Below are 110,622 nucleotides of genomic sequence, written 5' to 3'. Positions count from 1 at the left end.
TGAACTCCTGATTCTCCTTGCCTCCACCACTCAAATGCTGTGAGGACAGGTGTGCACCACCCTGCCCATCTTAACACTGCAGTCTTTGCACATGAGGGAGACCATGGGAGTCAGTTCTCTCCATCATGTGGGTCTTGGGGTCGGCACTAGGGTCATCGGGCTTAGCAACAAGCGCTCTTACCTTTGCTCGACAGCAGGACACACAGGCACAAAGGACACACAAGCACACAGGACACACAAGCACACAGGACACACAGGACACACAAGCACACAGGACACACAAGCACACCCACACCTAGCTTCTGCTCTGAGTACACGTTCAAGACAGGGGAGCATTTTATCAATAAGAGGTGACGTTAGCTCCTGGCAGTGGGCATGCCTGGTGGCAGGCATGCCTCTGGCAGGAATAGGGCATCTTTTAGGAGAAAGTCAGCCCAGGATGCTTCCAGCACTTCCACCATTGGTCTTAATTTCTTTTCTGTTGCTATGACAAAATGCCCTGACAAAATCAATTTAAGAAAGGGTCCAGCACAATGACATCACATCCTCCAGAGCTGGAGTTGCAGAAGGTTCTGAGCTACCACGCGGGTGCTCAGTGAACGCCAGTCCTCTGCAAGAACAGTCAGTGCGCCCAGTGGATGAGATATCTCCTGAGCCTCCCCCATACCACACCACCAAGTGCTGCCTTTTAAGTGGCAGCTTCCCTGTTGAGTAGGTAGCTTGCTGGGAAAGCATCAAGCATACTTTCAAGTGCCACGGGCCGGGCTCCGATGCATACTCGCGGCAGGCTATGGGCTCATGTTCCTGACTAGCTGTGTGCCCCCATGTGCTTTGACCTACTTGGGATGTGGTTCCAGAGCTAACCTGTCTAGCTTCTCTGTGATCATGAGGACGAAACTGTGTGTCTCAAAAATAACATCAATGATTGACTCATAATTTCTTTTTCCTCTCTTTCCTTTTTTGTGCTTGGGCTTGAAGGCAGAGCCTCATAGAATGTAGACAAGTGCTCTGTATTGCTACGCCCACAGCCTTGGTATTTCAATTTTCAGTGCCAGATTTTTCAACAAAGATTTCGTGAAGTTCTGGGCATGGTGATGCATGGCTTTTTTCCCTGTATTTTGGAGGCTGAGACAGGTAGCTCTCTATGAGTTCAAGGACAGTCTTAGTCTATTTAATGAGTTCCAGACCAGCCAAGATTACATAGTGAGACCCTGTCTTAACCACACCCCTTTCCTCCACCCTCTCATTCCCTCCCAAAATGTTTATGAGCTTTTTTTTTTGAAAATGCTGAGATGCTTTAATATAGTTCCTCATGTTGTGGTGACCCCAACCATAAAATTATTTCCTTGCTACTTCATAACTGTAATTTTGCTACTGTTATGAATCATAAGGAAAAAAACCCCAAAAACCTCTTTTTTCCTTAGGGTGCTTTTGTGAGGTGTTTACTCATTATAAAGAGAAGAGTAACATATGTGATACTTAATATATTTGTGTTTCTGGCTTTGATAGTGTTATAGTTTATAAACTAAGGTTTAAGCTCTAACTAGGTCTAGTTAGAAGAATAATGCTAGATTTGTCTTTTCATTTTCTCTTGGTTTAGTTTAGTTTTTCAAGACAGGTTTTCCTTCTGTCGCCCTGGCTGTCCTGGAATTTGCTCTGTAGACCAGGCTGGCCTTAAACTCACAGAGAACTGTAGGTAGAGGCTACTTGTTTGTTTCCTGGCTGCCCAGACCTGAAATAATCACCCAGAAACTATATTAATTAAATCACTACTTGGCCAATCACTTAAGTGTATTGCTAGCTAACTCTTATATCTTAAATTAACCCATTTCTATTAATCTGTGTATTGCCATGTGGCTGTGGTTTACTGGGCAAAGATCCGGTGTCTGTCTCCTTCGGTGGCTTCATGGCCTTCTTTCCTCCTCTGTCTGCTTGGAATTCCTGCCTTGCTCTATTCTGCTAAGCCACTGGCCAAAACAGCTTTATTCATTAACCAATAAAAGCAACAACACATACAAAAGGACTTCCCACACCAGAGATCCTCCTGCCTCTGCCTCCCGAGTGCTGGGACTAAAGGCGTGTGCCACCACCACAGCAGCTTCTTCTTCTTTGATTCTCTTTCCTCCTCCTCTATTCTTCCTTCTCCTTTTTGAGATAAGTTCTCATGTAGCCTAGGCTGTCTTTGAACTACTTATGTAGCCATGGATGACTGAACTTCTGATTCTTCTACCTCTGCCTCCTAGTGCTGGAATTACAGGCCACCCAGTATATGTAGAGCTGGGGATTGAACCCAGGGCTTAATGCATGCAAGGCTAACACTCTATCAATGGACCTCCAGTCCTAGCCAAGGATGCTACCTATTTGTAAAACTTTTAAATTATGTGTATTTTATTTATTGTGTATGAGTGTGGGTGTGTGAGAGAAGGTCAGTCAGTTCTCTCCTTCTGTCGTGTAGGTCTTGGGCCCTTTACCTAGCAAGCCAGCTCTCTGGCCTCAAGAATGGTAGAATTTTTTTTGAGACAGAGGCTCATTATGTAGTCTTGACTGACTTGGAACTCACCGTGTAGACCAGGTTGGCCTCTAAATCATAGAGATCCACCTGCCTCTTCCTCACTTTTTAATCCTCTGGGATTAAAAAAGTGCACCATATCTGGCAGAATGATAAATTTTTAAACTTAAAAAAAAATTCCGAGCCAGGCGGTGGTGGCACACACCTTTAATCCAGCACTTGGGAGGCAGAGGCAGGCAGATCTCTGTGAATTCGAGGCCAGCCTGGTCTACAAGAGCTAGTTCCAGGACAGGCTCCAGAGCCACAGAGAAACCCTGTCTCGAAAAACCAAAAAGAAAAAGAAAAAAAAAATCTGTTGGGAGCTGGAGAGATGACTCAGAGGTTAAGAGCACTGGTTGCTCTTCCAGAAGTCCTGAGTTTTGTTCCCAGCAACTACATGGTGCCTTACAACTGCCTATAAGGAGATCTGGAGCCCTCTTCTGGTGTGCATAAATACACACAAACAAAATACTGTATACATAATAAATAAATAAATCTTTTCTTAAAATTGACTTTAAAAAATTCTGTTGGGCCAGGCAGTGGTGATGCACACCTTTAATCCTAGTTCCTGGACAGCTAGGGCTGTTATACAGAGAAACCCTGTCTTTAAAAACAAACAAACAAAAAAAAGAAAACAAAAAAATTCTTTTGGGTCTAAAGGGATGATTCATTCAATAGTTAAGGGTGCTCAATGTTCCTGCAGAAGACCCAAGTTCAGTTCCCCCTCACAACTGGTCTGTAACCCCAGTTCCAGGGGACTCAATACCCTCTTCTTACCTCCTTGAGCTACACACATGCATACATACATACACACACAGAGAGGGGGGGGGCACATACATGGGCACAGACACACACAAAGCAAAAGTTTATATATATATATATATATATATATATATATATATATATATATATATTTTAAATGTTATTACCAACCTCCACTATCTTTGGGGACAGTGGTTCTCAACTTTCCTAACGCTGTGACCCTTTAATACAGTTCCTCATGTAGTGGTGACCTGACCCCTAATCATAAAATTATTTCATTGCTACTTCATAACTGTCATTTTGCTACTGTTATGAATCACAATGTGAATCTCTTCTAGGCAGGATATCTGACAGGTGACCCCCAAAGAGGTCACGATGCACAGGTTGAGAACCATTGTTTTGGGGGATCTTGAACTCCATCAGTATTCGTTAGTAAACAGAGCTGTGGCAAAGCCAAGGGCAGAGTTCCTAATTCTAGGCAGCCGAATGATGCTCAGGTGCCTTTGGGAACTCAACTCCATCCAATACTGCTGTCAGCTTGGTAACAATGTTCATGATGACTCACAAGTTAAAAGTAAGGTTTGGGAAGCCAGGCGGTGGTGGCACACGCCTTTCACCCTCGCACTCCGGAGGCAGAGGCAGGTGGATCTCTGAGTTCGAGGCCAGCCTGGTCTACAGAGTAAGTTCCAGGACAGGGAGAGCTATTTAGCGAGATCCTATCTCAACAAACAAACAAAAAGTAAAGTTTGGGGCTGGGTGTGTACTCAGTTGGCTGTGTTTGCCTAGCATGCTCAAGGCCTCTGGGTTCACTCCAGCACAACACATGCCAGGCACATACATGCAGTATGAAAGCACCTGTAATACAAACACTTGGGAAGTAGAGGCAAGAGGATACCAAGTTCAAGGTCATCCTTAGATGAACTTGATGCCAGGCTGGAATACACAAGACCTATATATATATATATATATATATATATATATATATATATATATATATATATATAAAGGATTAAATAAATAAATAAATAAATAAATAAAATTTGATGCCAAAAACATCCTGGCATGGTTACACATGTCTATAATCTCAGCACTCTGAGAGCTAAGGCAGGAGCATTTGCAAGTTCAAGGTTCCTGGAATGTGCAGTCAGTTTGGGAACTTAGAAAGATCCCCATCTATAAACAGATACTAATAAAAAATGAAAAAATAATAAGATCAACTTATTTTAAAATTTTTTATTACATTTATTGTGTGTATGTGCATGTACACATGTGCAGAAGCACGCGTGTGGAGGGGTCAGAGGACAAGTAGCAGGGGTCCCGGGGATCCAATCAAGTCCTCAGGCTTGCCAGCAATCGCCCTTACCCACTGAGCCATCTTGCCAGTCCATCATGAACTTATTAAAAAGGGAGCACCTGGAGAGACGTCTTAGTGGGCAAAGTGCTTGCTACTCAAGCATGAGGATCAGAATTCAGATCTCTCATATCCAAGGAAATGCCGGGCAGGCAGGTACAGCAGCCAGTCCTTAATCCCTGCACTCCACAGGCAGACTCGGGGGATCCCTGAAGCAAGCTAGAGTAGCCAAATCTGCAAGCTCTGGCTTTAGATGAGAGCCCCTGCCTTAATATATTAGATGGAGAGTGAGCAAGAACACCCCAAATCAACCTCTGGCCTCCACACACAGAAACACACATACATGCAAAAATGCATACACACATCCACACTACACACACATATACGAGCCCCCCACACACACCCTACCCCACCTCTCCATCACCCCTCCCTTCAACAAACACACAAAAGAGAGAGAGGCTCTGGAAAGCTGTTCATCCCTCAGGAATGTGACAGAGATCACCACGCAAACTGTCCCCGGACCCCGGCCTCTGCTCATAGTGCCCTGAGCTGGTCTAAGCACCCAGGGATGGGCTTGCACTACAGCCCTTGCTCAGACCTGTGGTGTGGGCTTCCCAGAACACAGTGAGGAGGCCAGACTTAGGTGAGAGAGTCGGAGTCGGGGGACATACCTGAAGACCAGCTGGCTGGAAGGTCCCTCAGCAGCCGCATGCTACAAGTGGGAGACGCCCAGGAGCAGCTGTAAAGGTGGGGTGAGGCGGGGGCTCCAGAACCATTCGCTACATGGACCTCCTGGGCCTCACTAACATGACCCCCATCTATCCTCACACATTGGAGGAGGGCCAGAGGGACCATAGACAAAGCCCATACCAGCCCCCAGACATAGCCAAGGATCCGTGTGAAAAACAACCAAAAGCATTTATAAGCAGGAATTCTGCCCAGCATACAATGCAAACACTCCTAGCGCATCGTGTTGGGATCCACATAAGCACTGGTGGGCGCTGAGGCAACACCCAGAAATAGTCCTTCCATCCATGCTTTTGTGGCCAGGGAAGCCCGAGGTCATTCCAGGACTGGCCACCAGGGGACAGACATGTTCCGTTCCACAGCCTCTTCAGTCTGACGCCGTTCAGAGACCTAACCAGAAGGTCTTAGGAGTATGTCTTGATTCCAGAGTGCTGAGTTTTTTGAGTATCCATGGTAACGAATCTCCAATCGTTTAACTACCAACTTCATATCCAGTGGAATCTGTGACCATGGAATCCAAGCACCTGAGACTGAACTTGCCTCTTAAGGAGTCTCCTGACCCCTTTCCTTCCTTGATCTGGGCATGCTAGGGAAGCGCCTTGATGGGGAAATGGGTTAAGAGTCCTTTGGCAAAATCACTGGCTTCAGCTGCTTCCGGATGGGCTGTTCACCTGATGCCATGAGCTGTTCCACAACACAGACACGCACTCAGGGTCACAGTAGGTACAGTACCAAGCATTGGGGAGTTAGAGGGAGTGGTCCAGGCTGAGGTAGGAGGAGGCAGGTGGCTGCAGGGGCCTGGGACCTCTACAGTCCCTGAGAGTCCCTGAAAGGAAGGCATAGCCTTGGAAGGGCTCATTAGAAGGAAGGGGGAGGAGGGGGGAGCTGGAGCCCTCTGTGTGCCCACTGAAGTGAAGGTCAGAGGCAGAGGATGCAAACCAGCTGCTTGCTGCACGTACTTACTTTCTACCTGTAGAACTGGAGATCGAACCCAGGGCATGCCAAGAGCCCACTCTGCCACTGAGTTACAACCCCAGCACCTTGAAGCAGAGGAACCCTGCCTGTCAGGGCCTCTGTGCATCTGATTCTTGCATCAGAAGGATTGTGGTGGGTTTGGAGGAGGTACTTCCCAAGCAAGAGTCTAGCACTAACCTCAAGGGCCCCTGTGCCCTATGAGACCACCACTTCCTTCTTCCTGCTGGGACCGCTCTGCAGTGCCAGGGTTCAGGCTGAAGAGCTGTGCTCTCCTTTCTCCAAGCCTATGGATGAGGATGTTAGCTCCTTGGGAGGGAAAGACGCTGGAGCCTCTCAGAAGCCAGAATCAGGCCACAGCCCAGGAGAGTCAGAGGTCACAGAAGAGCTAGGACTTGCTGGGACTGCCCCATGGAACACCAAAGCAGGAGTTTCCCACCACTCTGGCTGCCTCAATCCTCACTTGACCGGCAAGAGAGGCTGTAGAGGCTGCTAAAGGAAATGGTCCCAGAGAGAGTCATGAAGTTTTGGGGGTTGAGGGTCTAAAGGATTGGGAGTCCATTTACAGGGCGTTGCCCCTGCAGGGGTCAGGCCACTTTGTCTGTGACCTGGTCACACCACCCTTGTTGATTCGGCTTCATGCCCACATCGGGCACACCAAGGGGCCAGGGCTTCTCATGGCTCAGCGGTGTCTCTGGGGTCTCCCACTGGGACTGAGAAGGACACTCCTCCTGGGAGAAGGGAACCTGCTCATCCTTCGGGGATCCTGAGGGGTCGGCATCTGGGTCCCCCACTGTGGTGCTGGTTTGGGAAGAACACTGTGAGCTGTGGTCAGAGCTACTACAGACGTTCACGATGCAGGTGACATTGACATGGGTCCCGTGGCTGCCGTGGGAACAATCTGTGAAGCACAAGATGGGGAGGTAATGAGTCTGAGGGTCCTGGAGTGGGGATGTCTTTACAGTCTGCTTCTTGTCCCAGAGGTAGGTTAAGATTGCGGGAGAGAGCCGGGCCGTGGTGGCACATGCCCTCAATCCCAGCATTCAGCACTCGGGAGGCAGAGGCAGGCGGATCTCTATAAGGCCAGCCTGGTCTACAAGAGCTAGTTCCAGGACAGGCTCCAAAGCTACAGAGAAACCCTGTCTTGAAAAACCTAAAAAACAAAAACAAACAAACCTATGCTATCCACAGGGCCATTTGTAGGATGGGCAAGTCAGATGATTCTATTCTCCAATTGGCTAAATCGGATGGAATTGTCTCAAAGAACTTTTGTTGTTGTTGTTTTGTTGTTGTTGTTATTGTTTTGGTTTTTCAAGACAAGGTTTCTCTATAGGTTTCTCTATAGCTTTTGGATCCTGTCCTGGAACTAATTCTTGTAGCCCAGGCTGGCCTTGAATTTACAGAGATCCGCCTGCCTCTGCCTCCCAAGTGCTGGGATTAAAGGTGTGCGCCACCACTATCTGGCTCTCAAAGAACTTTTGACCAGAAGAGACTGGGAAATATTTGTCATAAATAAAAGGAAGAAGGAGGAGGAGGTGAAGGAGAAGAGGAGGAGGAGGGGGGAGGAGGAGGAAGAAAAGGAATAAGAAGGAGGAGAAGGAAGAAGAAGAAGAAGAAGAAGAAGAAGAAGAAGAAGAAGAAGAAGAAGAAGAAATTTTATATACGTATTTTTAAAGGCTGCAATAAGTAAGTGTTGGCCACTGATTTATCTCGAGGCACCATAGCTCTTGGAGACACTGAGTAAGAATAACCAGGACTCCATCCATGCATCCACCTAAGAAATCTGCATTTAGGTTGAAAACGCCTTGCACTTTTTCTCCATCTCCAATCACCCTTCTGCTCAGTCAGTCCCCAGTGCCACAACCCACCCTGCTCAGACCTGGAGCCTAGGGCAATGTCTATGTTGTGTTCCACAACCAGTCTACCAACTAAGTAACCGAGCTTCCTTGCCTGCTCTGTGCCAGCCACGCAGGCTTTCATCCACTCTTCTGAACTGCGTGACTAGCCTGTGTCCCGATCCTGGCTCCTGCCCCGTCCTCTCCACTTTTCCAAAGCTGGCCCTTTGAAGCTGGGAGTCACCTCCTTTGTTGGTCTCTGACAGAGCCTCTGAAGCCTTACATAAATGGCACCCACTCTCTCTACCCTCCTGACGTTCCAGCATCTCACACGGGTCTTCCAAGCGCATTTAGCTCCCTGCTACTCCTTGCGTACATTAGACCTCAGGGCTTTGGCATGTGCTGTTCCCTCAGGCTGGACAGCTCCTGTTGATCACAGGCCCTCCCTCCTGCCACTCAGGTGTAGTTCAAAGTCTAGTTTCTCCGATAAGCCTATCTGTCCTCCCGGCTCTGGACACAGTTGATTCCTTCCCTGTCCATCACCCTGTGTCCCTCCCCACATCCCAGACCTGGAATCAAGGGGCATAGGGACTTTCTAACAGTTCATGTTGTGTTCCTAGTAACTTAACAGGAACAAGTACTAAATGGACCAAAATCAGTCTAAGTACATTTTGATTTTGGTGATAGTGGTTTTTTTTTGGGGGGGGGAGTTATTTTTGTTTTGTTGTTTTGATTTCCAAGACAGGGTTTCTCTGTGTATCCCTGGCTGTCTTCTAGTTCTATAGACCAGGCTAGCCTCAAACTCACAGAGATCTGTCTGCCTCTGCCTCCCAAGTGCTGGGATTAAAGGTGTGTGCCACCACCACCCGGCAATGATAGTGTTTTAAGCGAACTGACCATCGACATTTAAACTTCAGGGGTTAGTATTTTGAAGCTCTAGGCTTGGAGGCAGAGTTCAGTGGGAAAGGCTTACCTACCATACACAAGGAGTTTGATCCCTGCACTGGGATAGACAGACGCAGACGCCACTGACAGAACAGATGTCAGGGTCAGTGCCCCCATTTTCCTGCCTGGCCCCTCTGAGCATCTAAGTTTCCTAAGTTGGTGAGGAATAGATGCCAGACTAGCAGGGGGTAACAAGAGGGGCTTGCCACACAACAGTTCCCCCAAATGTATGTCAGTTGCTGCTGCTACTGCTGCTGAGTCCCCACAACCTGCCAGGGCCAATGGCTGGCTATTCAGCCTGGCTCCCGACTCCTAGAAGCTGGAGCACAGGGAAGCTTAGGTGAGAATGGAGCCAGCCAACCACTCTGCTCAGAGAAACCTTAAATATACCAGAGAGAGGAAGAGCTAAAATCAAGGGACCACCAAGAAATCTCTATCCTGGGCCTCCACAGCACCCAAATGTCATGTAATGTCACCATGGCCTTTGCGTGTTATGTCAAGACATTGTGGTGGTCATGTAAAGTTACCACGGCCTTTGCGGGTTATGACTTGTGGTGGTGGGTGGGCACAGCTCTGGGGTTGACGGGTTCCCATAGTAGAGAGAGGTGTCAGAGGGAGGGAGGGAGGGAGGGAGGGAGGGAGGGAGGGAGGAAGGAGAGAGCAAAGCAATGGAGAGGTCAGGGAGTCAGGGTACAGGACGTCTAGGATAAGAAAGAGGAGGGGGCAGAGATCAGAGGAGAAAGGATGGGTAGACATCCTCAGGGGCCGAGGAAAAAGCCACAGTGACACACAATGGGAGAAGGGGAAACCAAGAAAGATGAATTCACGTTTCTATGTGAGTACATGTATTCACTGAGCAAACATTGAGAGCCATCTGCTCCGTCCAGGGCAGGCCCAGAGAATCCTCAGATTGTACCGAGAGACCCTGACAACCTCACATACTGCTGAGGGTGGGGACTCCAGTGGTGAAAAAAAAAAAGGCATGAGTGCTTCTGTGGGTAGGCAAGGGGCAGGGGTGCTGCAGGCCAGGAAGGTTACAGGGCACAACAGTTGGTGGAGCAGCAGAATGTGGGTGTCAGAGGAGGCCATGTGTGGGAGGCAGCTGTGGCCGCAGGCTGTCAGTTCCCTGTCAGGTGCCAACGTGGCCACAATGCTACAGTCGCTCATCAACATGCCGAGGAGGTTCATGGCTCATCACCAGATAAGGAAACAGGATCAAGGGATTAAGGAGCCTGCTTGGATTCTCATGGTCCCAGGAAAGTTGGGCAGCTCTGGGTGAATAACCAAATCCACGTTCATGTTTACTTCTGTTGTTCCACCGGCCAGTGTTGCTGCGGGTGGGGGTAGGGGAACAAAGATCAGTAGACCTGACCTTTCCACTGCAAAACAAAGGAAGTCCCAGGGTTCTGGAGAACCCCACCAGGGACTCGCTCCAGTCACTAGAGATAGCGATGGTGTCGCTGTCCTAGATTATAGGGTATGATGCAGACCATGTAAATGCAACAGGTCCCCACACTGTGCTTCTGGCCCAAAGTGACTCGCCCTCAGTGAGCTATAGTGAGTAGAACCTCTGAAGAATAGGGCTGGAGAGATGGCCCAGCAGTTAAGAGCATTTGGTCTTGCAGAGGAGTTGGGTTAGATTCCTAGCACCCAACAGGTTCACTGTCATCTGTAACTCCAGTTCCAGGGGAATGCAGTAGGATCTCCACCCAGGGCAGGTGGCGGCTCAGAACCACAGCTACCAACCATCACGGTTGCCAGGTGTGTTAAAGACATTTTCCTCTCGGGTTATCTTCAACGGGTAGGTGTGGGGGGGGGGTCACTTGTCTGCACAGAGCGGAAGGGGGCCAATTGGTTCCTGCCTCTTACCTGAACTCCTGGAGCCCGCACAGGCCTCCTGAGTCCCTTGGGCCTCCTCTGTGGCCGTTGCCTGAGGCTGGCTCCTAGGTGTCGCCCTCCTGTCCCCAGCGCTGGCTGAGCTCTCCAGGGAGCTTCTGCTGGAACTGGGTGCTGTGGTTAAGAGGTGTTGCTGCTCCAGGCCAGTCGTACCCCGGGAATTCTCATCGGGCAGGTGAAGCTAGGAGGAAGAGGGAGACTATTAATCCCCCTGCTGGGGTCTAGCCCGCCTGTCGCCCCCCATCACCCAGCCTGTCACCCCCAACACCCACACTCCACAGTTTACACATTTCTGCCCACACTATACGTTGTCTTCACACACTCAGTCCACACGAGGAAACAGAAAAATTGACTTTCCGAAGGCTGTCCATCATGGTGGGGAGATGTCCCCAGCCTGGTAGTTAAGAGTTGAATTCTGGATCCAGACCACATGAATCTAAGTTCATAACACTATCACTCACTGGCTGTGTGATCTTGAAAGAGTTACCTAACCTCTCTGGGCCTCCATGGTTTTTCTGTGTAAAGGAACAATTGTAGCTCATGTCCTTGGGTCGTTGTGAAAACTAAACAGTTGAGGATTTCAAGGACAGTTGTGCTGTAAACCCCTGCACAGGACAGAACTGGACAGAAACACCGGCAGTGGTGGCGCACACCTTTAATCCCAGCACTCGGGAGGCAGAGGCAGGGGACTCTGTGAGTTCGAGACCAGCCTGGTCTACAGAGCTAGTTCCAAACAGGCTCCAAAGCTACTCAGAGAAACCCTGTTTCAAAAAACCAAGAAATAAAGAAGAAAGAATTTGGCAGAAGTACCACTCACTGGGTGGCAAAGCCTGCCAGCCAGGAATGACCTTCATGCTTTTACATATTTTTAAATAGTTTCAATTAAAAAAGAAAAAAAGGATAGCAATATTTCTCTTTTTAAAAAAGTTTCAGTTGTATACATTTCTGAGTGTGAGTAGGCACACACGCGTGCATAAGTCTTTGGCGGACAGAAAGGGGCATTGGATCCCCTGGAGCTGGAGCTCCAGGTGGTTGTGAGCCACCGATGTGGGTGTTGGGAACTGACCCCATGTTCTCTGCAGGAACAGAAGGGACTAGAGACTATGCACAGGGCTCCTATTCAGTCGCCAGCACCACACATGCAGTGTGGGGTGGGGTATGTCTGTAATCCCTGCACTGATGGAGTGGGGAGACTGAGGCAGGGGCATCAGAAAGTCAAAGCCATCCTCAGTTAGTGTTCAAGGCCAATAGGGGCTACATGAGTGCCTGTCTAAAATAACAAAATCCCCCAAACCTAAAGTATGAGTTTCAGTGCTCATAAATAAACAAGTTTGGTGCAACCGAGCCACCGTCACTGTTTCATTAGAACAGGCGGGACTAAGTAGCTGTCCCAGGGGTCGGGCTTGGCCCTCAAAGCGTAACACCTTTACCCTCTGTTCCTTCCGTCGGATGAATCAGCACAGATCAGGGAGCCCTTTCCCCCAGGCCACTCACAGGGCTCCTCACTGGCCTGTCTCAGCTCCCCCTTCCCACGGTTCACCCAGAGGATGTTCTGTGGCTTCCCTGTGGCTTCTTACAGAATGATAACGGCAAGACTGTACGTGACCTGAGTACCGAGTGCCGAGTACCTGGGTCACAGCTACCTCAGTTCCTTCAGAAGCTCAGTCTAGCCTAGCACCACCCTGGCTCTGCAGATGCGGAAACTCGATTTCTTGCCCGAGGTCATGATTAGGATACAGTGCAGTCAGCTAAAACTCACCGTGCCTTTTCTGGGTGACTAGGTTTCAGCTCTAGAGGCTTAAGACAAAATCCCTTTTCACAGCAACCTGTGTGGAGGTTCTGGAAATACCATTCCAAGGGCACTGTCTGTCCACACCAGCTGGAAAAGCAGCCAGGCCAGGGCTGGGACCTCCCCCCGACCTTCCTTCAGAGGGAGGCACAGTGCCAGGTGTAGTCTGTACAAAAGCAATAGTTTGGCTATCCTTCCTGAGGCTGGTGCTCTCTAGAGAGTCACTGACTGACATGGTCTGGGGGCCCTGTCCACTTCTGCTATGGCTTCCTAGATGCCCATGTGTGTCCTGTAGCCTTGATTCCTGCCCAGTCCACAGCTTCTGACTCGGGACTGGAAGGATACCGTACAAGCTGTCTCCACGAGGCCAAAAAAGTCCATAGACGGTGAATCCTTCTCGGAATGGCATTGGCTGATGGGCACAGCAAGAGAACCCAGGCCAGCACGTGGGAATAATACATGCTGCATCCTCCTGCCTCCCCTCGAGTCCTGCCAGCCAGGTACCCCGGTCTGGAAGGGATGGAAGGCCTTTTGGATTCACAGTCTGACCCTGGGCCCAGCCTTACCCTGTAGCCCTGCAGAGGCATTCATAAATGTCAGTCACCAGCTCTTGAGAAGGAACTTTTCTAGCTGGCCCTCCCCATCTCTGCCTGTGGCTAGAGTCAAGCAGAGAAAAAAAAACCCAAAGGTCACAGTCACCTCCCTGCTCAGAGCCACAAGCTGCAAGCACAGACACCATCACAGTCCTGTGACTCAGGCTGGGAACCCACTGAGTGAGCAGCAAGGACCTCAGTTTACCTGACACTGCCTACATTTCTGGGCCTGAGCCTGTTATGCAGAGCTGGGACTGGCAGAGGCATGGCTGGTTCCTGTAGGCTTCGGAGCTAAGGGTGTCTCTACGTGTAAGGCCACGTGGGCATGCCTGAGAGAGGCCCCGTAACTGCATGCTAAGTAATAGAGATCCATTCCTAGGTTGGTGTTCCAAGCCACGCCCCTTAGCTGTGCCACCTCAGGACAGTTACTTAAGAGTGTCGGGGCCATCTGTCCCGAGACTGTGGAGTTGGGGCCAGTACTCACACAGGCTGGGAGAGTCTGTAAGACTTCAGCACACTGCTGGCATGAGCTCAGTACGGACAATGCTAAACAGGAGGCCATGGGCACAACTCGGGGCAGCGGGGATGAAGTCACACTCTGCTGTTCTAAAGAACCCTCCTTTTCCAGCCCTCGGAGGAGGGGCTGAGTCACTCACTGCTGCTCCTGCCTGATGGTCTCACGCTAGCACAGATAACACTGCCACTGGGCTCCCAAGAAGGCTCTGAGGCAGGAGGCTGGGAGGGCACAGGGCTGGACAAAGGATGGCATCTAGACTCTCCAACTCCTGGTGACCAACCTTGGAGAACAGGCCCTGCTGGGATAGGCCTGTGTGAGACCACTTTGGAGGTGTCTGCCAAACCCACCTGCTCAAGGGTTTGAGCCCCAGGACATACCACAGACCTAACTCTTAGCCCTTCAAGAGTGACAGTATCTCTTATGTCACGTTTCCTCTGCTATAGAATGAGGAGTGGGGGTGCCCTACTCATGGGGACCAGTGAGGAGCTGGGCACAGTTCAGGGAAAGAGCCTGGCTATGACTAGCCAGGGAAGACCTGGCCTGTTTCTTCTCAGTGGAAATGTAGCTAGACATTGGCTGGCTCTGATGGAGCATTTAAAACTCCTGATCTTCCAGCCTCTACCTGTGCCAGCTATCGGGATTACAGGCATGCACCACCATACCCATCCATCCAATGCTGCTTGTATCATTGCCCAGCACCCTAGAAAAGGAACTGGAGGAGGAGGAGGCGGATGATGACGACAACAACCACAGAGGGATACTCACCACCTTGGCTTCTCTTTGCAGGCAGGAGGGTTTCTCTACAAAGAAGAGAGGGGGACAAGTCAGGAGTAGGGCTTCTTCAGGACGTCAATCCTAACAGACACAGCGTGGCTGGGGTGGAGCTGGTGGTGCCGGCACAGCCCAGGGAGTAGCTGCCTGCCAGGTAATGCCCACAGAGGAGCTCATCCTGCCCTTAGCAACCCCCGCCCCCGCAAATGCCCCTCCTGTCCTCGGGCCCAGCCTGTGCTGTAGCCTTGCTTCAACCACACTCCACCCACAGAGATCCAGGCCAGATCACAGAATCCTAGAGACCCCAGGTTTCCTGTAAAGAAATCCTGAACTTCAATTCCCTGAGATATCGACATTACCTTCTAGTGGCCAGGTTAGAGGATGTACCTTCTTCCCCTGACTCTACGCTCCTAGGGAACTGCAGTCTCCTGATCCATTTGAGTCTGTGATAGTATAGAGCTCTGTAGCAGCCCCTCCCCCGTCTGGGCACCCAGGAAAGCAGTGAGGGGAGCAGGGAGTCTGGAAGCAGGAAGGAAGCAGAGCCTTACTTTTCTTCTGCACCAGGATGAAGCAGTTCACCAGCCCTAACACCAGCAGGCCCAGAGCTGTCACCCCAACGATCAGACCTAGGAAGAAGGCAGGGTACTCAGAAACAAGGGTTCTAGGTGACTGGGGCTGAGGCTGAGATCCACAAGTCCAGCCTGAGGTCTTCAAATTCAGGGGCAAACCGAAGATAAACATCCGTGAAGCACATGCAGCCAGAGGGCCATAGTCGGGGGCTTCCCTCCGGCTTGGTGCCATGCTAACCCCAGGAGGGCAGCCAGAAACACTGCCAGTCCATAGTCTTGTAAGCCAAATGGGTTCATCAGAACCAGCAACCAGAACTTAGGTTCACATTCATCCCACCCAGGGATTCCCTATGACAACATCAGGTTTTTGGAGGCCCAACTCCTCCACACCTGGATCTGCTCTGAAGGACAGAGCCCAGGCTCCCAGGTTCACCCACAGGGAACCTTCGAGAAGCAAGAAAGGAGGAGAGAAGGCAGGAGAGAAAGTGCCTCTTTTATACTTTATTTTATTTTTTGCTGGGGACTTAACCCCAAGCTAGTCAAGCACTCTCCAATGGGCCGCATCCTTGGCTCTTTATTAAAAGTATGTTTATTTTGAGACAGGGTCTTACCAATTGGAAGAGAGATGCCACCCGTGGTACCAGATTCACTTTTAAGGGGGGTCTCTTTTGTCTCAAAGAGAGAGACAGTGGGTGGAGTTTGGCTATGCTCTGACTCTGGCTCCTGGGGTTGGGATCTTGTCGGCGCTGGCTGAGATATACTGATTGCGCGTGGGACGGTGCTCAGAGCTGGGGACTCGGGTGCACAGACTGCATCTGCACTTGCATTTCCAGGAATGGCAAGGATGTTACATCTGAGGAAGTAAGTATTTGGTCAGGAACTCCCAGAGGACAGTGAGCCAGGTTGGAGGACAAGGATGTCAACAATCAAGTACTGAGTATGCGTCAGCCTTCTTAGCAGTACCCCCTCCCACGCCCACACACTTCCACCCAGTCACCCTATCCCGCCTTGCCTCCTCCACGTCAGGCTCCTGCTCAAATCATCCATTGTTTGACCCAGAATCTAGTCCCGGAGACAACGGGTGACCAGCTGTCCTCTATCCGGGGCCCCAGCCACCCAGGGGTCACCCTCCCTGCTCTTTGAACACTCACCTGCGGTGAGGCTTGCACACGTCTGTGGATGAAGTGGTGTCAGAGAATGTCCCCGGGGCACAGGCCCTGCACACCACGTTTTCATTTGCAGCTCCTTGGAGAGAAAATCCAGACCTTGTCACCAACATGAATACTTCATGCAACCAGGTGGGGAGTGTCCTAGCACTGGGGCCACAGCTGTGTCTGCACACACACATATATACATCCATGTACACACATGCCCATCCATGTACACAGACCTGTTACAGGGTTACCTTCCTACCCTGTCTGATTTCCTACCAACTTAGGGCTTAGTGTGACTCATGCCTGGATCTGTCAGACCCTAATGTCAGAAGGTGCTTAACCAGGCAAACAGGTTAGACCCTAATGTCAGCAGGTGCTTAACCAGGGTGCTGGTTAGACCCTAATGTCAGCAAGTACTTAACCAGCTGTGCAGGTTAGACCCTAATGTCAGCAGGTGCTTAACCAGGGTGCTAGTTAGACCCTAATGTTAGCAGGTGCTTAACCAGCGTGCTGGTTAGACCCTAACGTCAGCAGGTGCTTAACCAGGGTGCTGGTTAGACCCTAATGTCAGCAGGTGCTTAACCGGGGTGCTGGTTAGACCCTAACGTCAGCAGGTGCTTAACCAGGGTGCTGGTTAGACCCTAATGTTAGCAGGTGCTTAACCAGCGTGCTGGTTAGACCCTAACGTCAGCAGGTGCTTAACCAGGGTGCTGGTTAGACCCTAATGTCAGCAGGTGCTTAACCGGGGTGCTGGTTAGACCCTAATGTCAGCAGGTGCCTAACCAGGGTGCTGGTTAGACCCTAATGTCAGCAGGTGCTTAACCAGGGTGCTGGTTAGACCCTAATGTCAGCAGGTGCCTAACCAGGGTGCTTAACCAGCACCTAACAGATGACCTGGCAGCCACTGGGCCGGTTCTTAGGTGAGGCTGAGGGGTTGATGCCTGTGACATCTCAGGAATGTTCATATGAAAAAAGAAGGGGGTCCTTACTCGCACTGGCCACGCCGAAGCCGGGACCACACTTGCTCAGCCTCATGCACTGCCGACAGCTGTCAGCTTTCCCTGGCAAGGCGCAATACATGTCGGTTTTGCAGGTGCACACTAGGTTCTGCTGTTTCGTGCAGTTGCGGGTCACCACCTGGTCTGGAGGAGGGAAGGACAGCCAAGGTCATTTCTCCCTCCACTCACCTGCTCTGCCTTCCCTGACAGAGCTGGTAGGTCCCTCAGCATCGGCCTACAATGTCCCTGGGGCCATTGTCTGGACTCCCAGCTCCACCAGTATGAACACACGCCCCTGCTCTCCTCGGTTCTATACCCTCAACCTGACATAGAGATGGCCCCTCCGCTCCCCCCACCGCAGAGATCAAAGGAAGATTTGGTGGGTTCTAGAAGGAAAATACCAGAATAACCAAGGCTACATAGAGAAACTCTGCCTCGAAAAAAACAAAAACAAACAAAAAATCTAAATTGAAAGCTGTGTCTGGGGACTCAGGCCTGTAAGCCCAGGAAGCTGAGGCAGGCAGTTTACAAGTTCAAAGCCAGCCTGAGCCACTGAGCAAGATCCTGTCTCAAAAGTAAAGGGCTCTGGGAGGATGTAGCCAGTGATGGAACACCACAGGCCCTATGCTCAATTCCCAAAACTGCAAAGAAAATGAAAGTTAGGGGCTGGAAAGATGGCTCATTGACTAAGAACACTGGCTGTTCTTGGGTTCAGTTCCCGGCACCCACGTGGTGTCTAACAAAGGTCTCTAACTCATTCCAGAAGATCTGATGCCCTGTTTTGGCCTTCATGGGCACTACATGCCAGCAAAAATACCCATACACATGCAGTAAAAATAAATAAATCTTTTTAAATTAAAGAAAAAAGGTCTGGGGATTGGCGTAGCTCAGTTAAAAAGTGATTGTATTACCTGCATGAAGCCCCAGGTTCCAACCCCATGAATACATACATGTGGTAAAGAGCTGTCCCCAGTCACTCAGGTCCCGGAAGATGAAAACAACTGGCCCATCCACCAGGTAACTCCATCCACCTTCCTAGGCTGGAGGGCTAGTGACCAGGGAAGATGCTGGGACCACCCGCTCAGGTCACTCACCACGGTCACAGCGAGAACCACAGCTCAGGCACTTGGGAAGACCGTTCCAGAGTTCGGTGTACGTGCCCGTCTCACAATCGGCACACACGGTGTCTGCGGTTTTGGTGCATAAGTATTTCACATGCTGGCCTGAGAAGACAAGGATTCCAGGGTTCAGAACCCTCGCCAGGAAGTTCCTTTGTTAAAGCATCAGTGCCTCCAGGGACTCATAACTCATCTGTCTGTTGGGCCCTCACCATCTCCACCTCTGAACTCACCTTCCTCTCTGCTCTCTCTGGGTGGCTGAAACACCACCACTAGGAAAAGCTACTGCCAGTCAATAACACTCTAGGAGGAATTGCTTTGCCAACGCCTGTCTTCTTGGTAGCTGCTTAAAACTCTCTACCCTGCTGTACGGACTGTAGGGAAGAGGTGGCAACAACAATGTAGATGTAGTACCCGGTAGCCTGTCAGAGCCAAGGGCACAGGATCCCTGAAGGTCTGGGGGACAGGAGAACGCCAAGGCAAACCTTTAATGTGTTTGTTTTTTCTTCTGAAGCCAGCTCCTCTCCCCTGTTCCTTTTCTGCCGACTTCACTGCTATTCTAAGCGTGTAACTTCTTTCTTTTCCCCATAACTAGAGTACGGACAAGATTTATTTATTTATTACATATACAACATTCCTTCCATGTGTGCCTGCAGGCCAGAAGAGGGTACCAGATCTCATTATAGATGGCTATGAGCCACCATGTGGTTGCTGGGAATTGAACTCAGGACCTCTGGAAGACCAATCAGTGCTCTTTTTTTTTTCCTCCTGTTTTAATATTTATTTATTTATTTATTTATTTATTTTGAATACAATGTTCTGTCTGTATGCCTGCAGGCCAGAAGAGGGCACCAGACCCCATTACAGATGGCTGTGAGCCACCATGTGGTTGCTGGGAATTGAACTCAGGACCTTTGGAAGAGCAGGCAGTGCTCTTAACCACTGAGCCATCTCTCCAGCCCCCAATCAGTGCTCTTAACCACTCTCTTAAGCCATCTCTCCAGCCCTGCTTGTAACTTCTTAAAGACACTCTGTTGGTCAATAGAAAAGCCGCTGTCCTCTGGGGTCTCTCAAAGTGACTGTGGAGGGTGACATGCACACATGCTCCTGTGTTCCTACCCACTGGGTTTCAAGCAAATGGCACAAAGCCTTCGGTAAATAAAATCTGAATCCGTCATGGTGACTCTGCTCATTTTGCTTAATCAAATGTATATTATTGTTGTTGTTAGTGTGTGTGTGTGTGTGGAGAGAGAGAAAGAGAGAGAGAGAGAGAGAGAGAGAGAGAGAGAGAGAGAGAGACCTGTTTTCTACTTCCACATTGGTTCAGGGCATCAAACTCAGGTCATGAGGCTTGCATAGTAAGTGCCTTTACACACTGAGCCGCCTCAGTCGCCCTCCTTCGTCATCCCCGTCTCCCATCACACTCTCTTACTCTGGACCACATATCCCAACTTCGAGGTTCCCTGAGCTCACTAAACAGGCTCTTACTTTGGGGCTTTCCACTCACTTCCTGGCCACTGTCTCTGCATGACTGTGTGGTTGGCTCTCATCCCTCTTGCAGGGCTCAGAGAGACCTACCTGGACCACTCAGCTTCACCTGGAGCACATATCCTTGCCTGTCTCTATCAGCCTTGTGGAGCCTTCTCTCCATCAGAGCACCCCCTGGCAGACAGCACCGCAGTCTCTCTTAGGCAATGTGTCTGTCCTCCATTAGAGAGCAACACGGGCTGGAGAGATGGCTCGGCAGCGAAGACCCCTGGATGCTCTTCCGGAGGACTGGCTAGAGCCTCAGCACCGCCCTGGTGACTAAGAACCATCGTGCTGCCAGTTCCGAGGATCTGTCGCTCTCTTTTGACCTCCAAGGGCACTGTATGAATGTGGTGCACAGACATACATGCAGGCAAAACACCCATACGTGTAAAATGGAAATAAATAAATCTTACTTTTAAAAAAAGAAATAAAGTAGACTCCACGAGGATGAGGAGCAGGAATATCCGCCCGGCATCCTGCTATAATCCCAGCAGATTGAACACACAGCAGGTGCATTACGAATACTATTCAAGTGAGGGCATAGACTTGATTGGCTACTCAGCACTGAGGGCCAGCTACTCACTGGGGCTAGGACTCAGATACGCCATCTATAAAATGGGCACACATTCATTCACTTGATAATTATGTACAGACACCTCTATGGGGCAGTCATGTGCTGGGACTTCCACAGGGACCAAGCTACAGTCTGTACCCCAGAGGAGCACACAGTGGGGCTAGGAGAAGTACCAGGCCACGATGGCAGTAAGGGGCAAGGAGACAGGATCTAAAATGTAGGTATGTATTATCCAAGAGGAGACATGGAGAAGCGTGCTGAGCAGAAGGGACATCATACGTAAAAGCCCAGGGCGAAATGATTAACGTATGCCCCTAGAAGCAGCCCAGTGAGAACTGAAGGCCCTCTTCCCCATGCCTGGACAAGCACTCCATCCATGGCACCACCGTCCAAACACCCGGCCTCTATCTGCCTCTCACCAGGCGGACACGCAGCACAGCACAACTGGGCATTCTTGTTGTAGTATTCCTTTGGCTTCTGGCACAGGTCCGCAGATTCTGATGCGTAGGGTGTCAAGGTGATCTGGAAGAGAGCAAGAGAGGTGGTCGTCAGCACAGTGACTCTGGGCTCCAGGACACCGGTCACCAGGCCTCACAGATGGGTTCTTGCTTTGGGGGAGGAGGAAGGCTTGCGAGAGTAGAGCCCTGGCCTCTTCCCTTACTGGCCTCCCTCTTCAGCAGGACACCCTGCCGTCTGCAGGTGGAGGGGCTGGGCCTTCCCTCTTGCCGGGCCGGTCCCAGTAGGGTTCGGAGAGACGGTGCAGTATCTGAAGACAGTGGCTTTGGTCACAGTGACGAGGTTCTCCACTCAAAGCTGTTCTCCTTCTAGGATGCCTGTCTGTCTGTCCCTCGGTCCTTCTGGTTGAGGTCTAGCTCTTCCCAGACACACCCCCTGACTACATTGTAGGCTCTCCCTCCTCTACATAGACGTGCCCCTTCCGACATTCATGTCATTGCTCTGACACGGCACCGCGTTGCCTTTTACTCACATCCGTGCATATGCACGCAGGGGTACCTACACATGCTCACATGCTGGCACCTATGACGCAGAGGGAAGAGCCAGGGGCCTTGTCACCGCTAGATCCAAGCTTCTGACACAGGCCATGGCAGAGCTGCCTCAGGAAGTCAATACAAGATGGAAAGCAACCTGTGTGCTTCCTCACACAGGTGCCGCAGTCCTGTGGGCTGGGACGGTCTGGACCAGTGAGAGGTCCTGGCCCTCCTCAGACGCCCCCTGCCAGGCCAATGGCCTCAGCATTGACTGACAAGCTTATACCTTGTCCTCAAACCAGGACCAACGCCCATACCTCTTGGCTGGCAACCGTGTGGCCCTGTGGCCACATCCTGCCGCCCCACCCTCTTGCCTGAGAACCTTCTCCCGTCACAAGAAGCCACACCTCAGGCTGTTTCCTGAAGAACTGAGCCCGAGGTAAGTGTATCGTTGCAATTCTCCAACAGCCAGCCAACACGGACTATGACCGCCGTACGGAAAGGAAATGGGATTATAAAGAGGGCTTATCAAACCTGCCTACAGTCCCAGAGCCAGTGACAGAGGTTTGAGCCTGGCTCCTGTCTGCCTCTCTTGCCCTGTTTTCAATGGCTGTGCCAAGTACCTCCACTGAGAAACCAGCAAAGTCAGGAATGATGGGGAGGAGGAGCTCAAGAGATGGCTCCATGGTTAAGAGCACTTGCAACTGTTGGAGAGGACCTGGATTCTGTTGCCAGCACCCATGTGGCTGCTCACAACTGCCTACAGCTCCAGTTCCAGGGGATCCGACTCTACCTCTGAGTCCTGCAGGCTCCTGTATGCGTGAGGTGCACACACACACACACACTCAGGGACATTTATATTTTTTGCTATTTTTTTATTAAATAAAAAACTATGAAAGGCGGACAGGTGGAGAGGAGAGGGAAGGAAAACAGCACCCATGTGGCACAGAACCAGTAGTGAGAAACACAAGGCCCTCTCGCACATCCCCAAGGGGGCTGGGAAGCAAGCACGCAGCAGCAGCAGCAGCAGCAGCTGTGGCCACTGTGCCTGTCCCAGTACCCTGGACGCCTGCCTGAGCTCCAGTCTTCCTTCCAAAAGACGGGATGGCAATCTGAGCCTTCAGGGACAAGCATGAGCTAGCCACTTCTGCAAGCATGTGACCTCATGAGGAAACACAGGAGTGGATCTCCAAGTGCGAAGAGGGTGTGCACACACACACCCATCATCCCTGAAGCTCCTGCTGACGTCACCTGAAAATGATTAGGGAATGGTTCTAGGTCAAAGTTGAGGGCTGGTTTATACTTTTTATTGTACCAACAGGCTCCCATCACCCGGTCAATAGGAGCTTAATAAACATTCATTGGACCAGTAACCGTGGCAAGTCCCCCTGCCTCCTCAAATAAAGGTGGAGTTAGAGGGGCAAGGTTTCACTTTCTTTTCTTTTTTTTTTTTCTTTTCCTTTTCCCCCAACCACTGAATTGTTTTTATCTGCATGCATTGCATTCTATTTCATTTTTCACTCATAGTGTATTTGGGAAATGTAACTTCACAACTGAACAATGCAATTGTTTAAATATCGCCTCCATTAGAAATTGCTCTTATGAAAATGGACTTGGAGCTGCATAGACGGCTCAGTGGTTAACAGTACTTGCTGCTTCTGTAGAGGACCCAGGCACATACCCAATGCCAAGCGGCTCGCAGCTATCTGTAACTCCAGCTACAGGGGTTCTGATGAATTCTTCTGCCTCCACAGGTACTTGCACCACACGTGCACATATATACACTCAAGCACACATACAAATTAATTAAAATAAGCTGTAGATCACAGGCAAGTGTCTCCACCTCTCTGAACTTCAGTTCCTGACTGAACTCCATGGGAGCAAGGTAGATCCACAAAATGTCCACCAACTAGCCCAGCAATGGCAGTAAACAAGTCAGAGAAGGCTATAACACTGGGCTCACTGGGTCTGGATAGACTGGTCAAACGCCCAGGATCAGTGGGCTGTGGCTCTGCCCTCTGCCTTCCCTCCCCATCCCCATCCCCAGCACTGTCTGGGGAACATCACCAAGCTGCCCTGTGGCCAGTGGCATGGTCTCAGCAGCAAGTGACACGTGTGTTGTCCCCTCAGTGTTCTTCCCTGTTCATCACCAAGCTAGAAGCCACCAGGGGCTATGACTCAAGGGACTGGGGTTCCCTGATGTGGACAGTCTTCGGCTCTTCTGGTCCTGCCCCTGGGCTCTCCATGTCTCATGAGACCTCTGGCCAAAGTCCACACATCAGAGTGTGTCCCTTTGCAGGCCACCGCCCAAAACCTGCCCTGGATGAACAACCCAATGCAGGCCCCTACCTTGCTTCCATGCTCACCCAGTATCCCTAGATGGGGCGGGGGCTCTGGGGCTGCAGCGTGAGCTATGCTACCCAGAGCCAGACAGAAAAGAGAGATCAGAAGATGTTACCCTGAGCAGGAGAGCAATTCCAATATCATTTTCTGAAGGAGAGATCCTCACCCTGGGCACCAGGGCCAAGAAGCCTGAATGGAAATGTACCTGCCGTTCTGGCCTGTCTTTGTCCCCCAACAGAGCCATCCTCTCCAGGGAGGTCATGGAGGCAGCTGGGTGGAAAAAGTCTCAGAATCAGCCATGCCGGATACCCAGTCTGAAAAAGTCACTGCAACTCCTTCTGGACAGGGGCGCACACAACCAAGTACATGCACACGTGTGCACGCACACTATCCTGGCACTTCCCCTTTCCATTTCACAACAAAAGGATCCACTGGGGCTGAGTACCACTACAAGGGCGTTCCACACTGCCCGGGGCCTCACTGCCTGTGTCCAAAGCAAAGTGGTGCTGGTTAACCCCTCTACGCCTATGGGGTAGTCTCTGGGCTAGGGAGTCAAACGGCTCAAAAAGAGAAAAGGAAAGATAAGAAAGAACTCTCCCCAGGCATCGAGAGTCCTCTGCTGGACTCCATCCAGTCTGGTCATTCTATCCATGGACAAAGCAAGATAAACTAGGAGAAGGGAATGAGGAAGGCATACAGAGTGAAACTCGGGGAACCCTGAACCCCAGAAATTACAGTGCCATAACTCTTCTTATACCTACCATTCCACAGAATGCTGACATAGAAGGCCTGAGTGTCCCCCTACAAAACTCCTAGGCTAGCCTTCCTGGAGGAACTGTCGCTAAGTACCTTCTCCCTTCACCCCACCCTCTCCACTTCCTCAAACAGCAGCCTCCCTCCCCACAAACGGGCTGTCGGTGGCCTGGATCCTATCCCTGCCAGTCCTGGAGTTTATCCCCTCAAGTGTCCTGAGTGGTGGTAACCAGGGGAGCCCCTAATTCATCTGGAGCCTGAGCAGTTTCTAGTGGCCCAGAGAAAAGTTGATTGGCTAGGGGACAACTTCCTGCCAGACCTAGAGGGCCTGATGGGAAAGGGCCTTGCCTCAGCCAAATTGGACCGTGTTACTGACCCGCCCATGGCCTTCAGCTCCTGCCTTCCAGGGCCCTCCTAGTCCCCAGCTTCACTATGAATAAGATCTCTGGTGCTTTCTCCTCAGCCATGTGCGACCCCAGCCCCAGCAGCTGGCATGGGACTCAGCCCTCCCTCAACAACAACCTTGAGGCCTGTTTATTCTTTTGGACTGAGAAAAACAAAACAAAACAAAAAAACAAAAAAACCAAACCACAACCTCGTCAGGGCTAAACAATGAGGAACAGAAAGCCCCTACACAACACAGAACGAAAGGTCACGCCTGCATGGGGAGCTCCCCAGAGCTCCAAAACATAGCCCTGGGAGCTGGGCCTCAGGGCTGCTACAGTGACCATGCAAACTGGGATGGGGTGGGGGAGGTGGGCAGACAAGTCCTGAGATTCATGGGGCTGGGTAGGACTCCAATCTTCTGCTTTGAATTGGAGAAATGCAGATCTACCCCCACCCGCAGTCTGTGGGGTATCTGACACCCAGGAATGAGGAAGTGAACTTAACTGCTCTCATGCTGTCAGCATGTTTACTTGAGCCACTTGTTCAAAAGACAAAACCTCAAACAGGGGGTGGAGAGGTGGCCTGTATCTTTAATCCCAGAACTCAAGAGGCAGAGGCAGGAAGATCTCCGTTCAAGGCTAGCCTGGTCTACATAGAAAGTTCCAGGACAGTCAGGGCTCCATAGAGAGACTCTGCCAAAAAGAAGGAGGAGGAGAAAAAGGAGGAAGAGGAAGCACCCCCCCCAGGTCAGAACTAGGGTAAGAATTAAGCACCCACTAACAAATATGAACAGGTCTACTGAGCCTGGTAGACAGAGACTTAAAAGAGGATAAATGGGTGGAGGTGGAGACAGAAATGGAAAAATGGATGAATTAAAAATAGAGGGAGCCGGGCGGTGGTGGCGCACGCCTGTAATCCCAGCACTCGGGAGGCAGAGGCAGGCGGATCTCTGTGAGTTCGAGACCAGCCTGGTCTACAGAGCTAGTTCCAGGACAGGCTCCAAAACCACAGAGAAACCTTGTCTTGAAAAAAACCAAAAAAAAAAAAAATAGAGGGAGAAAGAAATGGAGATGGAAGGAAGGAAGGAAGGACAGATGGACGGATGGAGGATGGATGGATGATGGAAAGATGGATGGATGATGGATGGATGGATGATGGATAGATGATGGATGGATGATGGATGGATGGATGATGGGTAGGTGGATGGATGGATGGGTAGATGGATGGGTGGATGAGGGATAGATGGAAGATGGATGGATGGAAGGATGGACAGATGGGTGATACGCGATGAATGGAAGAACAGATAGATAGGTGGGTGAACAGATGGATAGATATAGAGATGGGCAGATGGAGAGATAAATGGATGATAGATGGCAAGACCCCGGGCATGAATCTACCACTGAGGCAGGAAGGAAACAAGATGGAGAAGGTGACATGAAGCTACCAGCTTGTGGTAAAGAGTATGTGTCCACCAACACACCCTTTGTATGAGCTGGAAGGGCTGGGAAGGCTTAGATCCCCCCCAAAAAAAGGACCTACTGTGGGAGGTGCCATTCTGGGCACGCTCACATGAACTTCTCCATTTTTCTCTCTGAACCAAACGTTGAGATCAGTGCAAGCCTTTGACGGCTTGAATGAGAACTGCTCCCTATGTTCATATGTTTGAGGTTTTGTTCCTAGTTGGTAGAACTGTTTTGGGGAGGATTTGGAGGTGTGGCCTTGTTGAAGGAAGTGTGACATGGGAGGGGGCTTCAAAAGTCCATGTCAGGCAGGAAGTTCTCTCTCTCTCTCTCTCTCTCTCTCTCTCTTTCCTCTCCCTACCCTGCTTGTGAATCAGATAGAAGCTCTCAACTACTGCTCTGGTGCCTGCCTGCCTGCCTGCCTGCCTGCCTGTCACACTCCCCTCTGTGATGGTCGTGGACTCACCCTCTGAAACTGTAAGCCAGCCCCCAATTAAATGCCTTCGTTTATAAATTGTGTTAGTCATGGTCTCTTCACAGCAATCGAAAAGTAACTAAGCCAAAGCCGTTTCACAGTGCAGAAATGGAGGGAGCAGGAGACTGGGCACTCATTATAGCTACATCCACCTCCGTGGCTGTGACAACTTTATATCATTGTGGTCTGTGTGTGTCTGTGTGTCTGAGCGTGCATGTCTGTTTGTGTATGTGCAGGTGCACATGCATGGATGGGTAGACAGGGAGGGTGAACATGAATCTGCACCTCTCCATGTGTGTGCAGGTGCACATGTGTGTGGGGGTGTACATGGAGCTGTCCTATGTGTGCATATGGGAGTGCATACACAGGGGTACATGTGTGTGAGCGTGTGTGCCAGAGGGCAACCCAGGTGGTCTCTTCTCAGCGCACACTCCATCGTCATCTCAAGATAAGGTCTCCCTTTGGTCTGAGGCACACAGATATGGCTAGGCTGGCCACTCAGTGAACCCGAGATCTGCGCATCTCCACTTCTCCAGCACTGGGGTTCCAAGCATTTGCTACCCCTGGTATTTCTTCATGGGTTCTAGAGATCAAACTCAAGACCTCCTGCTTGTGCAGCAAGTACGTCACACCCCATGGTCTTTTTTTTTTTTTTAAATTATCACATGTACTCACTCACTCATAGGTGGTTTTTTTTTAAAGATTTATTTATTTATTATGTATACAGTATTCTGCCTGCATGTGTACCTGCACCCAGAAGAGGGCAGCAGATCTCTTATAGATGGTTGTGAGCCACCATGTGGTTGCTGGGAATTGAACCTGAGACCTCTGGAAGAAGAGTCAGTGCTCTTAACTGCTGAGCCATCTCTCCAGCCCACACCCCATGGTCTTGTCTTGCTTCACAGGATAGAGAACAGTTCAACGATGCTTCCAGACAAAAGGGCCACCACACTCCAGGGTAAATGAGACAGCTGTTGGGGACAAGCAGAGACATCTGCCCTGGGACCCCCCCCCCCACACACACAGCTGGAAGCTGTCTTCAAGCACTAAAGAGACCACATCATTTGCATGGTAAGTGTTGGGGGGCAAGACCTCGGAGGTTTACAGGAGCCCTGCGGACTGTGAGGGTACAGTCACATCAAGCCAGGCTGTCACAGCGACGCAAAGCCTAGGCAGCCAGGCCTGTCAACCATCATGGAAACAAAGAGCATTGGCGTCAGAAAGGACCAACCACATCACAGGTGGGTGGCCCAGGGGTGACACATCCCTCCTCTGTGATAAGCTTCAGAAGTGAGCTGCAGCAGACAGGAAACCCACGCTGGGATCCGGTTCTTAGGGTGCTGCATGCCAAGGTCTCTGCCCCGGGTAATAGTGGGTTGGGTGATGGAGAATGCCCCACCCTATCCATTATCTCCTCCTTGAGGCCCTTGGGCACAGCTTTCTCCACCTCCCGCAGCTCGCCAGTCTCCTCACTGTTGGTCCCCAGCAAACATCCCTTTGCCGGCAGACCTACGCCACCTTCCTACTTCCAAGACTGGCCCTCCTTAAAAGTATTCAGCAATGCTGCTGCCCTCAGGCTGGAACAAAACCTCTCCGGTATCTGTTGCTGCCCTCGGCTCACCTGCCACCTGATACAGAAACAGAGCATCGGCTCCCACACTCCTCTTCCGCACCCTGACCCCTGCTGCTACCTCTGAGCACACATTCTGCAGAGTAGACCCCTTAGCTTCTTCAGAGTCACCCCCCACCGTCATCTCACTCTCATGAAAACCTCTGAACCCTAGACAGGAGCCACAGATCCCTCCAGGGGGCTCCTGTGACAACCCAGGGCTATTTCTATGTTTCCCAGGTTAGGCCAGATTTAGATGAATTCTTTCTTTCCCCTGTGTTGGCCCTGACACCCTACTGTGATCTCTCCTTGAGTCAGAGCCTGGTTAAACTCCCTTTCTCTTCTCCTCCCACCTTGGTTTTGGTATCTACAAAATGAGAACAGTGCTGTGACCGCCGTACCAAGTGTTGTGATTCACTGAGCCAGTGCATGTGAAGAGCCGGGTGCCGCACACGGCTGGGGCAGGTATCTAATAGAAGCAGCTCTAATCAACAAAAACAGAAGACTTAATTTCCCATTCATTGAGCTGAGTTTGGCTCACATGAGAACTGGACAAGAAATGGACAAGATGGCGTCCCCAGAGACTGAAGGGTGGCATTCAGATCACGGCCTATGGAGTGGGCCAATCAACCGCCATCACATCTGGGTGGTAGCCAAAGCGTGACCCTGCATCCCGAAGGATGGAAGCCCGGCTCTGGCTGGGGAGAGCAGTAGGCCGGCCCATGAGCAGGCCTAGCCCTCTTATCCGCTGGCTGAGGATGGAAGGGCTCCATGCATCCACATCCAAGGCATCAGACCCGCGCCTGGCTTTCAGCAGGCACCGCAGACACCAGCTTTAAATCCACCCCAGTCAGAGTAGGCAGCCTGGGTGGCTGTGGGCATGGTCATTCCTGTGGCTGACAGTGAAAGACCCAGAAAAGGCTGGGTGCAGCTCAGTCAGGAGAGTTTGCCTAGCATACATGAGGCCTGTTCCATGCTCAACACTGCTCTAAAGAGCCATGAATGCACATCTGTAATCCTGCAACTGGGGCCGGGAGTCAGGAGGATCAGACAGAAGTTCATCCTCCCACACACAGTGATTTCAAGGCCAGCCAATGACAATGACCAAAACGGTCATCTGGCTCAGGCTGGGCAGTAATCTTCTATGCAAGACGGAGATAATACAGGTGGGGGGGATGCCCTGATCCCCAGCCTCCTCTCTCTCAGCCCCCCCTCGCCCTCCCTGCTCTGCAGTTCTCTCCACCTCACCTGAGTCACCACTGCAGCCTCCCAGCCTCCCTGCCTCCAGCCTTTCCACCCTATCTGTCCTTCACACTGTGGCCGGAATGCCAGCTCATCTACTCCCTGCCTCAGGCCACCCCTCCCTCCAAACTGTCGGTGGCTCCCACTGCCTGTCTCCTGATGCGGGGAGCGTGTGGTAGTTGGCAGCAGGCACTGGGGTAAGGAAGCTTGGCTTTGAGCTCAGACTGCGTCCCTAATTAGCAGGTGTCTTGAAGGAACTATTTTTCTGTGGGGTTTATTCTTTAATTATTAATTATTAATTTATTGTACACATTAAGCATGACTTCTTTCTTGCACAGTTGTTTGTATCTTTGTATATTTGTTACATCTTTAAAGGATGAGTTTATTTTTATTTTATGTAGGCTTTGCTTTGCCTACATGCTTGTCTATGTACCATGTGTGTGCCTGGTGCCTGCAGAGGTCAGAGCGAGCCTCGGATCCCCTGGAACTGGAGTTAGAGACAGCTGACTGCCATCTGAGTGCCGGAAGTAGAACCCATGTCCTCTACAAGAGCAGCAAGTAGAGGAAGACCAAATCACCTTCCCAGCCCGCTTTTTTAGTTTTTTTGTTTTTGTTTTTCAAGATAGGGTTACTCTGCATAACAGCGTTGGCTATCCTGGAACTTGCTCTTTAGACCAGGCTGGCCTCAAACTCACAGAGATTCTCCTGCCTCTGCCTCCCAAGTGCTGGGATCAAAGGCATGAGCCACCAACATCCCACATGTTGTTTTTAATTTTATGTGTATGAGAGTTTTTCCTGCATGTATGTGTGTGTCTGATGCCCCAGGAAATCAGTTCTCCTGCAGCTAGAATTACAGATGGTTGTGAGCCACTATGTGGTTGCTGGGAATCAAATCCTGGTTCTTGGAAAAGCAGCCAGTGCCCTCAACTGCTGAGCCATCTCCCCAGCCCCAGACCCAACCTGTTTGTTGTATTTCCAAACAAACAAAGGTCTTTCCCTCTGTAGAATGAACCTGACAACATATTTCCTGGGTCTGATATAAAGACATTAAATAATATACAATATAACTTTTGCAAAGTTATAGTTCTTTTTGGGGGGGTTGGGTGTGGGTTTTCAAGACAGGGTTTCTCTGCAGCTTTGGTGCCTGTCCTGGAACTCGCTCTGTAGACCAGGCTGGCCTCAAACTCACAGAGATCTGCCTGCCTCTGCCTCCTGCACGGTGCTGGGATTAAAAGTGTGCACCACCACTGCCTAGCTTTTTTTTTTTTCTTAAGACAATACTGGTCTGGAACTCTCCATCTTCCTGCTTCCACCTCCCAAGGGATTACATATACAACCCACCACGCCCGGCCCAGCAATTGTTCAATGTAACTGGCATTCTTTCACAAACTGCCCATAGACGCACAGCCTCAAGTGGCACAGCCTCAAGTGTCGCTGTTGACTCTAGCAAACTTCCTGCCCCACACGTCCCCGGTCGCTCCAGCCTCCACCTGGTGTCCACTCATCTCCAGTCTGCTACATTCTGGGACTCAAGGCTGGGAAAGCTCTCCCAGAGTCCTAGCACAAGGACAGAATGTGGGGAGAATCAAGAGGGTAACAAGAGAAGGTGGGAGTGTGACCACATGACGAAGCCATGGGGAGGCAAGCGCACAGGGGCCTGATGGGCAAAGAGTGGAGATGACTGGACTCCTGCAGGAGAGACCAGGAAGGAGCAGGACCCAGGCTCATGGCCAGAGGCCTAGGGAGTCTGGGAGGGAACAGCTGGAGACAGCCTCATTAGGAACCTTGGCTCTGAGTTGTAGGCAGAAGCCAGGGCTATAGGTCAGCTGGGGAGGCCACGCTCTGGGGCTAGCTAGGGCACTGGCAGGGGTTCTGCTAACTGAGCCCTTCCATTAATTCACTGTCCAGTCCAGAGCTATACTCCACCCTCTGCTCAAACTACTGAGCTCCACCCTCCCCGCCCCCTCCTAACAGCTGCGGGCCTGGATTCCAATGCTGGATTTGAGAGGTCCTTGCTGACCTAGTCAGGACTGGGGCAATGAAGATTCTGAACAGAGAAGAGAACTAGAGACCCAACTCCTGCCCACAGTGGAAGCCACACCAGGCCTGGGCCCCAGACTCCAAACTCAGGATCCACAACTCTGCCCTGTCTTGAGAGGACAGAAAATGTCTTTGTGGATGGCCTGTAAAACCTACCTCCGTGTCACTTCCTACTCAGTTCTCAACATCACCAACTCAGCTCCCTGAACCCCACCAGGTCATTATGGTCCTAAGGCTAAGGTCAGATGAAACCCACCCTGACTACCCTGACAAACAGCATACCCAGTAGTGGGGGTTTCCCCATGTCTTGACAGAGGGGCTGGGTTAACCCAGGGCCACGGATCCCAAAGAGAACACAGCATTGGTTCCCTAGGCCTCTCAAGGACCCAGCACCCACGAGCAGGTCATTGGACGCTGTTTCAACAGTAGAGTGTACTCACTGGGGCTGCGTGCCCTCTTGCAGCCTCCCACACTGAACGAACGGCCTGGGAGGAGGCCCTTCTTAAATGAGGAACAGTACAGCATCCACAGACCTAACCCCTACAAGGAAGAAACGAAACCTGGTATGGGAACGCTAACCTTTAATTCCTGCACTTGGAAAGCAGAGACCTGTGGAACTCTATGAGTTTGAGGCCAGCCTGGTTGGTCTTCAAAACAAGTTCCAGGCCAGCTGAAGCTACAAAGTGAGATTCTGTTTCAAAAAGCAAGAAGGAAACAGGGTGTGCGGGGAAGACCTTAGAGAGGTCGGGCAGTCTGCCTCATCTTACCCAAGCTGGCAAGAGTCAGGCAGAGTCCCAGGTGGGAGCATGCTGGGTACCTTTTCATCAGAGCCCTAGCACGGCTCACACTCGGGGTACAAGGAACTCTCTCCCCCTCAACCTTCCGCTGGTGACCTAAGAAGACTTCCTCTTCCCTGGCTCACAGCCAAGCAGCCCAAACCACACTGGTGTCACTGCCAGTTATGCCATCACAGGGTATCCAGGTAGAAACAAGATGTGGGTCCCAGAGGGGTGGGTCCTGGAGCTGCAGAGCCCCTGTCCCACAGGAGGGGTGGGCCCCAAACCTAAAGCCCCTACCCTGCATCCCAGGACAGGGAGACACACTGTCAGGCCAGAATCGGCATCAGAGTGTGCCCTTCACGGGTGAGGAAGAGCTTCTTCGAGGAAACATCCTCCTCACTAGGGCTTCCTTGAACCTGCAGGCTCCCAGACAGTTGTGCTGCTCACTGCTAGGAAACTCTGACTTCCTCAGCGCCTGGGGACACGCCTTCCCGCTGACGCAGAAAAGGCATTAAGTTCCCAACTCCCAGGCCCGTCTGGGACATCTGCATCCCAGCTTTCTGCAAGCTGACTGACGGCAGTCATGAAGTCTTGATGTCAATGGGGCCTAAGACAAGGAAATAATCCCAGGCCAAACAAAAGAGACTAAAGTGGAGCCAGAAGGGCCGGAAAGATGGCTCAGCAGATAAACACTTGCCTACATATAAGGCTAAAGACCAGAGGTGGGCTTCTCAGGGCCCACATGAATGTGGCAGCTAACTATAAACCCAGCACAGGGGAGGTAGCAACAGAGACCCCAGAACAAATCAGATAGCTAGACTAACTCCATCAGTGAGCTCTAGGTTCAGCAAGAGACCCCATCTCAATTAAATAAAGTCGAGATGGATGGAGGAAGACAATTTGGACACCCGTACACACAGACATGCACCTTCACATGTGCAGACACAACAATCTACATATGTACATGCAAAAAATGAGGAAAAAATGAGAGGAACAGATATCATCCCGTTTCTCTGCTGAGTCACATAGCTACCATCCCCCACCCCAGTCTTACGAGACGTGGAGACTGGTGCTGCTGGAAGGTCTAGGCTCAGAGAGGTTAAATATTCTGCACAAAGACACACAGCAAGCCAGTAGATGGCTCTGCTAACACCCAGGCCATGCTCCTTCCTCAAGGCTGTGCTGTCTTAGAAGTCACTTGGGCATTGGGGACCGGGCAGCATCCATTCAGAAGAGGGCTTCCCCATCTTGGGTCATAAGTAAACAGAATCTCAGGAATATGCGCGCGCGCACACACATACACGCACACAAGCAGATGGAAGAGAGCTTAGAGAAAGCCTGGGATCTACTGACATGTATTATATGCAGTAGTTCTCAACCTTCCTCATGCTACGACCCTTTGATACAGTCCCTCGTGTTGTGGTCACCCCCAACCATAAACTATTTCATTGCTACTTCATAACCATGATTTTCCTCCTGCTATGAATCATAATGTAAATATCTGATATGCAGGATGGTCTCAGGCAACTCCCACAACGGGATCGTGACCCATAGGTTGAGAACCACTGCACTAGGGCCTTATGGACTCCTTCATCAAACATACTCCTCATCACCCACAAATGACATTTAGCACCTGCCGCTGAAGGGGTGGGGCAGAGACTTCCTGACCACATAGCTGCTACATGGGGTCCTAGACCCCAGGCTGGCAGGCAAGTGAACTGAGGGGCCCAACTAGGGGGCATGGGACAGGAAGTAGAGCAGGAAAAAGTGACAAGAAGGAAGTTGGTCTTGGAGTGCTAGGCAGCAAAGCCATTGAGGCAGGAACTTGGGGCAACTGAATATCTGACACCTAAGCTTTGGGGTCCTATGGCTCCCAGAGAGGGAGTCTAAGCACACTGTGGCTCCCCGCCTAGCTATGAGCACTGCCTATAAACAAGTCAGGACAGGCTACCTGTGGTTCAAACAGCCACCAGTGGCTTTAAAGCCTGGGAAACACCTTAGTCCAGGCCGCCGGCAGGGGAGTGTTTCCACTGTACTAGGGGGCGGGGGCTCAGACCACACACCCACTGAACAGCCGAGTAAGGCTGTGAGCTCTGAGACACTTTGAAAGAGGAAGGTCACCAGAACCTGAGTCAACCCACCAAACCTGTCACATTTAGCTGTAAAAGGGGGTCACGAGTCACTACAAAGGTCAGACAAATATCTTTGACATTTAGTCTAATGTTTTGGTAGCTTTTCATTTCTTTTTCTTTTTTTGACAGTTTCATGAAGTCCTGGGTTGTCTCAGACTCCATATGTATACAAGGATGGCCTTGAACTGATGATTCTGCCTTGAGTTCCGGGATTAAGTTGCCAGCAAGAACAACAAGAAATGTAACATGTAACACATAAACCAGCCCTGGTGACAAACCTCCCCTTCCCTGACAAAGCCATCCTGGCTACTCCTCTAGTATTGGGTAGCAAGGACCATAAAGTGTCAAAGTGTCACCCAGCCCTGGGGATGGAAAAATGCTTCAGGGAGCCAATGGGCCAGGCACCAGGACAATAGTCCAGGCCATTCTTCAACCCAAAACTACCTGGCATATAGCTCAGCTGGTAGAGTGCCTGCCTAGGACACACCTATATAAGTCAGGTGTTGATGGCACACAGCTGCAATCCCAGCCCTGGAGCTGTGGAAAGAAGGATCAGGAGTTCAAGGTCATCCTCACCAACTAAGGAACTAGGAAGGAAGGATGGATGGATGATGGAGAATCTTTGTCAGCCAATTACTTTAAGAGGTGGGACCAAATTAGGGCGTGGCTTTCTGGGTACCCAGAGAAAAACGTCAGTGAGGCTCAGGTGCGGTCTCTCTCTGTGGTTCCCACTCTACACAGCTGAGCTTGGACTTCTCGTTCCTGTTTTGTGAGTTTGCCCCTTATAATAAAGAAAAATATAATTGCTCTATCTTTTAGCTAGCCTGGTTATTTCTCAACCCGAGATAATTCAACAGAAGGAAAGAAGGAAGAAAGAAGAAAGGCCAAGCAAATTCTCTCTCCATGAACAGGGAGGTAAACAAAAGACTTGACCAAGGTCACAAGCGCCATTCTGAGCAAAACCTGCATCTCTAAGGTATGTAACCTTCTGGCAGTGTGGCTCTTAGGGTTCTGGAGGTGGCTTCCCAGAGCTAGGAAGTAGGTAGTGTGTGAAGCAGGTATCCATGAACACTGGGAGAATTGATGGATGGATGGCACTGTATTAGGGGGCCTGGCCACCAGCCCACTGCCATCTGAAGGTTCCAATCACCAGGCTACATCCTCAGTCACAATACAGATGCCCCAGAAGGATGCCAGCCAGTGAACAAAAGACAATGACATGAGAAAGGGAGGAAAGAGCCCTCAAACTCAGCAGTGCTGCGGGTACCAAACTCCACTCCAGTGCCAGCATGAGATGCTGCAGACCGTGGCCCAACCAGCAGTGGCCCTCAGCCCCGAGACTCCCAGGGGTAGGGATGCCCTATCTCTGCCCAGAATCAGTGCCCACCTATCCTGTCTTCACATGCATTTATTTGCCAACTAATGAATAGGTAAATTGGGGGGTCCCCATCAAAGAGGACAAGAGCCCCAAGGATAAAGTAAATCTGCTGGCCCTAGGACCTGCTCCAATGTACTCAGGACTACAGTCAAGCTACACACAACGTCTCTGAGTCCCACAACAGGGTTATGAGTGGGAAGTAGGGGCAATAACGCTGGGAGTGAGGCCAACTTGCCTTCAAATCCCACTTCATCACCTGCCCATTCTGCAGTCCTGGGAAATGCCACAGCTTGTCACACCTTTCAGTGGAACGGTGGAACCCACCTTGTAGTAACAGCTGGAAGGGAAGTTTCAGTGCCAATCAGTGACAAAGCACCCAACAGTGTCTGGCTCTTCAGTGTCCCAAACCAAGAGCTACTGTGGAATTAATCATGAGAAGGAGGAGTACACGGTTCTTAGCACCGGGTCCCTCCCATCTTTAAAGCAGGTAAGACATACAGAGAATAAAGGGTAGCATGGAATCCGTGTTCCAATGAGCAGGTCATGTCTAAGTTGGGGGACACGGACAGACATTTCTGGAGAATTGGTATTTACAAAAGGCTCGGAAGAGGCAAGGCTGTAGAGGGGACAAAACGTGTACAGGGCACATACATGCACACTGGCAGTCACCTAGACATCAGCTTCACAGGGCAATCATAGCATGTGAGCAGCCAGCACAGAAACCTCCCTCTGGCCTGGGAGACATGGAAGGTAAGGTCCAGCCCCCACTCCTGGGAGCCACAGAGGTTTCCCGGACAGGCAGAGAGAAACATCTGGGCGTGAGCAAGGTCTCTCTGTCAGAGAAGGATTTGTGGGAGTGGGAACAGGCGAACCAGCTAAGAGTCCATGGCAATAGTCGCAGAAGATGGGAATCTAAGTTGACCTGGGACTGGTCATGTAGAGGAGTGTGAAGGAAGTCCCTCCCGTCACTCCAGCACTCCACCTGAGTCCCACAGGGCCTTGCGCTGCCCTTCCCTGGTCCCAGGGACAGGCCCAAGCTCAGTACCCAAAGATCTATTCTTCCTTGAGCACAATCCCCAGTCGGGCCGGTGACCACAGCCATGCACATTCAAACCCAGCTCTCAGAACTGGGACCACCCTGATCTGGAGTCCATCCCTGATACCTCCGAGGACCTCCTTTGCGGATGGGTCCATTCCTTTCAGCCCCGAGAACAGCCAACGGTCTTGAGCCATTGAATCACTTCATGACACCGCAGAAGCCACCTCCCACTTTCCTCTCCTGCAGACAGGTAAATACCCTCTATCCATCAGGGTGGGCTCCGTAGGCAGAAAGCTTGCCCAACAGCCCAGCTGGGGAGCTGTGCTGCGAGCTTCCTCCATTTCTCCGGGTCTCGCTTCCCATACCCCAAATCTGTGTTTCCTTTACCCTGTCTTACCCACCACGGAGACAGGAAGGGGGAAAAATTTAAGAGACCACTCTGTAGACTTGACCTCGTTCCTGTGTAAGTAATGAGAATACTGGCTACTAGGGTCTTTCCTCTCTCCATTTTCCTGGGGCTCCTTGGGTAGCTGCCCTCGCCTCCACTGTCCCCAGCACACACAGAACATTCTGAAATGGCCCCTGAACAAACAGGCGGATCCTTGGAAGGGTTCTCTTAAGTGGCAGAGAAGTGACTCACTGCCCAACTGTCTATTAGGCGCCTACTTAGACTCCTGGCCCGGACGACAACTAGCAGCCCCAGTAATTCTAAGAAAGAGATTAACCATGGCCCAGAGAAGGAAGTCTTCAGAATAGGCAACGCGCTCGGACAGTGGGGCAGTGACCCCGGGAGGGTCCTTCCCGCCTCAAGCGTGCAGGACAGAAGGGACTTCGCAGCGTCACAGAAATGAACGGTACTCCCGAGCCTGGCTGGGTGTTACCCAAGAACTGGCCGCGTCGTGGAGAGAACCACAGTGCATTTCTGGAACCTAAGGCTGCCGGAACCCGAATTCCACCCCAGGCTCCCAATGTGCCGGGCTTCTGGTCCCTGGTTGCTCCCCAGGGGCGCGTGGCGCGTGTCGGCTGGGGATGGGACAGCGCGAGCTGTCCCGGAATTGTGGTGTTGCCACAATGGGCACTGCGTAATGCGCTGCTTTTCCCCCTGCCCCGTGACCCTGAGAGTCACCCACCTGGGCGGGCACAGTGTGCCCGACGGCCCACAGCTGCAGTTCGATGACCAGAGCGACCCAGAGGGTGGAGGACGCCATAGGGGCTGCAGTGGCTCCCGCCCTTGAGGTTGGAGCTCTACTGGCTCCTCTGCGCTCTAGCTGGTGACTGAAAGCGAAAGCCCCAGGCCGGGAGCTAGGGCAGACCAAGGGGGTAGGGAAGTGGAGGCGAGGCGGGAAGGGGCGGGGCCACGGGTCTGAAGACACGCCCCCTCGCATAGTCCTCTGCTGGCCCTGGGCACCTCCACCTGGACTCCCCTAGGGGTTCAGGGGCTCTTTTCCTCCAGCATCTCTTCCAGCCCCGAGTGACTCAGTCTCTCTCCATCGACCCTTTCCCTTCGAGTCGCCTTTCCAGTGAAGAGCAAGACTGGCTCTGGAGATAGATGCCCATTGGCTTTGCGACTGGCTGCCCAAGGTGGGCCTCCCCTCAGCTGATCTGCCTCTGGTTACTCGGTTCAAATCTCATCGACTCCCCACTCTCAGCCGTAGGACCCTGGGGAAAACAGTCCCAAAGTTGACACCCGCTCTGGGGAACCAAAGGATCTTAGATCATGCACTCACTTAGACCCTGGACCAGTGGTTCTCAACCCTAATGTTGCCACCCTTTAATACATTTCTTCATGTCGTGGTGACCCCCCCAACCATAAAATGATTTTCGTTGCTACTTCATAACTGTAATTTTGCTAGTGTTATGAATCATGATGTAAACATCTGACAGGCAGGATGTCTGATACGCGAACCGCAGGTTGAGAACCACTGCTCCAGAGCTAGACTATGTGACTATTTGCATCTTTTCAGAGCTTATTAATATAAGCTATATGCTATGGCCCCGTAACATACGGCATATGCCTGCTTCCTCAGAGTGGGCTGTCACACTGTACAGCATTGCATAGGTACAGCTCTTTTTAAAACATTTCGTTTGTTCAAGTTCCCTTGAACATGCGTGGAGCCTTCGGCGAGAACAGACCCCCATCAGAGCGCTCACACTAGCTACCACCTGAGTACCAGCCCCAAAGTCAGCATGTATTCCTCCAGCCCCGCACAAGGTGAGGGGGGATGGGCAGCAAGACAGATGCCCCCCTCCTTATACACACCCTTCCACTGTAGGCTGACAGGAGCAAGCCCTGCAGCCACCGGCCCTTGGGAGAGCAACCCGAAGGACGGTACTTCTAGGTGCTGGGGAAGAAACTGGGAAGTGACCTTCTTGGGATGGAAAATCCCACCTGATGGTCAGGAGCCTGGGAAATCACCTGGTGACCGCGTGTTTCTGAGACACAGGACACAATCCACAACCTTAACCCTGAAGAGGGGCAGCCACTAAGCCTCCTAAGGAAGATCAGGGGCGCTCTGGTGTATCTGAGAAAGCTGAAAGTCAGGGATGGGTGTCAGAAGCAAGAGTCAGTGGTCTGCCCTGGATCCTGCCTGCTGGGTCCAACTGATCCATCCTCTCCAGTTAGGGAACAATGCTATGAGGAGCCACACACAGGAGGCCACAGGCTAGTTCCTATCTTAGTCTGTATTCTGTGGCTAAAAACTCAGCACCGCACACTGGGTACATTATAGAGAGAAGGAGATGATTTGGGCTCATGGTTCTGGTCCAAGATCAAGGGGTCACAGTCGATGATGATGGCCTTGCCGGCAAAATCCACAAAGCAAGAGGCAAGGGGGTACACATAAATTGTGTGTTTGTGTGTGTGTGCTTCTCTTCTCATAAAGCCACCAAGACCAATCATGGGGGCTGCACCCTGACTTTAATGCTAGTCACGGCTATTTCTAGCATCAGCTGTTCTTCTGTGAAAACACCCCACCCTCCACCGGCCCCGTCAGTTCGCCTGGCACCTGTGCAGATGCCTTGCAAGTGTTCACCAGGGATCACTCATGGTTCACACTAATAACGATTAGTAATTGTGAAACTAGCAGTTGCTGGAGGGCCACTCTCGGTCACCAACCTACCCATGCTCCTGCAGTTTTGTAGGACCTTACACAGCTAGGAGGGGGTACCTTAGGTTCAAACCCAGTTTAGTTGCCTTTGCAGCCAAGGAGCTCCTACCCAGCACAGTGGCTGCTCACACTGCTGCATTGTACAGTCCTCTACAGCACAGGTACACCAGCCTGCCCTGGCCATCCCCTTGGTACCCAGGAAACACACACATCGCAGGGCTCGATAGAGTGGAAATGAGTAGAACTTCTAAGTATACACAGGAGGCGATAAAGAGATGAAAACCAGCCAGGCATGGTGGTGCACGGCTTTAGTGGCAGCCCTAGGGAGGCAGAGGCAGGTATATTTCGGTGAGTTCAAGGCCAGCCTGGTCTATACAGTGAAGACAAGGACAGCCAGGGCTACGCAGAGAATCCCTGTCTCAAAACACCAAGTGGAGGGGGGCATGAAGGAATGAGTACATTCCGGAGTTAGAATCCAGTCTAAACCAGTCAGTCCTTGGCTCTAACCACCCTACCATGGATTTCTTAGCCCATAAACCCTATAGTGCAGAAAGGCCCCATTGTTCTTATATTGAATTAGCGGAGATAGGATGGTGGCCTGCTCAGGGCCTGAAGACATAACATATGAACCTGGCCATGGGGTTCCTGAGCCTCTCCCCACTTCCCAGGGCAGCCCCAACCTGTCATTTCACACCCCAAAAGCTGGCAGCTTTGCCAACAGAAGACTCACCTTTGAAAGGCAAGGGGTGCAGGATTGACCAGGCTGCTAACTGAGCACTTACTGTATCTGGTTAGCAAGCCTTTGGGAGCAAGCACTCCAGCTCTAGTCGGTGTAGAGAAATGGAGCCAGAAATTGTGCCCCAAAGGCCCCAGTGCCAGGATCCCATGACCTTTTTGTTCGTTTGTTTGTGTGATGTGCCTGTGTTGGCCTACCCCCTCCTCGTATGATTCTACGAGGGTTCACCCCGGGAAACCGATGAGTTCATTGGACTTCCTTACAGAGCACGGGTAACCCCAGGGCATCCACACTGGCAAGACTTCACCCAGCATGGATAATAACTTCCACATAGCTGCACACTCTTGCTCTTCCAGTGTTTTCTAGAAAGAATGGTTTCTGCAGCAGCATGCATGTGTGGTGGTGGTGGTGGTGTGTGTGTATGCGCACGCACTCAGGGGCACATACATGTGTGCGTGAGCATCGAGACCAGAAATTAATGTCAAGCGTCTTCCTCAATTCCCTATATGTAGAGGTAGAGCCCTCACTTGAGCCCAGCACTCCCCTGGTTGGTCTAGTTAGCTTGTTCTTCGGATCGTGTCTCTACCTCTCCAGCCCCTTGATGGTCTGATTGCTTTTTTTTTTTTTTTTTTAATGAGCCCATACACATACCTGGAACTGAGAGAAACTATCAGGGGCTAAGGTGCAGCACACTGTGGCTCAAGGTATGCTGGGAGAGGCAACTTCCACTGAGAGGGAGAATCTCTGATATTCTTGTCAACGTGAACGCCTGGAAACAGCCACAAAGCAAGTTCCTTCCAATGTGGCCTCTAGAGGTCCAGGGACTTTCATCATATAGGGATGCTTCAGGGCAAAGGGAGCCCTTGTACTTCCCGCTCAGTGGTCCCAGCCAGGACCTTTTTTTTGACTGACTCTTGCCTGTGCTTATCACCAAACCCTGAGTGTGCTGGGCCAGCCCCTTGGTGAGTCACAGTCTTAAGGCATGAACAGGAAGCCTGGTGTTAGCCACAGACTCACAACTGTCTCCCCTAGCTGTCTTCCCATCTGTAACCTCCAGACACACACGCATGAGTGCACACGAACACACAAGCCCGCGCTTGCAACTGCATATCTTGGGCTAAGCTAGTCATTCATGCTGGGAAGTGGGGTACTGACCCCAAAATTCTGTCTCTTGTCCCCAGCTCCCCCTGAACCAAGGGAAGGCTTGGGGACACACATCTTCCACCTCCAGGCCTCCAAGAGGGCCCAGGTAATTGGGGAAGGTTGCTAAGAAGCAAGCAAAATCTCTCAATCTGAGTTTTCTTATCCCAGGCGCTCTAAAAACAGCTGCCAAATTCTTGAACAGAATTTATTGCTAAAGCATTACCTAAAAGAGGTGGGTCCTGGACCTGACCCCTCCCGAAGGACAGATTACTTTGTATATAGGTGTACATTGTATACAGGTGTGCATCGTATATAGTTGTGATATAGGGGTGTTTCTTTTTAACGTATGATCAATAAATGTCACTTTGAAAGAGAAATAAATAAGGAGATGGAGAGATGGGGTTCAGCGGATAAAGCATTCATCTTGCAAGCCTGAAGACTAGAGTCCAGATTCTCAGCACCCACAAAATGTTGTATAGGTGTGGTAGGCAATCTGGAATCCCAGCATGTGAGAAATGAAGACCACAGACCCCCGGGGCAAGCTAGCTAGCCAGACTAGCCAAATCTAGCGAAGAATGGTGGAGGGAAACACATCCTACATCCACCTCAGGCCTCTACACCCCACACACATTTTCAAATGTCCACGTGTGCACAGACACACACAAGATGCACACGACACAAAAGAATAAGTAAGAATTAAATACATAGATGGGGTGGAAAGATGGCTCAGAGGCCAAGAGTGCTTACTACTCTCACAGAGGACCCAATTTAAGATTTATTTTTATTGATGTGTAGGAGTGGATGTAGAGTCTATGGGAGCCCTCAGAGGCCAGAAGAGGCTATCAGATCCCCTAGAGCTGATGTCACAGGTGGTTCTGAGCAGCCTGCCACAGGTGCTGGGAACGGAAAGAGCGGCAAGCACTCCTCTAACTGCCGAGCCATCTCTCCAGCCCCTTCTTTCCAACTCGTTCACTTGATCATTAAACTAACGGTCTTTGACTCTGAGCTCCAGTTCTCACTCCCGCAATCTCTTCCCGAGGACAACTTGGTGAGTTCACTGTTTCTCTAGTCTATTTTGGGGCTTCCTATGAAAACAAACAGCACAGAAGACTCCAGTGAACACTCAGATCTGTAAGCTCCACATCCTGGGAGCTACCCAACCAGGGATTAGGCATGTTCTAGAAACCAAACAAGCAAAACCTATGTGCATACTGAACACATACAGAGCTTTTCCCTTGACATTATTGTTTATTTGCTAAACTCATATAGGTGTACTATAGAAAGATAATTTATAAAGCTATAAAGGTACTGTATCAAGATGACTTGGAATCTATAGGAAAATGTGTGTGTTATCCGTGAGCACCATGCTCTTTTACATGTGTGGTATGGATATACTGAAAAGCAGGGATCCTGAATGTGAGCATCCATGGGTTTGGGTTTCCTGGACGTCATCCCAGGAGATGCTGAAGGGTAAACTGTCTTCCATATGTATGCATATTCAGCTGTACAAACCCAAACGGCAGGAGCATGGTCCTGCCTGCAGACAGCACTGTCTCGGAAGTGAGAGCATCCCCACATTGCTGAGTTCAGTTCTGGCTTACTTCTCTCCCCCCGCTGTGCGGAGTTGGGCTGTGTACTTGCCCCCAAGATCCACCCGGTGTCTCACTGTTGTCCAGCTGTGGACTTTGGGGATGAACAGCGTTCCGTCTGGTGTATTGCCAAACACAGTCTTGTTGGAGGCACAGGAGAGAATTGCCCCAGGTGGTAAACCTAGAAAGCAGGGCTTCTGGAAGGAGGTGGCACACATTCTCACTTTCACTGGGTCCTGCCCTGTGACCTCCCTACTCCACATCTGCGTGTCATCTCACCTCCATGAGTGGTCCCTTTCACAGCTATCTTTTCTCCTCTCGTCCTTCTCTCTCAAACTTTTTAAGATTTCTTTGTGAGGCAGGATCTCATGCAGCCCAGGCTGGCCTCAAACTTACTCTGTAGCTAAGGATGACCCTGAACTCCCAATTCTCCTGCCTCCACCTTCCTAGGGCTAGGATTACCAGGGTGTTCACCAGGGAGTCTGTTCATGCCATGCTAGGAATGGAACCCAGGGTTCATGAGTGCCCCCCTTTTATTCTCTCTCTCTCTCTCTCTCTCTCTCTCTCTCTCTCTCTCTCTGTCTCTCTCTCTCTCTCTCTCTCTCTCTCTCTCTCTCTCTCTCTCTCTGGTGTTTGGACTAGAACCCAGAGCTCTGTAAACTCTACCTGAGTTACACCTCCAGCCCTGCCCCCTTTATCTTCAAAGTGCTTTCAATTCTGCCTCCCTTCAGCCCCACCGTGGCCTGACCCCTCTCACCTGATGTCTGAGAGCCCTTCCCCCATCCCTCACCCCTCTGACTCCACACCCTCTTCTCCTTTTCTCCATGTTCTCTGCCTCTCTCCAACCACCCACTCCCACTGTCCCTCCACATCTCACTGCCTCTCTCCCTCTGTCTGTAAGGGACATAGGGAGATGCTGGTCCCCTCTGTGGACAAGCAATAGCTGCCCTCGCCCTTGCCTCAGTTTCTCTGCTTCCCTCTGTAAATGGCCTCTCTGCCCTCTATTGTATTTTCTTGTATTTCCTAGGTGTTTCGTAATTCCGTGGTTGGTCTGAGCGTAATTTGTTTTTAATATAACTCCTCTTGATCACTTGCTTATTGGATTTTGGATCTAAAGGGTAGAACAAACGTTATTCACATCCTGCCATACAAGGCTCGTGGTGTGTGTGTATGGTGTGTGTGTGTGTGTGTGTGGTGTGTATGTGTGTGGTGTATTGTGTGGTGTGTGTGTGTGTGGTGTGTATGTGTGTGCGCGCACGTGTGTGTGTGTGTGTGTGTGTGTGTGTGTGTCCTGGGCCTGACCGAAAACCTTTTCCATAGCATCCTTACTGCTACAATCCATCCATCCTTGTAAACCAAGCTGGTGTGGCTCATGGGTGTTGGAGCGTCTCAGGAGTGGGCTGTGGGACCACAGGGTACTGGGTACATGTGTATCTATTTCCCCAACACTGCCCGATTCCTCCCTGCCACCCACATTGTCACACCCCACCAGCAGGGCCAGAGAGTTCCTATTTCTGCACGTTTCCCCCTGAACTTGTCACCAGCGGGCTTCTTCCTAGGGCCAGTGTGGCGGGTGTGAAGCGGAACCGGCTGGTACCTCATTTGCATTTCTGTGAAGTTTTTGTGTCTAGGCAGCTCTTCTCTGCTGCTGAGTCATCCGGGTTTCCCCTTCTGTGAACTGCTTTTCAACACCCTTTCATCCGATCGTTATTATTTCCTGTCTTCTTGTAGATCTGCTCTAATTCCTTGTATCTTCTAGATATTAATCCCTTGTCCTTTTCAGATAGCAGAAATACCTCCTCTGTTCTGGTATGTGTTTGCTGTCCTCATTCATGCCTTCCCCTTACTGTTTAAAAAGTCCTTAACTGGACAGCTAATAAGGCTCAGCAGGTAGAAAGTGAGCGCCACCATGCCTGGCAGCCTCAGTGCGATCCCTAGGGACCACATGGTGGAAGGAACGAACCAACTCCTGAAAGTTGTTCCTCTTCAGGTACATATTCTTCCTCTGCCCACCCCCCATATATCAATAAACAAATGTAATTTTTAAAAAGAAACTAAGATAATCCAAAGTATTTTTAAGATTCACTTAAAAAGTTTATGTGTGTGTTGTTTTGTGGAGTTTTTTGTTTTGTTTTTCAAGACAGGGTATTTTGTTGGTGGTGGTGGTGGTGGGATGGTGGTGTGTGTGTGTATGTGTCCTGGCTGTTCTGGAACTCGATCTGTAGACCAGGCTGGCCTCCAACTCAAGGATTCTCCTGCCTCTGACTCCTGAGTGCTGGGATTAGAGGGTGTGCCACCACCGCTGGGCTCTTAATTTTAATGTAACACAAACCCAGCAATATTCTCCATTAGATCATGGTTGAAAGGGCCTTCCTCACCTGGAAGGGATGGAGATATTTTTCTCTATCTTTTCCTTTCATTACCTTTATAATCTTAACTGTCACAGCTGGGCCAGTCAAACATTTGAACTATATAAGTATGTAAGGTCTAAAGATCCAATTTTATTTCCTTCAGCCTATCTTTCTTACACCACCAGCCAAACGTTCCCTCCTTCCGTCACAAATACATGGGTCTGTTGCTGAAAGGGCACATCTCCTCTTTTGGTTTTGTTATTTCTGGACAGGTTCCACACTGCTGTTAGTAGAACTTTGAAGAATGTTTAGAAGACAAGGTGAATTCTCTTTGTTTGCTATTCTTTTTCATAGTTGGCTTAAGGTAAGACTGTCCCTCAAAACCACCACAACCATCACCACCACCACAACAACAACAACAATAGTAAGGACTGAGGAGATGGCTCAGTGTGTAAAAGTGCTTGCTGCACAAGCATGAGGACCTAAGTTCAAATCCCCAGAATCCACATAAAAAACAAAACAAAACAAAAAGGTTTGGTCGTGCATGCCTGTAACCCAGTGCTGAAGAGGGCAGAGACAAGAGGGTTTCTGGGTCTTGCTGGCTGCCAGCCTAGCTCCAGATTCATCGAGAGACCCTGTCTCAAAGGAAGAAGGTAGAGAGGGATAGTGCAGGGCACTACCTGTCCTCAGCTGTCCTCGCTACACGTAACCATGGGCATATGTACCATCACCCCTTCATCGCTCCCCTCACTTAAATCCATTTGCCAAATTCCCCAATCACTACCTATGCTTTCAACTGAGACTTCACGGCCAGTGAGGTGGCTCAGAAGGCAAAGGCACTTGATGTCTAACCTAACGACCTGAGTTCGGTCCCCAAGAGGCACACTATGGAAGGAGAGAACTGATCCCATAAAGTTGTCCTCCGACCTCCACACATGAGCACCATGCCATGTGCACTTGTGTGTATGTGCGCACGCACACACACATACTCACACATATAAATGCAGAAACCTTTGAATTGAGATTTCACTTAACCGACGTGTAAATTTGGGGGGGGAGGATTTACTCCATCCACAAGCACAGTTTACCCATGAGTTCCCTTCATGTCGTTCCATGGTTTTTCCTCTCTGGCCATTTGGATGTGGCTGGGGTCAAAGGACTACACCTCCCCCTGACTTCCCCACCCACTTCACATCTGGGTTCCCCGTTGATATCTGCAGCCACTCAGAGCAGTCTTCATAGCCTCCCCTTTCACTTCAATCAACTCCCATGAGTCCTCATGGCCAGTATATCGTGGCCACTGATACAGAACAAATCTCATTATATTCTCATCCGTGTAGTGCAGTTTGCCAGGCAATGGCTGCTTGTGATGCTGCACCAAGCACTCCAAAGAGGCTCCAGTTCACAGACAGAGAACTTAAAGGTTTTCAGGTGCCCTGAACATAAGGGATGTGGAACTCATTGGAGAAAAAAAAAAAAAGCCACCAACTTCATCAGATTAGTGTCACTTCTTAGAAGGGTCCTTCATGGTCTGGCTTGTTGACTGTTGACATCCCCCTCACAGGAGTGAGTGAGAAGGATCACTGGATCCTCATTTGAGTTTCCAGCCACTAAATTCTGCTCTAACTGCGCGTGGCCTGTGGTCTCAGGAGATGCTGGAGTCTATAGGCTGGGAAATACTAATTAAGAGGGCTCTTCTATGGGGTTATAGGGAAGCCACCACCATGTGGTGTGAAGACTTTTCCAGTGTGGCAGCTTGGGGGTCATCTAGGCTCCTGCAAGTAGCCCCTCATTCACGCTTGTAAGGAAGTCCGATAAACTCGTTAGTTCCCCAAGGTGAACCTTGGTAAAAAAAATATATACTTTGGTTTGTCCTCAGAACCTTATCAAGGGGGTGCACGTTGTTTCTGACGCCCTCTGGGAAGGAATTCTTCCAGAAATTGTGACTTGGGAGAGGATGAGTGACAGACCCATTTACTACGGCCACTGGTTTCGTATGGCCTCAGGACGTCTCACTCTTCCCTGTGCCTCAGTTTCCCAATCTGTACTTTGAGAAGGGAAAGTTACAGGTGGGTGGTGGGCCTCAAAGTTATGAAGTCCTTGCGTAACTCAGCTCAGTTGTCAACACTCTGCTTCCTCCAGGCTCGGCCACCACATCGCCTCTCCCTGGGGACTACCATGAGACAGCACGGAGTGTTTCCATTTCTAAATTGCTAAGCCTTCATTTTAGAGCCGGAGTAGGTGGAAGATGAAAGGGGAGTGATGGGGTATGAGGTCAGTTCCCTGCCAGGCTGGACACAGGATGACTCTAATCCCATTTCACGAGCTAGCACTCAACCTCCCCATCCCTGCTCTGAGGGAGCTCACTCCTGAGAATGAGCCATAGCCTATGCTTATCAGGAAGGAGCTGGGTAAGCCCACAGCCCCCAAGTCACGGACCACGGTTTCCCCAACCGCTTTCCCCTTCCTCTATTCAAAAGGGAAAAGAAAGAAATAATTTCCCCTGGGTTCAGTTTCTCCATCGTCACTCAGTCATAGGTTTATGAGTCTGCACCTTGCTAGCCCTGGCTGGAGTAGAACACCGTGACTCAGTGTGGATCAGCTCCTTGCAGACAGACCAAAGGGAGGAATGAGTAACTCTGCTTGAGGAGCCCTGGAGCCTCTCAAAGCTAGCTCCCGTTGCTCCTCAGGGTGAATCTGTCTTCAGCATTTCCCTTCCTGCTCCCCAGGCCTGTTCAGCCTGCCATGAAAACTCAGCATATACTGAGCACCTACTGTAGCCAGGCAGAATAGCTGCGCCTCTTTGCCCTCATTCTGTTGAAATACAGTCCTGTGTCCAAAAGGAAAACCCAGGAACTTTAGCTCCTAGAACCACTGCCATCCCAGTTGCCAAGGAGTTTCCCAAGGAAGCTATTTTAGGAACTACTATGCATACATGCACGAAAACACAATGAAATCCATTATTTTGTGCACTAACTAAAATAAATAATGAAATTAAGGGAGAGAGACAGAGCTTTTAGGGAGCTGGACTAACAATTTAGCTGTCACTTAAACTTGGGAGCAAGCCTTAGCCAGGCCATTCATTGGTGTGTGACCTTGACCATGGACCAATCTCTTCATCTTCTTAATCCCACCTCCCCTCACCTGCAGGAGAGGGATGGCAGGCCCAGGCATTTGGAGGGAATTCTGTCCACACTCGAGTTGACAGCACTGGGTATCTACTCGGTGCTCAGCCAATGCAGACTCAGAAAGGCTGGTGCTGTGGCTCCACTGGCCGAGTGCTTGCCTAGAAGGCACCGAGTATTGGGCTCCATTCCTAACAACACATACACCACACGCCTCTAGTCCCTGCTATAAAGACAGCACAGACACCAGTACAGGCACGTGTCTCGAGTCCCTGCTATAAATAAGTAAATGAATGCAGACTCAGAACTTGATGAAGAGGGAAGAGTTTCCTGAAACACCAGCTCTGCTCTTCCCCTTCAGGCTAGAAAGAAAACCCCACGCCCCAGTGTCTCCAGCCCCTCCTGAGGCCAGTACAACTTCCAGCTGACGGCTGCACAGCACTCCCAGCCTCTCTCTTCATGAATGTGTAAGTGAGAATTCAGCCCACACATCGTTTTGCCTTCCTTCCCCATTTTGCAACCTGGACAAGCACACGCAATGGGGCAGTGTGTACCCCAGCCTCACGAACGGTTCATTGTTCCATTCTGCCTACCAGTGGCTTCCTCCTGATGATCTAGCCATCACCCCCTCCTCGCTTCCTCCCCATACTCTGCCCATCACCCCCTTTTCCAGATCCCCTTATAAAGGTTAATAGTGACGATCAATTTGACAGGATCTAGAAACATCTAGGAGATAAGCCGCTGGGCTTGCCTGGGAGGGAGTCCCTGAATTGAGTTTACAAGGTGGAAAGACCCACCCTAAATGTGGACAGATCCGTTTCAAGGGCTGGGGTCCTGGACCGAATCAAAGGAGGACGGCAAGGTGAGCACCAGCGCTCATCTCTCTGTGTTTGCCTGCAGATGCGATGTGACCAGCACCTCGAGAGCCTGTCTCCATGCCTCCCCTCGGTGATGGACCTGTCTCCATGCCTTCCCTCGGTGATGGACCTGGCGTGAGCCAAAATAAGCCCTTCCTTCCTTAAGCTGCTTTTGTCAGGTACTTTGTAACAAAGAAAAGTAACTACAACCCATCTCCACAGCTTGCGCCACATCCTCAAGTCCCATGTGACGCAGACATGCCCTGAGGTCCCCTGTGCCACAGCTTTATCAGTAGCACCAGATAGCACCATGATTCTCCAACCCGAGATGAAACATAGGCTAGAATCTTTCCAGGTAAGCCACCACCTCGTGGTGCTACACAGATTATTAGAAATGGGTTAAGCAAGATATGAAAGTTAGCCAAGGCCGGGCGGTGGTGGTGCACGCCTTTAATCCCAGCACTTGGGAGGCAGAGGCAGGCAGATCTCTGTGAGTTCAAGACCAGCCTGGTCTACAAGAGCTAGTTCCAGGACAGGCTCCAAAACCACAGAGAAACCCTGTCTCGAAACCCCCCCCCCCCAAAAAAAAAGAAAAAAGAAAGTTAGCCAAGAAGAGGCTAGATATAATGGGCCAGGCAGTGTTTAAATGAATACAGTTTGTGTGTTATTATTTCCTGGGCTATGCTAGCCATGCGGGAGCCGGGCAGGACGAAAAGCAGGCCTGCTAGAGCTCAGATTCTCAGCAGCCCGTGAGGGCATGACCTACACTCTCAGTACCATGAGCCTGCATGTTAGGCTTGATAAATAACCATTTAACAAAGTAAGGTAAGAGCTTCATCCTTACGGCATCCTTCTGGTGCAAGCGGGCTTATTAGAATCACTGCACAGAGGAGGGAGTGGAGGTCCAGCCTCCCCTGGATGCCTTCAACTTGGCTCTAAAGCTCCAAGCTCCCCAAGGTCAAAGCCCAACTCCAGGCTGTCCTTCCCAGGTGGGCTGCATACCCAAGCCTCACCCCCTATCATCACAACGCTCCTCAACACGCAGCACCCTGCCTGATATTTGATGTGTGTTCTACTGAATGAGAGAATAAATGTGCAGTAGTTTGAATAAGAATGCCACCCCCCCACCCCCCACCCCCCCACCCCCGTTCATATTCTTGCATGCTGAGTCCCCTGTTGATGAACTGTTTGGAAAGATTAGAAAGCGTGGCCTTGTTGGAAGAGGTGTGTCACTGGGAGGGGGCGTTAAGGTTTCAAAAGCCCACACTAGCCCCAGTGTGTCTGTATCTTTCTGTGACCTGAGGATCAAGACGTGAAGCTCTCGGTTACTTCCCCAGCACCACGCTCGCCTACCTGCCGTCACACTCCCTGCTATGATGATAGTGAACTAATCCTCTGAAACTGCAAGTGAGCCCAGTTAAATGCTTCCTTTTCTAAGAGTTGCCTTGGTCATGGTGACTCTTCCCAGAGATAGAACACTGACTTAGACTGACTGAATTCATCTCCTCAGATATTGATCGCTTTTTTCAGATTTCAGAAAGTTGCCCTCCATCCCTCCGGCAGTCAGTGCTAGGGGAGCTCAAAAGGTATGGAAGTTCTGCCCTGGTAACCTCTGCCCTGGGTGACCCGGAAGGTCTTCTGGAAGGGAAAGGAGTAAGTGACGTTAGGGATGGCACCAGTAAGTGGAGACTTCATGCTGAAGATGTGTCCTCCATGTCTGGCACTCAAGGGACACAGATGGGTCTCAGAGACCAGACAGAAAGCTCTGGAAGACAACAGGCCAGATTTACAGACTGAGGCCCTAGGGAGACACTGAAGGTTCTGGGAGAGAGCAGCTTGACTGGCACTTGGCTTTGGAAATGAAAGGCAGAGTGGAAGCCAGGGCAATCCATTACCTGGGTGTTTTCTGAGCTCCTGGGTCCGCATTCCAACTGTGTGGCCAGGTAACTTGGCCCTATAGCATGTGACTCAGCTCCCTGCAGCCAACTCTAGGGCAGCGGTAAAAGTACTGGATAAAAACTGACAGAGCCCTGAGGTGACCCCTGCCTGAGCCATAGTGCATCATAGCCAAATGACTGGGAACTAGAGTCCTGGCCAGGAGACCTGGGTTCAAATCCTATCTGCATCATTTAGTAGCTGTGCATCACGGGTGAAGTGATCTAACTATTCTGTGCATGGGCTTCCTCACCAGCAGCATAGGGGTATCTGACGGTACCATTTCCTAGCACCCCATGAGGTTTACGGGAGAGAACACAAGAAGCCTTCTGAGTGAGTCGATTCTCTCCTCCTAACGCATGTGAATTCCTGGAGGGCAGGGAGGAGGCCTCTTTATCTGACCCATGACTGACCCTGGACTAGAGGGACCCTGGTCCATCTTGTGAGTGCCCAGTATTTGCAGAGGGTCTCTGATTAAGCTGGGGCCTTCCCCGATGTGTGCTGAGGCTTCTGGCATTTCCCAAGTGATACAAGCCAGCAAAGAAAAACCACGACCTGTGACATCCTGCTCTTGGGCAACCTGCCTGCAACTCTGACTTCCTGGCCAGGCTTCTTATGGCTTGACAGGCCAGGGGATGTCAGAGGGGGATCCTACCCGTCCCCTGCTCAGGAGGCCAGACAAGAACTCTGAGAGCCTCAGTTTCTCCTTCTAAAAAGAAAAGAGAATGGAGCCACCAATACTCTTTAAGTCAGTCAAGGGAATATGAAACTCAGCCCTGCCTGCCTCCTTGTGTGTGCACTGATTGGCACTGGAATGCTCAAGCCATCCCTGGGGTTACAGAGCATAGCTGAAGACAGAAAGACTTGAATCCAGGACTAGAGACCTGGCTTGGTGGTTAAAGCACTTGCCACACAAAGGTGGCAATTGGAATGAGACCCCCAGAAACCCATAAACGCCCAGTGGAAGTAAAAACCCACCTGTAATTCCAGTCTTGGAACGAAGAGACAGGGGATCCCCAGAACAAGCAGGCTAGCAAGATTGGCTACATCGGTGAGATCTGGGTTTGACTGAGAGACCCTGCCTCAAAGGATAAAGTGGAGAAACAATAAAGAACCTCAAGTGTTCAAGAACACTCATGTGGACACGCACTCACATGCATGCACATATATACCACAAGAAAGAAAAATCTCAAAAGAAAATCATTCAGAGAAAGTGTCACGTGCAAGGGCCTGATGCACAGGATGGTCTCGAAAGGCGTCCTGCACTCCTGGAATACCTACTTGCCTAGCCGTAGGGCGAACGTGATGCCAGGTTTGAAGACCCTGCCTGGCACCTTCTATTGCTGCACCCGGGGCCATGGGACTTAAGATCCCAACACTGCCATTGAGCAGCGAGGCCTGGGACACTGAGTGGATGGCTGCACACCAACCACCACGCTGCAGGCCTCTGGGAAATGGAGCCTCTGCTCCCATCCATTCCCATCTGGAATGGCTGTGGGTAGAGAGGCACTCCATGGCTTAGCCTGGGGCCAAGTTGCAGAACTATGGGCAAACCGGCCATCTTTGTTGGTTTAAGCCACTCAGTTTTGAGGTTTGCTTTTTTGGGAGGGTTGTTTTGAGACAGGGTCTCAAGTAGCCCAGGATGGCCTCAAATTCACTTAGTAACCAAAGGTGATTTTGGACTTTTGACCCTCCACCTCCCAGGTACTAGGATTACAGGCATGAGCCACCATGGTTGTTTTATCTTGTGCTGGGGATTGAACTCATGACTTTGTGCATGCTAGGCAGGTACTTTCCAATTTGAGCTACACTTGCAGCCCATTCTGTAATACTCTGTCCCCTCTGATTATGGGGCAATGCCCTGGATCATGAAAATAAGAACTCTGAGGCCAGGCAGATGACTCAGAGTCTAAAGGAGCTTGCAGCCAAGACTGACAACCTGAATTCAATACCTGGGATCCATAAGGTGGGAGAGAACCAACTCCTCTTTCCTACACACACAACACACACAACACACACATCCAATTCAAAATAAACAAATTTAAACATATATATTTACAATTCTTACCAGCTACTTTTCTTTCTTTTCTTTCTTTCCCTTCCTTCCTTCCTTCCTTTCTTTCTTTCTTGAGATCATAATATGTTGTCTTGGACTCCTGGGCTCAAGTCATCCTCCTGTCTCAGTCTCCTGAGTGTTGGGACCACAGAAGTGGACCTCCACACCCCTCTTTACTGTCTGCTTCTAAAGAAGCACGGGAAGCAGCAAGTGTTTGTGTTGCTCACTTAGGCTAGAGGACTACCTACTCCAGCCATAGCTCTCTCCACACAGTGCCCTGGGGAGCTCCAGGGGGCACAACTTCCAACTGAGGAATGGAAAGACATACTGAAGGCCTCTTTTGGGGGGCTCTAGAATGGGGTGGAGAGCAGGACACCAGGTGTCTCAAAGGACCCAGTAGATTTCTCCCCAAGCAACGGTCCCACATACATGTTCTAGACCTTGGTCTCCCTGAATCTCAGAACACCCTCCTTCGGGAAAGTGATTCTGGCTGGCCGAGCTGTGTCCTTAGTGCCTAGCTGAAGAAATCAGAAAAACAAATAAAAAAAAACTACAGATGACTCAGCCTCTTGATGCCATTCCTGTCTGCTCATTAAAGAAGACATTGAAGGACTGGGGCGATGGCTTGGTGTGCAAGAGTGTATGCTAGACAGTTTTATATCAACTTGACACACTAAAGTCATCTGAGAAGAGAGAGCCTCAACCAAGAAAATACCTCCTTTAAGATCAGGCTGTGAGTGCATGCCTTTAATCCAGAGATACACAGAGAAATCCCTGTCTTCAAAAACCAAACCAAACCAAACCAAACAACAGAACAAAAAAAACCCCACATTGTAGGCAAGCCAGTAGGACATTTCTTGAGCCCGGGTGTTTCTCTGTGTAGCCCTGGCTGTCCTGGAACTCTCTCTGTAGACCAGGCTGGGCTCAAACTCACAGAGATCCACCTGTCTCTGCGTCCCGAGTGCTGGGATTAAAGGTGTTCTCTGCCACCGCCCGGCCAAGTAGGACATTTTTTAAATTAGTGATTGGCAGGGGAAAGATCTAGCCCATTGTGTGCAGTAACATCCTGGGCTGGTGGTCCTGGGTGTTCTAAGGAAGCGGGCAGAGCAGCCCATGTGGAGCAGGCCAGGAAGCAGCACCCCTCCTGGCTTCTGTATCAGCTCCTGCCTCCAGGTCCCTGCCCTGTTTGAGTTCCTGTCCTGGCTTCCTTCACTGATGGACTACAGTGTGCAAGTGTAAGACAAACAGACCTTTTCCAAGCTGTTTTTGGTCATGGTGTTTTACTACAGCAAAAGAAATCCAAGACAGAATACTTTGTAAGCAAAGGTTAGGACCTGGTTGGGTTCAAATCGCCAGCACCCATGTAAAAAGCAAGATGTAGCTATAGACACCTATATCCCAGAGCTCTGGGGGTGGAGACAGTATTACTGGGGCTTGCTGGTTGTCAGCCTAGTTCAAGACGCAGTGAGAGTCCCTGTCTCAAGGGAATAAAATAAAAAGAGACAGAGAAAGTCAGGCGGTGGTGGTGCACGCCTTTAATCCCAGCACTCGGGAGACAGAGTCAGGCAGATCTCTGTGAGTTTGAGGCCAATCTGGTCTACGGAGCAAGTGCCAGGACAGGCTCCAAAGCTACACAGAGAAACCCTGTCTCGAAAAAACTAAAAAAGAAAGGAAGGAAGGAAGGAAGGAAGGAGAAAAGCAAAGAAAAGAAAAGGGAGGGGGACAGAGAAGGACACCAGACATCTTCCCCTGGCCTCCATGTGTAACACACAGACACACACACATGCAGAGACACAAGCAGACACACACAGACACACACATACACACACCCCAAATTCACCTCCTTCTTAATTCCCACAGCACCGTGACCACAATCTAACTGAAACAATGTAAAGAAGGAAAGATGAATTTTCAGCTTGTGGTCTCACAGGGTTTCAGTCCATGAAGGCAGGGGAATGTGTGGGGAAGGGTGTTCACGTGACATGGAGGTGGTGACTCACGGCTGACAACTTGCCTCAAGCTGGCTTATAATGTCCACAACATCAAGCTTACCCCTCACCACAGAGACAGCCAAGCCACCTGGATGCAGGAAGGGCCTCCAATTCCAGAACATTCCAGCTGTGGGCTGGTGAGTCATGGGCCAGAACGAAGCTTAGCTTCCAGGACCGTTCATGGGAAGGACAGACAGACAGACAAGAACTACAGAAGAGCTCGAGGAAGTCAAAGGCTCTTAAAAGGTAGTGACCGTGGATGGCCAGCCGGGCTACACGCGTAACCCCCACCACATCTCATCCTTTTGCCAGATGAGAATTCAGTCCACTCTGTCAAGACACCAGTTGCAAGAGTGAGACCGAATGGCTGGGAACTGGCTGAGTCCAAAGCTGAACCCTGGAGGCCCGTCCTGCCCACAGCCTTGACCTCCATTATCTCCATCCATGACAAAGTGTCCCCCAGCTTCGCCAGGGCCACTGATAACTCCTGTGATGTCCAGATGACAGGAGAACCAATGCCCAGAGACCTGTGGCCTTCCCTAGACTTCTCCATCGAGGCTTGGAAGACACCAGAAGAAAGAGGAACCTTGACTCCCCAGCTCCCTCCTCCTGTGTGTCCCCAACAGTACCTAGGAGTTGTCTGGGTGTCTGCTCAACTGCTTCCTCTTCCCAACATCCCCAGCTTCCCCCTGAAATCTGTCTTGGGACTTTTGATGCCCCCGTGGTCTGGCTTTGTCATCCACTCTGAATGTTTATTGTACTTAGAAGACAATACACTAAGCCTAGAATAGTATTCTTTTGATAAAATCTCAGCGCCTCGTGGTGGCACACCAGGCCTCCTTGGGCAAACTTCTCTCTATGCACCTCCCTTCTCTTCCCACCCAGGGCTTCTTCTATGGTTATATTCTTCCTCAATCTCAAATTCAGGAGCTTTTCCACCTCAGGGCCTTTCCACTGGCTAGTCTTGCTTTCTGAGGCTTGCCGACTTATTTCACTCAGTTGGAGTCAGGGGGCATTTCCTCAGGGAAGCTGTTCCCACCCAACCTCTTCTTTGTAGACACTCTGTCCCGGAGTCCAGATCAGGCTACTTCACAGACTGAACTTTTTTTTTTTGAGACAGGATCTCTATATGTATCCCTGACTGCCCAGAAATTACTGACTATGTAGACCAGGTTGGACTTGAACTCACAGAAATCCACCTGCCTCTGCCTCACTAGCACTGGGATTAAAGGTGTGCACCATCACATCACAGACTGGGTCCTGAGCCTCTACTGGACACAGGATCCCTGGGTAGAAAGCTGTGTGCCAGGAACCCTTTGCTAGCCTGGGCTTGGCTCAGGTTGGGTGTTTTGGGGAAGGGTCACTATGAAGACAATACCTGGAGCAGTAATATAGTGTGGTCCGGAAGGCTCTAGATCCAGGAAGGACCTCAAAAATATACCCAGAGTTTTAGATGTCTAACACATAACTAACCCTCTAACTAAGCTGAAGGGTTCCCAACGCACTGCAGACAGCAAGAAGTAACCTGCCCATTGTGAGGGCAACTTGGCCCCAAGGTATCAGGCTAGTGCAACAGTAGGTTTTAGAGGACCAGCCTTGGAACCAACCATCACAAGGCATACTTTTGTTTCCTGAAACATATGTGTCCAGGCTAATGCCCCCTGAGAGGAGACTCTCTTACGTGAGAGAGAAAGCCCAAATCTATAGCACAGGATGGGCTCACTCTGGACAAGTGGCCACAGGGATGGAATAAAAACCCAAATCACTAGTCATGAGTGACACCCCTACAGTACTCTCAGGTTGACACCAATACCCATTTCACAGATGAGGAAATAGAGCTGCAGGGTGAGCACGGTGAGGCCCCTCAAAGGTCATGTTTGAGATCCAGCACCTGTTGTAGCAAGAGTGGGAGGCGGGGACCGTAGGAGGGCTGGGTCACTAAGGACACTCACTGGGCCCCTCAGGAGTAAGTCCACACTGTCTGAGGACTGGAAGTTACCATGAGAGTAGGTTGACCCATGTTTACCTACTTGACCCGGTTCCCCCACCACAGTTGAGTCAAGGCTACAGCCTCTTTAGACGAGGCTGCTCAGTTGGGGATTTTCTATCTGCCAGAACCATGAGCCAGAATACACTTTTTTCTTAATAAATTTCACAGTCTCAAGTGTTGAGTCCTAGCAAAAGATGATGATAGTATTCAAGGGATCAAGCAAGCTCTCTGGTTGGTCACTGGGAGAGCTGGGATTTGAACCTACATCTGAGCACCGGTTCCCTAGGTGCAAGGGGAGACACTCAGAGAGCAATAGCTAGGGACAGGACCTCTGCATGAACACTCTCACGCCTACTCCCGGTGAGGATGGCGTACTTACTGTTGGGAAGCAAGGTCAAGAGGGAAAAAGAAGTTTGGGGAACTCAGCCCCCTTGTCCCGTCACAGGGACCAGTGCCAGGTCTTGGGATTCTTTCTACAGGACTGCTTTGGGAAGAAACAGCATCAAAGAACTGAACACTTACCAACTGTGGGCAACTGTTTAGGAAGAGGTGGGGGCGGAGTCCCTCACCACACAGTGCTGCCCCCTTGAGAACAAGGATCTCTTTACTGTCCTGGACATCAGAACAGATAGAGCTTAGGAAGGGCCCCGTCAGGAGAGCTCTGGCTCCTGGCCTGACGACATGGCCAACCAGAAGCTGCTTCAGTGACAGGCTGAGGGTAAGGCACAGGTGTGGGCAGGCGACCGTCATCCTAGGAATGGAGTAGACAGAAGCCAGTGAGGGGAGACTCTGGGCTAACTGCCTACAGCTGGAGCTCTGTCTGCCCTGAGTGGTGTGCAGCGTGGCGGGGCCTCTCTTCCTCAGCCATAGAGCCTTGGGTTCCGTAGACCCCGGCTCCTCCAGCAACACAGTTTCCCCTTTCCCAAAGCTGTGTGGCCCCAAACCTGCCTGTAGGAAGAAAGTGCTAGAGAGGCCCAGGAGTCTTTCTACAAATACCAAAGGCAGCCTTGTGAGCAGAGACCATTTATTCCCAGCATCCTCAGAGACTAGGCCTTCATCGGGAAGGAGGGCACGGCCTGGATGGACATGGAGAGATTTAAGGGGCACGCTGCTGGCCACAGACCCCTTACCCTCAGCTGTGAGTGCCATATACATGGAGTCTCCCTGCTTGGGGGAAGAGAGACCGCTGCCAGCCTTGGTGCTCAGGGGTTCCTCATCTCTCATATTCTGTGATCAGTCTGCAGCCTCACACTTCCACATTTTAGAGGGTCAAAAATCATGTGAAGGACCACTTTGCAAAGGAATATGTCACTCTGTTGAAGTGTGTGGCAGTCTGGCATGGTGGCTCAAACCTAAAATCACTCAGGAAGCTAATGTAGGCGGGTCAAAGGTTCAGGGTCAGTCTGGGCTACATATTGTGTTTGAGACTAACATAGAATACAAAAAAAGATCCTATCTAAAGAGAGGGGGCGAAGAGAGAGAGTTTGGCAATATCTTCCACTCAGGAGTATGGCGTCCATATGGTCATCATGACATGGCTTTAGGGTCACTGTGTATGCCCACACACCCACTGTGTCCTTGCACAAGGCAATTGGGCAACTACCCAGTCCCCACACACATCCCTTCTGGCCAGGATCCCAAACCTGGTAGAAGGCCTCTGGTGGTGCCCTGGTGGCACCCAGCCGCTCTGATGTTCCCCCAAAGATCCAGGCAGTTTCAGAAACTCCCCTTGTGATTCCTTACAGGGCCCCAGCTTCCTCCAGAGAGTGAGCAGCTAGTGAGTAAACAGAACTCTCCCTGCCTGGCCCAAGGGTAAGTCCAGAGTCCCCGGGTGGCCACAGACCAGCAGCCCGATGTGTCATCCCATCCCGTCGGCTGCTTGTTTATTGCAGGTCCTGGGAGCGAGCCAGGCTGGCAGTCACAGCAGCTTTAGTACTTAGTGTGAGATGCTGGGGTTGGGGGTGTAAACCGGCCCTGCCGCATTTGCCTGGCACATGCAAGGCCACGGGTTCAATTCTCAGCAGAACTCTAGGTATGTCCGTCCACCAGTATTGCTCCCTCACCACGAGTTCAGAGTATGACAAGCAGAGTGACCGGGCTTCCTGCGACATCCAGGCTCCAACCCGCTAGAGCAGGGGCACTAGGTGCCAGGCCTGATCCTGGTGCTTAGGGGACAATGCTCTTCCATTTCTAAGGTGGAATAGATGGTGCCACAAAGAGCGGAGGACCCCTGGGATGGCGGTACTCCCATCTCCATGTGACAGGAAGTCCCTGGGCAAAGCAGAGCCTCTAGCAGCGCTGGGGGAAGGGAGGTCACTGCAGCCACTTTGGGGGGGATCCAAAGATATCTGGGTTTCCAAAGGCTTCGTGGTAGGGTCATTCAAGGACAATGAGTTATCTCCAGCCCATTTTGTAGGCTTCAGTTCAGGGAGGCTGGGCCAGGAGAGTCTCTTTGCGTGCATTCCCTGTGGAGCAGAGGCCTATGTGATGGTGGGTGCAGGCTGTCACGGTGCCAGTGGTGACGAGCGTTCACCCTTTAACTTCCCTTTGCCTCAGGAGTAGGACCAATTGGTGCCGGTGCTTTGCCCACAGGGAGCCATGTGTACAGGAACCAGAGGCTGGTAGCATGCCAGTATAGCCATCACCTGAGACCCAGGGAGAGACGGCAAGCCACAAGGGTGTAGGCAAGGAGGCTTGGATCCAGCCTGTGGCTTCTCCCTGAGCGGACACTAGCCTGACAGCGAGTGCCCACCATGGGGACACAGAAGTCAGTGCTCTGGGCAGCAGCTGAAGGCTTCACTCTGGGCTACCACTGAATTCTGGGGCTTTAGTTCAAGCCACAATAGCTTTCCAGCTTGGAGCTAACCTGATCTTGAGGGTAGACTCAGCTGCTCTCTAGCCCCAGCTAACACTGGGTGTCACTTCTCAGAGACCATCGTGGGCCCGTGGTCCTCTTTTCCCCCTTCCTCCACTGAGAACATGACCTCAGTGCAGCTGCCCAGAGGTGGTTCTGTCTCCTGCTCCGGGTAGTGAGGGGCATGGTCCACTTCCAATGCCGCTTCAAGCTCAGGCTCCGGAGATCCCGCCAGACCCCGGCCCTCAGGGACTTCGGTCTTTACAGAGCCCACAATCACCGTGTCAGCCTTCATGATGTAGATCTTCTCTGCAAAGCAAGGGGAGGTGTGAGGGCGGGGAGACCATGGCCTCAGCCCGGCGAGACCACGGCCTCAGCCCATTTCCACCTCGCCTGCTGAGAGACTTCAGACAGATAACACCGCCTCTCTGGCATGGAGAAAACTTTGTGGGGCCACCCATGATTTCCCAGGCGTGTCATCAGGTGATCAGAGAAAGATAAAATGCATTCAGTCCAGGAGATAAACCGTAAAAGAGGCCAGGATAGCAGGAGCACTAGGAGACACGACAGAGCCACAGATGTCCCTGGCTCTTCTCAAGAGCCAGCTCTAGGGCCCAGTATTCCCACGAACAGCCCCTCACTATCACCACTGTTAATCTAATCTACTACCTGGCTAAGAACCTGAGGCCTCCCTAAGGTAAGATTCGGGGACACCTCCAGAGAAATGTCCAGCCGCCTGGCTACCCTCATTTTCACCCCGGCTGCCCAACGTGACCTGGTTTGCCTGGGACTGATAGTCCCATGTCCCAGGAAGCCTTGTCAGTCTGGGCAAACTTGGCTGGTTGGTTAGCCATACTCTTCAGAAGCGTGGGTCCTGATACCCAACAGCAGCTGGGGACTCTGTGCTTCGGTCAGCAGCTTCCCGAGTCTCACTGACAGCCAGCAGGGTGGATGATGAGTGTCAAGTGGACGGGTAACCTAGTCCCCAACACTAGGACATGCGACCGTCCTTAGCACAGGCTGATCCAGGAGGGTTGCTGGAATGGCCTTTTGTGGAGGGAGTCGGGGAACCTTGGGGAAACAAAGCCCTTTGCACTGGGAAGCAGAAGCCTGGATTCACAGGGGCAGCTGACTCTACTCATGGGCATGGCACCTATGGCTTCAGCCAGGGGCTGCATCCCCTCCTCCCGCTGTCCCATTCGGCAATGGACTCTGCAGAGAGAATGGGGAAGCTCAAAAAGGAACTTAAGAGTGGGGGTGGGTGGAGGCAGGGGGCACATGGACCCCTGCCTCCGGGTTACACCCTCAGATTCAGGAAGCCCAGAAGCCTCCCAGATGCCCTGACATGCCTGAGAGCATTGCACCAATGCCAGCTCTTCTATTTCGGTTTCCCACACACCCAGGGAGAGAGAAGTATAGGAAATAACAACAAGCAGAGGGAAGGGCAAGAGAAAGAAGCAAACTGTGTGTCCCACGGGTTCCTCAGCCCCCACCCCACATCCTCCATCATCTGAGGGGCTGGCAGAAGATGGGAGCCAGGCAGGGCCTGGCGGCTCAGAACTAAATCTGGAGAAACTGAGGCAGGAAGACAGCAAGTTCAAGGCTAGTTTGGGCTACAAAGTGAGTGGGTTTAAGGCCAGCCTGGACAACTCAGTAAAATTCGGTCCCAAAGAAAAAAGTAAAAAGGATGCTGCGGAGAGGGAAGTATGTGCAGCATTGCAAGTCTGTAACAGCTGCAAGCGGACAAGGAGACCTGAGGATCAGAAGTTCAAGGTTATCCAGAAAGCAGACAAAAGCCAGGGAGGTTGTCTAGCAGGCAAAGTGAGTGCTGGTTCTACAAGGATGAAGACTACAGTTCAGAACCCCAGCAGCCATGTGATGCCTGGGTGGGTGTGGCAACAGCCTGTAATGACATATGGGAGGCAGAGACAGGGGATCCCTAAGCAAGCTGACTAGCTAGGCTAATTGCATCAGTGAGCTCTGGGTTCAAGTGAGAGACTCTGCTGCAAGACATAAGGTGGAGAGCAATCAGGACAACCAATGTCAACCCCTGGCTTCTGCACATACACACACATGAATACTCACACACACATGCACTCATGCACACACACACACACATGCACGCACACACGAACGCATGCACATTCAAACACACCACACACACAATTTTCAATTTTAAAAATAAAAGTTTAAAACAAACATGGGTGGTCTGTAGCTCAGTAGTAGGACACTCCCCAAGCATGTAGAAGGCACCAGGTTCAATCCCTGGTACTAAAAACGACAGATGGGACCATAGGTCAGGTGCTGGGTTCACCTCAGGACAGGTCAGAGGAGCCGACAAAGGAGAGATGAGGGGCCGGGGAACTGAGAAGCAGAGGATATGGTGCCTGACACCGAGCCAACAACCTGAGCTCAATCCCCAGGATTCACGTGGTTGAAGTAGAGACCTGACTCCCAAAAGCTGTACTCTGACCTCCACACTCATGCATTGGCAAACGAGAGAGAGAGAGAGACAGAGAGAGAAAGAGAGAATAGACAGAGAAAATTATGTAGATGAGAGAGGAAGGTATTTCAAGATGGCTCAACAGATGGAAGTATTTTCTGCCAAACCCAAAGACCTGAGTCCGATCCCTGGGACCCACATGGTAGAAGGAGAAAACTGACACATACAAGTTGTCCTCTGACCTCTACAGGCAGCACAGGCTCCCCACCCCCAGCTGCTTAGGGGAAGTGATGGAAAGGAGAGGCAGAGGGGGCACAGCCAGAGAAGAAGGTTTAGGCCCATTTGTCCTTGTTGGGAACTTAATGGGGAGGCTGCTCTTCTGGTGTGTCACAAAACAGACAAAGGGGTCACTGGAGTCCTGGTGTCTCCAATGACCTCTGAGGCCTTCCCTCAGTAGCCCCACCCTCATGCCCAGCCCTTACTACCTCCCTCCCTGCACAAGCTCTGGCCCTGTCTCCAAGTTCCAAGCCCTTTGGTCATCCTGCACTCAAACGCCAGAAGGACTTCTTGGAAAACCAAAGGAGCCTTTGGCAGTGTTTTCCCAAACACATTCTTCGCCAATAGAACTTACCAGAACTTACCAAAAGCTGTGACTGCAGACATTTCTCTGAGACAATGACAGCTTTCGAGCGCTTACCTCCACAGACCACCATGGAAATGTGAAGAACCCTCACCCATGGAGGCCCTTCCAGCACCGTGGCAGGGCCAGTGACCCTCCAGAGAGGGAGACAGGGCCCACGGAGCAGCTGCCCTGGAGAGGCTGGGACACTGGGTGGAGGAGCTCAGCAGAGAGCACTGCCCTGCTCAGAGTAGACTGTGAGAAGGTGGCCACTAGGACACGCGGAGGTGACCAGGCTCCAAAGAGGGGAGCTGCCTGCTGGAGGTGAAGCAACAGCCCTGCCGAGCAGCTTAGGGAGAGAGGGAGAGAGGGATGGAGGGAGGGATGGAGGGAGGAGGAGAGAGACAGAGAGCTGAAAGTCAGAAAACCACCCCTAAGAGGGAGAGTAGGTGAGTTGGATGGGATAGAGCGGTTGGCTGAGACCAGTCTTAAATGCCAGAGTGAGAACTGAACGCTCCATCTACACTGGTGGGGACAATATATACACATCAGTGGGTCTCGACCTGCTAATGCTGAGACCCTTTAATACAACCTCATGCTATGGTGACCCCAACCATAAAATTATTCTCATTGCTACTTTATAACTGTAATTTTGCTACTGTTAGAAGCCATAATGCAAATATTTTTGGAGACAGAGGTTTGCTGAAGGGGTCAAGACCCACAGGTTGAGAACCTCTGATGTGTTCTGGGGTGGTAGGAAGTGAGGAAGGAGGCAGGGCCCATAGGAGCCACGACGAATGCTTGTCCTGGCTGGAGGGCAGAGAGATGGGAGATGCTGGGGGGTCAGAGCTGGCCTCCAGGTTCCTGCTGCTATCCACGGGTGGTATGGACAACCCAGTGCTTCAAGGCCCATCAAATGTGGGTTTGAGTCCCAGCAGTTCAATAAGAAAACTTGCTCCACATCCCCCTACCCCGAGCCTCAGTTTCCCCAGCCATGAAAGAGGGATAAAGTCCTTCCCAGAAGTATGTGACAGACACAAAGAGATATTGCCAGATAAGTGTCTGACGTCACCAGCCTGCCTGCCTTCAGGCCAGTAGGGAAGGATTCTCTTTCTCTTTAATAATGACCATCACGGACAATTCTGTACTCTGTCAATTATGTCTTAAATAAACGCTGATTGGCCAGTACCCAGGCAGGAAGTATAGGTGGGACAACCAGACAGGAAGTAGAGGTGGGGCAATGAGAACAGGAGTATTCTGGGAAGAAGGAAGCTCTTTCTGCAGTCCTGCCCAGATACCAAAGAAGCAGGATGTGACTGCCTCACTGAAAAAGGTACTGAGCCATGTGGCTAACATAGATAAGAATAATGGGTTAATATAAGTTATAAGAGCTAATAAGAAGCCTGAGCTAATGGGCCAGTCAGTTTATAACTTAAAAAAAAAATGACCATCACAGCTCTCATCAGCACACGCCCACTTAGTGAATGTCCCCAGCAGTCCCCATGAAGTGACACTTGTGCCATTCTCCCTGGACAGAAGCTTGACCTGGGGCAGAATGAGTGGTGGTAAGGGATGCACCCCTCCCCTAGCCCCATCCAGAGCTCAGCATCCGTCTCTTTTTGCCCACTGATTTCAACCAGGACCTTCTAATAGGCGGACTCACCAATCCTATTGTTCGTGTGTTCCGTGGATACCCGGGTCTCTGGAGGTTCCCTGGGGGTCAAAGGATTCCCAGCTGTGCTGTCATCCAACAGTGGCAGGCTCTCCAGGAAGGCTGCCCCAACATTGGTACACATCTGCACGGTTGGAGGGTTCACGGGGCTCAACTTGTGTCCTGTGCTGGCATCTGTCACTGACCCACTTCTCTTTGGCTGCTGTGAACAGGAGTAAGAGCTGAGGCAGGGCTGCCCCCACTCCACTAAACTGCCAGGGAGCTTTAAAGATGCCACAAGTCACATGACAGCATGAGGTACCTGTGTGGGGCCTTCCCAAGAATGTCCACGTTTTTCTCAAGGTTTTGTTTTTTAATCAAGATAGTGTCTCACCAAATAGCCGTGGCTGACCTATAACTTTATTTTAATACATAAACCAGGCTGGCCTATGAACTCACAGCGATCCATCTGCCTCCGAGGCTTCTCAAGCGCTGGGATTAAAGGTGTGCACCCAGCTACTGTTTGGTCTTTCATTGTGACAGTCTTCTCTAGTCCAGGCTGGCCTCAAACTTGATAAGCTGCTAAGGATGACCTTGAACTTTTGATCCTCCAGCATTCACCTCCCTAACACTGATATTGGGGGGGAGGGGCGGGATAGGGTGCTACCACGCTCAGTTTATGATGGGCTAGGGCTCCAGCTCAAGGTTTTATGCTTCACAGGCAAGCAGTCCACCTACCAGGCCGCATCCTCCACTCACTAGACGGAGCGGCGGTCAGTGACTCACACACGCTCCGCTTACTACGAGTGCCGTTCTAAGAACAATGTGTCACCCTGCATGGTTGTCATATGAGCACCTGCCTCTCTTACGGATGGAGAAACTGAGGCTTGGAGGAGTGCAGGAACTCACCCGGGGTCATCCAGGAAGTCTACTTTAGGCTCACCACCTTCTGGGGCCTCTTCACTCCCAACCTCTTGGGAAAGAAGTCTTTAACTGTATCCTAATACAGTTCTTTTTTTTTTTTTTTTTTTTAAAAAAAAAAGCCACATCCTCACTCAGAACTGTGTTGGTTTGGTTTCTCAAGTTCATGAGTTTAGTGCAAAGGGAAATGAGATACCTGCTCTGCGACCTTCACCTTCAGACTTCAAAGGAACCCAGGTTGAGGGGTTCAGAGGACAGATCTATGTCATCTTGGTTCTCTTACGATGACTTGAAGGCCAGGGCTGGTGATAAAGCTCAAAACTGTAGCGCTTTGCCTAGCACTCGGATTTGATTCCCAGAAGAGGAAAACCAAAACCAAAATGAACAAACAAATAAAAAAACCCACTCATTTTAGCCAGGCATGGCACATGCCTGTAATCCTCACACTTGGGTGGTGGAAGCAGGAGGATCAGAAGTTCAAGGCCAGCCTCGGCTACATAAGACCTTGTCTAAAAAAATATAAATAAATAGGAACTGTGGGGGGGGGGTGAGCTCGGTGGTTAACAGCGCTGCTGCTCTTACAGAGGACCATGGTTCGGTTCTCAGCACCTACACAGTGACTCACAACCATCTGTAACTCCAGTTTCAGGAGAGCCGATGCCCCTTTCTGACTTCCGCAGGTACCAGGAATGTACGTGGTCCGCATACATACGTGCAGGCAAAAATCCATACACATAAAACAAAATTTACAAATAAAAAGCGTAAACTGTGGGGGGGGGGGTAGCTGTTATGAGAGAGAGAGAGAGAGAGAGAGAGAGAGAGAGAGAGAGAAGCAACTTGCTCAATGGGAAAAAAGTGAAAACTGTCTGCAGCATAAGCACCTAACACATGGCCACAGGAAGTTCTCATCAACCCTGCCCCCACCCACCTCCAATCCCACCATCACATGTCCCTTGGGAAGCCCGACAAAGGACAGGTCTCCAGAACAACCTTAACGGGGTCTCCGCAAAGCCCTGCACCTGGCCCACGTGGAGCACTCTGTAAGAGGTGATGCAGGTGCCCCCAAAGGATGCAGTCGGGGACCAGGACCCAGCACCTGCTCTGAAGTCCCATAGTACAAGCTGGGGTTCTAAGGCAGCCACCAGCTGGGTCACCCCTAACTTGTCTGACTGCCATTTCCTCTTTTACTAAATGTGACAAGTGTACCAGCGCCTGAGAGTCAGGACTCTCTGAGGTAACTTCTAGAAAGCACAAAGGAAGGTGCCTAGCAAGCCAGATGTGGTGGTGCACACCTGGATTTTGAGGTCATTGTGGGCTACTCAGTCAAAGCCTGGAGAGAGGGCAGGGGAGGAGTGTGAGTGCCTAGCAGATAGTAACCGGTCAATACAGCTAACTTTGCAAGTGTCTGTGGCTGGTGTCTGTCAGCCAGCTGGGAGGGCAAGCCTTCCAGAGTAAAGAGATAAATAATCACAGCCTCCCTCCAACCCAGACTTAGGACCTCAAAGTGGCCCAAACCAAACTGCTGTTTGCAGTCCTGGTGGAAATTCCCTGGGGCCGAGCCAGGTGCTAGAGGTTGCTGTGGGGTGGGGCTCTCTGTCCTGGGCCAAGTCCTACCATGGGGCCCCAGGCTAAGCCCCTGGGCTCCTAGCTCCCACAATCTGGAACCCTGGGTGTCAAGGAAGGAGAAAGGTCTCCTGTCTTCCTAAGGCCCAGCAGCCCTGAAACCACAGATCTGTGAAGTCAAACAAAAAGACAGTAGCCGGGGGTGGGGGGAGTGGGGGTGATGGGGGTGGAGGAATGGGGGGGGGGTATTAGAATGGCACTTACAGTTGGGTTTTCAATAGGTTTGGAATCTGAAAGAAAAAAAGAAGTAGTGATGTCACCAAAAAGAGTTTGACACCCTGCAGCACTCCCCATCTGTTGCCAGACAGTACCCTAGGATCTCAGTGAGGCTGAGCCTTGCCCACCCCAGGGCTCATGCCCCCAGGATGGCAGTAGAAATTTTCAGGATGAACCCCTGGCATGCCTGAAGCCAGTCTCTGAAGAGGGAATGAGCTGGGGCTTCCCTTCCACAAGCCAAAAGAGGCCAGGCTGGGCCCTGCTCTGTCTGCCTCTCTTCTCTGTACCACCCTGAGGCGGCTTCTGAGGACTCTGGAGATGCCTGAGCCACAGTTCTCAGGGCCCAACCTTTCTCTGATCATCTCAGCCCCTGCCATTCACCCCAGTATCCTTTTGTCTTAAATAAGGACCAACTACCCAAGAGCATGGTGACATTTAACCATAGCTCGCCAGCCGCCTGAGAAAGAAGGAAGTGGCCCCATTACCAAGCCCAACCTAACACAAGCTACCCCAGGTCCACCAGGACCATACCACAGGAGGACAGAGCCTTTCCTGATTCCCAGGAGGCCATCTAGGGACCCTGTGATGCCAACCGGATTCACACTGACAAACCAACCATGGCAGGAAAGCCATCATGCCAGAGGAGCTGCTTCTAGAACATGCTTTCTGGCTTAGCAGCTTGACCCTGAATTCCATTTGACCTGTGCACAGCAGATTAACCGATAACAGAAATATCACGCGGCCGCTGAAGCTTGGGATGAGCTCTTAGCGGTCTGGCAGGGAAATGGGCTAGAGAGATGCTCAGAACAACCACCTCATGAAGTGACATGACCAAGTCTCAGGTTAGCAAAGGTGCTTGCTTATGTAATCTGGTAACCACTGTCCCTGGTAGAGTGGTCACTTCAGGAAGTTGTGGCTTGTTCTCTTTAGGTGACCACTAACCACCAAGTCCAAGCCACTGATAATGCTTCAGGTACTCTCTGGCTTGAGACACAAGTTCTGTTTGAATGGGCTTGGTTTTTCCAAGATTTTGTTATTATTCTGTGAGTGTTTTGCCTGCATGTGTGTTTGTGGACAACACGCATGCCTGGTACCCAGGGAGACCAGGAGAGGGTGTTAGATACCCTGGACCTAGAATTACAGACAGTTGCGAGTCCCCCTGTGGGTGCGAGGAATTGAATCCCAGTCCTCTGGAAGAGTAGCCAGCTCTGATCCATTGAGCCGTCTCTCCAGCCCATGGTGTGTTCATTTTGTCTGATTCTCGTTTTATGGGACAGGATTTAACTGGCTATTTTAAACGTGACATCAGCGAAACTAAATCTTTGTCCTCTGGAAGCAATCCTGAGTTTTGCAATCAGCCAGCTGGTATATGGTGTCAAGTCATTGTGGGAACCTGGAGAAGAAAAAAGCTTCTGCCAAAGAATCAAGAAGATAAACAAAGGATGCTGAGCCCTGTCTTGAGGAAGAAGCAGTGAGATAAGGGCTGAGAGCTGTAAGTAGGCTCCCTCTCTTTACAGGGCCTCCTGGCTAGCACCCTTGGTGCCTTTGAACCAGGCTCCCCCCCCCCCCAGTAGGGACCACACCTTCAGGAAGTCACACTAGTGGAGATAAAAGCAGGAGTGTTTATAATTACTTCAAAGCTGAAAAGATACCAAGTGTCAAACACCAGTGTGACTGGGCCTGCTAACCCAACACCACCTCCGTGGAGGGCATCCGGCTCTACTTCACAACTCTAAGACTCAGCCTTTTTATCTGGGAAATGGGACAGCCCTGGCCAACTTCAGAGGGGTTTAGGAAGATAGGATGGAGAGCTCAGAACAGCAGGTAGGGATGGGGTGGTGTGGGGGAGGGGGATTAGTGGTAGAACCTTTGTCTGTCAAGTGTGAAGGCAGAACTCTTCCAGGAGCAAGCATGTGCACGCACACACACACACACACACACACACGCCACACACACACCATACATACACACCACATACACACACCACACACACCACATACACACCATACACCATACACACATCACACACACGCCACACACACGCCACACACACACCATACATATACAACACACACACTACACATACCACACACACACAGAGTAGAATTTCTGTGATAAGTCATCTGGAGACTGGGGTGTGTGCAATGAGCATGGCTCTGAGCTCTGAGGTTTTCCCCCTCCAAATCCAGAACCCCGGTCTCACTGTACAAAATAAATTTTAGACAAGTCCCAGCAGGGGGAATCTTGCAAACGTCTGACCAGTGTTGTCAAAGGCCACTTAGGTCAAAAGGAAGTCTGAGAAGCTGCTACAGGCCAGGCAGCGGGGGTGGGGAGTGGGAGAGAGTGGGGGGCTAAGGAGATGTCTGACTGAGTGTAAGAAGGGTCCCTGGCACCTTAAAGTAAAACAAGTAAAGACAGAATAAAGGGTGTCTTTTGTTATTTAATCACAATAGTTGGGGCTGGGGATGTGGCTAGCAGGTTAAGAGCACTGGCTGCTTTTCCGGAGGATTGGGATTTGGTTCTCAGCACCCACATGACGCTCACAACCTTTTTAACTCTGATTTCAAGGGATCCAGGGCCCCCTTCTGACCTTACTGGGCACCCTGTAGTTATATACGTGCAAGCAATTGCTCATATGCATTTTAAAAAATTAAACTTATTTAACTATGGTAAATGTACCACCCCGATATAAGAGGTCAATAATGAAATCAGCTGGGCACGGGCACACTGGAACTCCGTTATTTTCTGTTTGGACGGGGTGGAGTAAGACAAGGTAGTCTCCAGCTGGAAACTAACTTGAGGATGACTTTGAACTTCTGGCCCTGCTGTCTCACCTTGCAAGTGCTGATACTGCAAGTATGTACCAATACATCTGGCTTTGAAACAGGGTCTCACTATGTAGCCCCTGGCTGGAATGAACACACAGAGATCCACCTGGCTCTGTGGGGATTAAAGGCGTATACCACCTGCCTCTGTCTCCCAAGTGATGAGGCTCCAAGTGTCTATCACCGCGATATTTTTGAGTTGCTCTCCTCTTTTCTGGAGCCTTCCAGGCCATCTCTTTACCTAACGAACCCACTGACTAAGCCTGCTGGGTTCCCAGTAAATGTCTATCCTGCCTCCCGCAGCTGTGATGGGACTTCAGGGAGAACTCAGGGGCAGAATGAAGAGAGTTCTTTTATCCTAAAACTCTTCTAAAAAGTGAAGTCTTGAGCCGGGCACATGCCTCTAATCCCAGCACTCAGGAGGCATAGGCAGGTGGATCTCTGTGAGTTCGGGATCAGCCTGGTCTACAGAGTGAGTGCCAGCTGAGGCTACACAGAGAAACCCTGTGTCGAGGAAGGGTGCTGAGGACACCTGTGAAGCCCTGGAGGCTAACACAGCTTAGACACTCTATAACAGGGGAAAGAAAAATATAGATTCTAACTCTCAGCAACAAGCATGCACTAACATCAAGGTTAAAAAAAAAAAAAAGACAGAATCTAAGGCAGGAGAATCCACGCCTTTGATCCTAGCACTCAGAAGGCACAGGCAGCCGATTTTTGAGTTCAAGGCCAGTCTGGTCTAAAGAGCAGTTCCAGGACAGTCAGGGCTACACAGAACAAATCCTGTCTCGAAAAGCCAAAAAGTAAATAAATAAATAAAATTAAAAAAAAAAGCTTAAGAGGCAGAATCTAGGAGGCCCCAGCATCTGTCAACAGTCCTTTTCAACCCATGAGTACTCTGAGAAAGATCCAAAGCGGATCCTGCCAAGGGCAGAGTTCAGATTGCCCAAGCACTCTTCCCCTCAAGCCCTTGCTTTAGCCTGCTTGTCCTCATTTGTTGGTTTCCTGGTTTTTTGGAACAATCACAATATTCTCGTAAATCCATCCGGCGCCCTAGGATGCGAGTCCAGGACATTATGTACAGCGGTGGCCTGGGCAATGGTATCTCCTGAGCTGCTCCGAAGGCTAGAGTCGTGAGTGCTGAGTGCAGAAGCAGGATTCAAAGCTCTGTCCCGCCCTTCCCTGAGCTCTCCTTGCCAGTCCTGACCTGACACAGCTGTGGGAGGCAGGGCAGTCCCAAGGTACAAGTTAGCTACTGGGAACCCAAGGTAGAAGTTAGCTACTGGGAACCCAGCAGGCCTAGGAGGAGAGGTCACCTGAAAGGCCTTCAGAGAAGAGGACAATCCCCTGCAACTCAAAATAGCGAGGTGGTACACACCTGGAGCCCCAGCAACCTGGGAGGCAGAACCAGGTAGATCCCTGTCTGTATTCATACCAGCCATGGCTACATAGTGAGAACTGGTCTCAAATATAAATAATATAAATATAAACATAAAAACAGATAAATTCAAAGCTAGTCTCAATTACATACCATGACTGAGGACAGCTGGGCCATGTGAGACCCTATCTCAAAAAGTCAAAAACACAAAAAAGGTAATGCCAACTCAAGAGGACAGGACATGTCCTGAGGGATTCCTGCTTCCCAGCTCTGGGATAGTGATCAAGAATCTGCTACAATGATGGCAACATTAAAATAATGAAAGAAACCCATGAGTCCACACAGATACAAATACACTAACAAGAAACAAAAGCATGATAAAAAGCAGAAGGGGTCATTGGCACAGTCTCAAAACCCTCCTTTAACAGTCATTACCAAGTCATTATCAAAGTGTGGTCTGGCTGGCTGACGGGCTTGCAAGAGAGCTCCAAGCACCATGAAGGCAACAGATGGATGCCTGGCAGGAAGCTCCCCAGAGAGCCCTTGCAGAAGACTGATGCCCAAGTCCATTTTCAGAGAAATATTAGACTGAACCTAGGTCAGGACTACAGGCCAGATCAGCTTACGACTCTACCTGGTGTCAAGGCCATGATACCATAGAAAGAGCCTGGGAACTGACCCAGATGAGAGGGGACCCCATAGACCTGCTTACCAATGGCAGCATGGGATCCAAGCCACAGACATTAGGACACATCGAGAAACCCAGTCTGGTAATGTGTAATGGCACACACCTTTAATCCCAGCACTGGAGAGGCAGACGCAGGCAGGGCTCTGCTGTGGGATAATGCTTTTGTATACTGTAAAGATTTATCACTCGTATTAATTTAATAAAACACTGATGGCCAGTAGCCAAGCAGGAAGTATAGGCAGGACAACCAGACTAAGAGAATTCTGGGAAAAGGACAGGCAGAGATGCAGATGCAGAGGAAGCAAGATGAGAAAAGGTACCAAGCCACATGGCTAAACATAGACAAGAATTATGGGTTAATTTAAGTTGTAAGAGCTAGTTAATAATAAGCCTGAACTAATGGGCCAAACAGTTTATAATCAATATAAGCCTCTGTGTATTTCTTTGGGACTGAAGAGCTGCAGGACCAGCTGCCGGTGGGACAGAAACTTCTGTTAACAGATCTCTGTGAGTTCGAGGTCAGCCTGGTCTATAGAACAAGTTCCAGAACTACACAGAGAGACACTATCTCAAAAACCAGAAAAGAAGAAGGAAGAGGAGGTAGAGGAGGAAGAGAAAGAGGAGAAAGAGGAACGGGAAGAAGAAGAAACAAGCAAACAGAGTCTGGCCTGAGTACTGATTGGTGGTGATGGAGCAGGCTGAATTCTGATTCTGATGGTACTGCAGCACCCTGGTTATTAGGAAATACACAGGGAGCTATTCAAGAGTGATAAGAAATCAAGCCTGGTAAGAAACTCTCAAAACTGTTTTGGAAAAGGTAAGTTTCCCGTACTGTGTTTATAACTTCTGGAAATCTGAAATTCTATCAGAGCAAAAGAATTTTTTTTCTGCTTCTATCTTTCCATGATAACAAAAAGGTAGGGGCTGGAGAGATGGCTCCATGGTTAAGAGCACTACTGCTTAGCCAGGCATGCCTTTAGTCCCAGCTCAGAAGTCAGAGGCAGGTGAATTTCTGTGAGTTCAAGACCAACCTGGTCTATAAGGTGCAATTCCAGCATAGCCAGGGCTACAAAGAGAAATCTTGCCTCAGAAAAAAAGACAACAAAAAAGAGCACATAACATATTGTTCTTCCAGAAGACTCTAGCTCAATTCCTAGCACCCATGTCAAGTGGCTCACAACCACCTGTAAACCCCTGCAGTAAACTGCACTCAAACTCTCTCTCTCTCTCTCACACACACACACACACACACACACACACACACACATATACACATCAAAAACAGTCAAGGCATTCAGGTATTCAGGTGCATATTAAAATGAGGACTGAGGGGAAGGACCGAAGGGTGGGGATGTAGCTCCATTGAAGAGTGCATGCTTAGCATGTATGAGACCATAGGTTCTATCTCCAGCTATGCATAAACTGGGCATGCCAGCACAATTCATGTAATCTCAGCACTTCAAAGGCAAGAAGGTTAGAACTTCAAGGTCATCCTCAGCAGCATAGCAAGTTTGAGGTTAGCCTGAGCTACAAGAAACCCTGTCTCAAGATTAATTGATAAAAATAGGAAAAAATGGTAACCTGACTGCCTGTTCTGGGCTGTCACAGCCCCTCCTCAGCTGTGATATGGAGACCCCAGTGAGAGACACCCTGCTCATGGAGACCCCAGAGAGACACCCTGCTCATGGAGACCCCAGAGAGAGACACCCTGCTCATGGAGAACCCACAGAGAGACATCCTACTCATGGAGAACCCAGCGAGAGACACCCTGCTCATGGAGACCCCAGTGAGAGACACCCTGCTCATGGAGACCCCAGAGAGACACCCTGCTCATGGAGACCCCAGAGAGACACCCTGCTCATGGAGACCCCAGAGAGACACCCTGCTCATGCAGACCCCAGAGAGAGACACCCTGCTCATGGAGAACCCACAGAGAGACATCCTACTCATGGAGACCCCAGCGAGAGACACCCTGCTCATGGAGACCCCAGCGAGAGACACCCTGCTCATGGAGACCCCAGCGAGAGACACCCTGCTCATGGAGACCCCAGCGAGAGACACCCTGCTCATGGAGACCCCAGCGAGAGACACCCTGCTCATGCAGACCCCAGCAACAACAACACCAAATCTCTACCCTGCTGTCCGCTCCCATGTGGCCTTTACCAGCTGACCTGGGCTTCACGCAGCTCATCTGAGAAATGAAGGCAGTGGTGGTGGGTGCCGAAAAGGCCACCCCAGGAGTAAAATGAGATGATGTCTGTCCTTTGCGAAGGTACCAAGGACACTTTGCCATAATGTCGGACCAATTCAGATGATGGGTGACGGGCACCTGATTGCGCCTGTATTGACCTTAGGTTCCTGCTCTTATTCCTCCACCAGGGGAACAATAGTCTCCCTGCAGAGGAGGAGTGAGGACACTGGAACACATATGCCTGTCCCTCCAGCTGTCCACTCTTACCAGCTGTCACACTTGTCTGGAAGGTTGGAAAATCTAGGAGAGCCTATCGCCAGACAAAGCCTACGCTGAAGATAAGATCATGACAACAAATGAATAAATGTTCCTTCTCAACCCACTGCTCCAGGACAGATCCGTGCTGCTCAGGGTATGCCCACCCTACCCTGGCCATGCCCACCCTACCCTGGCCATGCCCACCCTACCCTGGCCATGCCCACCCTACCCTGGCCATGCCCATCCCTGCCTAGGTTATCGTCATCTGTACCATGTGTGCTCACCCTGATTTAAACTCCCTCTCATTTCAGCCCTGGAAACCCAGACATCAAGGGACCCAGTGGAACCAGGCTCAAAACCAGGCTCAGACACAATATTGAACCTAGACTCATTCGGCTCTCTGTAAGCCCAGCTTCTTTGGGTATTTTGTTTGCCTTTTTTTTTCATCCTTTCTTTTCTTTTTTTTCTGTCTTTCTTGTTATAACAAAACTGTTCTCACGAATGTTTGGAGAGAAAAAAATTAACTGACGGCAATGGAAACTCTAATACTAGAAAAATGTCAAGAAAGCAAACATTGGTTTCAATAAGCCGTGCCTGGCAGCTCATGGAAACAAGCTTGAAACCATCAAAATACAAAAACCCCCTTGACTGGGGCGTGCTTAGGAGGTACACGCGTGTACTTATGAAACTTCTCTATTTCAAAACCCCTTGGTGGACAGTGTCTTGGTGTGAGTCGGCCCAGCCCCGGAGCCCACGACAGCCTCGCACCTGTCCATCTGGCCCAGGCAGTCTTTGCATGACCAGATACTCACCCCCCTGCTCCATCTTTGGCTGGAAGGTCTGGGTTAGGTAGTCCAGGCGAAACTCTGTAAAGATATCAAGAGTGGGGCTTAGGGGGTGAGCAGCAGGGTAGGGACAGGCAGGGCAGGCACCCACGGCAGGCCCGCATAAAGCAGCCACCCTCTCCAGGACCCCAGAACACAAGCACCTACTCTGTTGGATCCTCCTCCTGCAGGCCTTCCAGTGACATAGGAAGAAGGAGCTAAAGCCAAGGAGCAGCATCACCATGGCCAGCCAGAGGAACATGGGCCCTGAAACACAGTGCCACCCTGTACTCTGTGCACAGCTGGGAGCCAGGGCCCTTTCCTACAGCCACAGAGGACAGCCCCAGGCATAGCCCATTTCCTCCTTCTCCAGGGACATGGGTCCCACCAAGGTGAGCAGTTCTGGTCCCAAGATGGACCATCTGATTCAGCCTTTCTCTGCTTGCCCTCCCTCACCTGGTTCCAGGAAGCTGACCAGCTAACTCAGAAAGTAAGAAAAACAAACCATTTCGAGGGTGAGAAACTAAGGCCTCAAGGAATCAGAATGAGTCAGGTACGGTGGCGCACGCCTGTAACCCCAGCACTAGGGAGGCAGAGGGATGTGGATCTCTGAGTTTGAGGTTAGCCTGCTCTACATAACTAGTTCCAGGCCAGCCAAGGCTACATAGGGAGACCCCATATTAAATAATAAAATAAATAATAAACAAAAAAAAGAGTGAGAAAAAGAAGGAATTGAACTCCAGGAGGCCGAGAGCTATGGCTAGTTGGGATAGGGAGGGCAGAAGCTGGTTAGGCAAACTCTCTGAGACCGTCAGCTCCTGAGGGCAGGCTCAGGGTCAGAGCTGCACAGAGCGGCCTCAGCATGTGGTCTCTCCGTTCAAACAAATGAGAGGTTGGTGGGATGGCTCAGAGGGCAAAGCCCTTGCAAGCCTGACCTGAGCTCAACATCCAGAACCTTCCGTGGAAAGGTGGGACAGGGGTGGAGGGGGGAGACACGGGACTCCACAGAAGTTGCCCTCTGGCTTCCACACATCACCATGGCATGGGTATGCACACACACACACACACACACACACACACACACAACCATGGCATGGGTATGCACACACACACACACACATCACCATGGCATGGGCATGCCACACACACACATCACCATGGCATGGGCATGCGCACACACACACACACATCACCATGGCATGGGCATGCACACACACACACACACACATCACCATGGCATGGGCATGCACACACACACACACACACACACACACACACAACCATGGCATGGGTATGCACACACACACACACATCACCATGGCATGGGCATGCCACACACACACATCACCATGGCATGGGCATGCGCACACACACACACACATCACCATGGCATGGGCATGCACACACACACACACACACACACACATATCACCATGGCATGGGTATGCACACACACACACACACACACACACACACCACCATGGCATGGGTATGCACACACACACATACACACACATCACCATGGCATCGGCATGCGCGCACGCACGCGCACACACACACACACATCACCATGGCATGGGCATGCGCGCACACACACATCACCATGGCATGGGTATGCACACACACACACACATCACCATGGCATCGGCATGCACACACACACACACACATACACACACACACACATCACCATGGCATGGGCATGCACACACACACACACATGCACCATGGCATGGGCATGCACACACACACACATCACCATGGTATGGGCATGCACACACACACACACACACACATCACCATGGCATGGGTATGCACACACACACACACACACACACATCACCATGGCATGGGTATGCACACACACACACACACACACATCACCATGGCATGGGTATGCACACACACACACACACACACACACATCACCATGGCATGGGCATGCCACACACACACATCACCATGGCATGGGCATGCACACACACACACACACATCACCATGGCATGGGCATGCGCACACACACACATCACCATGGCATGGGTATGCACACACACATCACCATGGCATGGGCATGTGCACACACACACACACATCACCATGGCATAGGCATGTGCACACACACACACATCACCATGGCATGGGCATGCGCGCACACACACACATGCATCATGGCATGGGCATGCGCACACACACACACACACATCACCATGGCATGGGTATACACACACACACACATCACCATGGCATGGGCATGCCACACACACACATCACCATGGCATGGGCATGCACACACACACACACACACACACACATCACCATGGCATGGGCATGCCACACACACACACACATGCATCATGGCATGGGTATGCACACACACACACACATCACCATGGCATGGGCATGCACACACACACACACATGCATCATGGCATGGGCATGCCACACACACACACACACATGCATCATGGCATGGGTATGCACACACACACACACACATCACCATGGCATGGGCATGTGCACACACACACACATCACACATAAATGAGTCATGTTTTCTCAAAGCCAAAGGGCTCAGAGGGCTTTGAGAAACTGGGAAACTGAAGCTTGTCCAAAGCCACCTTGAGAGTCACCAGCCCGGTCATGCCAGGCCAGGCGACTTCAGTATCCCACATCCTTCTCACACACACACACACACACACACACACACACACACACACACACACAGAGTTAAGGATCAAACACAGTACATAATGCGTCTGCGGCAAGTGCTCTACCACTAACCCAGCCTAGCCCACGCCTGAGCCCTTACACAGCCTACTCTGGTGATCTTAATTATTCTATTGCTAGTTGGGTACAGGTCTCAGGTGTGACTGCTCAAGTAGCCTTTGTTTGGTATTGGGCCAAGACCCAGGGTAGCCTCAAACTTGCTATGTAGCCAAGGACGATCGAGATCTCAGGATTACCTACCTCCACCTCCTCAGAGCTGGGATTACATGTGTGTCCTACCACATCCGGTTTACGTGACTCTGGGAATGGTGCCCGGGGCCCTCTGTCATGCTAGGCAAGCACTTTGCCAGCTGAGACACAAAGTACGCTGAGAACTGTTAACTTGAGAACTACTGCCATCTTGTGTCCATAACTGATACTGCTAGTCCTAAAACTGTCGATTGCACAAACAGCAACCGCCTAGGGCTATTTGCAGACCACACCTGTGCTACGTGCTGGCAACCCCGGGTCCCTACTCGCTTTCCATTTTACAGCTGAGGAAACTGACGGCGAAAGAAATTAAGCTCCTGGTCATTCAGATAACTTCTTTTTTAAAAGACGGTCTCCTGTGGCCAGGATGGCCTTGAACAGGCTACCTAGCAGAAGTAACCTTTAACAACGATTTTTTTTTCTTGAGACAGGGCCTCACTAGGTAGCCCTGTCTGACCTGGAACTCATTATGTAGACCAGGCTGGCTCTGAACTTACGAGATCTCCTGCCTCTGCTACCTGAGTGCTAGGATTAAAAGCAATGTGCCTCCACACCTAGAGTTTTTTGTTTGGTTTTAAAGAATTTTTCTTATTTGTGTATGTGTGTGCGTGTGTGTGCGCACGTGCACATGTGTGTTAGGTGTGTGGAGTCACTCTCCTTCCACCTCTACATAATTTCTGGGGATCAAACTCAGGTCCTTGAACTTGCATCCTTGGGCAGGGCAGATGGCAAGGGAGCCATCTCACTGGTTCAACCTTGAACTTCTTCTACCTCCACCTCTCAACACCAGGATTAGAGACACACACCGCCATGCTCAGCACCGGGATTAGAGACACACAGTGCCATGCTGATACAGACACACACCGCCATGCTCAGCACTGATACAGACACACACCACCATGCTCAGCACTGATAGAGACACACACCGCCATGCTCAGCACTGATACAGACACACACCGCCATGCTCAGCACTGATACAGACACACCACCATGCTCAGCACTGATACAGACACACCACCATGCTCAGCACTGATACAGACACACCGCCATGCTCAGCACTGATACAGACACACACCGCCATGCTCAGCACTGATACAGACACACACCGCCATGCTCAGCACTGAGGTTATAGACACACACCGCCATGCTCAGCACTGATACAGACACACACTGCCATGCTCAGCACTGATACAGACACACACCGCCATGCTCAGCACTGATACAGACACACACCGCCATGCTCAGCACTGAGGTTATAGACACACACCGCCATGCTCAGCACTGATACAGACACACACCGCCATGCTCAGCACTGATAGAGACACACACCGCCATGCTCAGCACTGATAGAGACACACACCGCCATGCTCAGCACTGGTACAGACACACCACCATGCTCAGCACTGATACAGACACACACCACCATGCTCAGCACTGAGGTTATAGACACCGCCATGCTCAGCACTGAGGTTATAGACACCGCCATGCTCAGCACTGAGGTTATAGACACACACCGCCATGCTCAGCACTGATACAGACACACACCGCCATGCTCAGCACTGATACAGACACACACCGCCATGCTCAGCACTGATACAGACACACACTGCCATGCTCAGCACTGATACAGACACACACCGCCATGCTCAGCACTGATACAGACACACACCGCCATGCTCAGCACTGATACAGACACACACTGCCATGCTCAGCACCGGGATTATAGATATACGGTACTAATTACCCTGTATACCCTAGTAGGGATGAAACCCAGAGTCTGAGAGCATTCTAGATAAATACTCAAGCAACTGAGCCATAGCCTAGCAACTCTATTTTGAGTATCAATTATAGGTCATCAGGATGAAGTCAAGAAAAAAAGTCCTGTCCCAAGAATGAAACTGTATTAGGAAGGGACAGAGCCTCGCTGCAGCCCTAGAAGGCAGAAAGCTGAGATCAGTCTCAGTCTCTTTCCACCTCCACCTGAGGCCACAGTCCTGGAAGGAAACCCCTCCCCACCCCCCGGATTTGGACAATGAGCAATCAATACCTGGATCCAGAAAAGGTGTTCCTGTGGACAAGGGAGAAGTGGGCTGCAGCCTGCTGCTGGTCTGGGCGTCCACCAGGAGGCTCAGGGTAGAGGCGGTACTGTGCCAAAGGAAACCCAGGACAGGGGTAACAATCACAATTGCCATGTGAGGCAGAGAGGGCCTGGGAACCCATAGCATCTGCACAGTCTTGTCAGGCATTGTGGGGGCAGGGACTGAGTTTCTAGACCTGGCTTTACAATCCTGTCATCATAGAGACAGACACACAGTTGTGTCCCCCCAATCCCACCAAAGACCTACAGACCTGATGACAGCCCAGACCACCCTGAGGAATACCTGAGCATACAGGGGCCATTCCATCCTGCCTACAGGAGGGGTTAGGAATCACCTGGCAGGCTCCTCGCTGTTTTCTGAGGTGCTGAAGTCAGGAAGGGTCCCTGAAGGTAGCACCTCCAAGGTCATATTCATCTCTGCATTATCTGTAGGGATGATGATATATTAGAACCAGTAACAGAGACTCTGAATCTCTAGGAAAGACTTGACCAACATGCAGTGGGAGGCGGTGGGAGGCTATGGGCAGCAGTGGGAGGCATTAGGAGGCAGTGGGAGGCAGTAGGAGGCGGTGGGGGCAGTGGGAAACATTTGGAGGCAGTGGGTCGTAGTCCTCTGTAACACACAATTCTTGGCTACAGCTGGCAAAGACCATTGGGATTGTGCTCTGAAAGATCAAATTGGAGAGGTTGTGGTTGTATAGAAATGATACCCGGCAGCTTCTGCTTTTATTTAAAAGAAGTCTAAGGCCAGGTAAAGAAAATTCCTGCCAAGTGGAATCCTAAGACCCAATAGTGGAAGGACAGAACTGACTCCTGCAGATCATCCTCTGACCTCCAGATGCATATCACACACACACACACACACACACACACACACACACGAAGGGAGTGGAGTTTCAGAGCCCAGAGGAAGGGAGAGAGGTCCTGAGGGGTACATCCATGAAAGAGAGCCTGCCCCTCCTCTCCCTTTCTCTGTGCTTCCTGGCTGCAGTGAGGTGAGCAGTTTCTGGGGCGATCAGTTGCCTCAGGCCCAAGCAGCTGCAGGCAAAAATCTCCCCAATGAGAGCTAAAAAGAACCCCTTTCTTTTATAAAGATACGTTCTTGCCACAGAGATGGAGCGCACACTGAGTTACTACATAAAAAAAAAAAAATCAACTGATTTTTGCATTGGCCACATGAAATCACTGGTTGTTTTGTTGGTGTGTGGTGGTGCACACCTTTAATCCCAACACTTGGGAGGCAGAGGCAGACAGAGCTCTGTGAGTTCAAGGACAGCCTGATCTGCAGAGTGAGTTCCAGGACAAAGATACACAGAAAAACCCTGTCTCAAAAAGCCAAAAATTAAAAATAAGAATAAAAGAAATAGAGTTCAGGGCTGGAGAGATGTCTCAGAGGTTAAGAGCACTGACTGCTCTTCCAAACGTCCTGAGTTCAATTCCCAGCAACCACATGGTGGCTCACAACCATCCGTAAGGAGATCTGGTGCCCTCTTCTGGCCTGCAGGCACACATGCAAACAGAATACTGACAATACTGTATACATAATAAATAAATAAATATTTAAAAAAAAAAGAAATAGAGTTCAAAATCAACCACATGAAGGTGGAAAATACACAGAGAATCTGGACACTGTATGTTATTGTGTTGTCTTTAAATTGTTTGCTGACTGAGGAAGGAGCAAAAGTTGCTAAAAGACATTTGATTATAAATGCTGCTGGATTAATCCAACATATATATTTTGAAAATACTTTGACTTTGACTTTAAAATTTGAGTCAAAAGATATGTTCCTTTGGAGAAGAGGTTTTGTTTTTGTTTCCACAGGAAATGAGAGGCTGTGGATTCAGCCAAAATTGGTGTGTGATTGGTTGGTTGGTTAGCTCGACAGGTGCGTGAGTGGCTGAGTAGGGGGGTGAAACAGAAACAGGGTCTCACCGTGTAGACCAGACTGGTCTCAAACTCACGGAGATCCACCTGCCTCTACATCCTGAGTGCTGGGGTTAAAGCTGTGCACCATCAGACCTGGTAACGTTACAGGTTTTTTTGTTTTGTTTTGTTTGTTGTTAAGATTTTGACCTTAAAAAAAAAATCAGTCAGGCATGGTGGGCAGGGCGCACCTACAATCAAAAAAATGCCCCACAAGCTTACTTGCCCACAGGCCAATCTGGTTGGGGCATTTTCTCAGTTGAAGTTCCCTCTTTTTTTAAATGATGACTCTAGTTTGTATCAAGTAGACAAAAAAAAAAAAAAAACAAACAAACAAACAAAAAAAAAAACCCTAACCAGGACACCTTGGCTACATAATGAATTCTGAGTCAGCTAGTACTACAGAGGAAAACTCTCTCTCTCTCTCTCTCTCTCTCTCTCTCTCTCTCTAAAAAAAAAAAAAAAGACAAAATAATAATAAAATCAACAACAAAGGCACCTTAAGAATTAACATTTCTTGGGGGTCGGGGGCTAGAGAGAAGGTTCAGTGGTTAAAAGCACTTCCAGAGGTCCTGAGTTCAATCCCCAGCAACTACATGGCAGCTCACAGCCGGTTCACAACCATCTACAAAGAGATCTGGCGCCCTCTTCTGGCCTGCAGGTATGCATGCAGGCAGAACCCTGTATACATAATAAATCTTTAAAACAAAACAGAGAGGTGAGGAGGACACTTAGGGGCCACAGGCAGAGCCCACCTGCTCTGTCACTAACACCCTGAGTACAGAGCAGGGACACCCAGCCCCTGTTCCAGACCCTGGCCTGTTCCAGACCCTGGCGTGCAGGACACTCAGACATTCTGGGAATGAAATAGGCCTCTCAGGACCTCCGGCCCTTGAGTCTCAGCCTCAGGAGCTGTGTCCTAGCGACATTCTTCTGTCTCCACTGGGCACCTAGGGCCCCTCATCGGACAGCAACACCCTGTGAAACTGCCACAGCTTCACGTAAACAGTACCTGGGTCTGGACTGGGCTCCCTTGCCTGGGAAGACGGAGACTCTGGAACCTTCGACAGCTCAGCAGCATCTTCCTGCATAGGGTGGGTGTTCCCTTCTGGCAGCAAGCTCCTCAGACTGTCGGTGGCTGAGGGCTTTAGAGTAGGTGTGGCCTGAGCAATGGCATGGCTGGAGAAGAAGCCAGACACAGGTCTGATCACTCTACAAGCCATGGAGGTCTGGGCTTGCGGATGGGTGTCTATAGAGAGAGGCTCCTGCCTCAGCACTCATAGGCCCTGCTATGAGCTCCTGAGAGCAAGAGCTGCATTCCCTAGGCCTTCTGGGACACACACAGCAGAATCTCCAATGACTAGTGAGCTTGGCAGTGGACCACCCTGGAGTCCTGCCAGCCTGAGCTGACCCTACCCTATGTGCCCCGAGACAGAGTGACCCATCCAAAGGTCACCCGGAGGGGCGCAAAGGAGACCAGGAGTCACCTAGTAAATGTCTTGCAGTCATCTGGGTTGGAGCAATCGGGGCCAGGTCCTGGGGAAGGCAGCTCACAGATAGTGTCCTTCTCCGCTGTGCCTGCAACGGGGACAGCAATGGCTTCAGAACAGACACCGAGGAACCCAGAGTCTCCAGGAGCAGAACTGTCACCACAAGCAGTCATAGATGACAGTAGCCACGCAGAGATGGCGGCTTTCCCAGTATCTCCTCACTATCCCTCCACTTGGATTGGTCAGGGTGCAAACCTATAGTTGCTGGTTGCTTACCAGTTCACAGACAAAACACAAATGTAAATGAGAGGTGGGAAAAGACAGAGTCCCTGGCTTCAGCATACCCGAAGCCACGCAGCACTGTTCTCCATACGTTCGTTTTACACACGCGCGCACGCACACACACACACACATCAGGTATCCATAGCCTTGTATGCCGGGCAGATCATAACACAGTCCTCACCAGGCTGCCATTCACATAAACAACAGCGTGTAAATGGGTCTGTCGCGCTATGTAATAATAAGCAGTAAGCGCTCAACAAACAGCAGGTCCTCTTCTGCACCTCAGCGCCAACCTCATCTCTGAGAAACGGACCCACATGGGTTAGCAGATGCCCCGACGGCTTCAGCGCAGGTGACCACAGCAAGGTCAGCGGTGTGAGGAGGTTGACAAAGCTCAGCAGAGCGTCCAGTCATGGCTGGAAGAGGATGTTCCGTGTTCTTGGGCTACTCAACTGCCACCTCCAGGGGTCAAACTCCCCAGTCACGGAAAGAGGCTAATGGAGTCTGTCCTGCAAACACTCGGTGCTTGCGGAGGAAGTCTGTGACAGCTCTGGGCAGATGGTTAGCTGTGCACTTCACAGCAACAGAAGTTTCTTTCTCCGTTCATGACTGGAAAGCCTCTATCCCCGAGAGCTGCCTTCTGGGAGAAGGGCCTCCAGAGCTGAAAAGGGTCAAAGGGTCAGGTGGCCATGGCAGAGCTCCTGACCGAATGTGCTGTGGGTCACTGTGCCAGCTTTAGTTTTCTGGAGACAACGTTTAAAATGGTAAAAAGGAGAGCCAAGGCTGGTGGCACATCCCTTTTAATCCCAGCACTTGAGAGGCAGAGGTAGCCAGGTCTGTGAGTTCCAGGCCAGCCTGGTCTTCTTAGTGAGTTTCAAGACAGTCAAGAACTACCTAGTGAGACCCTGCCTCAATGAAAGGAGGAGGATGTGTCTTGAGAGATGTCTTTGTAGCTAAAAACACTGGCTGCTCTTCCAGAGAATGGGGTTCAATCTGAAGCTCCCACATAGTGGCTCACAACCTTCTATAACTCCGGCTTCAAGGAATCCAATACCCTCTTCCTGTCTCTCTGGGCACTAGGCATGTATGTGGTACACAGACATATATGCAGGCAAAACACTCGTGTGTGTGTATTGTTTTTAGATTTATATATTAAACATATATATTAAATCTAAAAACAAAAATAAATCTGGTTGTGGTGGCACATGCCTATAATCCCAACAGTCAGGAGTGTGAAGAAGAAAGATCACAAGTTCAAACTCAACCTGGGCAGCGGAGTGATTCTGTCTCAAAAGATAAATGAAGAAATTAGAAATTAATTTTAATAACAAATTAATTTGGGCTAGGAGTATTGATTAGTGGTATAATACTTGCCTAACCTGTAAGGCCCTGGGTTCAGTCCTCAATAAAGCACAAACACACACACACACACAAGCTAGGCACTTGGACGATGAGGCAGGGGGATTGCTGTGGTTTTGAAGCCAGCCTCGCTACCTAGTGACTTAGAAGATGTCCTGGGATACGGAATAAGGTCTTCTCTCAAACAGCATCACCTAACAACATAGTGATCTATGTCAGTCAGTAACAGATATAAATATAGTGATACACATCACATTCTCGCTTATATATCAGGTGATCGAAACCCACTCATCCTGTGTAGCCTTGGCTGTAGCTCTGTAGACCAGACTGACCTTGAACTCACAGAGATCCACCTGCCTCTGCCTGGGATTAAAGAAGTGCGCCATCACCTGGCTCCACCAGCCACATTTAAATGTTCCTTGGCCACAGGTGTGAGCAAGGGCAGAGCTTCAGAGACAGTCCTCTGTCGCCCCCAAGTGGCAATCTCAGGAACACCACTCAAACAGCCTGGTCCTGCTTACTCAAGAGAAGTTCCAGAAGCCTTAAGGTTACATCTCTTCATCACATGGGTGGGGGGAAAGAGAGAGAGGGGAACCGGCCCCACCCACAGGTGCCAAGCTTTGCTAAAGTGCAACCTGAGGCCCACGTGTGCGCCTTCCCTCAGCAACCCTGTTCTGCTTGCAGACAGTGGGATCTGTGTCCCTTAGCACAGAGCATTCCATGACTCAAGCAGTCGGACAGAGCCCACCAAGCCAGAACCAGAAATGCCAAGGACACAGGTTACCGAAAAAGGTCCCCATAGGGCCTGCAATTGTCAGCCCTTACCATCAGTTTGTACCTCAGCATCTCAGTCTTCTCGATGTTTACTTTCATACCAGTTTGTAGACTGAGATACAACACATGGGGAGGGTGCACAAGGGCTTTAACATTGTAATAAGAGTCAGAACCTCAAGCAAGCAGCCAACTTTGTCTATCCTGGAGGAAGCTCAGTTCAAAGGAGGGAACTATTTCAGACGTCAGGAGGTGGATAGGGATAGCGAGGGCTGCATTGCAGGCACTGGGAAAGGTTTGGTCAGCAAGAGACACAAGAACAACAAAATTACAAGTACATGAGACACCTGTCTTGAGCGGCCTTCTTGACAACTCTGAAACCTGGACAATGAAATGCTTCTCAGAACAGCGGCTGAGTGTGTTTGAGATGGCGTGTCTCAGGAGGATTCTAGGCGTCGCATGAAGAGACAGGCTGCACAGCGATGACATTAAGAGACGTCTCCTTCTACAGAAGGAGGTGAACTACAGGACACTGCAACGGCACTCGAGATGCTTCGGCCATGTTATGAGAATGAATGACGGCAGATACCTGAAGACAGCACTGCTTGGAGGAGTGCATGGGATAAAGCGAAGGAGAAGGCCCAAAATACGATGGATAGACAGCATAGAGGAAGACTGTGGAACTTGGGTATGACAATAACACAAGCATCTAGAATTGTTTAGGACAGGAACAACTGGAAAACCACCATAAACTGGTTGCCCATGCAGGCTTCAGCATTGCTGGGCATAAATGATGATGATCATCAGTTTGCCCCACCTGCATGCTGTGTTGTTTTAGGTATGCCCTTTTTGCTCCCCATCTCCCACCCTGTGTCTCCCTTCTAAAGAGCACCACCCCCTTTCTTGAGAACAAAGTTTCACTATGTAGCCTAGGCTGGCCCCCTAAACAGCACTTTTAATGGCAACCGGGGAGGATCCACAATTCTTATCCCTTCAGCGACCATGAGCCCCTCCTCATATCACAAGGAAATTAGAAGCTTGGAGAAGGTAAGGCCTGAGGTCACAAGGCAAGTTGGGAAAAAATTTATTTTTCTCAGCATTGAATCTGGTGTCCAATGTCTCAGTACCTCTCCCACCCGACACCCGAATCTGAAGCGGGAAAGCCAGCTCTGATTAGTCAGGGAACTCCCGGGGTAGACACTTGAGGTTTCCTACTGTTTGTGGGCCACCAGAGAATCCTCCCCAGCCCCAAGCTTCAGGCCTGGGCCTCAGCTAGCAGAGTGCCTCTGCTGAGACACAGTTGTGAGCACAGAAAGCCCACTTCCACCTGTCTGTCCCACGGTGGGGGGAGGAGAGCAGTAGGGAACCTGTGGCAGGTACAGCAGCTGCTGCAAGTAGGCTAGAGATGGGGACACTCACCTGGGAACTTGACGACCTGGCCCCCAGAACAGCGGGAATGTTGGGAGCAGCGAGCGCAGGAATTGACAGCCTGCGTCTTACAGTACGTGCCGGACTGACACTCACAGACACGAGAAGAGTTCCAGGAACACGGAGCCTTCTCCACAAGACCTGAGGGACACAGAGAGGGTCAAGGAAGGAAAGAGGGAATCCAGGAAACCGAGGGACAGCCCAGGATGAAGGTAAGATGCTCTCTCTCAGATCCCCTGACATAACGTCTGGGAAGGCAGTGTGAGGCAGGCCTTCGCCTCTAGCCCATACACCTCACACTGCTACAGAGGTTACAAACAAGTAGATGTGGGGCTGAAGAGATGGCTCTCTGGATAAAGTGCTTGCTGGGCAAGCATAAGGTCCTGAGTTCAAATCCCCAGCACCCATGTGAAAACTGAACTGAGCAGGACGCCATATGTCTGTTGCAGAAACAGGAGGACTCCTGGACCTGGCTGGCCAGCCAATGGAGGTGAATCAGTGCGTTCCAGTGAGAGGCGAGGCTCTGTCTCAAAAACTAAGCTGGAGAGAAAGATTGAGGAAGACAGCTGGCATCAGCCTCTGGCCTCCACACACACATACAACGTGTACACATACAAAAATAAATAATGAGGACTGCAGAGATAGATCAGAGGTTAAGAGCACTGGCTGCTCTTCCAGAGGTCCTGAGTTCAATTCCCAGCAACCACGTGGTGGCTCACAACTGTCTGTATTTGAGATCTGCTGCATAAAGGCAGAACGCTGTATACATAATAAATAAATAAATATTTAAAAAGATAAATAAAGAAATAATGTCCCAGGACCTGGAGGGAACCGAAGTACACGTCGCTGTGTGACAAGCCATTCCGGAAAGGCTTTACATCGTGATTCCATGGGTCTCCTGCAAAAGATCAGGTTCTGACTATAGAGGCAGGAGGGCCAGCAGTGGTTGCCATGGTGAAGAGGATGGGAGGATAAACTCCAGAAGCATGAGGAGTTTTAGGAAGTGCACTGTATGTTCTGGGTGCAGACACACACTGCCCATTGTTAAACCCACAGCATGCTCCCCCCACCAGCTGAATCAGGGTGATGATGTACTTGGCAACACAATATCCATACGCACTCATCCCCTGTGCTGGGGTCGGACTATGAGAAGGTCCCCTCTGAGAGAGATGGCTGAGTGGGTAAACCGCTTGCTATGTACACACAAGGACTTGAATTTCATATCCAGAACCTATGGTTTATGAGATGAGGAGTGAAGGGATGGAGAGATGGTTCAGTGGTTAAGGCACTGTTTGCCTAACATGCTCAAAGCCCTGCATACAATTCCCAGCCCTGAATGAACCAGGCATGCAATGCACACCTGTGATCCCAGCACTCAGGACATGGATGCAGAAACACACACACACACATACACACACACATAAATGAGAAAGAAAATATAATCCTACAAAAAGAACTTTGTAAGCAATAAACAAATGCATAAATCGGGCAGTGGTAGCGCATGCCTTTAATCCCAGTACTCTGGAGGCAGAGGCAGGCGGATCTCTATGAGTTCAAGGCCGGCCTGGTCTACAGAGTGAGTTCTAGGGCAGCCAAGGCTACCCAGAGAAACCCTGCCTCGGAAAACTAAGACCAAAAAAGAAAAAAGACATTGAAAACTTTAAAACATATGATTATTAGGTTTCAAAAAAATCTCAACACATTGTCCAACCTAACCACACCCCTAAGCCCACACAAAACCAAAACACCAGACCCCATCACTAAACACAAATGATTAACATAAGAAGAACCTGTTCCAAGAACTTTCCTGGAAGCATCCTGGTCTTCGAGAAGGATGATGAAGGACTTGGGAAATGGCAACTCCTGTCGCCAGACCACCAGCTCAGACTCTGCCTCCACCATTTGCCAAGTTCCCCAGCTCCAGGAAGACCCTTCACATGATCCCCAGATTCCTCACTACAGAAATGACCTAAGAAAAGAGTCCTCCCTAGGGCCATTGGGAAGGCATGAGTCCTCCCTCCAGGGAGCACACTATGTCTCTCTGAAAAGCATGGATGCAAAAGATGACTGCTAATATCAATTCTCAAATCCAGAGAGGTAAATTGAGGCACCAGGGGACTGAATCCTGATACTTCCTGCCTCTCAGATACATGCCAGGGAAAGAGGACAGGTTCTTACCTTTCAAACAGGTCACGCAGGCTGTACAGTGCCCATCCTCATTCACGTAGTGGTCGGGATCACATTGCTTCCTGCAGTGGGCAGGGCCCTGTGGGCATGGCTGTGTTGGAGACAACCCTGGGAAAAGCAGCAGAGAAGTTCTAGGCTAGGTCACCTTGATAATGAGCTGGCCTTCCATTCTCCATCTCTCATACCTAAACCCCATGGTTATATCAGATAACCCTCATGTTACAGATGGAAGCATTGGGCCTCCCTGGAGGTCACTAAGCCAGCAAAAGGAGTGACCCAGGTGCAGGGGAAAACTTGGATCTGGCATTCCTGGGATGCCACCTGACAAGGGGTGGCCTCAGACGACCGCAATGACTTTCGCACTAATAAGATCGGTTTCTCCTAGCACTAAAATGATGAAAGGGGCCGTGGAGGTCAGCAAACACGGGCTGCGTGCTGGCTGTCACTCTCAGCAGCGGTCCAGAGCCTCTGAGGGAATTGAGAGGACTATAGGCAGTCAAGACCGTGAAGATCCTGACCCAAGCTGTGAGAGGCCCTGGAATCACCCAGCAATCTTCCTCCCATCCTCCGAGGACTGGAGATAGAGGCTGATGATGCTGAAGTGGGGGGATAAATGAGGAATGGGCATCCCCCACCTGCACCCCCACCCGCACCCCAATATCTATTCTGCCAGAGTCTGCCAGGTTTCTTCAGGGACGATTCCCACAGCCTGGGCACAGAATGAGCACTTGACTCAAACGGACCAATCAGAACACTTCATTCATCCCATCATGTAACTCCAACAAACCAATCAGAGCGTGCCATCTTTCTCACCAACTGTGATTGGCTCAACCTGACCATGACCAATAAGCCCCACCTCTGAGCATGTTCACACAAGGTGTTCTGGTTTTACCACTGAATTTCTGGAAGAGGTGGGCTTGGTGGCGTATTCCTTTAATCACGACTAGGAGTTAAATCTCAGTATCTGAATTCCGTTGAAATACCGCCAGGATTGCTGTGTCTGTCTCCAGCCACCATTGAGTCCCTGCTGCAGAGCCTGGCTCATATTTGGTGAACCCAGATTCTGCTGACTTCCTGAGTAAAGCTGGAGAGATGCCAGGCTCTTCCCTACCCCTACCCTATACAAGGCCTGGAAGGAAAGGGTAAGGGCTCAGGATTCTTTATTTTAGCCCAGGCTGAGCTTACTAGCTCAGTGGGTGAATCCAAGAACCCTTCTATATCCAGGCTCTGTCTCTGGGTTCCTATGAGGTTCAAGCGCTGACATAGGTAAAGAACCAGGCCTCCATTGTAGTGCCCTGGTCCATCGGTAAGTACCGTTGCTCATAGCATGAGGCAGAGTGAGCTTGTCGTAAGCAGAGAACTGGGTAGTGGCTGCCAGGAGTGTCGAAAGGCCTTGCGGACCTACGTAAGGCAAGACGTTGCCATGGGGCGACCTCTCAAACTTAAAGGTCTCCCAGCTTCCTTCCTCCACCGGCCCACCCACGTGCAAACGCTGCCACACAGCTGAGCGCTGATTTGAGAAGTCAGACAAAATGTCAGAAATTTCCCCAAAACACGGAAGGAGGGGGTTTTTGGTTTTCCTTTGTGGCTTACCCGGAAGCACAGAGTCAATAAAACTCCAGCAAAATGCCCCGCCCACCACCCAGGCCTGAGGTACGCAGCTACTTCAGCACAGGGCCTGAGAGAGGGCAAGTGGGAGGAAGGAGCAAGCCGTCAGGCACAGCTGTTAGGTGGAGGAAGCCTAAGATGGAGGCGTCATGCTCGCAAATTCGTGTCTTTCTGCGAGGGACCTGTGGCCACGGATGTCACAATACATTGAGGCCACAGCTCGCTGTGGGCAGAAGGGTGAAAAGCACTGAGAAAAGAGGTGTGGAGGTGTGGGAACCAGTCGCCTGCAGCAAAGGAAGGCTTATATAGAGGTGGGGTCTCAGAGCTGCAGCAGGGCTGAGATGGCAGAAAGGGACACCCAGGGGGAAGGAGACAGGCATAGCCAGAAGACCAGAGGCCTGGGAACGGACGAGGGGGAAGGAGACAGGCACGAGGGGTAAGGAGACAGGCATTGCCAGAAGACCAGAGGCCTGGGAACGGACAAGGGGGAAGGAGACAGGCATCGCCAGAAGACCAGAGGCCTGGGAACGGACGAGGGGGAAGGTGCAACCTCTTCCAAGAGCAGGCAATGAACTCATATTGGACTGAAGGACAGGTGGGCGGAGGAAAGAAATGAGGAAGAGTGGGTGAGAGTCTGGGGCGGGGGAGGGGGGAGATGCTGTAAATTAAAATAACCCCCCATAATGAAACCCTTAGCTTCAATGGAACTATTTGGAGAGACAATTTTAGGAGCTCGCTAAGGATATAGGAGCCCTAATCCCATAGGATGGGTGTGGGGGCCTCTATAAAAAAGGGAACACATATGGTAGGAAAGTGGACAGGTCAGGCTGCAAGCCCTGAAGAGCTCTTCAGCTCTCCATTTTCTAACCAGAGGGAAGTAACAGCCTGGAGGAGCCCAAACACAAGCTAGATGGGGGAGACCAGTAGGGGGAGGGGAAGGACCCGAGAGAAACCCGGTGTCATAGTACAGGCCTGCCATCCCAGCATCCAGGAGGCAGAGGTAAGAGGATCAGGAGTTCGAGGCCAACCTCTGCTACACACAAAGTTCAAAGCCAACCTAGACTCGATGGGACCCTGTCAAGTTGTCGTAAAAAAAATGGTGGCAAGAACATTTAAATTTTGTTTTTATTTCCGTGTATGTGTACTTATGAGTGCATGTCATGTGTGTAGATACCCTCAGAGGCCAGAAGAGGGCGTCAGGCCCCCTAGAGATGGAGTTCACAGGCAGTTGTGAGCTGCCTCATGAGGGTGTTGGAACTGAACTTGGGTCCTCTGGAAGAGCAGGCAGTGCTCTTAACCCCTGAGCCATCTCCCAAGCCCCACAAAAAACATTTTAAACTCATTTTTGGGGATAGTCACTATTAAGTTCTTTCTCAAATACTTCCTCCGGTAGCTTGTGAAAGACTGGAGTCCCACGGGGCGTTCAGAGAACACAGGTCTAAGAGCAGCTGTCAATGATCTCCAGCCCCAATGAGCTGTACAGTACTGCCGGTCCCCACCTACCCACAGGAAGCCCTCCAGACACAGTGCCTGGCTCTCATGCCTTGTCCTAGAAGCAGCGGGCAGTTACACTGAGCCAGTGACAGAGACTTCCTCCCACCCTCGACTTTCATAGCTAAAGTCTCTCTTGCAAATAGACATCTATTCCTGGGGCTCAGATACCACACCACGGCTTCACCTCATACCCCAGCCACCAGTGGCCCCCACATGGGTTTAGGACTTTTAATATAGTCACAGGGGACCAAAATACTTCATAATCCTTTTCTAATCTTCAGGCCCGAAGAATGTTCCAGAAGGATTTCCTGACGTTCTCCCAGAATTCATGCTATGCGAGGGCTGGGTGAGCATTCCGGGAACCCAGCACTGGTTAGGCAAACCCTGTTCCCCAGAAAGTTGCAGCCCGGAGCAGGCTGGGACAAACACTTGTCCTGGCTTGGAACAGACAAGAACTGTGAAGATCAGGGCGAGGTGGTGTGCGGCAGACCCAGCACTAAAGATGCTGAGACAGAGGGATAGCAAGTTCAAGATCAACCTGAGCTACAGATCGCAATCAGGGCCAGCCTGGGAAATTTCGTGAGCCCCCATCACAAACTAAAAAATGAAGAAAACTAGAAAATTGTCACGGGTATAGCTCAGCGGTTAAGAGCAATTGCTGCTCTTGAAGAGGACTCAGATTCAAGTCCCAGCACTCACGTGGTGGCTCACAAACACCTGCACCTCTAGTTCCAGGACATCGGACACCCATTCTGATCTATGCAAGACTTGCATGCACATAGTGCATATACATACATGCAGGCAAAATACTCATACACATACCCAGCACTCGGGAGGCAGAGAGAGGTGGATCTCTGTGAGTTCGAGGCCAGCCTGGTCTACAAGGGCTAGTTTCAGGACAGGAACCAAAAGCTACGGAGAAACCCTGTCTCAAAAATCAAAAAAAAAAATACTCATACACATAAACTGAAAAGAAAATTTAAGGGTGGTGGGGGGAACGAAGAGAGAAGAGAAGAAAACAAAGAATTGCAAAGGGCTTCCGAACTCCAGAAATGACAACTGGTCATGGTCACAGGGGATGTTGGCTGTTGAGACTCTGAGGTCACAAATTCCTGGGCTCTACCCCGAGCCAATCCTACCACGCCGCAGCTCTAAGACCCTGGGAAAATCTCTGAACTGGCTGAACCCCAACAGTCCCATCTGCAAAACAGAATCAATGCTTAACACGGGATGTTAGGTCCCAAACCTGGTACAAAGGTGCCTATTAACATATCAAAGAGGACCTGGCCACCAGGTTCTCCAGCATCCCTCAGACCCTACCTGTTACAGGGTATGGCAGGCATGCCCCAGTCTACCCGAACTCTCCAGCCCATCGGCTGGGCTACCCTTCCCCCTGAAGCTCTTCCCTATGTAATCCAGACGTTTTGGTTACTGCCCCTTTTCTACCTTCCGTCCTCTTGGCTGCTACACCTGGTTCCCCTGTCTGCCTTCTCCCTTCCTCTCCCCTCTCTCCTCAAATGGCCCAGCTCGGGGTCATGCCCACTCTGGACTCTCCCAGATGTCTCTGTCTCTGGCTATGCTTTCTCCCGTTTATCTACAACAGACTTTCTCCTCCACCATCATGGCCTTTCCTTTTCATTTCTTTATTTTTATTTTCCCATTCAGACCACAGTTAAGTAAGCAGGAAGTCAGCATGGCAGCTGGGCTGCTCGTGGCTAGGACCCTGCTGCATAGGCAACCCCAAAACCTCAGAAAGGGTCTCACATCCTTGTGGCGGCGGCAGAACCTAGCCTGTGAGGTAACCAAGCTTGCTCTTCCTCAGACCCTGTGACATTAAGGTGCCCTTGGACACCTGAAACAAACCATGACCATGTCTGCTAGCTTCTATCCCGCTCCTCCCAACCCCCACCTTGTCGCAAGTCGCCCATGAGGGTCAGACATCAAAACAAGGAACCTATGTCCTGCCCTCAGTACCCCACTCACCTGAGGGGCAACGGTGACAGCAGCTCCCCACAGCCTCCCCAGGGTTGTAGCTGAGAACTCCAGCACAGGTGCTCTTGAGCGGTCGATCCTGGAGGGTCAGGGAAACAGATGAGACAAGGCCAGACTTTAACCTCAATGCCACCCTGCAGTCCCAGGAGGCATGGTGTCCACTCACTGTCAAGGCCAGGCTGAGATTCTTGTCACAGAGGTCAGGAAGAGAATCCCTGACTCAGCACCTCCCCCAAGAAGCTAATGGCAGCTTACTTGCAGATGGAGCACCCAGGAATCTCTGTGCCCTCCTCTGCTTGTGGCCACCTCCCCCACCCCAACACCAGTCCGTTCTCTCTACCGTCAACTCAGCAGCTACAACCGGTTCCACCTGGCACACCCCTCCAGGGGACTAACAAGCCTCTCACCCTGTCTCTGGGGATGAGTTCAGCAGTCAAAACATCTGGTAAAGCTGGGCAGTGGTGGTGCACAACTTTAATCCCAGCACTCGGGAGGCAGAAGCAGACAGATCTCTCTGAGTTTGAGGCCAGCCTGGTCTACAAAGCTGGAGTTCCAGGACTGGCTTCAAAAAGCTACACAGAGAAACCCTGTCTTCAAAAACAAAAACAACAACAAAACCTACATCTGGTAGAGAGACATATGGGTTGAAGTTCTGCATACCCAGATGGATAAGGGCTCAGTTTCCACAGACAGAGCCTCACCTATACCCTGCCTACTCAGACACCCTCTCTGGAAAGAGCATTAACCCACCTCTGCATCCGCTAATAAGTTCTGTCTGCTCTTGAGTTTGACATAGGTCAAACTGCCCAGTCTTTTCTTTGCAACTGGCTTTTTAAAAAAATCAGTGTACAAAGAATGGGTTTTGTTGGTCATCGTGGCACATACTTGACTCCCAGCACTGGGGAGGCAGAGACAGGCTGATCTCTGTGAGTCCAAGGCTAGCCTGGGCTACATACTGAGTTCCACGACAGCCAGGGCTACATTGTGAGAAACCCTGTCTCAAAACAAAAACAAAAAAGAAAATAAAATGTTTTATACGCAAACATGATTATATCACTTGCTAGAATTCTCTGCTATAGCCAGCTGCTTTTTAAAATCTTTGTGTGTGTGAATGCACATGCCTGGAAGTCAGAGGAGGACATCAGGTGCCCTGCTTTATCACTGCCCGCCTTATTCCCTTGGGAACAGGTTACTGAGCCCAAAGCCAGGTCAGCATACAGCAGGCCCCAGCAGCCTTCCTGTTTCTTCCTCCCACAGTGTTGGAGCTCCGGGCACTGGTGACCACACCCAGCTTTTTTTTAAATATTTATTTACTTATTATGTATACAATATTCTGTCTTTGTGTGTGTCTGCAGGCCGGAAGAGGGCACCAGACCTCATTACAGATAGTTGTGAGCCACCATGTGGTTGCTGGGAATTGAACTCATGACCTTTGGAAGAGCAGGCAATGCTCCTACCCACTGAGCCATCTCTCCAGCCCCCCACACCCAGCTTTTTAAGTGGGTTCTGGGGACCTGAACCCAGCCCCTCATGTTGTACAGCATATGCTCTTCCCCATTGAACCGTCTCCCCAAGCCCCCACCTTCAGCCTCTTTAATTCGGTATTAGGTTTCAAGAACCATTCACTTTTTTGGAAGTCACCAATGCCCATGGCCTTGCCATATGGCTCCCGTGTGTCTGTTTCACTCTAGATAGACAATGGGTTGTTTTCGCCTTTTAGTTGCCAATGCTAATGCTGCTCTGTGCCCCCACCCCCACCACAGACAGGGCACTCTGGGTCACAGTTAGTTAGAGCTGTCCTGGAACTCACTCTGTAGACCAGGCTGGCCTTGAACTCACAGAGATCCGCCTGCCTCTGCCGGATTAAAGGTGTGCGCCACTACTGCCCAACTTGTTTTTTCTTTAAAGACAAAGTCTATATGTAGCACTGTCTTAGAATGTCATTTTTAAACTATTATTATTATTGTTTATTCTTCTCTCATACAATACATCCAGACTACAGCAACCTTTCCTTTCCTTCTCCTGCTACCCAGATAAAAACAGCCCTCCCAGGGGCATCAATCAAAGAGGCCACAAGATGCAACAAGACCAAGCAACCCAGTAGGAGAAAAGGGGTTCCAGTGGCAGGCAAAAGAATCAGAGACACCCCAACTCCCACTATCAGGAGTCCCCCTCAAAAGACCAAGCCAACAACCAGAACATACATGCAGTGGGCCTAACACAGACCCACATAGGCTTTGTGATTTTCAGTCTCTGTGAGTGCCCATGGGCCCTGCTTAGTTGATTCTGGGGCAAACTCAGCCCCTCTGGCTCCCACAATTCCTCCTCCTCCTCTTCCTTGGGGTTTCCCAATCACCAAGGGGAGAGACCCATTGGAGACCTCCAACCTGGGCTCTCTCACTGCCTAATGTTTGGCCTTGGGTCTATCCATCTGATCCCATAAGTCTCTCTGATGACGACCAGACTCGGCACCCATCTCTGGGTACAGCAGAAGATCTGTCTTAGAAGTTCTATGCGCAGACCCGGCTGGCCTTGAACTCACAGAGGTCCACCCACCTCTGCCTCCTGAGCTCTGTGATTAAAGTGCTAGCCTATGTACCCATTTCTAAATACAGCCACAATGAAATGAGTACCAGCTCCAACAGACTGGAATCCAAGCTCCTTCCTTTCTTCCCCAACCCCCTTTTCTTTTCTAGGTAGACTTTCATGTCGATCAGGCTGGCCTCAAATTCACCATCCACCAAGGATAATTTCCTGGTACTCCCGCCCCGACCTCCCAAGCTCTGGAATTTTAGGCAAGTTCTAAGTTGGGACTGAAACCCAGGGTCCCAAGCATGCTGGGCAAGCACTCTACCAACTGAGCCGCACCCCTAGCCTGATTCCCCATCTGATTTTTTTTTTTTTTTTTTTTTGTCAAGCACCTGCACCGGTTGTCACTTAGCCGCAGCGTGTGAGGCTGCCATCTGTCCTTCACGCTTGCTGACACTTAACGCTGTACGCCAGTTAACGGTGAGCAAGTGCTGGTTACCGAAGCCGCCTTTAAGCTGCAGTGGTAGTTCTGGTGGGGGTGTGGTGGTATGGCTTCTTTGCATTTCCCTCATGAGTAACACCAGCCTCACTTGTTCTTGGAAATAAACCCCTGCAGCTTTCTAGAGTTCTCCAAACCATCAGCCCTGCCGTGAGATGGGCTTAGTCACGGCTAACACTGGTTTTCAACTTGACAGCATCTAGAACTGACCAGGAGACAAGCCTCTGAGCACATCTGCAAGGAACTTTCTAGATTAGGTTAATTTTGGCTTGGGAAGACACACCCTCAGTGTGACCAGCACCCCCGGGGGTGGGGATGGGAGGCAGAGAAAGAAAGGTATTTCTGGAACTGCAGAGAGCATCACCAGGGTCACTGTGGCTGGAAGGTGGCTATGTGGGTGTTAGCTACATATTTTTTTTTTGACACATCTGAAACCATGTAGCCATACTCACTGAAATGTTAAATATAGCCTACCATGTAGCATACAGTTAGGGCTGGGTTGTAGCTCAGCGGTGGAGCGCTTGCCCCGCATGTGTGAAGCCTGGGTTCCGACTGCAGCAGCTAGGAAGAGACTCGGAAGAGCAGCTAGCTGTGAGACATTCGCACAGCAGAGTCGGGAGGCGCAGGGTGTCTCTGCTCCCATTTTGTCCGGGTTCCTTCAAGCAGCCTTCCTTTCTCCTCAGGTCACTAAAGGCTCCCAGAAGCCTCCAGACAGCAACTGGGCAGCACCAGCTGCAGTTCCCTGGTGAGCAGCCGCTCCCTGAGTGTACACAGAAACCTGAGGTAGACCGAGCTGAGCTGTCGGGACTCGGCCCTGTGGGGCCTGCAGAGTGTGGGAAAGTTCTCTGTCCTTGCCCTGGGTTTTCCCTCCTGGCCTGCCTCAGCATCTCACTGATAGCTAAAGAGTCTGAGAGTGTGGCGTGTGGCCCTGGGCCTGGAACATCTGAGAGCCACCTGTCTTCATACCTCCCTGCTGTCCTTCCCTGGGTCTGTGGCGGTGTGTGTGTGTGTGTGTGTGTGTGTGTGTGTGTGTGTGTGTGTGTGCGCCGCGTGTCACTCCTCCAAACCCAGGCTGCTTTCCACCAGCTCCTGCTCTACAAATAAGGAAACTACAGCCTAGAGAGGCACCGCTGTCTGCCCAAACTCACACAGCGACCAAGAGCCAACGGGAGAGTCAAGTATTGCCATGTCTCATTTTCTCCCTTCTCAACCATAGTTCAGTGTACCAGACAGGGCAACGTATCACCCCGTGGTCCACATCAAATCATGATCCAAAGTCAAGGGACTTCCTGCAATTTACTCATTTTTAAATGTCGGTGTAGACACTGAAGAATTGGGTCAGTTCTTACTACTCAGCTGGGTGGTGGTGGCTCAAACCTTTAATCCCAGCACTCAGAGGGAGGCAGAAGCAGGCAGATCTCTGAGTTTGAGGCTAGCCTGGTCTATGAGTGAGTTCCAGGACAACCAGGGCTACACAGAGAAACCCTGTCTCAGAAAAAAAAAAAAGCAGTGACTACTCTATGATGCGGATCAGAGTTTAAATCCTAGACCCGCATCAGTTGACTCACATAAATAATAATAAAAATATCACTTCAGAGCCGAACATGCTGGCATGTACCTGTAATCCAGCTCTCTAGAGGCAGACGCTGTAGGATTAATGCTTCGGGGTCTCCTCAACTATGTATATCAAGTTTAAGGCCATTGTGGGCTACTAAGACCCTGACTCAAAAGGTTAAAAAAAAATTTCATGCATATAGTTCCATCTAAGGAGACAGAGGCAAAAGGATCACAAATTCAAGTCCATCCTGGGTACTTGGTGGAGATAAGGTGAGATTTTTATCTCAAAATAAAAGGATTTGGGGTCACGGCAGAGGGTTGGGGGTATAGTTCAGCAGTAGAGTGCCTGCCTAGAATGAGTGAGTCCCTGGGTTTAAGGCCCAGCACCATTAAACAAACAAACAAACCTCAGTATCTGAATTACAGGCTGCTCAGGAATGGGAGGATGGAGAGCGCCCTAACGAACATTATTTGAGTAACCGGTAGAATTATAATGCGTGCTCTTTGTTTGGCTTAGCTTGTTGACACAGGGTCATGCTATGTAGCCAAGGCTGGTTACAAAAGTTTCTCAAGCCTCAGCCTTCTGAGTAGCGGGCTTTTAGATGGACGTCACCATGCATGGTCACCATGGACGCAGTAAACCATGGAGCTGGAGTAACAAAGGTTTGGGATGTTGGGGGGCCGGGGTCTCTTTTCTAAAATTCTGAGTATGCTCTCAACCTGCCAGCAGGCTGAGCTCTCTTCTTACTAACCAGGGAAGCAATGGAAGCCTGCTACTCAGAGCCCCATGGAGGGAGCCCAAATGGGACTTAGGGAGAAAGGAGCTAGTTCTCTTAGTCACACAAAAGAATTGAACCCCAGGCCCTCCCAGCCATTCCTAGAGATGTAAGGGGAAGCCAAGTAGAGGTCCATCTTAGCCCCAAAGCCTACCCTGAATGCTCCCAGTCCACGGAACCAGCCTTTTCCTGCAAATCCTCAACAAATTCTTTTTTTTTTTTTTTTTTTGGTGTCTGTCCTGTAACTAGTTCTTGTAGACCAGGCTGGCCTCGAACCCACAGAAATCCACCTGCCTCTGCCTCCCGAGTGCTGGGATTAAAGGCATGTGCCACCATTGCCCGGCTCTTTTTTAAATTTATTTATTTTTATTGTATGTATGTTAGTGTTCTGCTTGCATGTATGTGTGAGGGTGTCAGATTCCCCAGAACTGAAACTATAGACAATTATGAACTGCCATGTGGGTACTGGGAATTGAACCTGGGTCCTTTGGAAGAGCAGCCAGTGCTCTCAACCTCTGAGTCATCTCTCCAGCCCCCGTCAAATGATGCCTGGTCTCATCACTTTGGAAGAGCCAGGAATTCAGGGTTAAATTAATACAGTCTTGTAATGGCCAATGAGATGGCTTGGAGGTAAACGTGATTCCTGCTACTGAGTCTGACCACCTGACTTTGAACCCCAGCACACACATGGTGGAACCAACTCCTAACCTGTCCTTTGACCTCCACCAGGGGCCCCGGCAGGGAGGTGGCACTAATCTCAGTGTCTGTTTATGACAGCCCTACCCTCTGAACAGTGAGGACCAACCGAGATGGGTGCAGATAGCCGGTAAACTCCCGATGCCCTTTAATGGGACGGGGGACTAAGCATCTGGGCTCTGGCCTTTGCCTGGGAGGGAAGCGGGGAGGGGGGGTCAGAAAGGAAGAGTGGGTGGGGAAAGGCCAAGGACCAAGAGGTGGATGCTTTTAGGTGGGGTTCCCCATAGGTTCAAGGCAAAGTGGCATGTCCACAGGATGCCGAGTTATGCGACCAGAGGCTGAGGCCCTACCTGGGCAGCCCTAGAATGAAAAGAGTACCCCAAAACCTCATCATCTCCGGGACTATTTTCAAGTTGGTTTGGTTTTCTCTAGCAGACCTGGTAATTTTCACTTTTAGAAAGTCCCACCTGGTATCAACCAACAGCGAGAGAAAGAGAACAGCTGGGCCATACCTGTGGGAACTAAGTCATGTCAAAACAAAATCCCCAAATGGGCCAGCGCAGGGCAGAAGTGAAGGGATGAGGGCCCCTCACCTCTGCCTCCATGTGATAACACCCTAGTACTGAAAGTAGTGAACAGCTAATCTGACGCTTGCGATGTCAGACCCACAACCTTGCAAGTACCACCCCAGGCAGAATTAACTGGATGAGAACCTGCCTCTGCTTCCAAGTGGGAAATGGGGCTGGAGAGGTAGCTCAGCAGTCACCCGTACTTGCTGCTCCTGTGAAGGACCCCAGTTTGGCAACTTTCACCATCCTGTAACTCCAGCTCCAGGGTTTCTGATGCCCTCTTCTGGCCTACATACATATACATAAGGGTTTTTAGTTTGTTTGTTATGTTTTTATTTTTTTCTTTTCATATTATTATTATTATTATTATTATTATTATTATTATTATTTTGGTTTTTCGAGACAGAGTTTCTCTGTAACTTTGGAGCCTGTCCTGGAACTAGCTCTTGTAGACCAGGCTGGCCTCGAACCCATAGAAATCCGCCTGCCTCTGCCTCCCGAGTGCTGGGATTAAAGGCATGCGCCACCACTGCCTGGCCTCTATTTTTATTTTGAAGGTCTCACTAAGTTGCCCAGGAAGGTCTTGAACTTGTGATCCTCCTGCCTCAGCCTACTGAGGAGCTGGAATTACAGACCTGTACCACTGGATCTGGCTACCATAGGAAACTTTTCTTTTTCTTTAAATAGATTAATCTTATTTTATGTGTACGTGTTTTGCCTGCATGTAGTATGTGCACTACATGTGTGCTTGGTGCCCGTGGAGGTCAGAAGACGACATCAGACCCCCGGTTATAAAAGAGTTATGAACCACCATGAGGATGTTGGGAACTGAACCCTGATCCTCTGCAAGAGCAACAGGTGCTCTTAACCACTGAGTATCTCCCCTGCTGCTACCAAGGGATCTTTGAAAGCACATGTCTGAGTTCCCGTGCTACAGGGTGCTGGTACCAAACTGCTTAGACTTTCCAGACCCCATAACCAAGAGCCAAAGAAACCTCTTTTTTTTTTTTTTTTTTTGGTTGTGAGCCTAGCCTTTAACTGCTAAGCCATGTGTGAATGTCTGCATGTATATGAGAGTGTATGTGAGTGTGTGTGCATGTGTGCATGTGTGCATGTGTGAATGTGTGTATGTATATGAGAGTTATGTGAGTGTGAGTGTGCACACACACACACAGTCACACACACACCATAGCACACCTGTGGAGGTGAGAAGACGATTGTTAAGAGTTGGTTCTCTCCTTCCACTTCCCTTCTTCAAGCAGGGTCTTTCATTGTTTCTGCTATATAGACCCCCATCCTCACCTCCCACCTCATCTGGGATTACAGGCGCATGCTTCTGTGTTGGTTCTAGGGCACCAGACTTGTGCAGTGAACGCTTTCAGCCACCGAACCATCTTGTCAGTCCCAAATAAAATCTCTCTGAAGCACTCGGCCTCATGTATCTATTACAACAAGCACAGCTCCCAGGCCACATCTCCCATCTGCAAAGTCAGCAATGGCAGGCCAAGTCCTCAGACACATAATCTCTTCTTCCACATCTTCTCTGAACTCTTGGCTGTAAGGACATGTGACATTAGACAGAGCCCACTGTCCCGATCCCCAGGCATCAGTGAAGTCCTTAGAAGGTCAAGGTGCTTGCTGCCGATGATGACATCAAACCCCGGGGACCCACACACACAGTGGGAGGAGAGAAGCGATTCCTGCAAGTTGTCCTCTCATCTCCACATGCACACCTGGCATGCGTGTCCACACAGACATACACAGATAAATGACTGCATAAAGAAAGACCTGGGGGAGGGGATTGGAGGAGAGGAGGGAGGGGGAACTGCGGCCCGGATGTAAAATAAATGAATACATTTAATAAAAAACAGAAGAAAGCAAGTATTGGGATGGTGTTACATGCCTGTGATCCCAGGACTTTGGAGGTGGGGGAGGGATTTGGAGTTCAAGGTCAGTTTAGGCTGCAGGGTAAGTTACCAGGCAGCCTAGACTGTCAGCTTGTCAGCAGGGAGGGGGGGGGGATGAAGCCAAAGAGGAACTTGGTAGGAAGTTGTCAAGTATTAGAAGACATCGATGTAATTCTTAAGGAACTTGGTTAGGTCTCGATTGTTAGTGTAAGTTTAGCTCATCTCCATGGGGACCAACTTGACTGCAAAGTCTTTAGAAGATGCAGGGGAGCGACTAAGCCCTGGAGAAGATGAGGATGGAGAAAGCCTCTGGGAAGGACAAGGAGGCCCCTCCTGGAGCCTCTCTAGCAGAAACACAATTCTGAGACCCCCTTTCAGCCTCCAACCCTCCAGAGCCATTAAATAGTGCATCTGTGTTACTCCCAGCCACCAACTATGTGACAGTTTGTGACAGGCTGACGGAGTGATGACTCAGCAGCTGAGAGCACCGGCTGCTCTTCCAGAGGCCCTGGGTTCGATTCTCAACATTTACACATCTGTCTGTAGCTCCAGTTCCTGATGATCTGACACCCTCACACAAACACACATGCAGGCAAAACACCAACACACATAAAGTAAGTCATTAAAGGAGAAAGAGAGAGGAAAGAGAGCGGGGAGAGAGAGAGAGGCTAGCCCTGGGTGGGCAAGAACCAATAGGCTGAAAGGTGCCCCAAATATATGGAATGTTAGGACACATTAAGAAGTAACACAATTCCAGTGAGAAGGGTTGATGCCCCTTAGCGCTGACCCAGAATGCACCAGGAATTCTGTAGTCACTCTGGTACTAGAGATCTAGATCAGAAACTGAACTCCCTTGAAGCGTCCACACTTGAATACCCTCTTGACACCTGGACTTGGGCAAAAACAGACCATATGTGTTCCTCCCAAACACCTGCAATGTCTTATCAGGCTTCCCCACCATCCAGGCAGTTGCCCACCCCCAGATACAGCTGGAATCCCCCACAACCCCACTTCTGCTTGTCTCTCTCCCGACCGCTGAAATTTCTGAATTTCTGACTCCTGTTATTAAGGAAGATTTAGCATCTGATTGCGTGGCCCAGAAATAGTGGGGTCATAACCCCTGACGTCTGTACCACTGGACTCCTCCCCTGCCACCTCCGCTAGCGGTGCTCCTTCCTTGCCCACTCTGGGCTGCCCACACTGCCCACCTTCTTCCCATCCCCACTCTCTAGGCCAAGCTCTTCTGCTAATCTCTCTTGGACAGATCCCTCCCTTTTGGTTTGGGGTGTGTGTGTGTGCGCGCGCACGTGTATGTGTGTGTGCATATGTGTGTGCATATGCGTGTGTGTGTGTGTGTGCATGTGTGTGTAGCTGGTGTGTCCTCTAAAAGGCTGCCTTGTCTGCAGGTCCAACCAGGCACTCTTCGTAGCTTGGAAAGCAACAGACTGTGATCTTAGATAGGCCACCCCCAAGGTCAGGACACAGTTCAGCAGAATCACACAGGCCCAAACTGGGATAAGCTGCTTAAGCAAGGACCCCCGCCTCAAGGGCTCATGGCCAACTTCTGTCCTGAGATGCAGCAGATGCTGCTGTGTGCAGACCTAGAAATGAATCACATTTACTCATGAAGCCCTCGGGTCAGATATGAGTGATAGCCGCAGAAACTTCCAGTAAGGGCTGCCTTAGTCCCAGCAGGGCTGCTCTCAAGCTGAGTAATGCAGCTGCCCTGCCTTGCCCTCCAAGCTCTTGCTGCAACCTCCATCTCCATGGCGGAAGGCAGACTTTAACTAAGAGAGGCCAAAGTCTCCTACGGCCCACCCCTTCTCGTGTGGTTTCTCGAGCCTCCTATGGAATTCCGCCTCTAGACAGGATCTGGCTGGTTCTGGAAGTCACGGGTCCTGCACAGGAATCCAAGAAAGCTCTGCTGCCCTTGGTCGCTTACCAGGGTCACCTTTACACCCACCGGGTCTGCTGCACCAATGGGAACGCAGTACTGGCTGTGTATTCTTGCTCCTGAGAATTCCCCTGTGGGAACCTCAATGAGCCAGGGCTGGAGGAGGGAAATCAGACCGGAGCTGGGGGCAGGATGTATCTGGGAAGACGTGAGGGGAATTCTAAACCCCTGGAATTCACCAGAAGCCAGGGAGCCAGACCATCCCCAGAAGCCTGGAGGGGAAGGATGCATCCTGGGGGAACTCTGTCTCTCTGGGCTTGCACCACACAAGTCCCCGAGAACATTACAAAACAAGGCCCATCTCTTTCTCAGAAAACATGCTGTCACAAAGTGACAAGAGTTGAGAAAAAGCAGAAGGAGTTGGGAAAAGGATTTGAAATTCCAGACCAAAAAAAAAAAATTTTTTTTTTTAAAGATAGGAACTTTCTATGAAGCCCAAAATACCTTGGAACTTTTTTTAAAAAAAATTATATTCTATTTATTTTGTGTGCATGGGTGTGTGTGTGAGCATTCTCACACGTGAGCCACCACGTGCATGTGATGATCAGAGAGCAATGCCCAAGAGTTAGTTCTCTCCTTCCAACAGGCGAGTCCTGGGGCTCAGTCTCAGGTTGTCAGGCTTGGTGGCAAGTGCCTTTACCTGCTGAGCCATCTTGCCAGCTCTGCCTTAAGACTTCACATCCTTCTTGCCTCCGTCTCCCAAGTGCTTTGGGATTCTAGGTGTGTGGTACCCAGTTTTTTTTTTAAAGTATTTTTTTAAGGGGGAGGGTGTTGTTCAGCTGGTTGGTTTTTTGGGTTTTGATACAGGATCTCTCTACATAGCCCTGGCTAATGTAGATCAAATTGGCCTTGAACTTACAGGAATCTATCTCCTTCTGCCTCCCGAGTGCTGGAATTAAAGTCGTGCACCAACAAGCCCAGCTTTAAATAGTTTTTTGTTTGTTTGTTTTGTTTGCTTGTTGTTGTTGTTTTTAAATAGGATTCCAAACCTCAGCTGGACGGGAAAGATGACTGAAGTGTTGAAGGAACAGAATAGAGAACCTTGCTGGGCAGGCAGCTCCTCCCCCACAGGTACCCCAAGTCTTGTCATGAAAAGGCCCACAGACTTGAGGTTCAGCCTACAGTCACTGGGAAATGCAAATTGACATAGGAAGGATACAGCCCCATTCACGACCACAAAACAGACACTGATAAGATCGCATGTCGGTTAGGATGTGGGAAACTGCTACTGTCTTACACTGTTGTGGGAAAAGACATTGCCCGGCACCCTGGATGGCATGTCATTTCATTCCAGTGCACGCCTGCCCCATCAACCACCGCTATTCTCTTGTCTCTCCTCTGGGAAAGAATCACCCTTACTCCCCAGACAGCAAGCACACAAAAGACAATGATAGGACCACTCGGTGGTCCATGCCTTTACGCCCAGCATTTTCGGTGCTGTGTGCCTTTACTCCCAGCATGTGAGAGGCAGATGCTAGCAGATGTATTGATTCAAGACCAGCCTGGTCGGCACATCAAGTTCCAGGCCAACCCGGACGACATACTGAAACCCTGTCTCATCAAAACCAAACCAAACAGAAAAGCAGCAGTAAGAACTTCGTTGTCCATTCACCAGGGATGTGATCTGCCCTCCAATACCTGCTGCAGACACAGTAAGAGCCAAACAGAGAATCGTGATTGGGTGTGCTGTAATACAGCCAGTGCTCTGGAGGTACCAGCAGGAAGATTAGGGATGTGTGGACATCCTGACCACACAGGAGTTCAAGGCCAACCTAGGTTACACAGACCCTCTCTCAAGACAAGAATAAAGACAAGCTGTGCTTGCCTAGCACACCCAAAACCCTGGGTTCAGTCTCACACACTGCATGCATCAAACATGGGATCTAAGCCACCAGGCAATCAGTAGAGGGAGGGGGACCAGTTCAAAATCATCCCTGGCTATACAGCAAATTGGAGGCCAGCCTGAGCTACATGAGGTCTTATAATAAAAAAGGAAGAAAGGAAGGAAGGAAGGAAGGAAGGAAGAAAGAAAGAAAGAAAGGAGGAAAGAAAGAAACTCTATATATATTTTGATAAAAAGTGATCCAAATACAGATATACATTTGCAAAAGCCTTGTAAATGAAACTGTAAAGCAGGAACACAGTTACAGCTTGGAAGGAGCATTTATAGTTCTTGTTTGGGATATTTTCACATAGTCCAGATGGCATTAAGTTCGCTGTTTATTTTAATTTTAAAAGTGTTTTCCCGGGCCTGGGAGATGGGGAGTTCTAGTCCCGGAACCCGCATGGCCGAAGGCGTAAACCAGCTCTCAAAAGCTGTCCCCTGACTTACCCATATACATGAGAGTGTGTTCCCGCCAAAACAGTTTCCACTTTGTAAAGGAGGCAGATACGCTTCACAAGCTGGCCGAACCCCTCTGCTTTCACGCCCTTCTCTTCATCGCCCAGGGTCCTATTATTCCAAACTCTTACCTTTCCCAGATGAGGGCTTCGGGCTTGCGGGGAAGATGGGGAGGATCCTCTGCTCACCTCTGCCCTCTCCAGGGCAGGTGTCACACGGCCACTTTCCTACCATCCCCCTCTTGCCGGCAGCCCACCCTCTCTCCAGCCCCAACCTCCATAGCAGAGATACCTCATGCCCACACCAGTCTGCAGCTGTCCCTTGCCTCCCCTGCCCCGGCTTCCATTCAACCAGGGGCATTTTTTCCCATGCAGACCCTGGGTTCCACGAAGTAGGTTATTATATCTAGTCTATGTCCTTCCCACATCCTAATGCCTAGTGTGGTGCTGGCTTCTAGGAGGTGTCCAGTTTTCCTAACTCGTTGCCCAGTCTCATTTCCCGGGCTTCCAACAAGGGAACCAGAGACACCACGGACTTTCCTCAGGGAGAAGCGTCTTCCATGTGCTCCGGGACACCCAGCCCACACCACTGGCCGGCCAGGCTCTCACCTCTGAAGCTCATCCACTCCCTCCTCTCTTTCCTGAGACCCTTCCAGCTTATATGGAAGCACCAACAGCTCGATATCATCTTCCGGATAAAATGGCCCGCACAGGTTTCTTTTCATCTATTCGGGACCCCCACTGGGCCGACAGTGAGGGGGGAGCACAGCTTTCTCTTGCCCGGGATTCAACTGGTGAATGAATGAACTACTCCCAGCGTCTACTGCCCGTGGGTGTGAAGAGGAGGCGCTCTACTTTTCACCCACCTGTGGATACAGTTGCCTCCTGCGCCCCCTCACTCCTGTTCCGGTCGGGAATGAGGTGACAAGTGACCCTGCCCTCCCCTTACCTTTGGGAAGGCTCGAAGCATCCCCAGGAACAGCAATCCCAATGCCGCCCGGAACGCGCTCATCCTGGCTCCCTGAGTTTATAGCTCCAGCGCCTGGCCACCGGCAGACACCCTGCCTCTTGCGGCGAAATCACTTCTAATGTAGTTGCGCCTTCCTCGTGTTCAGCCCTAATGCTCCCCCCCCCCCCCACCTGTGATGCAGCGATCTGTTTCCCTGTGAAGCCTAAGAGAGAAGGGGCCACGGCATGCTGAGATGACTCAGGACTAGCCACAGCGCACACAATCAGGGGGGCTCCCCTGAGGCACGCGCCCTGCAGTTTGAATGGCCCGCCCCGGATTTGAGGAGGAACTGGGAAGGCAGCTCAGCCCTAAAGGTGCAGGGCATAGGAGTTTGAGAGGTACCCGGAGTCCTGAGGCCCCTAGCTCCATCCTTAACCCAAGGGAGGGTGAGACAGGACCGGTTTCCAGCTCTTGTCACTACACTAAGAGAAACCTGGCTTTCTCCAAGGTCACTGGGATTCTTAGGAAGGGACAGAGTCAGAATATTTCAGAGAGAAAGTAAGCGTTTCT

At 50.6% G+C, this 110,622-nt stretch overlaps 2 protein-coding genes across 3 annotated transcripts; both read right to left on the bottom strand.

Moving 5' to 3' along the window:
• Nucleotides 1-5,554: 5,554 nt before the first annotated feature.
• LOC121441827 (tumor necrosis factor receptor superfamily member 1B-like) lies at nucleotides 5,555-38,571 on the bottom strand. Of its 2 annotated transcripts, none has more exons than XM_041643149.1 (10): nucleotides 38,426-38,571; nucleotides 21,089-21,191; nucleotides 18,542-18,670; nucleotides 17,439-17,591; nucleotides 16,447-16,540; nucleotides 15,907-16,148; nucleotides 15,275-15,352; nucleotides 14,721-14,755; nucleotides 11,030-11,237; nucleotides 5,555-7,281 (listed from the first exon to the last, which is right to left on the bottom strand). In XM_041643149.1, the coding sequence occupies exons 1-10, from the start codon at nucleotides 38,501-38,503 to the stop codon at nucleotides 6,968-6,970; spliced, it is 1,434 nt and encodes a 477-aa protein (XP_041499083.1). In that variant the 5' UTR covers nucleotides 38,504-38,571; the 3' UTR covers nucleotides 5,555-6,967. The 2 variants fall into 2 exon arrangements, with proteins under 2 accessions (XP_041499083.1, XP_041499084.1); XM_041643150.1 differs by lacking the exon at nucleotides 5,555-7,281 and adding an exon at nucleotides 10,009-10,491.
• Nucleotides 38,572-59,210: 20,639 nt separating this feature from the next.
• LOC121441755 (tumor necrosis factor receptor superfamily member 8-like) lies at nucleotides 59,211-110,115 on the bottom strand. Its single transcript, XM_041643037.1, has 13 exons — nucleotides 110,053-110,115; nucleotides 96,268-96,355; nucleotides 91,174-91,290; nucleotides 88,987-89,136; nucleotides 85,153-85,243; nucleotides 84,678-84,844; nucleotides 82,077-82,167; nucleotides 81,691-81,788; nucleotides 76,835-76,933; nucleotides 76,655-76,708; nucleotides 68,491-68,516; nucleotides 65,755-65,965; nucleotides 59,211-61,338 (listed from the first exon to the last, which is right to left on the bottom strand). Exons 1-13 carry the CDS (start codon nucleotides 110,113-110,115, stop codon nucleotides 61,094-61,096), a joined length of 1,500 nt encoding a protein of 499 aa, XP_041498971.1. The 3' UTR covers nucleotides 59,211-61,093.
• Between the last annotated feature and the right edge of the window lie 507 nt (nucleotides 110,116-110,622).

This window comes from Microtus oregoni, unplaced genomic scaffold (genome assembly GCF_018167655.1).
Source record: "Microtus oregoni isolate MIOR12 unplaced genomic scaffold, Mior012 000081F_ref0000091, whole genome shotgun sequence".
NCBI lineage: Eukaryota > Metazoa > Chordata > Mammalia > Rodentia > Cricetidae > Microtus > Microtus oregoni.
This window is presented reverse-complemented; position numbering and strand designations above follow the sequence as displayed.

Excerpts from the sequence above, each read along its gene's own strand:
- LOC121441827 (XM_041643149.1), bottom strand. The coding sequence starts at position 38,503 with ATGGCGTCCTCCACCCTCTGGGTCGCTCTGGTCATCGAACTGCAGCTG. Across the intron at positions 16,541-17,438 it reads CTTCGGCGTGGCCAGTGCGA|GAGCTGCAAATGAAAACGTG; the intron begins GTAAGGACCCCC and ends TTTCTCTCCAAG. Across the intron at positions 7,282-11,029 it reads TGCGGGCTCCAGGAGTTCAG|ATTGTTCCCACGGCAGCCAC; the intron begins GTAAGAGGCAGG and ends TGTGCTTCACAG.
- LOC121441755 (XM_041643037.1), bottom strand. The coding sequence starts at position 110,115 with ATGAGCGCGTTCCGGGCGGCATTGGGATTGCTGTTCCTGGGGATGCTT. Across the intron at positions 76,709-76,834 it reads CAGGAGGAGGATCCAACAGA|AGTTTCGCCTGGACTACCTA; the intron begins GTAGGTGCTTGT and ends ATATCTTTACAG. Across the intron at positions 68,517-76,654 it reads GCCAAAGATGGAGCAGGGGG|ATTCCAAACCTATTGAAAAC; the intron begins GTGAGTATCTGG and ends TTTTTCTTTCAG.